Raw genomic sequence first — 132,015 nt, 5'->3', positions numbered from 1 at the left:
CTGCTGAGGTTAAATAGGACAACTGGTTTTGCTCATTTCTTAGGTAAAAATAAAAGTGTAAAGGTAGCATTCCCTTCAGTTTCCTAACATTTTAGCTTGCACTGTAGCTCTTCCAGCAACATCTCTTTAGAGGATATCAATGTACTGTTTGCAGGTAAGGCATGCTCTGGGTGCTGATCTCTTGAGGGTGCTTTGCATGAGGACAGACTCTTCCATGTCTAACCTTTGCTATGTGCACAGCTCTTTTAAGTGTTCAGTGGTCACATCTAGTTCTTAGAAATCTCCAGTGCATTTTCTTACCTCTTCCTTGAATCCTTTATCATCTGACAGCACCTGGGGCAGAGAAGTTCAAGTTTGAGTTTGGTGTCACTAGCTGCTAAGCTGAAATGTTGTCCTTGCAAAAGGAAGGGTTTTTTTCTTCTAGGGGGAATATCTTTGAGAGATGTGGAACTCCAGTGCTCATTTATGAACGCAGAAGTTTCAGTGAGTGGTGGTCACTCGGAATTGAAGGAGCTGCTTCTGCAGTTGTGATAAAGCTAATTTGTAAAGGCTAAACTGGCTTCTTTGCCCCCTAATTAGCGCTGCAGCATACAATGCTGCGGTATAAAACTGCACCCTGTTGTAGCTGAAAAGGTTTATGCAAAAGCCATCTGCTTTACCATATATCCCCAAAACCATGTCTGTTTGCTCCTCCTGCAGAATTTCATTACATCACTTACTTAATGCCTGTTTCATGTAAAAATTAGCTTTACTAATCTCACAGGTTTAGCATCGTATTCTTTAGTGCATGCTTATTATATCTTTCTGTTCTAATGTTGGGCTGCTGTAGGTTAAAATCAGTCCTTTGTTTTCATAACTGTGGCGTGTCCCTTGGAGCTGGAGTAGTGGTATAGCTGCAGCAGAGAGCTATAGCTATTGTTTCAAGGAGAATATGTTTAGGAGCTGACTCATGGTCCTTGTCTGGCAGCAAGTGGACTGAAGTATTAGGGGGAGGTGGGGGTGGAAGTGCCAGCTGCAAGTTGATCTTTAGTCTCCTCACAATTGCCTCTAGAAGCAGCTGCCCATTTGTCTTCTAGTCTCCAAGTGCGGTACTGGTGGCCTGTGAAGATGGGGGAGGGGGGAGAAATGGCAGGGGGGAAAAGAGATTTCTATTGTGACTGATGTACCAATCTGAAACTTTGTGAAGCCTGGTACTACCTAGAGTGTGTTTATGAAGTTTTTATGTTCTTTCTGCCAAACAAACAAACAAAAAAATTACATCCCACAAACCTTCACACTGCTGAAAGGCATAAATCTTCTGTCTAAATTCAGTCTTTTGAGGTGGATGCTGCTTGCCTTAAAATGTAGCATTGCTTTTTGTCCCCTAGCTTAAGCCCCCTTTTTTGCCAGTTGTGGGGTGGACAGGCAGACTCTCCTACCTCTTTCCTCCTGTCTTGCACAGGCAGCTTTGTTCTTAAGCAGAAAGTTTTGTTTAGCAGATCTGGCTGCATCAGGGTTGTCTTTCCGTGCTGTTCCCATTGACACAGCATGCTTTATCTAGTTTAATCTTGCCAGTACGTTTATGAGCAGGATGGTAATTGATACTTTCTGCACATACATGTTGCTGTTCATTGTCATCAGACATGTCAGTGTGTATCACATTCACTTGAGAATGAGTGCCATTTAATAGTGAGGAGCTTATGTGCTCATCCAACAGAAGCAGCAGAGGACACTCAGTTCAGATGCAATTGCCTGAGTTGGAACATGGCCATGAAGCAAAGTCCAAAACTCCCACTGTGAAGCGAGCTGCAGGCCCCTGAATGACTGCTAAGAAGGGCTGGAGTCTGCCTGTATTATCCACAAGACTTCACTCCAACACTCAGCGGTTCAGCACTGACTTACAGGGAACATTACCACCTGCTGCAGGTGTTAGCAGTGCTGTACTTCCCACAGCACTTCAAATGTGAAGACCACCTCAGAGTATCATTAGCTTGACAGATTAATTTTTGAGATGCCAAAAACAAAGCTTACAACTAATGTATGTATATGCCCTCAAATGCAATTAGCATATACCGAAGTTAACCCTTTCTCACATTGGATTGTGGTACAGAATTTTACCTGGTAATGAAATCAGCACGTGGAAGTTTTGTTGTTGGACTGCAGGGCTGCTGCACTTTGACTGAATATCTGCTAGTCTCTCTAGGATGCAAGGGAGGCTTAGCCCAGTGCATGTAGAGAGGTATATCAGTCAGCCTTGGCCATGCTGCTTACATCTAGGTGCTACTCTTCTGTGACAGTTCTGCATCTCTGCATGATAACCTTTTGGATTTCAGAGCAGTCTCGAAATGAAGGATCGTTGCAAAATATACTTGAAAATAATTTCTGAAAGCATATGTCATCTAATAATTGCATAGCACCTGCTAGGAGTGTCTGCTACAAAAGCAGAGAAGTTTTGCATAATCTAATCTCTGTGCTGAAGAGCACAGCCACTGAAGGCAGCCAGCAGCTGAGTCTGCTCCCTTAGGTGAACCTAGAACATGAAAGGAGGTGGGGAGAAACGACACATTTAAATTCAGAGGGCTGAAACAGGGTGAGGAGGAGCTGAAGTAAAATGTAAAGCAAGAGCTCAGGAGAAGCTCTGAGTAGGGGAAATAAGAAGGTGAAGCAGGACTCAGAGTGCAGGCAGCTGGGATAGCTATAGGAAGAGCAGGTGGTGGAGAAAGGGTACAAGCATGAAGAGCAGGAGCATTTGGAGAGGAGAGAGAGCCTGGGATGGATTACAGGCACACACACTGTGCCCACTGGCTGCTTTTCTCCAAAATCTGTAATAGCCTTAGAGACCCAAGCCTCTCTGTTACTATACTGCAAAGAAAACGTGTCAAACCTGTTGGGTTGAGTGTAAGTCGCACGCATCGCAACAGCCCGCTATTGCTGTCAGTTATTTTTGGTAGAAAATCAGACTGCGAATGCAGGGGGTTTAAGATGCAGGTGCTGGTGCCTATTTTAGCACTGATACAAGTCCAGATGTTAGAAGACCTTTTTTAAAAATTACTTTTAAATAAGGAGGTACATGACAAATCCAGACTGTAGGTATCAATTTGAATCCTCAAAAGCTAAGCTCTGCGGCTGTGATTTGGAACTGCAGCTGCAGTCCTGTCATGCATCTGCAGTGTGACAGTCGTTACTTGCATATCATCCTGTCTTCACCTGATCCTTGCCTCATGCCCTGTGCAGATTTATTCTCTGAATCAGCCTAGTGCAGTGAAACTCCTCTGCAGCATCCCTGCTTCACAGAGTCAAGAGAAAGGATGGCCTTTGTGGAAACGACTGAGAAGGAGAGTGGAGTGCAATGGTCTCCTGGCTTGAAGCAGCTGGCTATGCCATCTTTTTTGCAGGAGATCACTTGTACATTTCTGTCACTTGATGCCCAGCATGAGTTGCTGGATTGGGGTGTGCAGAAATGCTGATTTGTCTGGGATGCAGCTGAAGGAATTAGGAGCTTTTGCTCATTTGATACACAGTCAGAGTTCTGTGACACCAAGGGTCAGCTGCATGTGCTAAGCACCTGAAACTGCTGGAGCTTTTACTTTCATCTTGTCACCTTGTTCTTAAAACTGCAATAAACGTTTTTATCCCTGTGTTACAGCAAAGATTGCAAAGATTAACTTTGAACTGCCATGCTCCTCTTTGTAGTTTGTCAGCAATATCTGAGAAGGACTTGGCTGATACAGGTATCACGCATCTCAAAGGCATGGGGAATGCTCACTCTCCTACATCTAGATTCACTATATGGTCACTGAAGAAGTGTGTTCCTAGTTTAGGGGCTCTGAATCTTCCTCTGCAGATCTACTGATTTTGACAGAACTGTACTCACCTAACGTTAGGGCATATGTCTGGTTCCTAGTATTGTGCTCCATGTAGGAACTGGATTGTGTGCCTTAAATAAGACTTGGGACTATTTGTAGGAGCAAAAAATATATTTCTCATTGAACTAAAAGACACCATGATCCTGTGGAAAACAAAATGAGAAGACTCTGTAGCAACAAAGACTAATTCAAAGGAGGGTCAAAATAAGTTATCATATATATTTTTTTATATATATATATTTGAATGTTTGCCTAAGCAGACTTAATGATCCTTCTGGCATGGTTTTCCCTGTGCTTCATAATCATTTTGGCATAGTTTTGTATGTTTAGAATCTCTACCCATGTGTGCAATCAACTGAACTGAGGCATCAAAATGAAGCTGACCCTCTTGGGCTGTATGCCGTAAGGTGCTCTGCTGGGCTTCCACCTGCATCCTCATTGTTTGTGTGACCACAGTGGTGTTTGCTGCTGTGAGCTGCTACCACTGTGCTAATGTTGACAGTTGAGCTATTGTGACGGATCCCTACTCGTTAGGGTTGGAACATTGGGTGTTTATTAGCATGTATGCGTGTGCAGTCCCATGCTGTAAGTGTTTGCATGGTTGACACCAGGTCTAGCAAGCAAATTCCCTCAGTACAAGTAGGTTTCTTGCTGCGATTATCCTTGTGTGAACCTCACCTCCCATATTTAAATCAATGAAGTTATTAAATTGGGAGGGAGGGGAAGCAGAGGGGCAGTTTCAGCTCAGCAGCTTTGTCTGTGCCTTTTGTCTCTTATTTTCCAATGAAATGTGTCTCAATTGTTTTTAAATCTCTTAAGTGATAAAACACTTGGTGTTTTTTTTCCTCAGACAGCGAAGAACTGCAGTGAGGGCAGCTTACTGAAGCCAGGTGTGGTTTTCAAGACAGCCTTAATCTTATAAATGGCAGGAAATATTGTCTCGCTTGAGCTGGTCTTCAGAAGGCATTACACAAGGAGAGAAAAGCAAGTTCTTTGGATCTGGCTTTAATTGGTTGAATGGCCTCCTGTGGCTCAGGAGGATGCCTCATAGGAAAAGGAGTTGCCCAGCATCCCACAGGTAGTTGTGGCCTTGTGCCATAATGCAGAGAGCACCACAACTCTTGCTGTGATACAAGCTGTAAAGACCTCTGTGATGTTCATCTTTGTCCTAATGAGCCATGCTGTGTCAGAGCTGGCCTAGCTCTGCAGAGGGGTGGGTCTTTTGGACCTGTGTGTTATATTTTGAGGAGAATGCACCCTCCCATCCCACTCCAACCACTTTTGGTGGTGTTGTTGCAGCACCTCGTGCCTCTTTGGGGATTTTCTCTTGCGGAGTCCAGCTCTAGTAGTAAAAGAAACAGACAAATTGGCTTTTCCAGTGTTAGTCCCAGTGATATTTCTAAATTGTTAACTGCAGCCTGTTTGTATAAATATGCAAGAGAACATGCTAGTCAGGACCTGCCCTGTTGCTTGGGGTAGCAACAAGTGTTGGCCACAGTGACACGGGAAAAAGGAGGACAATCCTGCTGCTCCTGCCACACAGCTTCATCCCAGCATGCTTTTCCAAAGTCAGCTATATGGTCAGAGGAATAGGTTGATGTATGGTGGGATGTGCAGAAGGCATGTGTGTGGTCATGGCAGAACTGGCTCTGTCTAGTGTCTATTCTGATGTCCCCTTGGGCTGTCACTCAGGTCTGCAGAGCTGTGATACCAACTGAATTTTTGCTGTGGTTGGAGCTGGTTTTTCAGGTCTTTTTCAACTGGGAAAAAGAAGCCTGGAATGCTGGCAGCTGTGTGCAGACACTCGAAGAGTAGTTGAACTGCTGATTTTCTTACTCCTTTATGCTCAGCAGTCCAAGTTTACAGAAGATGAGGCAACAAGTTTTGCTGGATCTCTGCCTGAGGCCCTTCAGCTTCATACAGCAGCCTTGGAGAAGAGTCTGAGAGCAGCTTCCGCAGGAGTTCAGAGCAGAGTAGAAAGTATCTAGCAGGCTCTTTCAAACATGCAAAGGCTGGTTCCATAAGGCCGCCTCTGATCACGTTTTGGCTTTTAAGCTACAGGGAGTCTTAAGCACAAATACAAAAGCGTGGCTGTTTTGGAAACAAATTGGAAGCAGACATGAAATGTCCCACATCCACACCTTCAAACCTTCCCTTTGCTTTCTCTCCTCAGCCCCAAATCTCATCAAATGTTTTGTTCCAGTCTTAGAAACTTGGATCTGGAAGCTGTTTGCACACGAATTCTACCACCAAAAAAGTGGGTTTTTTTCGTGGCTGTGTTATTTTCATGTGTGCAGGGACTGTGTTTTCATTAGGAGCACTAAAGCTTTTTGTCACTCAGTTAATGTTGAAGAAAGTTAAGAATCAACTTGCAGCTGGCAACGGGTGTTTTGCAGCTGTTAGGACTATTGCAGGTTACTCTGTTTTCTCTTTGGACTGAGCTGCCTTCCCCCTGACAATGGCAAAATGAGCAGTTGTATGGATGCTTTGTGCTCTGAAGGGTACAATTTTTCCTCCTTTTTCCTTTTGAAAGGGTGTCCTCTACCTTTCTCTCTCTCTTGCCCACCTAGATAAAGCTTGTTCTGGCAACTCTCCTCCTCCTTTGGCCAGGGAAGAGGAAGCAGGGTGGAAAGGGAGGAACAAACAGCTGTCCTTTAGGTTTCAATCAATGCAGCTCCTTAGCAGGCTGGCAGTGTGAGCTCAGTCATTAGGAAAGCTGCTCTTTCATTCAGGAGGTGGCATGAGCCAATTTTCCCCCAGTCCAGGACCAAAGAGGTAGGGAGTTGTGCTCTTTCCAGCTTGTAGGACTATTGCAGCTGGCACAGGCTCCTATTCCCAGTGTCTCATTCATACAGTGCACTGGAGGACCATTTTGGCACTTCAGAGGTTAGTCTGCTTCAGAAAGCTAGTGACATATTGAGCTGTGCAAGCTTGAATTTCCTCCTCTTCATGAAAGCCCCTTTCCCCTGAGATTAGGAATGCATGGAGGAAGGAGAGCAGGATTTTCAAATTGAGCCCTGCTCAGGTTAAACCGCTGAATTGAGCAGGTTTTAAGAAAACAAGTTGGATGGGGTTAGCCCCTCAGATGCTGTTAGCACCGTAGCACCCCCTGGCTCACGTGTGCAGTGCTGCATAGCAGCTGGGGGTCCTGCATATAGTGATGCTCAGAGAAATTTCTGCAGGGTTTGCAGGCCTTGTCCCAGTGCTGGTGAGAAAGATGATAGTTGCCTTTGTCTTCTGAAATGTGTGCTGATCCCCTTGCAGTTTTTCTGTAAACTGCATGTGGATAGTGGCTCTGCTAAGTTGGTGTGTTACCTGTTGAGTTGTATCGTCATTTATATGTGCTAGGAAATATAGCAAACCCCTCAGAAAGAACAGTCAGACCAGAGTTGGACTGATGGGCACTTAAACTAGAACCTAAGTAGCATCAGTGAGGTTTAGCACTATCCAGGCCAGCCTAATGGCACCACAGCACTAGGGGAGGCAGTTCAGGGCTTGCTTCTGAACGTTCTGAGCTCTGAAGTGTGGTTTGGTCCAAGGAGATGGGAGTGGGGAGGATCACAGCTGAAATCTCATTAGCAAATAATAGGCTTTATGTGCAGAAATCTGCCTTGCTGACATCTTGATCTTACTCTACTACTTCTGATCAGCAGGGTTGGAAATTGCTTCTTGTTTTGCAAGTGTGAACACAATGTCACTTGCCTGGTTTACAAGTTACAGTGTAAAGAGCCCTAGTATGCAGTGGCAAGGGGGATTTTATCATGTTTACAGGATGATTTCTACAGATTTTCCATTGTTGCTGTTAGAGAAGTCAATTTTTTGAGGGATACAGAATGTACTGCCTACAGCTACAGAATTTGAAGAATAAACATGCCCCTGGTAAAGCAACAGATCTCATTTAGCTGCAGAAAGTTTTGTTAGTAGAAAATAACTACTTTCTCAGGTGCTCTGTTGCTTTCTCCATGAGTTTGGGTGTCCAGTACCACCTGGCACACTGCTAAGTGCTCCCTAAATCCATAAGTAGTAGTCCTCAAATCTGAGGGCTTGCAGGGTGATGATACTGGCAACAGATGAAAAATGAAGCAATGCAATGCCATACTGGGAAATATTTCCACCTTCAAAAGAATAGCCCTACTCTCCAGATTTTAAAGAAACCTTTCAAGATGCTGTCATGCTGCAGGCAGGGACATGTTTGTGGTGTGTTCAAAACAGCATGAGGCATGTGAGGAACTCCCAGACCATACCTTAGCAGATGCATCCCCAACGTACAGTGGAAGGAGAAGCTGCAAGGCTTGCATCATCTGATACACAGGTACGTGATTTTCTGGCCTTGTGAGCCTCCTGGTCCTGTACGCTGGGGAAATTTACACTGCGGGAAGACAGGTGTGGATGGTGCCCTTAGCTCCAGGTAGGCTTCCCTTGGATTTGCAGGGTTTTAAGTGAAGGTGCCACTGAGGTTAGTAGGATAGCTCTGATCGCAAGGAACTCCTGTCAGCTGCTCTCCTGAAGCTTTTAAAAAAGGAAGAGAGGACACGCACAAAAAGAAGAAAAGGGTGGAGGGGGGAAACATGCCATTTTTTTTCCTCCATAAGGGCTGAGTTGGTTCTCCAGTGACAGCAGAGTGACAGGCAAAATACAGCAAAAATGTACTAAGGGTTTATCTCATCCTACTTCCCTGCAGCAAGCCTAGTGCTGACTTCTTTGGAGTAGAGCATTAGGGTACAGCAAAAGGTTTGGAAGGTGGAGGAAGGCTTTGAATTATGCACTGGTAGGGTCTGTTCTGTCTCTGCTCTGCCTTTTTCTCTTACTTTCTGTCTGCGTTGCTTATTTTTGTCTCCCTGGGTACTTCTCCCAAGACTTCGTAGCTCATTTGTGTTTAATCTTCCTGATTAGTCTACAGCCTCAGTTGCTCTAATCTCTGCAGGTCACTGTGCAGTTTGCATGTTTGTTACTCTGTGGCTGTTTGTTGTGATCAGCACATTTGATCGTGGTTGAATTTACATCAAAGAAACACCTGACAAAGAAGCAGGCCTGATAATAGGCTCTAGTTTCTTCTCAGCAACCCAAACAGATAGAGGCGGACGAGGGAATGCTGGCAGGATCACAAGGGAGTTCATGCTCCACTTTCAACGTGGTGTGCCTTTCTCTCCTGCCTGATGGGGAACACTGCAGACCCCACTGCTGCTGTGGGCTCCCCAAAAATAGAGCTGCCATGGGAAAGGAGGAAGACAAGACAGGTCGGCCTTGCCTGTCTGCAAAACAAACCCACACATGGGGAACACTTAAGTAGAGAAGGGAAGGAAAAGGCTCTCCTGCAGTTGCTGTTGTAGCTGCAGAAGTGCTCACAAATTACAGGTGCCTGTTGCCGGCAAGGAGAGTTGGCTGAAATGGCAGGGTCAAGAGTGATGGTACAGTTACGGTGTGATTGTTTCCTGCATCTTCACGGTTGGTCAGAGAGGCTGATAAATTCAGGACTGGCTTCTCTAGGAAAATACTTCAGCTGAAGTGTCTAAGTAGGGATTTTGCATTTGCTTTTGTCAGTGTAATTTATGCTGCCCAGACCATTTTCCTAGAGTTTGCTGTTAGGAGCTGATTTTACATAAAGATCATCCATAGTTATCTGTGGTTATACACACACAATGATACATAGATACATGTGACATTTGGTGCGGTTGGGATTATTCTGTGAGACATTGAATGCTATTTAGGTTGGTGCCAGGGTCCAGTACAGAGGCATCTCAGGGTTTTGCAGCACATGGGAGATGCTCAGCCTTGGTGTTGCAGTGGTGTTTGGGGTGCTTACCAAACCTCAGCCTTTTGTCCTCTGCTGAAAGGAAGGCCAGTGACACCACATCATGTCTCCTTCTGTAGGCTTCACCTGGCTGTGTTCAGCAGCTGGCACTCTCAAAACCTTCAGTTCTCCAAGAAGTAAGTGAGTCTCTAGGCTCGGGTTAGTTCTGGGAGGCTGCGTGTTCTCACCCTGAGCTTGGAGACTTTGGACAAGGGGAAAGCTCAGCTTCCAGAAGGCTGTGAGAAGAGATGTGGAGCAAGGGCATGTCTTTGTTTCTCTGGCACAGTGTGCAGCAGCAGCTTTAGGATAGGTGTGAAACCAGGAGTTAAGTGTGAGCCTGTTTGGAGAGGCAGAAGCATGTGTGCCAGGAGCTCCCTGCAACTTGTCTCTCCTCCTGCAACATGGCCAAGGACCACAAAGATCCTGGTGTGCAGGAACCCCACCTCTTTGTACTCCTCTGCGCAGAACCAAGCCTTCTTACTCTTTCCTTTAACTCAGGCTAACAAGCTACCTGGGTGTTTCTGGGGTGCTGTGTCCTGGGGGATGGGAATGGATGAGATCCTGTTGTCTTTGGCTGCAGAAGTGGTAGCTGGAGCTATCTGGTGCTAGAGCTCCCTGGGCTTCCACTCTTGAGTGTGCAGGGCTAAAAGCAACATCCCCTTTGGAGGGATTTCCAATTCCTTTCCTCTGGAGCAGGGTCAGAGATGGCTGGTTTCTCCCTGGCATGAGTGCTGTTCCCTGGGAGGGCTGAGGATGGATGAGCAGGACAGCCCTTTGCACCTTGCACACTGGAAACACCATTGCCTAATGGACCAGAAGGGCCGTGCTGCCCAGCTGCCTGCCTCTAGCCCTGCTGTGCCCCTGTGGTGCTCACAGCCAGCCCTTTGGGGGTTGAAGGTGCTATTTAAAAAATAATAATAATAAATCAAACCTGCCTGCAGTGTTATATAGGGACTTGGGTATTCAAATGAACTCATGATAAATGGAGCTGCTGCCTCATTAAATATTGCTCTGGAGTTTGTCCTTGGAAGGCTACGGTTTCATAGTGTAGTTGTGATTTGAGATGGTCCAAGTTCTGCTTTGTTTTGTTGGGTTTTTTTCTTCCAAGAATTTCTGTGGGTTCAAAGGCACTTTCAGTTGTGAGCTGTTACAACAATTCCCAGCAAACTGTTGCTGTCCATCCTTGTGTGTTTATGAAGTTGAAAAACCACTTTTATTTTGTTTTCTACTGTTCTAAAACCAGGCTTGGGTGTGACATTTGAAATATCTGCTCTTTGCTTTCTACCATTTCCACTGAGGAGCGTGGTGGGATGTCTGGAAGCTGTGAATTACGAAGACAGGCTGTGCTAAAGCCCAGCTTAATTTAAAAATATAGCAGCTAGAAAAACACATTGCCTCACTCCTACTTCTTCCCTGGCATGTGAAGCAATCATATTCTGAATGAAAACATGGATAAATCTGGATAAATCCAATCTATTTATCTGGGTCCCAATGATGGGCACTGTTCCTGTCCCAGCCAGCCAGCCTGCGTCCCCGTTTGAGGCATCATAGCCATCAAGCAGTCTGTATTAATCTCCCAGCAAAAGGCAAAAAAGGAGGTTTTGCCTTCTGGAAGTGTGGATGGATGGATGCCTTTTCTTTCTCAGTATCCCATGGGTTTAGTTCCTGGATGGCCCAGGTCTTAGTTTGTCTGCTGCATAGATAGATGCAACTACAGAGCACAAATGAGCGGAGGCTTCAAAACTGGGAAATGAGAGCCTCACTGTGGCATGGCGTGAAATCCTTGAATTGCATTAGTCTGAGTGGAAAGTCAGAACCTGCATCCCAAGATTAAAAATAACACTGCCTTTATGAGAGCAGTGAGAATGCCTGCTCCAATTGTTGGCTTACAGGAGAAAAGCAGAAATACACTGAAAAACTGGCTCACAATAGCAGTTGCTGTATCATAATCTCCTGGTTCCTTTCTTGCCTTGCTAATAAGTAAGACTAATTTAATTTTTACAACGTCCCAAATCTGTGGCTATACGATTGAGAGACTTAATAAGATTCTCCTGCCAAGCCAAGAAAAGCTTAGTGGTTTTTAGCTTACTTTCTTTTTCTGGATTTCAGTTTCGGGACATTTCTGCAGTGGTGGAGACTTCTTTTTTTCTTTTTGTCTTTTGTTTTGTTGCTTAAAGCCTGTATTTTATCAGGATTACTAATGTCTCTCTAAGTTGTTATGGGTGTAAACTGGTAGTGCTGAAGCTGGGTAAAATCTTAAGGGAAAAAAATAAGGTAAATTTTGGCAAAAGGAGAATATTTTATGAGTTGTTTTCATTTGCCTTTTTTTTCTGGAGGGAAAATTAAAACAAACAAACAAACAAAAAATACACAACACACAGGATTATTTTGTTTCAGCATTTTCCAAATGAAAAGCTTTGAGATTTTTCCCTTTGAAGCAACTTTTCACTTTGAATGATCTTCAGGGCTAACTTTTGTAAAGGGCTGAAGAGTCGAAGTGAAACATTTGTTTCAGCTGACCCCAAATGATTATTTTTTTTTTAAAAAAAAAAAACAACCAACACCTTTTTTCAGGATTGCCAGCGAACCGAAAAATCAGTTATTCACCCAGCTTTGCATTCCATATACTGCCAGAAACTTCAGAGCACCCTGGTGACTGTTTATGTAGTGCAGCTGCTGCTGAGCCCCCCACTTGTATGTTGGTAAATTATTCTGCTTTTCAGGGTCGCCTGAGATGCTAAACCATCAATAAGCACCTGTTTTTTCTCCCCAGGGTTAAAAGGAGGCAATGTTTTACAAAATATGTCCCTAACTTAGTTCTGGTGGCATGGCAAGTGTTAACTTTGCTGGCTGATGTGCAGTTGCAGGACCTGGTTTAAGCAGAAGGTGCATATTAAGCTCTTTGGAGGCTTGGCTGTGTCAGGAGAAGGTGTTGCCTTCAGAGCGGTTTTAAAGCAGCAGAGTTGAGCTCAGCTTTCGGGGGTAGCTGTACTTGAAAAAGATGAGGGTAATAATCAAGAAAAGTCCCCAAATTTAGGGTTAACCACCATCAGAAACCACAGCTCAAATATGCTTTTCCTGTGGTTACTCCAGGCAATAGATTATGTATAAGATGCAGCGATTTATTTAAAACAGGTTGATCTAACCCTTTTCAGCAGGGCAGCGTTTTCCTTGTATGAAGAGTTATCTGCAGATGGCAGCCCCTGAAGCTGGTAGAAAGAAGTTTAGATTAATTCCTGCAGTACAGAGAGACACTGTAGGGATTGCAAGTCTGCTGGAGAAAAAGGAGTCACACTGTATAGGTTTGTTCCTGCTGTTCATTTTCGGTCTTAATTGGAGCTTAGATATTGATGCTCCTTGGGTGAAGTTCTTTAGCATTTAGAGCAGCACAAGAAAACGGGGTCTGTGTGTTCAGGAGTCAGTTTTCCCTGTGTGCCACCCTCCTGCAGGGAGCTCCCCAGCCAGCTGGAATGCATCCCAGTGCCCAGCCATGATGCACAAAGGCAGGTTTGCCTGGGTGTGGGTGCTGGAGCCACCATGTGTGCTCTGGACCTGGTGAGTAGGCACCAGCTAGGCTGGGATTGCTCTTTATTTTTAACTATTTTCTTTTTAAGATTTATTTTTTTTAATCCTCACTTTTGAAGAGCTGACCCTAGCTCAGGGCAAGACATGAAGCTGGTGGGAGCACCGAAGAGCAGCCCGTGGACTGTGGAAAGGTCAGTTTTCTTCTCACCCCTTCTGGGAACACTTCAAATCAGCAAGTCCCAATCCCTTGGAGCCCTTCTCCTTCCCCAGTCCCATTCACTTCATCCCCTGTGCCTCCACTCCCTGCGGGGACCTGTTTTCTAGGCTCCCTTTTGATCTCCAGGTGCCAGCTCCTGCCTGGAGGGAGCAGCCATGCCTGGAGGAAGGTTGTGGCAGAGGAGCACAAGGCATGGGAGGGGAGTCAGGAATAAAAGCTTCTGGCAGGAAACTGGGAGCAAGCTGGGACTTGCCACCTTCCTGAGCTCATCCCCAGGGCCATGTCGGAGAGCCGTCCCTCCTGCCCAGCACGTTTCTCTCCCTTTCTCCCCCACTCCTTTGCTGGGGATTACACAGTCTTGGGCTGTCTTTGCTTTCAGGCGTGGGACTTCAAACTGGTTGAACCAACTGGTAGGGGATGATTCACTGGATGTGTTTCGGCCCTCGCTTTGTTCCCGCAGCGTCTGTCGACCCTGCAGGTGTTACAGCCCTGCTGGCTGTCGCTCCGCATCGCTGCCAGCCCCTGCCCTGTCACCCCACAGGGGGGTGCAAATCATAACCATACTCCTTTCTGCAAGTCATTCTGGGTGTCCTGGTGATCTCTGGCCCATTAAGTCGAGGCTTTTCAATAAGCCAATTTGAGTGGCAGAGGTGATTAGATGATTTTTTATTATTATTTTTCAGTTTCGTTAGAGTTACTCACTTAAACTGGACAAATGTAACCATCCAGAATTTGGTTTATAGTAATAAGCAGTGAGACTGGTGAGGCCACACAGTGCTTGGGGAGCAATCTGTAGCACTGGGGGCATGGAGGTGATGTTTTCATCTCTGCTTGGAGCTGCTTCTGCTCTCTGTGTTCAGTGCTGTTGTCAAGTGGTGTTGGGGTCATTTAAACAGGGGTGGCCTCGCTGCCAGCATCACTTCTTCCAGGGCTGCTGTCTGCATCTGAGACATCAAAAAGAGCAAACTGCAAGATCAGCTCTTCCCCGGCTCCCCTGCCCTATTGCTTTCCTGAATCTTTTTCCTTTCCAAGGTGGGAGCAACCTGGCTCCCAGAGCAGCAAAATCCAGTTTTCCCTCCCCAGCTTCGGCAGCTGTGAGTCAGTGTGCTTGCAAGGTTTGTCAGCAAGAGGAACTGGTCTGAGGAACAGTGACCATGATACTGTTGGAGCACATCCAGCTCAGGTCTGTGCTGGTGGTGTACCCTGAGCTTTGATTTCTCCCTGTTTGACAGTGCTGGGGGGCAGGAGACAGAGCAGCTGCTGCTTGTGGAGACCACTAGGACCTGTAGGTAACCCCTGAAGACTTTTGAGATCCTGGAGTTGAGCTGTTCCTGTCCTGACCCCCAAGCTCATCTTTGGATGAAAGCTCCACAGCTGGGGCCAAGTCTTGCTGCTGAAGCTGGATTATCTCTGGCCTGCACTGGCCAGATCCTTTGTGTTCTTTGGGTATTGCTGCTGCTTCCATTTTTACATGTTTCCTCCTGAGGGATACAATCTGGGTCCAGATTCCACTCTTGTTTTCATCCAGTGAAAGCCAAAGTCTGGCAGCTCAGCTCACCAGACCTTCCTCAAGCCCTGCTATAGCCTAAAGCTGTGTCCTTGCAGTCTTATTTGGAGGTCCATGCCTGTAGCCTGGAGGGAAGTATGATGTTCTGGTGAACCTGTGTGAGGTGGTTTGTGACTTTAAAAATGGAGTTGCATACAGGACAGGTGTTCTCCAAACTGAGAATAGGTGCTCCTCAGCCCTGAATTAGGTCACTGACTTGTCAGTGGTCTTTAGCTGGGGGCAGCCATCAGCAGCTGAAGTGGCCCCCCAGTCCCATTCAGGGCAGCAGAAGCAGCTCATTTACGTTTTCTGGAGGCAAGAGGTGCGAAAGCAGAAGGCTCTGCTTAAAAATGGCTGTCTTGAAATCGATCGCCCCTTGCGTTGATGTTCTGAGCCAGCTGCCTGGCCTCACTGGAAAATGCTGCTGTTTACTAAACAGTTAGGACTTGAAGCCTCCCTCATCCATGGCCCCCAGGTTCATGACCCCTAATCCTCAAGTTTCCCTTTGGATTTTTCCCAGTGGGGTCTCCTGCTTCCCCACCCTCCTTAATTTATCGTAGAATTACAGAATCATAGAAGGGTTTGGGTTGGAAGGGAACTTAAACATCACCTAGTTCCACCCCCCTTTCATGGACAGGAACACCTTCCCCTAGATCAGGTTGTCCAGTGCCCCATCCCGTCTGGCCTTGAATACTTCCAGGAATGGGGCACCCCCAACTTCTCTGGGCAACATGTTCCAGTGTCTCACCACCCTCACGGTGAAGAATTTCCTCCTAATGTCTAAAATTTAAGGTTATATTAAGCAGATCTGCTTCACCAAGTTTTCCACCAAACAGGGCAGGCAGGGGAAGAGATGCAGACCACTAAGTGTGACCATGCTGAGGAATTTAGGAGGAAACCTTTGATTGAAGTAAGGTGCCACCTTGGCTGCGACAATATTAACCCCTGGCGGCCCTGGGCAGGAGAAAAAGGATGACATTTGGAACAGTGGAAGGGGGTTTGGTCCCTTGCTGCCTCCCACCCCAGTGCAGACCCCTCGCGCAGGCAGGAGCAGGCAGCAGGAGCTGGCTGGGCACGTTAGTTCTGCTGTGGGATTGCGAGCAGTGCAGTAAACTCCTTTTGGAGCAGCCCAAACAATCCCTGTGCAAGCTCTTAGGCAGCGTGCAGGGGCAGCCAGACTGATGTTACTCTGCCCGAGTATTGTCTTCTAACAAACTTCCGGGGTTGTGTGGCTGCTTTTCCCCCCTCCTCCTCTCTAATAAATGCAGAGCTTGGCACAGGCACAAAACCTGTGTCAACCCCGCTCACACCAGGAAGGGAGACATAAAGGCAGCAAGTATTGAAGGCAGCTGTGGGCCAAACTGTGCAAGGGAGAGGAGGCAAGGGGAGGAACAGGGGGAGGGGGAGGAAGCCCAGTGAATAGGGGGAAAAGGAGAGGAAATAGTCCAGGGAGAGTAGCATGAGGTGGGTTTGGCAGGCCCAGAAGAATGAAAGGAAATCCTTGCAGAAATGGGTGATTTGAACCTGTGCCTTCTGTGCCCTATGTTGTGCCTTGTCCTGGCAGATGCTCTAGAGCTGGAGATGTCTGGAGAGGAATTAGCTGGCTTTTGGGGACATGTTGGTTGGAAAAGGGAGAGGGAAGGAGGACTAGAAAGAAATGTCCCTGCCTGTCACCCCAGAGCACCTGGCATACCTGGAGCATCAGTCTTAGAGGATGTTTTGGAAGTCAGTAGGTGTGCCCAGCCCACTGCCACACACTGGGCTTCTGCAGCTGCAGCACATGAGGTCTTAAGGCTCCTTCCCTGTCCCTGGCCACCTCATTACTTGGAGGAGAAGGAGGGGTGGGAGGAAAAACCCATGATCTCGCTGGCCTGCTGCCAGTTGCTAAGGCAATTTCTTCAAAAACGAGAGGAGCTGTGGAAGGAGGGAGCTGACTGGAGAGGAGGCAGATGATGCACGCAGGGACCAGGCTGAGAGAGGAGCCCACAATCCCCAGTGATGGAGGCAAGTGGGACTGCAGGCTCAGCGGGAGTGGAGATGAAGGAGCCCAGAGAAAAAGGGTGAAGTGGGAAGGGGAAAGGGGGACCAGGGAGAAAGCTCATTGCACAGATCTGTGCTGTGGAGCTGGCATCCCTGTGGACCTGTCTCAGCTGATTGGTGAGCTGTGGTTCAGAGCAGCTCTATGAAGCATTGCCTGTGGCTGGAGGGATTATTTTTTTTTCCGCAATGGCTTTTCCCTTCTGTGATTTCTTTGGTGAGTACAAGATGCATGTGGTCCAGGGAAGCTGGCTGTGCTGTGCAGGCAGGGCTGGGAGCCGGGCTCACTCCAGCTGCCAGCACTGGGAGGGATGCGTGTCATTCAGGCCTGGGTCAGACAAGCAGGGTAGGGGCGGGGAGTATTCCCCCTCCTTGGTGAGAGCACCAGGAGCACAGTGAGATGAGGGTGCCTTTTGCTGTCCCCACCTTGCCTCAGTGCTGTGTTTGTGTGTTTCTGCCCACACGGCATATTCTTGAGCAAGGTTTGTGAAAGCTGGTGATTGCCTGGCTGCAACACCCCAGTCTGCCAATTATTTGAGCCCAGAAAGGAGCTTAGTGGCTGTTGTCAGCTGTGATGTTGCTGTGCTGACTTGTGCTGATACTGAGCAGCCACAGAGCTGCCCTGGGCCACCACTGCCAGCAAGGAACTGCTGCTCTGCCTGGAAACCCAACTCCTGGGGTGCATCAGCAGGTGCACCTCTGAGAGGAAGGGACTGTCCTTCAATCCTCAGGACACCCCAGCTTCCTGTCACCCCAAGAAGCAAGGGAAGTGCCTTAGTCCTCCGGTGTGGTGTCAGTGTGAGGTACCTCAGACCTGAGCTTGGTGCACCACAGGTTAGTGCCTGTGCCGAATCCCGAAGTCGCTTTCTGCTGCCCGCACGCAGGCGGGTGCAGCGCGGGGCTGGGTGTGAGGTGCCCGGCAGCTGCCGGGGTGGCCGGCACCGGGGGGAAGGGCAGCTCACTGGCTCCTCGCACGGGTACCCTGTTTTAAGAGCCCAGAGCGATGGGTTGCCCTTGCTGAGCAGGAAAGCTGCAAGGCTGGGGCGGGTGGGAAGCCGCTCACTCAAGGAGGGGGTAGGTCGGGCTCCGCCGTGGCGTTTGGGGCTCGAGGGGCCTCTTACCACCGAGTCAGAAGTGAGAGAGCAAGCTCTTACAAGGCAGTTGCCGACAGGAGCGGGGCAGCTTTGGGAGCGGGGCAGCATCTCCCCGTGTCCCGCAGCCGGGCAGAGCGTTCGCACCGTGCTCCCGGGTGCGTTTCACCTCTTTGCTTGCTGAGCAGACAGAAACTCAATCCCTGGGCTGGCTTTTAATTCTTCCGCGTCTCCTTCCTTTGCGTTCCCCGTGTCCCCGCGGCCGTTCGTCCCGGGGCGGCGGCTGGTGCGGCCGGAGGGCCCCGGGAGCAGGAGCCGGCGGCTGCCGCGGAGCTGCTGCTGAGCGCGGCGTGTCGGGACGGGGGGGGCGGCTGCTTTTCGGGCTGGTCTGCTCTCCGCTCCAGCTCCCAAATGGAGCTGCCGTGTTCCTCCGGGTGTAAGGGGCCGGGCGGAGGGTGCGCTGGGGCTGGGATGGGGGTGGGGATGGGGGTGGGGATGGGATGGAGGGGTTTGACTCCTTCGCCGCGCACCGCAGCACAAGCCGGCCCGACCGGCGCTTCTGGGCCACGCTCCCTGCCTTGTGGCCACAAAAGGGTTGAGCCAAACACGAGGGCGAGGTGTCCCTCCCGGCTGGCCCTGGAAGCAAACACCGGTCACCTGGGGGTGGGGGTGCGGGGGGGGCAGGAGGGCGCTGATAAGTGAAGCGGTGGATTAAGGTATCAGATGTTTCCTGCTGGGATTTAATGCCCTAAAGGACAGTGCGTTGTACGTATTAAAACTGGACGGATTCGGCTCCTGGCTCGCCTGGCTGCGTCCCGGTACAGCTGCTGGCACGGCACAGCCCGGCCGAGCAGCCCTGGGGACCCGCCAAGGGGTGGCCAAGAACAGCCACGGCCCCCAAAGGCCCCTCTCTCTCTGGCCTTGGGGACAAAAGCCTCATGCCAGGAACAGGCCTGGCACAAGGGGACGTTTTTTCTTGTCCTGCAAAGGAGAGCGGGGGGCGAGACCGGGCTGTCCCCCTCCCCCCATGTCCCTGGCCACCTCCCGCACAGGGGGTGAGACCCTCCCCCGAGGGCTGACCCCTGGGGTCTGCCTGAACCCTGGGGTCTGCCTCACCCTCCTCTTTTGGGAAGGGCAAGAAAGAAGCCAGAATTTTTATGTATTTATTTTTTTATTGTTTATTGTATAATATAAAACTACAAAAGTAAGACTGCTCATTTCCATGTACATTTGTCCAATTGTGTTTGTTTTTTTTTGATTACAGCCCATACCTACATATGAATACAGTAATCTGGTTTCAGATGTATATGTCTGTAATATTGCATAGAAAAGGCACAGCTCTAAGGTCTGTGGGAGGGGAAGGGGAAATACAGCCTTTTTTCTCTTTTTTTTTTTTTCTTTTTTTCTTTTTTTGACAATAACAAGCCCTGTTCAAACAACCATGCACTGAACATGTCACACTATTTACACCTTTTCCAGAATCTTGGCCTTTACAGGCACTAGTATGGATTATGCTGAGAACTAGACAGGGGTTGAGGTTGGGATTTTGATCTGCAATTTGCATTTATAAAGGGGTTCCAGAACTTGCATTAGGCTTATTTTCAGGAAGGGAAAAAAAAAAAAAGTGCTTAAAAAAGGACTAATTTCTTTAAAAATGTTCAGTCTAATTAATTAATCAGAAGCACTGAAAGCAACTTGCACAGAAGCAGGATACTGAAACCTGATGGGGTGGGAAAAAAAAAAAACAAAACCAACCCAAAAGAAACCCTGTAATAAGAACAAAAAGTTCACAAGATGCTGGAAGATTTAAACTGTTTGTGGGACAGGATCCATTACCATTTACTCAATTTAATGGTGATAAAAGTGTAAACTTTAGGTTCAAAATATTGGTTTTAAACAACCCAGGCTGTTACCACACACAGCGCTGAGAAGTAACCAAACTACCTTTCACAAGGTCCAGATTTATTCTTACAGTGATTGCTTCAGACAGTGGCTTTGCTGTCTTGCTGTTCTAGCTGGCTGCAAGGAAGGTGCCAGAGTGATGGTTTTGCATATGACACTGCTTGACAATGTTCTCAAGAAGAGCGATGTTCCCTTCCTTTGCTTAGAGAGCTGTGCAGTCCCATTGGGCTCCAGAGGGGACCTGTGTTGACCAAGGATGGGCTGGTCAGACGTACAGAGCAAGGTGGGTAGTTTGAACTTGAGCAAGGAAACCCTCTGCCACAAGTGCACTGTGTGGTTGTGACTTCTTGTCTGGCCTTACCTTCTGGCAAAGAGGTGGTGTCAGCTCTGTCACAATTTCTGGGGCTGGAGGTAACATCCTGCAAGCTTCTTTAGTCCTCCAGACCCACGGACTTTGGCTGGACTTCTCATGTGTGTTTAAAAAAAATTTTTTAAAAATCACTTTTTTTTCCCAGTATTTCCCAGGCCAGCACGAGGGAGGTGATGGTGTTTGCAGATTCCATCAGACTGCCAGGGGAGGCCTGTCTTGAGAAGTTGACAGGGTAGTGAGCCTGACTGGGACTAATTTTGAACATAAAACTGTCCCTCATCCATATCTTTTTTTGCATATTTCAAACAACTAGACCCATATTAGAAGAGTGGGACCAAAAAAGAAAAAAGAAAAAAAAAAAGGAGTCATGTGAACCATTCATATCCTGACTGGAACTCGATTTCTTTTCTTTCTGGCTCCCATACCCTTTTTCATATAGATTTACATTCCTACAAGAGAATACATTCCTACCATACATTCTGTACATGTTACAATCCAGATGTTGTTAGCCTCACAATAAAATAAATATATTTACAGAAGAAAAAAAACAACCGAAAAAAAAGAATAAATAATTTATGAAAAAAAAAAAAATCACTTCAAATCCAAAGCTCTCTTATTCTGCTCCCATCTTGTCACTTCATTGCACATTAATGTCAATCTCCATCCCTGGTGTAGGTCTCACCACGCGTGGCTGCTGTTAGGACCATGGCAAAGGCCACGCTAGAGACAGTAAGTGAGCGTGTGGGGAGAAAGCCACAGCTGAGCCCTTCCCTCTGGAGCCTGCTGTGGTTACAGAGCAGCACCCGCCTGGATAACCTTTGCCCAGGCCCATAATTCAGGTATGTTTATGGCCTATGGGATTCCCAAGAGGACTCTGCCCCAAGGATACACAGACATCCTCTTCTGAGTGGTAAAGTGGATTTAGAGCTCCCCTCCTGTTCTGCGGATACCAAAACTTCAACTAACCCCACTGAAACTTAACAGCACAGCTCTCCAAAAATGGCATCAATGTGAACTTTTGCCTAGCATATGGTATTTGTTTAAATGCACAAGTAATCCCCCCCCCCAAAAAAAAGGGCAGCTCCAGCATCTTGTAAATGAGTTTGTAACCATGGTAAGGCAAGTGCTTACCCAGTTACCATGTGGAACTGCTGCTGTTCCCGCCTGCCTGCAGGTTTGTGCAGACAGACACTCCCCCCCCCTAAAGCTAAGGCCTTCCCAGTTACTCCAGTTTTACAAGAGGTGCAGAATCCAGCAGGGCTGTTTGTTTTCGTACAAGGGCCAAGGAGTGTGGCTGAGCAAGGTCCAGTGGCTGCCAGGTGTGAGAGTGAGCGTGTGTGTGTGTGTCCCCTCCTCCCCCACCCCCTGACTTCCAGTGGTCCCTAAACTAGGCTTGGTCAATGGTTTCCTGCTTGAAGCATTAACCATCTCTTTTCTTTCTTCTATTTTTATTCCATGTAAGGAAAAGAACTGCAAATCCACCAGCATCCTGCTGCTTCACTGAGTCGAGCTTGGAAAAAAAAAAACAACAAAAAAAGAAGCAAGCAAAACCCACCCTCCCTCAGCCAGTCCTCCCCCCCCCCCCCCCCCCCCCCATCTCACCCTGGCAGATGAATTAGGAGCCAGAAGCGCGTTTGGTAATTGTACGTGACACATTTCATTTCCATTAGAAGTTCCTTCATTGCAAAATGTATTGGCTTTTACACTGTGTCTGTGTGCATATCTACGTTACATCTATCTACCTACCTACTAATAAATATAGATATATATGGCCTGTTTTAAAGTGCCAATTTATAAAAAAAGCTGCCTCCTGAAAAAAAGGCAGACAAGACCCAATTTCATCCATGACAAGAAGGGAGCAGAACTGACTGAGTATTGCCAAATGACGTAAAACATAATTTAAAATTTCTTAAATAAATATAAAAGTTATTCCTAAAGAAGCCATAGGCATGTCAACAATATAGGTTGTAACTGGCGCTCAACAGCTAAAGTACCATTGAAAAAACTAAAATGCCATAGCAACTTCAGCAATAGGCATGATACATTGCAAACATTATTCTTTATCTTTTTTTAAATTAAATGTACACCACAATGAACTTAAAAAATGCTATTGGTGCAGTAACGAGAAGACGCCTCAGGTGTTAGGGGGAACAGGACCATGCATAGAAAGCTGTGTCTGTATATTCATTGTAAAACAGGTCTATAAAGTGTAAAGCAGGTAACACAGTTGATACAAGAAACCAACCCTATACGAGATGCCAAGTGATGTAACACGACTGGCTCCAGTTTCAACAGCAATGGATATTCAAGCAAGTCCATCCAGTGCAGGTAAGAGATGAGCTTCACTGCAGTAATACTGAAGTTGCCTTTTTCAGCACTTAGCACAGTGAGGTGGGGAGAGGGAGGGAGAAATGCTCCAAGAAAGGGCGAGTGGATGCTGTCAACACCAGTCTTCTGCCCGCTCCACATGTACGCTCGTCGGTCAGGAAGATGGCAGCCAGAGCTTGGCTCTCAGTGGGCAAGGGGCATGTTCCTCCTCAAAACCATTCCCAGGAGCTTCGGGTGAGGACGTGCTGATCTGCCGCCGTCTTAAGGCGCTCCACATCCCGCAGGATGGGCACCCCAGCTGGGGATGCAGGCGGGCTCGGGGGCTGCAGCCGCTGCGGTGCTCGGGACCTCTTTGGGTGAAGTTCCACAACTGTTTCCTGCCAACTGCTTCACATACGTGTTGGAAAAGGACATGGCTCTAAGTTTCAGGAATCACAGTAGTGCGCAGTGGGTACAGCAGGGAGCAAACACTTGTGAAACTCCTACAGAAGCAGCTCCCAGCCCTTTCTTAAAGCACTTTTTTGTTTGCATTCAGGGAAACCGACTGCAGGCTTATTTGATCCAATTTTCTCTTTGCACCATACACATATAAAACATTACAACTCTGTATAAAAGTACAAGTGGTTCTTGTACATCTGAATTATGCAGGAACTATGTGAGCAAATCCTATCAAAATAGCTATTTTTTTGTGTGTGTATAAACAGCATTTGTTTTTAGAAAAAACAATATCATAAACTGCAGAATCTGTACAAAAATAGAAAATAAATTTGGGCAGCAGTTTCTAAACAGCCATGTAAATGCAACACTTAAAGAGGAGCAGGTTAATGCCTCCAAAAGGCTGAATTGCTAAGTCAACCTATACAGGGCTAAAATGGTACTGAGATTATCTAAATAATAAAATTTTTTACCTCTCGCAATAAAACTTATAGAAAAAATAGACAAATATGCACATGCAATTTACAGCTTTCCCCAACATAATCCTTGTGCTTAGCTCTTACCATTTTTTTTCTTCTTTTTTTTTTTTTTTCTTTTTGTAATAACATAACATTGTCTACAATACATATTCTTTCCTATACCAGGATATTCGGTCTTCCTTGAGGAACCACTTTAAAAAAAATACATTAGAAGTGGTCATACATGGATGAAGGCACTCCAACTCTGCTTGAAGCAAAAACTAGTGTGATCCTTTTCTTTTCAAAAAAGGCAAGCAAGGACGCATGCACAGTGCTGTGAATCGGGTGGGAGGGACTATGGAAATACTACTGAGTGTATATACTGGTACTTAAAATTATTTAAAAAAAAAAAAAAATTGCTAGATGTCTGTATTTTAAGACCCAACAAGCACCTCCATGATGTGATCCAGTTCTGTGAGGTCCATTTTGAAAGGCTGATTTGGAGTAACTGGTTGACTGCTGTACGGAGCAAGAGTTTTGAGGAGCTCATCTGCTGAGACAGGAGCCATTTTTGAGGCAGCCCCCGTGGCAGACGTGCAGGGGTCAAAATCATACATGGACGTATCAATGTCAGCGAACAGAATATCATCCAGGGTCAAGTCTGTGAGGAAACCTGTAGAAGTTGTTATCTCGAAGTTGCCAGGTAGCGAATCCATGAGCTTCGACTCGGCTGTTCTGCTCTCTGAGAGGCCCTCGGGCTTTTGAACGTTGGACTGGCTGGGGTGGTCTTTAGAGTCATCGGCTGCTGTTTCCGCTGCTACTGCCTCTGCGGAGGTAGGTGCTGGACAAAGCTCCTCGATTTCGTCCAAGGCTGAGGAGAAGCTGTCCTTTACTGGTTGGAGAGCAGGAGGTGGTGGTTTTGTCGGACCATCGTGCTGGACAGTCGGGGAAGTGCAAAAAGTGTCGTCCTCGAGCAAAGAGGCTGGGGTGAGGCAAGACTCCAGGGGCGTAGTGCTTACGAAGTCAGTGGGGAGGAGGGGCTGGGAGGCGAGGTGGCTGAACGCCGGCTGGGCCTCGCGGAAGTTGTCGCCGAGAGGGTCGGCGGGCTGCGAAGCGGTCATGAACATGGGCCTCAAGCTGCCTTCTTGTTTGAGTTCTTCCTGGATTCGCCTCAACATGTTGTTAATTAAAACTGTCTTTTGCAAGCTTGGCTCGGTTAATGGCCTGTGGTTATAAAGTTTCATAAGGGAAATGTTGAAGATAGTCTGACGCTGTAAGGTGTAAGACACCTTAGAGGGACCGTCAGTGGGAGACACCACTTTGCCTTCCAACCCATCTTCATGCTCGTCAAACTTGCGCTTTCCTCCTTTCCCCAACATATATCTGAAAGGGAAAAAGAGAGATCAGTGAACCCAGTGAGCCTGAAGCCTGTTCTTCCCACCAGAAACACCACTCCAGCCCACTTACTCCCTTGCACACGTGGTGTGGACAGACCGGCTGCTTTGTCCCCTCCTCACTTCCCCGTAACAGTCACCAGTGGAAATCTGTCCACATAAGTAACTTGCTTGTGGCCAAAGCAGCGTGATGAGGAAGCAGAAGCTACCTTAACACAATGCTCGGGTCCAACATGTTTAAGCACGGCTACGCTGGTAAATTCCAAGCAGGAATTCAAACAGCACCTACAAAACTCAAGCCCTTGTGCGCTTGTCAGCAGATTTACCTCTTGCGTATGTTAAACCTATAGTCCCCAAATATCTGCACATAGGTGCACAAGTAACACATACTATACTGATTGTTCCTTTACATTTCCTGACTGATGCAGTGCTGTGCCTGGGAATACAAACACAATACACCAAGGGCCTTACAATGACTTTCCCTTTTTATTCAAAAGTGTGTTTATGGGGGAAAGGGGAGCGAGGCTCAAGCAGTCGTAAACTGAGAGAAACCTCCATAGTGAAGTCAGAAGAGTCAGCCCCTTAGACACCAAGATACATGCATATCTGACCTCGTGGGTTAATTTAACTGATCACATAAGGACTAAACCACTAGAGCAGGAAATGCAGTTATTGCACTCAGATAAATTACAGATGAAAAAGATTATGATCTGTCAGGTCTTTCAGTCTAATCCCCAAGACCATTCTCTGCACTACACTCTGCTGCTGCAGCCAGGGCCTTCAATCCTGACAGTGCCTGGGTCCCACTCTAGGGAAGGGCCATCTGCCTCAGAAAGTTTCTAAGGAGTTTTGCTGTCTGCTGAAGCACTGAGCACGCCCCTCCAGAAACCGAGCCCCAGAGAGCAGCCCTAGTCCCAGCCTCTGGGCCCAGGTGGGAGGGAGCACAGGCCCTGCCTGCCCCTGGCAATGGGGGGATGCACTGCATCCCCACCAGCTCTGCCTAGGGGCTGGGGTGGGCTGTGCTCTCACCCCCCTGCTCTGCTGGGTACGGGAAGCATTTTCACACGGGAGTGTCTGAAATAATCTCCTCAGCTTCTGCCTGGGCAAAGCAATGCCGGCAACCTTTGCTTCCTCTGGTAAGACTTCAAAGACCTCATCAACCACAGACAACAGCACCAGAGCAAGGATGCACCGTTCCAGATGCACCAGTTGTCTCCCCCATTGAAGCATGTACCCCACACAGGACTACAACCATGCCAGGTTTCATTTGAGAACAAAAGAATGCCGTACAGCTTTCTAAAGAACAAAAAATCCGCATAAATGCATGTGCTTGTCTCCTGGTCAGATGGCAGATTTTGAAGAAGGAAACAAAGGGAATTTTACCAAACTTGCCCTGCATCATAAATCATTTCTGAGCTAAGAGTAAGTAGGGCATTTCAATCCCCAGCGCTGTCTCTTCCAGGATGTTTCAGAGCGCCTGGAAACGCTCATCTACACAGCACAGTCCCAGCCTCATTTTGTCACCATTATTTTAGTGACATGCAGATCCCCCCAAACACAGAGGAATGAAGGAATCGCTGTGCTGTGACAGAGGCACGACCTAACATTATGCTTCTGAACATGGAGGGTATTAGTCAGAAACCCTCTGTCCTACACCACCACCCATCTTCAGTGTGTAGCCACGTTTTGGTTTGTTGAAATATCATGATTACTTGGGTGAAACAGCACGGTCCCTGTGACTGGCGCTTCTTTCAGCGCTTGTGAGATGCCTGGTTCCCTCTGACACTCTCCCTCACTACCTGCATGGACCCAGTTTACCAGAAAAGCTGTTTTATCACATATAAATCAAAATTAGAAGGAGCAGAGGTTGTTACTACACTTCTTTTGCCTGTCCATGGGCTGCATCAAATCAGCTGAGAAAAAGTCCTACCAGGGGCAGGATTGCAGGTGTTGCAGAGCAGCACCCCACACTTGGCCTGCTTCCACATCTCAGGGCAAACGTTTGGCTTTCCCTTCATTTTCCTGAGGTGCTGGAGCACTAACCCAGCTGCCCTTTCTATAGGATCACAGAAAGCCCCCTGTTCATCCCTCCCTCCATTTCACAAAACACTAATAAAATGCCATGAAGGCTTCTGTCTCGTTGTTTTTTTTTAAAAAAAAAAAAAGAGTGGAAGAAGCTTTCCAGCCCCAGCTACGCAGAGGGAAGTTGCAACAGGCATATAAATAGATTTTTTTAACCCCAAACCTGACTCCTCTCATACAAACTTTTTCAACGCAGCTATCGTCTAGGAGACAAAACTTGCCTTCCTTATTTGAGTACAATTCCTGTTTCCCCCAACGGGATCCACGCCTGCAAAATGACTGCACCAGGTGGGTCTAACACCCATTTGATCATCATGCACTGGCCTGAGGTAGCTAAGGACTTGCAAACATCCCCAGGAATGTCTGAAAAACATTTAAAGGCAAAGAGCCCTTCTGAAGCAGGAGAGGGGGCAAAAGAAGTCAGGATTTCAATGCAAAAAGAAAAGAGCTTCAGGAAGCCTTTGCTGGATGTTAAATCCAGAATCAGATTGGGTGAAGTGAGCCTCCTCTGGTTAAAAATAAGTCCCAAATCCAGATCATTTTCTAGCATATTATGCAATTAAAAAAAGAAAGGCAGAGGGGGGAGGGAGCAAGCTGAGCGGAGCTGAGGAACGGGTAGGCTGCCATCCAAGCTCCTTGGCCAGCTACCAGCAATCCCCGCGCCTGGAATCTCGGGTGAAAAAAACTCTGAAATTTAGCACTACTGCCGAAGTCTGGTTTTTCTCTGCTCCCTAGTGTCATTCCATGGACTACTCCAGGGCTGTGCACGTGGGGTTGGGGTGCAGGGCAGGGGTGTGTGTGGGGGGGAAGGGTTGCTTTGCTGTTCAGATGTTCACAACAGACACTTCCTCCCACTTTGGTCAGACAGAGCAAAAAACAGAGGACTGGGCTAGCAAGAATCAAAACCCCTGCCCAAGTCCAGCACAGTTTCAAAGCAGTGATGGGTTAGGAGGAGAGCTAGCAGCTTTCCATCCCTTCCTACTATCTACTCTCCCTGAAAAAAGACAGACTCAGACTCTGTCCTAAAGACATACCAATGCTCCTTCCGCAATGCTCTATTTAAAGGAGAAATTTGTAAATGGCTTGGGGACTACTAGAGCTCTGAAGTTTGTCAGGCTCTGCCAGGAATGTATAAAAATATTCCCTGCACAGAGTAAACCTTTTTCCCCATGATAAAGAAAGCTGAGCCTTTGCATGGCCACACTCCCTTCCCTGCGCTCAGTTATTAATTGTTATTGTCAGGGAACATCAGCACACATGTCCCAGTGAACCCAACTGAGCCCACTAGCATCCAAGACTGAGGGGCTGCTAGTTAATGCATTTTGTAAGCTGATCAGTAAGAGCTACAGGATTATCATAGTAAACACAACGATAACCTCACTACGTCATTTTCCAGGAAGCTTAGAAATGATTCAAGGTTTCCTGTATGTATGACTGTCAAGCTTCACATCTCACTCGATCTTCATGTAGCTTAGTTCAGAGCTTGTCCTTTTAAAAGATGAAATAGATCAGGCAACTCCCCACTTCACCTAGCAACTTGTCAGCACAGCTTTCAGTTTCGTTTTCCCCAGTAATGCTCCCTGAAGCGGGCTTAACCATCCAAGCAGCAAAGTAGGACACCAGCCTAAGCAAGAGGGTTTTATTCCCCCAAACAGTGGGCTCAAATGAGCACCACCACACTCTCAGCTGTATCAAGTTTTATTTTATTCCCTTCTCCTCTGGCACGCAAACAGGAATTGTAAAAACGTTTTCCTCCAGTTTCCATAAATCACTTTATTCTTTCTAAGCGAAGCAAGGCAGCAGTATCTTTTTAGACCAACTGATAGAGTTGGTAAAAGCAGACATGCTTTCAGGCTTGCAAGCCTTTCTCTGGATCTCCATAAAGGGATTGTATAGTTTCGGACCACCAGAGCTTAAGACAATATTGCCTGTTTTTGAAACCATCTCTTCCCACTTTCAACCAAAAGTTTCACACCTACATGAAAGAGATCAGTGTTGTATGTCCTAAGATACTGAACATCATAAAAAAAAAAAAAAAAAAAAAAAAAAAAAAAAAAAAAAAGCTGTACAATGCCAATATTTGATCTGGTTCAGTTCATCTCAAAAACTTTGCTCCTAGCCTTCCAGCAAAACTCCTGCTGGGAAAATAAAACAGCCAAACCTACAGATCGGGTCAGCCAAACATCAGCATAAAATGGGATATACCTGCACTCTCCCGAGTGTCAGGAGACAGAGTTGCCCACCAAGTCAGATGTCTATAACGGGGACAGCCAGACAATTGCATCCCACCAAAACACAGTATTTTGGACAGGCAGCCACAAAGGTTCATATCCATTGAGGGTCTTTCATGGATCTATTCTGGCTGAGCAAGCAATCCCAGCCAGATGTATTTCTGCTGCGTTTCCATCCGTCTGCCAGCAAGCAATTTTGGGGCCAAGCATTAAGAGTTGAAATGGGATGTCGCTTTGTTGTTGTTTTAATAAAGGGTGTTGCAGGGTTTTGTCATGCAAGTTAGTTTTCAATGTTACTTTGAGTATGTGGAACTAGAAAGCTGAAGAAAGGCAAGAGAAGAACTGCATTTATCTGGGGATTGGGGTGGAGGGGAGTTTCTTGGAGATCTTCCCAATATTTTCCACCAGTCAGCTCCAGCTCTGGAAGACCCATAACCAAAAGCTCAACCAATGTTACTGAGAAAGATTCAACTTGCTTTTTTGCCCATTTAGGGCGATTGCACGCGCCTCAGAGCCAGAAAAACCCTAGCATTGTTTGGGAATTGGCTTTTCTTAATTGAAAAACAAAAGTAATCTATATATTTTTTTTCATTTGAATGTCATTTAGCTTCCTTTTATTGGCTCTGCATGCTCTTCAGACAGAGCTGGAAAAAAATGCAGTTTGGGCTCAGTAGAAGAGATAATCAGCCTGGAGCGGGTGGTTCTCTGGAGTCAACCAACATCGATTAAACACAGAAAAGCTTGGGCAATGCCTGACTATGTCTCTGAGCCCACTTAGTGATGAATCCTTTGCTCTTTGTCTTTAACAATTGGGAGTTGGCATAGGGAAGCAATACATATATAAAAATGGAGGAGAGTAAGTGATTTGGTTATCTCACCAATAATAAAAATACCCTTTAATGTTAATTCTCAAAGGCTTTTAACAGTTTAGTTTAAAATGTCTCTCAAGACTGATTTCTTGGAAATCAATTCCACAACCCACTAGTCCCTCCCTGCTCATCAAGGCAGACAGGAAGGAAAAAAAAAAGAAAGAGGAACTAAACACCAAGAGGGACAGCAGAAAAGGATCTTTAAGAAGTCTCGTTTCCACTCACATATTTACACAACCCTATCAGTCAGTGTAGAGAACGAACAGCTTAATACAGCAAGGTTCATTTTTGGAACAAATGCCACACTGCTCAAAAAGGTAAAAGCATCAAACCCCAGAGTCCACAAGCAACCCTTCCTCCCCATGCAGCCAAAGGAGACACCAGCAGCAGGGGGTTGGGCAAAAAGTGGAATTTAAAGAAGGACCAGTTAATTTCTGAAATCCTGGGTAATTAAAAAAATGGGAGGAGGAGGGAAGGAAAAAAAAAAGGCAACTTGGGGGAATTAAAACACTACTTCACACATACACGTGTGCAGAAAAAGAAACACAAAAACCCCCCAAAAAACTCCCCAAACTGCAAAGGGAGTACTGAATTTGCCCATTTCATTCCCAAAACAAAGTTTCCCAAACCTCAGGTGTAAATGAACCTCACCAGGGTTTCTCGGAGACTCTCATCTAGTAAATCACGCAAGTGCTTTCTGTGTCACTTCTGGCACATGCAGTATTATTTTCCTCTCCTCCATCCCTCACTCCTCATCCTTGAGGGTTGCATTGGCTGTATCCTGGCCCAACGGTAGTCAATGACTGTTTTGTTACTGACTTCAGCAGGATCAGGATTTGGCATAGATAACTGCAGGACCAAAATAAAAAGGCCTTTTGTGCCAACTGGGTTCAACTGGTAAGACGAGGGCTAGATCCTCTGAGCTAGCACAGGCAGGCTGAGCTGCTGCAAGGCATTTCAGGGCTGCCAGATCCAGCCTGAGGGACCACCTGAACTTGTAACCAGTCCCTGCAACTTCAAAGCACCTGTCCCCTAGAGATAGAGGGAGGCAAATAGGTAAAACTCTCTCTCCCGCTCCCCATTTCCATATCCACAAGGTCACGATACAGAGAGGGTGAGCAGCCATATCTTGGGAAGACCCCCCCGCAGGGACATGACCACAGGATCATCCCCCATAGAATGATGGTCCTGGGACTGGAGAATCCTGGCAAAGCAGAGCAAACCTGCCCCAGCAGCTGGGAGCCAGCCCACCTCCTCCCATTCGAAGCTGGAAAGGAAGGAAAACAGCAGAGGGGAACGCCAGGATAAATCTGGCACCCTCTCCCAGCCTCGCTAAAAACAAGGAAGAAAGCCGAATAGCCCAGGTGTTGAGGTTCAACTCCAGGACTGGAGCAAATAAGCAACACAGACTTTCAGAGGTGACAGTCACTGTGTGATGAAAATCACCCCTCCTTGAAGACTTCATCTGTTGACACCAGGGTCCTGAAATCCTGGCACGGCAGCATCCCTGGGAGCTAGTACAGCGTGTACCACGCAGTAACGCACGGCTACGTTCAATATGCTGCAGCTGGCTCACAATTTGTACACTGACGGGTGGTGTGGGGTTTTTTGTTTGTTTATTGGTTTTGTTTTGTTTTTTTTTGCAAGGCTGCTTCTCAGGATCTGATGCAGATTTTACTTGTCTGAGTGTACTGCGTCCATGCTGCCTGGCTAGAGAGGACTCCCGATGACTGCTGCCTGCTAAGAACTGGGTCTCATGTCACACATCAGTTAGAAAACAAAACCCCTAAACCTAGACAAGAGGTACAGGGAATGGAGCTGTGCTCGGGTTTCTGTCCTTGCCAGACCCAGTGCTCAGACATTCCCCATTTATGAGGCTTGTTTTCTCTGACACTTAAAACATCTTACACTAATTCTGGGTATTTGGGGTTTTTTTGTAATTATTATTATTTTTTGTTTCAACTGAGTGAGCTTTAATAAACACTTACAAAACTCTCCTTTAGAGCTATATCAAAAACTTGGCCTCCCGGGTAGCTTTGCACTTCCAGAGAGTACAGGGGATTGCTCTTATGTTTGCAAGACTCTGCTGCAAGGCTGTCACTGCCAGCAATAACTAAGTGGCAGTTATTTTTCACGTGTCTTTTATAGGGACCTAACTCTTCCCTTCTCCTCTGGTGGATGGGTGAACCTCAGCTCTTCCAGAAGCAACAGAGAGGCAAGCAAAGCTGCTCAGCACCCCGGCAGGAAGGAACCCCCTCCTGTATTCAACAAGAAAGGCAGTCCTGTCCTCTCCCTATAGAAATGCAGCCTTAGCCCCTCACTTTGGGCACTCGTGAGACTGGGGGGAGAGCAACTGGCAAGATGAGTGACAGTGGTCTTTTCTAGTCTCGAATTAAAATTGAAACAAGAAGGAAAACCACAGTGGGTGATTTTCAGAGGCTACTCTCGGCAGAAATTAGCTAGGGACTGCACAAGGAAACCTCTCAGCACACAGGAGACAAGACATCAGAGGAAGCTCAGCCTCTCATTCGAGGAGCATCTGAAGTCACGCAGTTCTCATGGGGCTTGACTTTGGTACTCAGAGCCTGGAGCCCCCAGGTCCCTAAAGGAGAATCCGTGTTAATCACAAAGTAAGGTGAAGCCTTCCCTAGCAAATAAGCAATGCAATTATAAAGCCAGTCAATAGTGTAACGCCAGCCAACGTGTTCCAGCGATATTTTGAAACTGTAATCTGATCCTACTGTTTCCATCCTCGTGCCTTGCCTGCTCTCCCTTGTTGCATACTGTACTATTTGAGGCCCAGAGGGCAAAGCAAGCTCTTGCTGTTAATGATCAGAAACTGCATTTTGAGTGAGAGCTCTACGTGTGCCGCCCACACTACTTTCTTGATAGTTTCTTAAACTTGCAGCCCATCAAAGACCTGCTAGAAGGCTCTCAGAAAAACAAAACCAGGCAGAAGAACCAAAAACACAGTTACAAACTCCACTTCTGCCTTCAGTTTCCAGCTCCTTTTTGCCACGCTAAAATAAGGCAAAGCCACAGTCTAAGGCAATCTCCGATTCTGTAGTGTGTTAAGTCTTGCAGGAAACATATGCTTCTGTTAAATTGGAAACAGTTTCTAATGCTGTCAGTTTGCTAAATGTAACATGTCCCCTTGGAAGAAGGGGAGCAGTTTTAATGTTTTTGACTAACTGCACACACTAGAGAGCATGTCTGATAAGCTAGAATGGACTCCAATAAATATAGCTTAGAATAAATTACTGCCTCATTAAGTAATCGTTTGGAAAAAGGAGAGCAGGTTTTCTAGATTATAGCTGTGTTATTAAGGGTGTTTATAATATTAGGAATTCTATCAGGGTAGCAGAATGTAATGCAAGTTTAAATCAGACGAGCCTTTGTTAGCGCGTTAAACCATTAAAGACTACCCTGGCAGAAACAGAAGGTGAACAAGACCACGCAGGTTCTGTGCATGGAAAGCTAGCTAGGTGTATTTCAAACCAGCTGCCAGGCTGAAGTGAAGAGCAGAAGGTCTAAGCAACTCTGACAACTTCTTTTCAGTACAAAGCAAGAGAGGGAATACAGCTTTAACATACCAGGGCCAGAAAACTTTTATTCAAAATAGGTTTTATTCATGTACAGGAAGGCAGTCATCTTTACTGGAAAAAAGAACAGGTTTGGACTGCCCAGTAGAAGTAATTTCTCTCTCAAATGTCTCACACAGCCAAAATGTCAATTCTCACATGTTCTGCTTCAGACAGGACTTCCCATCAGCATCCTCACAACAGTGCCCAGCAGATGCAAACAAGACCCCAGTCTGCCCTTTTTTGGTCTTGTCCTTAACTGGAAGCTTCATGAAACAAGTTTTCTATAATTGCTAATGCTGCCTCAGCCCTTCGCAGACCTGGTGCAGATGCAGCCCCGCTGACCACCAACCTCTGCTTCGAGTCAGACCAGGGTGGAGGATTCCCCCCTTCCCACTACCAGGAGCTGTTTTGTTAGGGTTAGGCACTGTAGGAAGGGGTACTTTCATTAAGATGGCAATGCTGCCCTCTCCTTGGGTCACCTCAGCATTAACTTCTCTTTACATCCTTCCCCAGGACGGCTACATGCACCGTCTACTCACAACATCCCTTGTGCCACCACGGGGGAGCCTCCTCACCAGGGATCAGCTTGGCTGAGACTCAGTGCTCCACAGAGCCACCCCAAAGAGCGGGGCTGAGATTTTTTTCTGAAATTCGGGTCTCCACGTGGCAGCATTAAGGAAGCAGCCAGGCCTGCCAAGCATGAATCAAGTTATACTGTGCTGGGTACACACAGGCTGAGCAACACTGCTGCCAATATCAAAGGCTCAAGTACTAGGAGCTGCATTACACACCTGGGCATTAGTAGTAGGAAATCAGAGCTGCAGTAAATAAAACCAGGCACAGCACTAGGCCACATTCTCTGACTTTACTACATGATTAGCTGATTATTCAGCAGACTCTGCTTGTTGTCACCAGAAAAATATGCGAGGGCTTCTACACACAAGCCTCCCCAGGATCAGCCAAGAAGCTCCCCCTGCTCCACATCACGGTGTCTTTCCACAAGTCTGGCACTCGGGGCCTCCTTGCATGGAAGCAGGAGATGCCAATCCACAAACAGGACCAGGGTACGATGAAATCTCTGCGCCAATGGGCAAGAAGCCACGCCGGAGCCGGTGCACAGGGCTCCGTGCTGGGAGAACCAGAGCCATAATCTCTTCAAGCAGTGGAGCAGCAGCAATTAAGATGGCTGTGTACTGCTTCAGGGCCCAGTTCAGCCCAGGGCTGACTGCTTTCCATCTCTTCCCACTGCAGAGCCAGCAGGCATCGCTGCGGCGAAAGTGCTGGCTAAAAAGAGCACCTTACTTGTAAATTAAATTCAAAACAATCGGAAAGAGTGTGCAGGGCCACCAGAAAGTGGCACCGGCTAGCAGACACACACACTCCCTTTTCACTGCTAGAATTCCATGCCTGTAATGACAAGATGCTACTGGTCAGACTCGAAGGGAGAATGATGAAATAGCAAGACCGGCTATACATCCCTCCTCCCCTGCAACGTCGCTCTGAACAATAGATTACAGCAACATTGTGTTAGATTGTACAAGACAACTCTATTGACACACGCACGTCACACTCCCGCTGGTATTTTTAGTGTATGTAGGGACTGGGTACTTTAGACCCAGCTTCACTGGATGTGTATAATTCCTACAAAGGTTAATGAAGACTGTACGAGCATCCAAGAGAGACGAGACCCCTTTGTGTATAATAAGAGAGTTTTCCTCACGTATGTATAATGACTTGGATTGAGTCCTTGCTTTCAAGCGTATCGCAGCATCTTTTCCCCAAAGATACCTTGTTTTTCCCCCTTGTTGTAGACCCTTAATAAACACATGGGGGGGGGGGGGAAATACCCACACTACTGTGGAAAGAATTGAACGATTTGCCAAAAAGTAGGTTATTGCTCTGAAAACAGTGTTGAATAAATTATCACAGTCAAAGTGAAAAGCCACGAATGGCAGGGGGAGAAGGAGAGGAAAAAAACAACCACCTCTAAATAAATATATACTGCAAAATGCAACATACATCCTAGCAATGACAAGTAATTTTAGTTTCTGGCCTGCAGGTTTTATTTGCTAACCAGTTTCTCACTACTGAATTAAAAAAGGAGTAAAGAAAGGTGTTTCCTTGGCATTTTTTAAAGCAGCTATGCAGCATATGAGTTGTTCTCAACATTTTTGCTTAAATGAAATGAACACAGCCCGGCAAACAAGTATATTCTGTGAAAAAGCAACCACTCGCCCCCAGGTTTCTCTTAAAGAGCTGGAAAAGCTATTGGACATTTCTCCACAACCAGTGAAAACAAAACAAAACAAAAGTGGTTAAAGTTTGACATGAACATTTGCTACGATGGTGTTAAGTGATGTCAGACAAGATGATGACTGTTGGCCTTTCAGTCCAGTGTACTGAAGTTCTTGTGTTTGTTGAAATACAGCATGTGTTTTCACCTCCAAGGGAGAAGCCTCCTGAACACTGATAAAGGGAACTTTGGCCAGCCCTGAACTATTCTCAATCTCCAACAGCTACAAGTTAGAGAGAAAAAAGATCCCATTTTTCGTGGCGCCTGCTTGACTTCACAATAAAAACTACTATACCAAAATGATACTCTTCAACAGCCACAACAGAATCCACATAATTTATTCAAAAAATATAAACATTCTTGAATAATTTAAATTTATAAGAGGACACTGTTTTAATGGTGTATTTTAAAAACATATGTATTAAGCCCGTATTTTGAAGCCTGCTTAGTACAGGTCAATTAACGTAGAACAAACAAACTTGACCACAAACTAAATCTGGAAGTTGGGAGTGGAAAGTACAGAAAGAGAAGACATCAGGAAACCGAAACTAAATGTCCTAAACTTAATTTTATATTCAGTCAGGCACAACCCACCCACCTCACCCAAGATAGTATTACATTGATTTTCCCCACAAATAAAAAAGTTACGAACAAAACCAAACCTGCATCAGAGCACATACGTATCACTGCCAGCTACAGGAAGCAAGGCAGCAAGAGAAAGCTTCACAGTGAACATTCCACACACAGAAAATACACTCTCTCTCCTACTCATTTGCAAGTTATTTCTGGAATACTTAAGTTAGAGGAGGAAAGTGGAAGGGTTGTTTAGAAGAGCGAATTTTGTTGAACAGATGGAGTAGGAGGGTAAGGGAGACAGTGAGCTAGACCACAGGACAGTAACCTAAGCAGGTTATTGTACCCCTGGGACAGTCAGCATGAAAGTAGTGCTGGTCAAAACCCCTCCAACTGCAGCACAGACTAATAAAGCAGAAGTCCCTCCTTCTACACAGGGACAGGCAAATGCACAAGAACCAATGGGCAACAAATCACGCTATGCAAAAAAAATGCTTAAACAGAGTGGCTTCTCTCTCACAAGCACACACATAGAGAGCGGTAACAAAGCAAAATGTTACCACTGTTTAAAAAAAACACTGTGGTTTGTGCATGAATGCCAGTCTCCTATCTTGATGAAATGTGTATTTTAAAAGTATGCAAATGATACGCACGCACGTGTACGTGTATTTATTAAATACTTCTTCCAAGGGTGAAAGACTGCCTGCAAAAACACATGAAAAGCAAAGAGTTTGTGGAGGCACCGGAAGATGATGATGTATTTCTGAATTATGTTCTAAAACTTCATTTTGTAGCTACCTGAAGTTAAGACAAAGCTGCCTTTAGGCATCTCAAACTAGTCAGACCTGCTGTAGCAGTTGTACAGTCTGCTTCAAATATGCCCTCCACACTCCTTTCAACCTCCACCCCAACATATATCCGCATAGTTTACCTCCAGTCATGGGTGGTTCTTTCTGTAGTGTAGATCACTCAGCCTTACTGACTGCCTGGCATGACAGGAACTTTTAAAAGACTAATGTTACTGGCTACTGTAAGAAACTGTAAGAAAACAGCTGATAATTTAATTTCCATTAAAGGTGAGAGTGACTCAAACAGCACAAGGGTTCCCTGGGAGGACTGAAAATCTGGGGTCAAGGAAAAAGTTTTATTCATTGCAGTTCATCTGAGCAAGTCTTGGGGCAAACTTAGCTCTCTCCACCAATTCAGGGTTTTTTTCCCTTTGAAAAGGGAACTACTTCTTCTACTTCCATGTACCACTCAGTTTTAAAAATAACATTAAAGAAAACAACCCACATTTGCGCTTTTCATATTCTACTATATTAAGAATACAATTTGCAGTCGAACTTCACGGGAAGCAGAAGTTGTCAGATGAAATCCAATACATCTTACTAGCGTGAAAGCAAAGTAAACAGGCTTCGGCTTCTAATAATTACACAGAGTGAAACTCATGTCGTTCAACACCATTTAAAACTCAATTCCAGAGCAATATTGAGAAATTCTTCTTTAAGCCCCTGCTCCTCAAAACGCTGAACACGTTATATAGGTTGGGAACTTCAGATGTTATATGGCAACACCTAAGGTTTCATGTACCAAGCAGAGCAGAGTACAGATCCCGGCCCCTTATTTGGAAGAATAACAGACTGCACTTGCCTAATGCAGGACTCTGAGCATGGTTTTAGTATCATTGCAGCAGCCTGAATCCAGTCACTCTGATGTGGTGGTAGGTGCTGTCTCACTTGAGCTAGCTGAGCCTCCTTCCTCAAAGGACACATGAAAAGCAAATCTTGCTCTCTGGTGACTTGACAGTTTATTCAGTCCTTTCAGGCCACCTTGCTCCTCATCAAGACTTAAAAGTCATTTCTGAAGACTGATGTGGCTGTACCACCAGCTGCCCAATGCCCCTGGAGACCAGCCCTGCTCCCCCTTGGAAATGCCCCTCAAATCAGCTCTTCCCCACCCAGGAATTCCCCTTTGTGCTGGAGGAATCTCCCAGCTACAGGTCTAGTACAGGTCTTCACAGCTCTTCCTGGCCACTTTGCAATGAGCATCTGACACATTCCTCAGGAGCCATCAGTGAAGCAAACCTTTCTGTGCAGTTTCTTTTCTGCACAATGACACACCGCTTAATACCCCACACAGCCCTAAGATGGGGTATTATACAGCCCTAAGCTAGAGACCCTGCTGTGATCGGTGCTGTACAGACACAGAACATACAAGCCTACTTATTCCACAAAACCTCTGTCATCTTGCAGAACCACATTTGCTTTGGACTCTCTTTTGCTCAACTTCAGTTGAATTCAGTTCAAAATACCCCATGGCAAAGTTAACACTGCATTTACAGGGCTTGCTTTCCCCCACTTGTGTTGAACAGTCAGCATTGTTATCTTTTTTTTTGTTACAGTGTTTGCACTGGTAATGCTGAACAAACCTGAAGCCCCCACTACTGCAAACATAAAAATTGACCTCGTTTATAGAAGAATTAAAAGAACTAACACATGTTGAGGGTCTCTCTCCATTTACTGAAAACAGGCACTTCTTCATGACAGCACAGTTCCTCTAACTGATGGAAGTTTAGAAACAAAAACAAGTGGCATAAAACAAGCCAATTATATCCTCCCCTGAAGAAAAGGTGCCCTCTTCTCAGATTGGTAAATTCCATTTTCTACAAACCATTAATTAGCAAGAGATTCATCTACACTAAAGATCTGTGCTTACTGCCAACCTGCTTACATTCAAGCTGGACCTTGCTCTCTCCTTTGGAACACTCCTGATCTTTGGACTTGGTAACTGAAAGCTGCTGTTTCTGGCACTGATTTGTGTATGTTAAGGAACAGTTGCAACTGGAGCTGTCTCCTCCTGAGCTGGTTACACATAAAAAGTTGAGTTAAAAAAAGGTGTCTCTCTTGCTACCCAGCCCTTATAAAAAGTAGATCACCAGAAGACTACTTACACTTTCAAAGTACTGCATTCTCCTTGCTTGACAGATTACAGTTTAAGATGTTACATAAAAGCAAAAATAGTCACAAGTATTTTGGATCACCTGTCTAGTGTTAGCATTGCTGGAGATGAAATTGTGCCAGGAGTGTTTTACATCAGTATGAAAAAAGTCAGAGTACCTAAAAAAAAAATTCCCTATGAATTATTTATTGGAAAAATAAAAGCAGCTTGTGTAAATGATGGCAAAATCCTTCAAACTAGATATTGTGTAAGATCTGTTGTACTTCATGGAAGCTAAAAAAAAGTAACTATTTAGAATATGCAATGTGAGGTTTTCCTTGATATTTGGACATTATCTCAAACTCTTGATGCCTCTCAGGCAGACAATTTGAGTGCTTGTATTATTTATATTATTACTCCACCAAAACACCCAGAAACTGTCATTATTTCATCTTTCCCATTAAAAAGAGCAGGTGTATAAAGGAATACAATTACAGTTCTTAATAAATCAGCACCTACAGACGTATTTAATGCTCTTTAAGATTGCTTCATCTACAGACAAAACCTGAAGTACCTACGGCTAGCAAGTTTCTTTTTTGTTTGTTTTTAATCAGCTTCAGAGAAAAAGAAATCAGCTTGACACAAAAATCAAAGCAGCATTTTCATATGCACCAAGTCTAGCTTCATTCGTTAGCAGTCCAATCCAGTTCCTGTAGAAAAGGAGTGGGTGGTTTTTGCTACCAACTGAAATGGAAGTAGGATCAGTCACAGAAGGAGAAAGATCTACAGCTGTTAGGATATATGCTGCAATACCTGCCTGGACAATGGAAGTATTCCCTAGGACATGCTCTCAGATACCTGTCTGGCAGCACAAACTGCTAATCCTCCTCCTATCTCTACTACCACCAGCAGCTCATCATGTTAAATCAGATTCCAAAGATACCACCTTATTATTATGTAAAAATGTAAGTATTTTAACTTCTAGCAGAAAGGGCTACTTTCAATTTACCCTGCTTAACCAACTGCTCAGTTTCTTAAAGAAATGTAACTACAAGCAGCTACACCTTTTAAGAAAACACAATTTGTTTCTACGGTTCATTTTACCCTGTGAAAGCTTCCCATGCACTTAGATGGAAGCTGAGGTGCCTCTCAGTTTTGTACCCTGTGAGAAGCCTGTGAGACAGACACCTTCATTTGTGCAGGTGAATCCCTAAAAAAATAATAATTAAATAATTAAAAATAAAATCTGGATAAAAAGGCAGGAAGTGTCATTTCAACTCTCACACAACAGGAACTGTTTACTCCATTGGAGAAACACGAGCATAAAACTGATGTTAGGGGGCAGCCAAGCCCTCTACCACCATTGTTTGAGCAATAGCATATTATTTTACGGTGGCCAAATCCAGCACCCACTGACGGCAGCGAGAGCCACCCTGCTGACTTCACCGGGCATAGCTGAGAAAGCCTGGACTTCCCTGATCTCGAGAGCTTTGGACTTGTCTGAACACAGGCTGCCACACGCAGCAGCAGCAGCCTTGGCGTGCGGCACTCAAGTCGGGGTAGAGGAGCTGACAGCCCCCCCGGATGGAGACGACACGGGCAGATTCGCTTTATTTTACACTGGCAGCTGACCCGTAGCTGTAAATCAGCCGCCGAGGGTCCCAGGGGAGGGCACGCGAAGCCCTCCATAGATTTTCAACAGAAGTAGCCCCGGCTTTTCCAGCTGTGCTTCACAAAACACAAGAAACGACAGCAGGTAGCTGCACTCCTATTTCTACGCTGAAGGATAACTTATCTTTCCAGATCCCGACACGCTGACATGAGTAAAGCAGGAAATGCTGGAAATGAAACCGGCATCGCACAAGGATTTTTTTTTTTCAAGCGTCCCCCCACCCCGAAGGAAATCCCAATAAAGTTTGTGTTTGTTTGGTTTTTTTTTCGCCGCTGCTTCCAAAAGATGAACCAGCCTGCTCACAAAAGCCCCCCCAGACGCTCGCTCTCCCGTGCTGGCAGTGCTCCCAAGGAAGACCCAAGTGCGCTCCTGCTCGGGGAAAAGACACGCCAATCCCCTGCCCTGCTGCCGCCCGAACACCAACCCCTGGAAAGGTCCAGCCAGCGCCGGGTCCTGCCCAGCCATATGTCAGCTTTGCTCCAGCGGAGTGAAAGTCTCCCCCAGGCCCTTTCAGCTCTCCTGGCAGCACGGCAGGCACTTTTAGGGGGGTACCCCGCAGCCCCCGCTCCTACCGGGAACACGGAGCGGGGCTGGAGACTCGAGGGGGCTCCCCGGCGCTCACGCCAGCTTACCGGGGCCAAGCTGGTGTCTTCAAGAAGCAACCTCCCGCACTACCGGGGCCGGCACAGCAGCCCCGATTAAAAAAAAAGAAAACAAAAACCAACAAAAAAACACAACTCCACGCACGCACCTGCTTCGGCCGGGGGATCTCCGCGCATCGACGAGGAGCGGGAGGGATTTCGAGCGCAACTCCGCCGCTCTCCCTCCTCTGCTCATCTCAGCCCCGGAGGAGAGGGGGAGGACACCCACCCCGAGCTCCTCTGCCCGGGCGCAAATTCAGAGGTAGCGATCAAACAAGCCCCGATGACTCGCAAAGCCGGGGCGGGGGGCGTCGTCGCGGCCCCCCCGCTCCCTCCCCCCCCCACCGCTGCCCCCCAGCCCCACTCACCACATGCAGCTCCACCTGAGAACTAACGCATGGAGGGGCCGGGGGGGGAGGTCGCAAACTCTCGCCCTAGAGCAGCTCCATATGTCGCTCCCTCGCCGCTCCGGGGAGGGGCCGGGTGGGATGCGGAGGAGGAGGAGGAAGAGGAGGAGGCAGACGCAGGCGGCGTGAGGATTTAAGCCTCCGCTCTGCCCCGGCGGCTGCGATCACGCAGCATTATACAATGGAGGAGGAGGAGGAGGGAGAGGGAGGAGGCACCAGCCCCGGCTCCCAGCACTTGCCGCCAGCACTGACGACAGGGGCGGCTCCGGCGAGCTCCTCGCCCTCCGGCCCGCGTCAAAGCTCCGCCTCGGCCCCGGCCTTCCTCCCCCACCCCCCGCCTCCCCCCGCACCCGCCCCCTCCGCTCCTCCCCCCCGCACCGCGGCTCCCCGCGCTGCCCACGACGGCCCCTGCCCCGGGCGGGCAGCGCCTCGGCCCCCGCAGCGCCTCGGCCCCCGCAGCGCCGCGGCCCCCGCCGCCGGGGCGTCCCTGGGGAGCGCCGGGCCCCGCGCCGGGACAAAGGCGGGTGCCAGCGCGCCCCGACCGCAAATATGACAAGTATCCTGGCTATCCGGCGGCGAACACCCGGCCGGGGGAACGGGGCTCGGCTGTCCCCGGCCAGCCCGGCACCCCCACTGGGCTGGACACCCGGTGGTCCCAGCCCGCACTGCCCAACCCCCCCGGCCCGCTCAGATCCCGGTGGTTCCGAGCAGAGCGGGGAGGCAGCAGGGATCCCGCAGCGCTGCCCCCCGCTCCAGGAGCTCACCTGGGAGCCCAGGGAGGCGACCGCCCCGCTCAGTGGGATCCTCGCTGCTAATTCGGGCGGTGCGGATACCCCCCAAAAGCACAAACATTGAGGCCAAAGCAGAGACGTTCGAGAGCACGAAGACTTGAGGAAAAGGGGGCTAGAGGAGGGGGGGGCTAGAGCTCGGCACCAGTCTATCTAGAAGGAAAACGATTATTTTAAGTTACCTCCGTGCTTGCCTTTCGAAAGGGGCCGTGTAATCCCAGCCGGCACTGTAAAAAGCGAGTCCAACACCTTGCAGCTTTGGCTGCAGCCCCGGCGGCATCTCGGATCGTTCCGGCCTTTCATGTTCCACTAAACCGGTTGTACTTGGGGACAATAAAGCTTTAAGACCTAACATAAAGGCGATTATTGGTCATTAATATCACGACTCGTTCAGGTATTATGCTCAAAATGGTCCTGTAATGATTTGTGATCAATCAAGCTGATGGTCTTGTTAGAAATTCCTGTTTTTCAGCTAGAAAACCGAAAAGGAAAAGAAGGATACTTTCAGAGGGAAAATTTCTTTTAAGCTGGAAATTTTATGTCAAAAATCCACAATAAAAAAAAACAAACACAACAAAAACCTAAAACAAACCAACCAAACCAAATTAAAATAGTGAACCTGCCAAAACCGAAGGCGATTAAGTGATGATTTCATGGATTCTTAACATTACACTCAAAAAAGACCCATCCAATTGAGGTTTAAACACCAAGACTGGTATTTCAGATAATACTCCGCTGAAGTCATTAAAATGGGAGGAAAGAGCATCAGATCTAAAACCTGCCTATCCTGGAGGCCTCAGCACACCGTTCCCCTTCCAGTCCTGCTATCAGCCACTCCTTTGAGGAGATCCACACTCCATCATCCCCCGAAGCACAGAGGTAGCCCTGAACTAGATCTGCAAAGCAATTTACAAACTCTTCACTGAATTTTGACGAGCAACTCGCAAATTGCTCAGGAGGTAGCAAAAATTAAAACCAAAACCTCCTCTGGCTGGATGCTTCCCAGCAGCCAGGCGCTGAAATTTGGTCCTTCTGCTCAGGAAAACAAGCCTCTTACTGAAATTACAAGAGTCATAATTTAAAACATCATAATAAATAAAAGGAAAAGTGTAATTTCTTTCACGGCATGAGTGAAGCGGTACCTGTCTGGTGGGCTTCAGACTACTCAAAAGCCAGCCAGAACATCTGCACATTTTTCAGCTGGGATTTGCTGGTTTGTTTTTGTTTTTGTTTTTCCTTTCATGACAGACCCACCAAGTTTAAGGGCCACATTCTGCTCTCCTTTACACTAGAGCTGTAAAATGGCAGGATCTGGCCTTGCGTAATTGCGCCGTGGATGCACCCAGCCCAGCAGTGCCTGCCTTCTGGAGCTCAAAGTCCGCAGCAGGTTTACAGTCCCCGTGCCTGGGTGTGTGCACGCTATCCCTGGCACCATAGGCATAACCACAAACATTTGCTAAACAAGCTGCTGGGCTGCAGTTTGATATCCACAGCGCTGATCTTGCCATCTTGTACTCAGCAGGAGAAGGGCCTCAGCCTGCATTCTGAGTTTTGAGCACTTCTGACTTTGTCAGGTTACTCCAGTTTTACACCGGCATAAAAGAAAACTCACCGCCCCTTCTGTTTCCTACTGTAGCTCCCCTGGGCCCTTCTTGGCAGGAGTTTATATATAGTCACGCTGTAACGCCGATTGTTCCTCTGAACACAACTAGTACAACCTGCATCCACACTCGGAAGCACTCTCAGCGGCGCACGGGTCACGATACGAGTCGATACGGACACGGCACCTTTCTGCGCTTCACGCAGCGCGGAGGCTCCATCGTGGCGGGACCAGGTGTCGGCTATTGCTGGGCGAATAACCCCACCGCCAGCTGCTCCTCATATTGCCTCCCACCTGATTTAACAAGACCTCCCTGGCCAAGAAACTCTGCTCTGCAGCTCCAGAGCAATCGGACCAGAAGGTGTCTGCGAGGCCTGAACACGGTTTGCCCGAACACGTCGGGAAGCGCGGAGAAACTGCCTGTGACTGAGCCACAAAACGCGGCACGATTAAGTGTGTCAGCACAAGCTTCCAGAGCCTGCAGGAGCGGAGGGAAAAGCCTGCACGTCGGCAAGGAGGAGCCACCTGACAAGCATCCCATTTTGGAACAATGTATGGGAGGGCTTCCCAAGCAGCAGTAGCACAAATGTAATTGTGCAGTTGTAGCCTTGACAGAGGCCCTCAAGCTGCTTGCACACAGAGAAGACAAACTGAAAGAGAAGGAACTAAACTGCATTTTTCTGCAGTGGTGCTGACCTGATGTGGGCCACAGGCATAGTCTAAGCATGGCCTTGACTTTGAGCAAGGTTGGTCTGATTGAGGCCATGTCTCCAGATCATCAAAAAAACCTCCTGTGTTAAAGATAAATAAATGAACAAACAGAAATCAAAGACTGCAAAGGTTGGGAGGGGGGAAACAGACACCAGACTTCATAAGGCAATTCACTAAAAAAATACTACAGACTGCCAGATAACATCTGTGCTAAAAAGGAAAGAGTGGCAACGTTTGGTGTGCTGGAACACCAGCATCCCTCACATTTTTTACAAAAAGAGGCAATGAACTGTTTGTAATCCTATGTTTGTAATCGCATCCTTGGCCTTTTTCTTTCTAATGGCAGTACACATTGATACAGTGAGAGTCCATCTGGTAATTGTACAACACACCTTCATTTTCTCCCTCAATGTCTTTGCTTCATTGCATGCAGGAGCTGACAGGCAAATTCCTGATACTGACCCCAAAGCACGCAACTTTTTGCAAAGAAAGACCCCGTCAGCAGCATCATCAGACTTGGGAAGAGCTAAACAAAGGGCCTGCCTACAGCCAAGGATGCTCATTCCACCAGAGCCCAGCTCCCCACTGAGCAACATGGTTGGGTCTCGTGGGTGAGAAGCAAGCACGCTACAAGCAAAGGCACCATTAAACCCCACCAAGACCTCATGCCTTCTCCGTCCAGGCCAGCTCAGGGGTCAATACTGACCTTCCAAAGCAGGGCCCTTCTCAAGCCAGGCTCAGCCATATATCAAAGCAAGCCCCTAAAAAAAGATGGGGGTGCTACATTACAGTAGTCTGCACCTGTGCATTAGCAGGGAGGGAGCTGCATCTGTGAGCTGGGCTGCTTTCCTGGAGGTATCAATTGCTTTTTTTCCTTTTTTGCTGGTGCAACTCTTCCACTGAAACAAGGCTGCTACACACATCCCAAGACACAGGGGAATCAAGTTAAGAGCAAAGAAAGGAATGCTCCCCCCTTCTCACTTCAATTTTAGCTCTCTTTTCCCCTTAATTTTCTGCTTTAGTTCATATTTTTCTCCTTTAATGTTTTGGTGGCAGTAGGAGAAACACCGTTCCCTAGAATGCATAATATGCTTAATTATTATTCTCTGTTAGTTCTCTAGGAAAAAAAAAAAGCAGCAAGCTACAGGAGAAATCAGTTTAATTAATGAGTATGACCAAATGCAGCCTTAGTTTTCTAATGCAGTATCATATATTATGTGTCCAGTTGGGCAGTTGATCTTACTTGGGTAAAATGAACAGAGATGCAAAAAAAACCCAGAGAGCTCATGAATCAATATTCTGAGTGCAACTAACCCCTTTTGTACGGTTATTCTAAGCCTTCCTACAGATTTCGATGCCAACGTCTGTTCCCAAATACTGCTTTTGGCTTCAGTAATGCAGGATTGGGCCCCTACACTCTAGTAATAGAAAGCTGTTGCATGGCAGTATCAAGGGTTGTACCACATGGTAAATTCATTAAGTAATTAAGAAAAAAAAAAACAACACAAAACCCCTTAACTCCAAGAGAGCACTCAGAGTCACACCCGCTAAAAATCCCCGGTGTGCGTCAAGGACAAGGGTGGCAAGGTTTTGTCTGAAAGTCAGATTTGGTGATTTAGGTGCTTCTCAAAAGGGATACTCTTCACATATTAAATTATTAAGGAAATATATGTGGAACAGGATTCTCAGGAAAGAAAAAAAAAATAATGCAGTGTGCATTAGCTGGCTTAGTCAGAGGAGGTTTTGCTGCATTCCTCGTTCACGGAGATGACTCCCTCCCTCTGCAATTCCCTGTGCACTCCCAGTCCCCTGGAGACTGCTGGTGTGCATCATCCTCGCTCTAGCTGAAACACTCTGTTCTCTGACAGAGGTTCAGGCTGCTGCCTACCGTTCCTGTATGTCTTCTTACATCTTTTTGACTCTTCATAAACATCCACGTTCTTTCCAGGATCCCAAGCAGACTCTACCACCTGCAAGATGGGCTTTATTTTTGACCCAGGCCAGACTGTTCACACCGATGCTGCCTCCACAGCACAAGGGCTTCTAAGACAGTCTCCTCTTTCCCCTTGTGCTTCTCAAGACACAGTGGATTGTACTTGGCATTGAGCTGAGTTTTAAACAATTTTAGGCTGCTTTTCTTTCCCTTTCAGTGCTCACTCTGCAGTCTCTATCAAAAGCACAAGTCATTCTTTTCTGGAACATTTGGTTACTTTTTTTGAAGAGAGGCTACGCTGATGTCCTGATAATTCATCTCTTACTGGGCTTAAGAGGAAAAATATCTGCAGATAAAACCAAAGGTTCTGTTTTACAATTGCGGAGGGAATATTTTAATAAAGAAAAAAACACAGAAACAGCGGGGGAAAAAAACAGAGATGGCCAGTCTTCAGGCCTAATTAACCACTGGTGTAAACAGATGTCGCTGCAATCAAGCCAGAAGACTTCGGCCACCCACTAGAGATGAGCAGAAACCCAATGTGAGCCTGAAAATCCTAACAACATGGGGCTGTCAAACATGCCAGCCACACACACGCTTCGGTACAAAGGGCATCACTATCTCCCTCACACTGATGGACTGCCTGCTCCTGGTTCACCAGGGGAGAGCAGCTCTACTGATCTGGCTTACTGCTTGTGCTGCACATATTACAGCCCTTTTCTGAAGCAAATCTACTCCAGCAGATCCCTAGGTGGAGCCTTACATTTCTGAAGGGCAGATGCCCCCCTCACTCTCGGAACCTGGAAGAGGCCTGGCTGCATAGGCAAGTTGGAATATGTTTAGCACTGCTCAACCCTGCTGAGATAACAAAGGCTTGATGGACCAAAAGGGGCCACCAGCAGGGTGGCTAGAGGCTTCTAGAGGTGGATGTTCCTGCTCAGATTTGTTGCATGAAAGCTTTGTACAACAGCAGCATAGTGTTTGAGGCTGGGTGGGCAAAACCAAAGCAGTGTCGTGGCCACGGTTTTGATGTAGGGTGTTGGACAGCACTGAAATATGTTATATAGCACTTAAAGCCATGTCACCAGAATTTAATGTGTTCAGATGCATTACCAGGGGGGGAAGCCTACTTCAATCCTTATTTACATGAAAACATGAGTTAATACATCGACACCCAAATTAATGTACATAGCTCTCGCTGCTTCTGCTGGCTGGAATACAACCTGTAGAGCATACTAAAACTTCCTACACCGTGTTTGGGGCTTGGATATTCTGTTTAAAACTAGTTTCTGCAGCTTCTTCGAGCCACGAAATTCAAACAATGCTGACCAAAATAGAGGCATATTAAAGGTAATTAAAATTTGCAATGATAAATCCTTCCCCTGACTGTCCCAGGTGCAAAATTCTTTACAGACTTTATCTGTACTTCTCTCATATAGAAAGACGTTTCTGAGGATCTAATTTTAAGTGAACAGTGAGTGATCCACACAACTTTTTTATTAAAAAAACAACCACCAAACCCCAATAAATCAGAAGTTGAATCTGCCAGAGCAAATTTAGAAAAGGGGAAAAAAAAAAAAAGCTGGCACAAAACCTAGCACAAGAACATCAAATGTAGCATAAACTCCCACTGCCATTCTGTTCCACTACAAATAAATGAAGATCATCTAGAACTGAACTCATTGAGTCAATGCAGTGAATGCACAAGGCTTTTCCATTTTAACCCTTCACAAAATATGATTTCTTAGATTATGTGCAAAGAAGATATTAAAAAAACCGAACAAACCAAAACAAGACAAAAAAAAAAAACAACAAAAAAAGAGTGAATGAGTACATCAGATGCTTTCACTGACTATGCTGGTGGTAATGATTCATTTTGCTTCTCTACATTCCCTTGTGCTGGCACTGGGTAAGTCAGCAAAAGCTCATACTGTATATGCAGGTAAATAGACTGTGGGAGAAGTATGCATTTCTTTAACCTAAAACCACCCCTGTAACGTTCAGAAATGCATTTTAGCTTTCTGAAGAAAAAGGGAACTGCACAAATTAATTTAGCCTCTCTTCTAACCTTTTTTTATGCTCTCTTACTTTAAAGGAAGCTGTTCATTTATAGTGACCATTAACCAATGGCTAAAAGAGGTTTACACCTAATTAGTATTCCCAAGCAAGGAAGAAACACTAAATCACTGCAAACCCACCCAGTATTTAGGATCTACCACCAGGACAAACAAAGAAGCTGAGAATCCACCATTTATCATCACAGTCCATTTTACCCTTCCTTTCACACCTCTTATGCTCTCCTTCTTCCTCCCACAGTGGCTTTGGGGTGCTAATGGCCTTGAAATGTGTCAGGGGGTCTGGAAGAGGGGAGATGTCTGGTCACCCCATCTCACACAGCATGTGTCAGAATTTGCAGGGGATAAACAAAATAGAAAAAAAAAAGGCAAGAAAGAGATATATTACGGGCAGGATGGCAAAGAACTAGGGAAGCATATGTTGCACGTAGCATACTGCTCCCTAAAGCCAGTAGGGGCTGTGTGAGGCAGCCATAAGCAGCTCCTTCAATGAGTAACTATTTTATTTTATTTTTTATTTTTAATTTTTATTTTTATTTTACCTTGGTGGGGGAGCAAAGCAGAGACATCATGGGAGTAAGGAGGCAAACAAGCCAAAGGAAAGAAGCAGACCAAAGAAACACGGAGGAAGAGCTGCATCCCCATCAATGCTGCTGCTACTGAGTCCAGGGTGGGGTGTCCTTTGGTTTGACCTCTGGACAGCAGCAAGAGAAGAAAATACCACGAGGAATATCACTGAGGCTCTCCCTGCTTGTTCTGCCAACCATGGACCTTCTCGGCACAAAGGGATGGGCAGAAGGCTCCCAAACCCCCTCTTTTGTACAGAGAGATCCACTTTCCTGCAGAGATTCAGCTTCTATCAGTTTAATTTGTAGAAGGAAAGACGGTATGGCTGTTTTGAGCCATAACTCTTGTCCCACAACCTGCCCACAAGAGCAGCCAGGTACTTCACAGAAAGTTACCAGCCTATTTGCAATAGCTGGGCAGAAACCACCCTCTGCCAGAGGTTCACAATCAGCAGGCCGGTCAAGTCAAGGAGGCATGATTGTCCATCTCCTGTATCTCATGCCCCAGGGCATTTTCTAATCATCCACATCCAGGGGACATTCCCAGTATTATTTCTGCTAAGCAAAAAAAACCATCATAAACCCCAGTTACTTTGCTTGCTTTCCTACACCTTTTGTCCAGTAGTGTTAACCTTCAAGTTAATTTCACCCCCACCCAACCTTGTCTTCTTCTTCTAACTGTTCAGCCCCCGCCGTAACAGCAAAAGAAGTAGTTAAGCATAAAATCACAGAATAGTCAAGAGTTGGAAGGGACCTCTAGGGATCATCTAATCTAGTCCAACTCCCCTGCTAAAGCAGGATCCCCTAGAGCACGTTACTCAGGACTGCATCCAGGTGGGTTTTTCTCCAGAGAAGGGGACTTCACAACCTCCCTGGGCAGCCGGTTTTGTCACTCTCGCTGTGAAGCAGATGTCAAAGTGCTGATAAGTTGACTCCACACACATACACAAATGCTATCCCCATGCTGGTCAACAGACAGAAACCTCTTTTTGCTGGCAGCAGTCTTCAAAATAAGCTCTTTCTCATCTGAGCAGCTGGGAAATCTAGTTGTGGAGTTCACTGAAAGAGTTGACCCCCAAAAACACCAGCGTGTTACTCCTACCAGCAAGAAGGAAGGCCTGACATTTGATGGGTTTGTTTTGGTTTTAAAACAAGAACAACCTAAAACAAACCACCTCTGTTAAAGAAACAGTTTTCCCCAAGATGTTCAGGTGAAAGACCTCAGCGTCCCAACATATTTTTGCTAGCTGTCACAGCTGATGTGGGCGAAATCACAAGAAGGAAATGCATTTGTTGTTTTGAACTTTTTTTTTTTCTTTCTTTCATTTAGCAAAGATTCCCCTTAAATACATGGAAGTGGGGAGATCTTGAAATAAGCCTTAGCAAGTTTTGATCACACTTTTCTTCTTGCGAGCGAGCCGTCATTCAGTAGCTAGGTGGTTCTAAATAAAGAACTCTAGTCAACAACAGGAAATAACTCCCACAGAAAAAAAAGGGTAGAATACAAACTCTCAGCAACTCTTGTACATAGCTCACAACGGCCTTTTGTTCCATGCATATTAAGTCTAAAATCTTTACTTTTCAGAACATGTTCTTGCCCTAAGTAATTAAAAGTTTGTTGTTTTTTTTCCTTTGGTCACAAGTATGGATCCCTTCCTTGCCTCTCTCCCAAAACAGTCACATCTAAGAGTCAGAAAAACACAAACTATTCCTATTTCATTTAATAAGTAAGGACATTCTAGGAACACTACATATTGCCAGGATTTTCAAAAGTTACTGATGGTGGGTTCTCACTGGTTTTTCTTCTTTTTGTGTTTTTCGGTGTTTTTTGGTGTTGTTTTTTTGTTGTTTTGGCCTGGGGGAGGTGCACCATTGTCCTCAGCTGCAAACAGTTTACATCCTTCTTAACGTTCAGAAACCACTTTGTGTTCAGAAAGTACAGAGCACCTGGCCTGAGGGGAGGGGGATAAAGGAGAAACTACACATCTCTAGCCACTTAAAAAAAAATAAGGCTAGTGTCCAGAATCACCAGCTTTTTCAATTATACAAGATGTCAAAGGTCAATGCCTGCAAACATTACCAGCAAAGACAACCTGTCTTCTCCTGCACACAATCTTCCCAAATCCAGCAGAACAGCCTGGCACTGGTATCTCACCCAGCTGTAAGACAAGTGCCACACACAGGAAGTGCCGGCTGAGCTTTGCAGAGGAAACATTTTCAACCGGGATCTGAGGATTTCTGGAGTTTTGACAGTCTAACCTGCCTGGGTTGACAGGCTACTCCTGCCTTCACTGCACAGGTTAAGCGGAGAGGACAACAGCATCCCCACTGATCCTACTCCTCAATCCTCTTCCTCCTCCCAGCCTGTGGTTCATCCTCTTGGTAGGAAAACAGCAATAGTCCCTGGCTATGGCTATGGGAAAGAGCTCTTAGCAAAGAGCTGATGTGTTCAGCTTCTCGCAGGAGATTACAAGATGATGGACCTTGTTCTGCTCAAGACAAGGTGCTCTGACATGCTTTAGGAAGGAATCTTATCTAGTATGGATTCAGACAGAAGGATAAATAGGATAAAAGCCTTTTGGAGATACTGGAAGGCAGCCTGGGGACAAAGGCAGCACAGACCTATCTGGAACAGAACATGAAACTCCAATTAACAAGAAACTTAGCCATACCAGCACTTGAAAACCAAGGGAATATAAACAGGAGGAGGAAAAAGCAAAACAAAACCAAAACACATAAAACATAAGTTTGTTCTGGTTAAACTTTAGGCTGTGAAATAGCACCTAAAACTGCTTTTGCAGGAGCCTTTCTAACCTGTAATGCCCCCAATAGCTACACCTACAGTTCTCTATTCTTGTAATGGGGCTTTCAGGAAAACCAGCATTAACAATGTTTGTTTTGTCGGCTTTTTGTTTTGCTTTCTTTTAAAAATTCCTTAAAGTTTTCACTTGTAGTCTGGTGCTGTCAACAACCAAGCTCTTCTATTAGGGGTCATTTGGGAACATACCTCAGCACCACCATAGCTTCCAGTTTATGCTGAGCAAAGATAATACCAGGTTTTGGGAAAGGGGATAAATTCCCCTTTTCACCCTCAAAGAAACTTAATCTTCAATCCCTCTTAGAGAGGTAAGATTGTCTTCTTAGTGGAGAAGTACAACTCCAAAACATGCATATTGCATACAGCCAGATCAAATCATATCCATTCGAACGCCGCAGCCACACCCTAGTTTGTAAGAAAAAAAGAGTATTTCCAAACAAAATCAGAAGCACCACACAATCAGTCCACAGATGGGTCCCATTGCTTTGCTGGAAAAGTAACAGGGTTAGGGCTAGTGAAAAAAAAAAAATGCAGATTGGAGGACTGAGCACAACATAAAAAGATGCACAACCAAAATTCTTCAAAGAATACACTAGTTAACTCCATCTGGCATAAAAAAACTGTGGTTTTGGTGTGCCTGGGGGGGAGTTTTAAGATGGCTGCTGTTTGTTAGCTGCCAGGTATAGGTCTCTGCAAGAGGTGAGAGAGCTTCTTTAGGAATGTTGCTATCATTTGTGGCAAGTGCCTTTTGGAGTACAAACATGTATACAGCACATTTTAGTAGTTGGCTGATTCCAGCATCTCTCCATCAAATCACCTAATGAGGCTCTGTCACATTACAGCCTAACTGTAAAACCAGTGTCCATTTTAGAAATTAGTCCTGTTTTAATGATATAGTGGCAATTATCAAGGTTACAGATCCAGACTGGATTTTTGTAGCTGAAATATACAAACTAGCTCAGTGTGCATACCTGTGTGCTTGTGTGCATGTGCACCACCAAGAGTTTACAGGAACAGCAAATCAAATTTGCTTCCCAATGCAAAATGAACATGCAGGCTGAAGCAACTCCACATTCGAATCTAGCCCAGAAGAAGTCTTGGTGGTTGTATTATGAAGTCCTTGAAAGTGGGTTCAAACCTGAAAAAAGTGACATGGCAAAGTATCCTAGAGCAGCTGTCCCATCATTTCCCAGCTCTCACCCATTAGCTAAATACTACAACGTTTTCAGTGAGACCAGCACACTTTAAAAGATCTAGTCTGTCTTTTTCTCTCTCTCACTGAATGATATTTCTGCCCACATGCACTGACACATACAGTGTCTAACAAGGCTGTGATTCATTTTCAGTTCTAGTCATGCTCACAAGTGATGTAGCACACTTGCTGTGCCTTCAGGATCTGCGTAATTTAGCTTCATTTTCTCTGCTCCCACCCTGCATTAAGTGAAGTTCCAACAAAGCCAAGTCATCTCCCACCAACTCACCCCTCCCACCTGCTTGGGGGATGTGTACAGCAGCAGCCTGAATAATTATAATGATGATAATAATAATAACAATAATAATAATTTAAAAATTAAATCAATTTAAAAAAAAAAAAAAGAGAGAGAAGAGGATGAGAGATACTGTGAATTGTTAGAAAGCTTTCTAACATCTACAAGGAGTGAATAGCAATAATGGGATGTATGCTACCAGAAATCACTGAAGCTGTATCAATCCTGAATCATCTCCCCATACATGTTAAAAGCAGCAACGTGTCTTGCATCATATCATGCACATTCATGCTAAAAATTGATTGCCATTAAATCAGAACCCCTGACTTACAAAGGCAAACACCTCCTCAGCAATCTCGTAGCCACCATTCACTTGTCCTCTGTCCTGTTGCAGTGACTTTGACCAAGCGTGAATGTCAGCAAAAGCCACGAGCACGTCCCAACTGCAAACCTCTTGTACCCAGGGCTATCATCCATCACGAATTACACACTGTGGTTTTGCGATACAAATTACAAGCTGCTTCTGAGCTAAACTCTATGTATTTGAGGCAAGAGGCCACGCTTGAAATGAAGTGAAAGACGGGCGTTGTATTTGATAAATCTCATTTTCTCTCTGGTATTCAAAATTCACCTCAGACACAGAAATGCATCACAAAGTAGTTCTCTAGTTACTTGGAAGAGCCAAGATGCTTTAACATGTAGCTTAAAAGGTGTTTACACCCCCATCACACTAATGTTTCTAGCTCTCCCCCCACCTTCAACCTGGAACTCTGTTTTGATGAAACAGAAATCTTGATTTTCAAAAGAAAAACAAGTCAACTGCATTTCTTCAGCAAGTGTCCCCAGACTAAAGCAAGTCACTGCAGACTCCTTCAAGCAGATCTTAGTGATCTGCATGATTCCCTTAATCCCCAACCAACGACAGAGTGAAGAACACCAAAAGCTAAAAGGTCCTTCAACATTACAGATATAATCCAGAGACAGCTGCTGTCACCACAGAGCTACAGCGAACTAAGAGGACACACATGGGCTTTCTCCTTTTACATGAAACACATGCAAGACTCCTGACCACATAAGAAACACACACCCCCAGCTAAGTAGCCTCCCTGTTGCTGATCCCCAGCCATGACCAACATGAGCAAACAAGAGCAGAGATCAAATGCCCTGCTTGCTGTAGGGGTCCACCTCATCCTCTTCCTCACTCACTAAATGCTCACTCAGTGTGGCCATGCAGCTCACCAGCCCACTTACTAGCATGTCAACAGGTCAGGCATGTTTAACCATCCTGCAAAGGCAGAGACCAAGAAGACACCAGAGTTTTGGGCCACCCCAGGCTTGTCCAAGCCTGATGGTTAGAGGAGGTGGAGTTCCTCTCTCTGCCTTTTCACCAGCCTCCTCTTTTCTACCAGGACAAGCCTGAGCTGATCAGGAGCTGAAGAAATGCACTGAAATTTCCTCATGGTCATTTGTTCCTGACCCCTTCTCCTCGGAAGCTCTGACCTCTAGCAAAGAAATGGAGGAGCGACCACAGCCAGAAAAGGGTTGATGTACATTTCTGATGTATACTGGCACATGACTGTGAAGGAACTGGATCATCCCATGAGGCTGGTATCACAAAGGGCTGTAGGAGCTCTGAAACATTTGGAGGAGGATAGTTCCTGGGACTGGATACGCGTTTGGAGTAACAGGTCAGGCAAAGAAAGCAACGGATTGTCACTTCAGCAGACAGGCTACTGCCTCATTTTGCAAATTGGAGAAATGAAGCACAAGGAAACTACAGGATGGCTTATTGTGGAAATGAAAGTCAACCCTATGTGTTTTGATTTCCAAAGCATTCAACACAAGTCCAGCCTTCCTCATCCACAAAGTCACTTTGTAAACATCCTCGGGGCAGGGCCTGCACCTCTCATTTGCTTTACTTTTGTGGCTTCCAGTATTTCCTGGTTTGCAGATCCCTTCATGCTTTCCAATAGGGCTGTGCATTTAAACCTGCTGACAACAGGCTTGCTTTCCCTGGCTTTTCTGCACATCTTACACGTAGCCTGTGGATCCTCGCGAGATGAAAACCACAGTCTGCTCTCCCTTGTTGCAGGTTTCTGTGTGTCCCTCTCTTTCTGCTGATCCCTGCACACCGTACAGGCAGCAGCAGGCATTTTCTGAGTAGCCCTAACTCAGTCTAGTTGCCCTGATTCAAGACAAGTGCAGATCTTCCCTGTCATTTCAGCATTTCCCAGCTCAAGGTATGGGAGCTGTTGATCTCCCACATGAAAATGCATTATGCTGTCAGCCCAGCCTAAGGGCTGTTATTTAATTTACTTGAGGAGGTAAGTGAAAGCCCCTTCATGCAAATGCTTACAATGTGATCTGGAAAACAGCAGGCGTAATTAGATAAAATGGCAGCAAAGCCCACCAGGGAAATAATGTTAATTCATGAGGATTTTCCTCTCCACCTCCCTCTCAGCAAGATTTGAAGCCAAGGAGGGGAAAAAAAAATAAATCAGAATGCACCTCAGTGATGTATCTCTTGGTGAAGTAGAAAAACAGGACAGCAACCAGTGGGGTCATCTAAAAGAGGCCTCTAAAAGTTTTCTTGCAGGACTGGCAGTCCATGCTCCCAAGCGATGAAGTACTGAAAGCAAAAACTGCTCTGTCACTGTCATAAGTTATTCAGAGTAGAGAAATGATGAGACAACATCCCTAAACTTCACACCATCTCCTGACCAAGGCCTAACCAGGCAATGGAGATTTGTCACGTGGTAAGGTCATTGCTGCAAGCCCCTGTCCACCCCAGCAACAATAAAACCAGAGCTCTTTTGCAAGTCCTGAGAGCAAATCTGGCCCTTCCAATCCACTCACAAATTCATCCCCTCAGAAACATCCAGGTTTTGACCAAAGTGGGTGACAGCATCATGGGTAAAGGAGAGCACTAGGGCACCACGTTCTTGGCGTACTGGGCATGGCAGCAAAGCTCTCAACAGCAGTGATGCTCTTGCAGTGGCCTCAGGAAGCCATAGCTCTGTGCCTAAGCTTCAGTTGGCTTTTCCCTCCCATCCAGAAGCCAGCCAGGAAAGTCACCTCCTGATTGCTGACCTGCCACTACCAAAATGGATTCCAATTAGCCAACTCACTCACAGCTATTAGGAAAGAGGCATTTTTTGTTGTTGAGTAATTACTCCTCATGAAATGGCTTACATCCCTAGCTGATTAGGTCACAACACACTGTGAACAAACTGATGTAACAGAGATATCTTTAACCTGCTAAATTAAGGCATACTTTCTTGATATAGAAAGCTTAATTGAAGCCATGCACAGGGTACTTAACAAAGGCATCTAGACATGGAACTGTAACATTCACAAACAAACAACAGTTGAGACTGAAAGACAACCCATAAACATCCAACTTGCATGTTAATTGGGGGGGTAAAAAAAAAAAAGCTGGTTTGTTTGGTTACTGTGAGGATAGTAAATGACTCAAAGTGAACAGAGTAGTTTGACATCAGCAGTTAAGTATGTAATGGCAATATTCAGGTGGCACATATGGAGGGAAAGAGGTGTTTTGGTTTCCCTATAAAACTTCCCTACAAGTAAGAAAACCTCTTCTTCTAGTCAGGGATTCACTTGTCAAAGCAAGCAGAAATACACAAAGTTATTTTTCTTACCGGGCCCAAACACACACAAAGTAAGTGCCAGCCCTTGCCACAGCAAGAGTTCCCAAAACACAGCCCAAAAAGCCTCCCAGAAGAATCTTTAACCACAGTCAGCCTGGGGATCCATTGCAAGTAAGTCTGAATACATTTTCTCTCCCTTCACAAAATCCCAACCTTCAATGTCCCTTCACAGATAAACCTTCAGCTGCCTGGAAAAAAGCAGCTCTACCACCGTATCTATCATTTTATCCATCATAGCACACTGGTTTACTTAAAACTAAACCCAGTTCCCCAAGCCCCTAAATACAGATGACTTCCTGATTTTGGGACTTGCCTATCCATTAAAAAGAAAGCTGTTCACTTTATGGATTGTGGCCCTAATCTTTCAAACAGTTACGCCTGTGCTTAGCAGGCGCACACGAGCACTTCAGTCCAATGTAAGCATTTGTGAGAAGAGAGGCCAATATTTCCTGTTGCAGTTAAAAACACATTATACAGTTAGGATGGAAAAATATCACTGCGACACAAAATCAACCCTTCTCTTCCCATTTCGGGGGGGGTGGGGGTGGGGGGGTGTGTCAGGGAAGCACGTGCAGTGTAAATATATGTGATGAGGGCCTGCACAGAGTGAGCGCCACGAATGGCTTTACTCCGTGTTGGCTTCCTAAATCGGGGAACGGCCTGGGTGTCATTTAATCTCCTAGATTAAAATCACTTAGTGAATATTGTATTGTTTCACTGCTCTTGCTGTCATTTCAGCGTTCAGGGCCTCACCAGAGCTCTGCTGTTGGCTAACTCGCCGCTAATGAAACCTCGCACAGGAGCAGCTGCCGGAATCTGTGTCAAACTGCATCTGGCACCCATCTATCTTCCAGCCATCTAAATTCACCTCTGAAATCATACAAAAGCAGCCGCAGAGCTCCCTGCAGCCACTCCAACACACCAGTCTTTGTCTCATCAAGCCTGTTAAGCAATTTAAAGCAATTTATTTTTTTAATTCGCCTGGTATTTTACAGCAGCAGCTTTTTTTTCAAAAGAAGAAGTTAAGGAAAAAAATGGGGGTGGGGGGAGAAGGGAAAAAAGCACCTTTTTTTTTTTTTTTTAAAGCCTGTCAAGCTCTCAGTAGACTATCATTAAACCAGTTTTGGCTGAAACTGTATGTTTAGGGGTTTTCCAATGGAGACACTCTGGTGCCTGCAACACTCAGACAGGGAGGGGAGGCTGCTATACAATTGTTGAATTGTTGTCATGGCTATTAAATATGCTGTAGCACAAATACCCAACAGGGCTGAAGGTTTTCAGTGTATTGGCTCTGGAGAGGTATCAAAAATACTGGTATTAACTAGCAGATAACTGAGTTATACAAACACTGAACAAAAGATTAAGTCAAAAGTTGTAAAAGGTTTATTAACTTCACTCCAATTCCTTCCCCCTTCCTCCCCCTCATCCCCCACTTGGAGCTTAAAGTGCCCCATAAATTAAAAATATTTGACATTTACTGTAGCATTAATTTGACCAGGTCTCCTCTAATGTTTGGGGTAAAACAGCCTCTTCTCTCTTTGCATTTTCTGCAGAGGATAGGAGTTTTGCTCTAGCATCTCGTTAGGCTGATGAGCAGCAGTTTGAGAGAGTGGCACAGTAAAGCCACGACTTGTTGACTAAAACAGGTTAATGAAAAACAGGTTAGTGACTGAAATGGAAACTTCTCATTTCTCTCAAGAAAAGGGTATATTGTCAAGATAAAAGGAGAGCCTAGTGTGTCTATTAAGCTACTTTCAGAGAAGTGCTGCTCAAAACGGCAGCGCCTGAAGCTCCACTGTGCGAGAGGTGGGGACGTGGCTCCAGTGCCCGGCCAGGCCTTGTCGGGAGAGATGCCGTCCTCTCCATGCCAAACCCTGCCAGGCGCTGGGAAGAAGCATCAAAGAACCCGGCGTGTGGAGGGCACAGGATGTGCTGGGCTCCCCTCCCAAGGTGAAGCTGTCCATCCAGCCAAACAGGTCGCGAGCCGGGTCTCGGTGTCATCCTGCCACACTGCACGAAGGGCTCTAGGTGAGTGTGCCAGGCCTTCCGAAAGGGCACTGGTGGGTGAACTGAGGAGGCGTTTCCTAGACTGAACGCTCCTAAGCGCAGAAGGAGCAGGAGAAACAGGATCCGTCACCCTGCCTAATTAAGGTGCATTTTCCCCACACAGACTCATGCACATCTCTCCAGGCTATAGGGCCCTTGTTTCTTGCTTCAGCCCAAAACAGACTGAATGTATTTTGCATTTCTGTAACAATTTGTTCTCAAGGACTCCTCAGGAAGGAGAAGCACAACATATGCATCCCAAGAAAATGCTTGCACGCTCAGATACCTGTGTCTGCTGCTAATTTCGTTGTGTCCACCTCTTTGCCAGCTAATCTGTTGCAGCCACTGGCCCTGTTACTCCACATTAACCCCACTTGAAAACAACCCGAAAGTGTGCTCCTCTCCTGGAAGCTTCCCAAAGTAACCACGTAAATGAGAAATCACATTCTTGTGCAAAGGCTACAAGTCTGCGGGCGTTGCTGCTCTTCTACCCACTAAGTAAAAAAGGAGATTTATGTCCTGTGTAGAGTCATGTCATAAGGATGCTTAAAATGAAATCATCATCAGTGCTGAGAGGCCGAGTGGATACCCCGGGCAGCCCCCTCCAGCCCCCAGCTGAGCTGTGCAGTAGGACTGATGACTGCCCCTGTATTGTGGCCACTAGGAAAAGCAACACAGATCAACAACTCATTTTTTACAGGCCAATGGGCCGACCTCTGGGCAGCACTGGAATAAGTCAGCATAAAGGTGACAAAGCTCCGTATACCATTATAAATCACCCAAACCAGCCAGCAGAAAATCCGTGCACTGATGGAGTTAGCTTATACCTTTTTTTTTTTTTTGTCTTTGTAAACAGAGTTCTCCCCTCCCATCACCTCTGAACGCCCAGATGGCAGGTATCACGAGGCGAGCTCTCAGATCCCGCTCTCCGCGGCGCCTGCTAACCGAGCGCTCGCGCGGCGCGCTCTGCGTCTCGCCAGACGTCACACCAAGCGATGACGCCAGCGGTGCCCCTCGTCCAGGTGGTGGGGTGTGACCTATTTCTGGGCTGCCGAAGTTTGGTTTGGGAGGAATGTACCATCTCGTGAAAGAGGGGGGAGGAGGAGCCAATCAGCGCAAGAAAGTCAGGAATTAATCCTAAATCCTATGTGCGGGCTGGCTCTGTGTTGTAAGAGGCCAAAACAAAGCCACAGCGCCACAGCCTCACAACCTCACCATCAATCTGGAGTGGAAGTAAGGAGAAAGCACTCCCACCGTGGCAGGTAGAAACTTTTGCTGCTTACGGCACTAATGTCCCCAACAGCCGATTTCCTTAACAGCACATGGCATCATGAAGGAGAAATACTTTAAAGACAGATAGGAAATTCCCTCCTCCCCCTGCCTTCCAAGGTGCCCATTCATTCAAAAACTATCTGCTTCCCCACCTGACCAGTAACAGACAGTACCAGCTCAGCATCACTACCAGGTGTCTCAGGTTTTGGGCACATAACTGTGTAACTGGGGTGAATTAATTCTCTGTTAACTTACCAGGTGGAGTATTTCTTCTGTCATTCCTCTCTCACATGATACACACAACCAAACGAGCTCTGTAGCAACGGGGCAATTTTTCACAACAAACTCTCATTCTTGCAGGATTTTCTTTGGCATGGACTTAAGCACCATTGGTTTTCTTGTCACTTGACTTTTGCCATATTTTAGAGCGACCCCTAAGGAGACCACCACTGTCCTACACGAACAAAAATCTTTCCAAATTTCCTCCATTGCCCTCAAGTTGCAATCCAGAGGGCATCCCACAGAGGTTGTCAAGAAAAGGGAAACAAAATATGTTGATTTGCATAAGGCACAGTACTCCTGTAATTAAAGGAGACTGACGGTTGGTCTGCATGTACTTTCTTTGAATTTTTGGGACCTTCCAAGCCTCCCAACTTGCTGATCTCTTCAGCCATAGGAAAGTCTCTGCAATCACCACAGATCAGGTGTCCTGGCACTTCAGTCTGTGGACACAACCCCTACAGAGCTGTGGTTGGTCTGTATTACGTGGCATGTGCACACTGCCTATTCAGAAAAAACAAAAACAACAAACAAAAATCCCTCTCCAAAAATACCCCATTCCTTCTATTGATTATGGAAATCTCCCCATTTCCAAGTTCCAGAAACTCTGAAAAGGCAGGTAAGCCTTTGTGCCTACATCCCTTACAATATCATTTGAGGGAAACTACTGTTTAAATAAAGGGAAGCTTTTTTTTTTTTTTATGAGGAAACCAGAAAACTGAATAGAGCTTGTTTTGTATCAGATACTGTGTTCATTTAATGAGTTTTTCTGTAATGTAATAGTTTTTGAAACAGGGCAGCCAAGAATTCCCTTCTCCAGTTATCTATAAATCAGCACTGGAGAGAGAAGAAACAGTCCCAGAGGGTGGTATGCATCAGTCTGAGCAATTGCTCCATCAAGTCATGCAGGTAAACAACTACACACTACACAGCCCCAATTAGCAGAAAAAAAAAAAAAAGCCATCTACAAACCAAGTACAGAAAAAACCTTACAACTCTGCCAACCAGTCACTCTTATCTCTGTTTAAAGATAGGGAAAAGGCAGCTACCTCCACCCCCAGCAGACAGTACCCAAGACAGGCAGAGAGACCAGGTTCCACTTTTAGGAGTTTCAACCACAGGAAGAGCACAAGACACTGGGGCAAAACCATTTAGCAAGGCAGGCATCACGGCCTGTCTGCAGTCCTCTGTGAGCTCCATGACCAAGCTGTGTCAATGCTCTGGCTGACAGGCAGAGGGGCAGTCGCAGGGCCAGTGTCCTTGATGATACACTTGAGCCATACCTCCAATTGTAGGGGTCACCAGAAAGCATAGAAGATCAGAGCACAGAGCAGTATGGACAGAGCAAGGGAGGAAAGCACCTGAATAGAGAGGGAAATAAGAGCTAGAAATTGGGCAGGGGGGTTGCAGGCAAATATGAGATAAAATAAGGACATATCTACACAGCTGCAAACTGACAGAGGAAGAACTCTGAAGCAAGGAGGTGGGGAGGGAAAGGTAAAGGGGAGAGGGGGGTCTAGAGCTGACTGTGGCAGCTGGAAACAATTTTGGTGCTTTTTTTGCCCCCACATTCATTTGCATAAAAATAATGACTGATGTGAGTCCAAGAGGCCAAGGATGGGAAAATTAGCTAAACCAGAAGCAAGAGCTGACCCAGTTTGGACAAGAGGTTTAAGCAAAGGGAAATCAAGGGGAGAAGGATGTTTGGAAACTTGTGTAGAGAAGATAACAGCAGGATTTAGCAACCATAAGGAATTGGAAGGGGGATGGGTAAGGAAAGGGGAGTTAAACACAAGGAGTTGCAAGCTATGTTTCATGGCACTAATTCAGCAAAGAAACAGCCTCAAATGGATGTAAACAATGGACTATTCATTAGGGTTTTCATTCCCTGCAACCCAGCAAACTATTGTCTACAAGTTTTAAATACTCCCTTCACACACACACTAAATTACAGAAAACATCAGATAATCTCAACAACTTGCCTCAAAATCATGGCCCTCGAGCACGCACCACGCTTGGCAGGCTCTTCTTCCAACCATCTGCCAACACGTGTAGGAAAATAAGCTATTAGGACCCAATGTAGCAATTCTGAAGGGGTCTTAAAGTAAAAACCACTTGCAAACATCTGAACAGTGCACACAATGTTTGTGAAGCTTAAAATGCAGTTACGCTCTTGCCTGCTCCCATTCATCTTTCCCTCACCTTTAAAGTAGGAGGTAGCTGGTTTGTGTGTCCTATCTGATGGCCATACCACCACCAGTGATCTTTAAAGGGCCAGACCTGGTCAGCCTCCCACAGCTGTGCTGTACCTGCCCTCATGCCATCTCTAGCACGGCTCCTCAGTCTCCTAAGCGCCATACTTTGCCTTCACACCACCTGAGACACTAGGGCCACTGGGGAGCAAAACGTGTCCTGCAGAGCCCACGAGCCAGGCTCAGGGCCAGGGAAAGACACGGCTGTGCTTAGGCAGCTGATGGTTACTTATAGCAGCAGACACTTCGTAAGCAGTTAGGATCAGGGTTTTAAGCTTCTAAGCCAAGTACTGTTGGTGCAGAAATCATCAAGAGGTAGCACAGAGGAAATACTGGTGCTATTTCCATTTGGCTGTGACAAAGCAAGCCGTGCACATCTGGGGCCAAAATGTGAGCTACACCAGCCAGCATGAAACTCATGCACAGTTTTACATGAGTGAAGGACTAGTAGTGACTAACAGCACACGTAGATGAGCTCTGGGGAGCTTTTTTTAAGCTGTCCCACCCCAAGCATCCTTTCTACCTTGCAGCAAGAGTCTCCTACACTGATCAAAGAGATGCATGCTTGTACCTATTTGTCGCAGGCTGATGCCAGGGGGTTTCTTGAAGGCCTTAAAAGGCATTTTGTTTAGACTTATGTGGGGAAGAAGAAGAACCGTTTCCCACACCATCTGACACAACAGCTAAACCAGCAATCCAGAGTTTGGGGCTACATTTTCAGTTGCAGAATGTGCAGATGCACATTTCCTTCTGATGCCTCTATTACAGTAAGGGGTGGTGGCTTGGATAGCTAGAAAATATTTCTGACATCTGCATTTGCTCATCTGAGCTTCGTCTGTTAGAGCTCTCCAATATCCCTCCCTGAGCACCAGGGTGCATGGTAGGGCATGCCAGTATCATCCATGTATCCCAATTTTGTTCTACAAGGGTGACTTGGCTCTTCAAGGCTGCCCTAGTACAAGCACTCAACACCTCTGATCCACCCCCTCCCATTGGAGGGAGGGGCCTTGTGCTTCTCAGTAAAGGGCTAGTAACTGTGGGAGATACTTGTAGGGCTAGATGGAAGAAGAGGCAGGTTACTTAGGCTTTCCTTTTCCTCACCTATATGAAGGCACCTGCATGAAGGACTTTTCATAGTGTGTCCTTTCTGTATTCACGGCCAAAAGCTCAAAGGACCTATCCAGTCTGGAGACCTGTGGAGCACAGCCTGTACAGCCTCAGTGTCTCTCATGTCTGGCAGGATATGACCCTGTATTTCAGGAACACAGCCAGCCTGTCTGGAGGGCGGCAGGGAAGAGCTCCTGACAACAGGCTGTCTCACAGCATTTCTTCCTCTCACCCAGGTCCAAAGTTACACGAGCACAGTGCCTCTGCTCAGTGTTAGGTCACATCACCCTCACCATGAATTACACAGATGTAAGAAGAACCTTGACTCCCTGGAGGTTTTCACTCAGCTTCTTCAAACTCTGAGCCCTTGTGATGAAGGTCTGTGGAGAGGAGGGAGCGAAGAGACAGCAAGTGTCTCCTTATCCTTAGTCTTGGGCACATGGGTAACACCTAATTCTGTTTTGTCTGTTATCCGGAGGTGCTGCATGTTCCACTGAGCCCTGGAAGCAGACAAGCAACACAGCTCACACAGGAAAAAACTGGCCAGAAAAAGTGGCAAGAGGAAGGGAAGAGCTTGATGGGTTTAATTCATTTTTTGTCTTTAATACTGCATGGACACTCTTTGATCATGTCAGGCAGTGCAGAAGTGACACACACAACAAATCACTGTCAGCTATGCTGAGAAAAATAAAGACAGATAAGATGAAAATACACAGATTCATTTACATTTCGCCTCTCATCTCATTGTGCTTCTACATATTTGGTTCACATTTAGAGTTCACAGGGTATCTCAATACAGCAGTCACACACTGACAACCACTACAGTTTAGGGATACCTTCACAACTGCCACATAAGCAGCAGGAAGTAAAATGCTTGAGTACGATACTGAAATTCCCCTTTTCAGCTCTCTGAAAAGCCCCTGAGTTGAGTGTAGGGCAGACTTTGGGTCTGTAGGAGACGAGTCCCAGAGCTTCTGCAGCTCTGAATGTGTTTTAATTTTAACCTAAGCTTCCAGTGTGAAAAGGAATAAAATGTATATCTCTCTTTTCATGGTGAAGATAGCCAGCAAAACGTGAACTGAAGGTTGGACATAAAAACTGAGGAAACAGAGAGCGGGTGTTGTAAGTCACATGTGGTCTCCAACATATGGGTAACAGTCACACTTAAATAAGGAAATCAAATGTCAGTCCATTACTACCCTTTCCAAAAAGGATGTTTCTGACTCCCAAGAATATCCACAGCTTCAAAGGCTGAGTTCCTCCAGAAACAGGCAGACACTAGAAAATACACACAGGGAAATAACTTGAGTTTGCTCTCCTCTCTCAGCCAAAATCTTTTCTCTCAAGAAAGAGAAGAAGGGGAGGAAGGGAGTGGTGGGAGGATGGAAGGGGGAAATACAGCATTTCCCATCAGCTCTATGGGAGGAAGGGTAAGGTGGGGAAATGTTAGAGGACAGATCTCTTCCAGCCAGACAAGTGCAACTGAGTAATGAAAAGGACTAAGGCATGGAGATCAGGAGAAGGAAAAGCAGCACACAGGAGAGAGACCAAGAGAATACACAGGAAAGGAAAAGAGGGTGAGTAGGCTCTGTGTTTTGGTGGGGCAAACTGCTGAGGAAACAGCCAAACACATACACCAATTTAAGAATCAAAGAGAAAAAGCTGAAGGTTTGAGGAAAGCATCCAAACACAGAACAGGCTCTATCTGAGGAAAAACCATGGTCTGGAAAACACAAGAAAAAACAAGAAAATAAATGCTAGCCAGGAGGTGGAAAAAAGGTATTGAGAAGGGAAAAAAACAAATTACAGGGGTTTGGCTGTCTTTTACACATTGAAATATTTGCTCATGTTCAGGGATAACTTCAAGAAGAAGTCTCAAATCTCAATTTCAGCAGAAAAGATCCAAGTTTGAATTATTCGGCTGATAAGGGATATTTCACCACTACCTCCAATCAGCTTCCTATCACAACCAAGGACATGCCAAATATCCAAAGTAGTCTCAGTTTAACAGCTAAAAAGTACTAGAAATAGTAACAATTCCTGGCTGAGTCACATTTTCATTTTCAGCTACACGCATTACCCATTCAAATTATTTAATTTGAAAATTGTTATTGTTGAAATTTGTTGGGTTTTGTTTTTTTTTAGTAGCTCAGACGAGTAGGAACATTTCCTGTACTACAGATGAGATGCTTTTTTAAACACTACAGGGTTTTTCCTTCCTCCTCCTCCCAGTCCTCACACACCTCTATTGGTGGGAACTTTCCTTGCAGACACTGTCCTTCCCAAGGACAGACTTGGAGAAAAGATGACTTCCCTTACACAGTTTTAACATTGACATGGGGGTTGATGAAAATGGTCGCTTGGGTACACTGTGTGAGCCGATGAAGCTGCAACCAAATGTCTTCACTCTTTCTCTTGTAATTTGATACCTGGCTTTAGCGATCCCTCCAGCTCTTGAATTAGGAATGGAAAATATGAGAGCTCTGTTTCACAGCAAAGGTTTAGAGACTGGGGGGGGGGGGAAGACATCTCAGGGCTACTTCCAAATGCTATTTGCTTTACACTGCACTTTAACACCTGACAGGAACAACCTGTGTAAGCTCTGTGTACGTACACATACATACTTCTGTCCATGCTACAAAGCACTGCTCAGCCCTGGCAGAGCTCCTGGTTTGAAGCCTTAACCCAAATCAGGCCTGAAGCTTAATTTTTAAATCCATTCCTTTTACTTTGTGCCTCTGCTCCAACTGCTGTGGGTGCAAATAATGACATCTAAAAGCAAACAGCTACCACTAGCTGCTGAGGGAATGAGACATTAAAAATGCTTTCCACATAACTGCAGTTTGTCGCAAGAGTTAAAACAGTATGCCAGGCTGAAGACTGCATAAAAACATCCCTAATCATCAGGCTTATCTCCCAAGTCCTTTGAAAAATATTTTTTAAACATCTCTCTTGATACACGTTCTCAGCCACACAACTGGCAAATTTCAAATCCCGATACAGAGTAAAAGAAACCCCACACAAGCACAGCACTCGCAGCAGCTTGCAGCACCACCGGCATTCCCAGACTGCCCTCCCCTGCGCACCAGGGAAGGGTATAGTGCGTTTGCAGGCTCACAAGGCAAAACCTTCTCCCTGAGCACTGTGGCTCAGCCATTTCAGTGACACAGTTACAGTGTTTGCCAAGTAGCTTGCATCATGTAACACACTGTGAGACTTTTCAAGGCAACACGACTCGCAAGCTTCCCTTTGGGGGCCCATCCCCAAAAGCTCTGCTGCGAAACGCTGCAAGTCCTGACATCCGTCAGCTTCCCCCACCTCGGAATGAACAGTAGCAGGAATCCTGCACCTCTTTTGCTCCTTTTTGTAGAAAGGTGCTTGGTTTAACACTGGCTCCCAGTGTTTTTTAGGGAAAGATAACCATCGCCTTTCAGAACATGACCAGAGTCACCTGCCCAAGAAGATTTTGATGTAAATCAGGCGGGAAAGTGACAGGGAAACAGTGAAAATACTTTTGCCGCATTCTCAGGAATATGAGTTTGTGGTATCACTGGTTGTTTGACAGAGATCAAATTTTAGTTAATGCAGGATTAAATCCTGTGCTTAGAGCCATAGGATGATACTGGCAGGTAATGTTTGGCATCCAGGTGGAAACAAAGCTTAACTCTGCCTTCTTCTACAATGCATAAGAACACTAGTTTTTACAGACTGGTTACAAGATTTCTAAACCAAGGTGCTATAGCTATGAGATGAGATACATCCATAAAGCCATAGCTTTATCGGGATGGTGAGAAACGAGCAGTGTGCAGTGCAAACTAAATACTACAAAAAGAGCGAATTAAGCAGTTGGTTCCTGAGCTGAGGTTTGTAGAGATCTGGAGAGCTGCAGGATATTGGCTCTCCATCTTGCTTCCAGCTGCTTCTACAGATGTCCGGGCTCCTCATTGCCAAGAAGAGCTAGGAGGCTAGTGAAAGCAGCTGGAAGAGAAGGAGGTGGAGGAGGAGTCAGGCTTGCTGCCTCTGGGGACGGCAGAAAGAGGAGGAGAGGGAAGCAAGCACAGCCCACACGTGCTGCGCAACTTTGGCTGAAGGTGCTGACCACTAGGAAAAGCATAATGTCCAGGGAGAGGGGAATGAGGCACTGGACACTTTGGAGTATTTTTTCTTTTTAAAATTATTTTCTCTTTTTTGACCTTTTTTGCTTTTGGGGTGGGGGGAGCTAGGGGAGAGTTGCAGGTCATTGCTACCCAATGACCTGCGATAAGCTGGGAGCAAGAAAGGCTGAAACTCAAGAAAGAACCAACAGGGAAAGGAAGAGAAAAAAGACAGAGAGAAATAAAGTGATCAAATATTAGTGGTGTATGCAAGAGCAAGAGAATCACTGAGCAGATGGGAGGAGGGAAGAAGAAATGATTAATAGAGTGTGTGAGGCCCTTCCCCCTCCCTCAAGCAGGACTAATCACGTGGAAGACAGCTAAAATGTTACTTCCTAATATTGCTTTGCTGCGGTAGCTGCCACATAATGGAGGAGAGGAAGCCTGTCCCCAAGGCAAAAACCTCCCTAAAAGATGGGAACAAACCCCTCACAGCAATGCGACCACCACCTTTTGAGTGCTGGTGCTAATGGGTCATCTGTCAGGACGAGTATGTCATATTTTGAGAGCTTGTATCTGTGTTCTTACCACCAAGTCCTGCAGCAAGTCTAAAGCAGCATTCTTGCTTTCTCCCTGGTCACCTCCCCTGCATTCAGACTCCGGAGAAAAACGACTGGCCTTCTTCTGCAAGCCTAATTCAAATGTTCAACTCCCCTGCATCAGAAGCCAAAAATCTCATTGCTTGATGCCACGGCATACCTCTGACCAAGCGTTTGTGGGGCTGCACCAGGATGCTAATCCACTGCCTCCTCAGCATGAAAGCACAGGGCGAGCTCTGCCATTACTGGTATCGATCAGAGGTGCAGGTCAGCTCTGCGGCTGGCCCGCTCTCCTCGGCTCACAGGCTGAGAGACAGCTCTTCTGCAACCAGAGGCAGAGACTTCCCTGGCACTGTGTGCTTCTAAGGCTGGCCACTATGAAAGAGGAAAGAAGAATGGACATCACCACAAAACCAGCAGATTCAGACACACAAAAAATAAAATAAAAGGGCTCCCATGGATTTCTGGTGGCAACCTGCATCCAAGGCTGCCCTGCACTCAGCTCTCACAAGGCACAGGTATACAGTCCTGTTCCCAAACGTGCTGATCAGTTTATTCCTTCCTACATTTTACAGGTGCTATCGTGTCCATGCATCCCCTCAGTTTCTTCTTCCATGGACTAAACAACCCCAGTACTTTCATTTTCTCCTTATAGGTCATGTCTGCTAAATCACTCATTCACACTGTTTTCCTCTAGATTTTTTTTGTCCCACTTTTGAGTTGTTTTGCCATTTTTGAATGCTGTGAGACAAAAACTGGTTCAAGACTCCAGCTGAGACCTCACCAAGCCGAGTTGAGTGGAAGGCTCACTGCCCTCTATGGCTTATAAACCCCAGCTTGCTTTTTTCACAACTGTATGAGCCCAGTGACTCATGGTCAGCCTGGAATCCACCATCAACTCCAGCCCCTTTCTGCAGAGCTGATGCCCAGCCAGCCATCTCCCATTTTGTATCTGAGTAGTCATTAGACGTGAGCTTATAACTTTGTGTTCGTCCTTTTCTGAATTGCCTTTTATTTTTTCCAGGTGATTTCTCCACTTGGTCAACATTTTAAATCCTAGCCCTGTTCTTTAAGAAAGCTCAGAGCTCCTCCCAGGTCAGTGTCACTTGCAAGTGTAATTAGCAACCACAACAGAAAAAAAATTCCCACTGTGTGTCACTTCTGGGGAGGACCCGCAGGAACTGACCACTGTGGACACAGACTGGTCCTAGTGCATTTGTGACGTTGCACCCCACAACAGCCAGTCCCTGGAATTTCCGCTGGAAGTAAACTGAGAACCACAATAAAGCACGAAAGATGAGGGTGTCAAGGGTATCATGCACACATGCTCTGCTCATGATGGACCACTCTGCTCTGCCACAGGACCAAGTGCCACGCTGCAATTCCACACAGTGTGAGGGAAATAACCACAGCTGATTAAAAAAAAAGAAAAAAGAAGGTGCAAAAGCCTCAGCAAGACAAAAATTAAAAGGAGCATTTGCCTAATCGTGATGGTAGAGCACCCAGAACTAACTGTGATGTCCCCTGCAAGGAAAGGTCCCCCCAAAACTCTCACCAGCAAGCAGCACTCATTCTGCAGTATTCATCAAAGCCATTTAAATTCACACAAGACATCTTTTTCACCAGGCATTGTTTCTCTCCAGGGCTTTGATGCTACACTATGAAGGCAGGTATCTTTAGACTGATAGAAAGTGGGCAAGAATTCAACTGTGGCTAAGGGTAAGGAAGCAGAGGAAAGCAGAACAGGTGGCTATGTTTGCGTCAGACAACTGATCTAGAAGAAGGGACCTAAGGGCATTTTACACACAAGTAATCCCACTCATCCCTCTCCTCCCTGTGAAGGAGCAGAAGACTTGCCCTAGGCTGCAAGATTGTCTGGTCACCATCCACAGCTCACAGGCAATATGGTGGAAGGGTGCTTTGATCCCAAGCAGTGTTTCGGGGCAGCAAATTGCAGGTGTCCTACAGGACGCTGCTTATTAATCCTGTAGCATATAGTGCTGGGCTATAAATTCCATCCATTGCCCACTGTTTAAATAAATTAGTTTTCATACAAACAGAAGCATGCTGGGACCAGTTATAAACACATCTGACTCAAATCCATCTGATCCCTCTCCCAGTTACGTGGCTGAAAAGCCTTTGACTTTACACTGGGTAAAACAATGCTCAAAATTTGACACGTCCTTTTACTAGCAGTATCCACACTTAACAGAAAAGCAAAGAACAAAACCTAACCTGTGTCTACTTTTATGATTTGAATTAGCTGGCACATGGGGACAAGCCCAAATGCCAGGAAAGTAAGGAAATCCTGGATCTTAGAGACCTCCAGCAGAAAAGGAGCTGGTCATAATTGTCAGTGGGGACTCCCAGCTTTCTCCTTAGGAATAAAAAAGCCCCTCATTTAGCATGGTGTATGTCAGTAAGATTGCCAAGAGATTACCATAATCGCCAGCCCTTCAAGCCTTTGCTTTGGACAGTCTCAGCCCCAGAATGACCAGCTCCTCCCTCTGAGGCCAGACGGTATAACCACTAGCAAACTAAACACTGCCCACAGCATTACTTACAATGATGATGACAGTCTCGAAAAGCACTGTGAGTGGACCACTTAAAGCACTAAGAATCTCTTTTATTTATTCCTTTATGCCAGATCATTTAAAAATTACTACAGGAGGTTGCATTTAAAGACAAACGAAGATTTTTGTTTGCTTTTTTCCTATTTAGGGTATAGTAATCTCATCAAATGAAGTTTACACAGTGTAGGAAGACAAAAAAACCCAAAACACAAAAACAACCACCAAACAAAAAAAGCATCAGGAAAAAATAGTTCGATACTCTTAATAATTTTATTACGAGTTCTTTCCTAAGCTCAACAAAGCTTTGTAGTATTTCTAGCTCTGTACACTGTATGAGTACTCTGATCAGCAAGATTTACTGCATTCAGAAGTCCTGGGTGGAGTGCTCCAGCAGAACTGGACCACTGCTACAGAAGGATTTAAAATAAAAGTGATGTCAGGAAATGGGTGGGGGCAGGGAAGGGGAGCACAGCAAATGACACAGCCCACGATCAGGAAACTCACTTGGCAAGATTTGTGGAAAACCGGAGGTATACAGGAGTAAAGCCCCGTAAAGCAGAGCTCCGGCTGCTCCCACTGCTAATCTGTTACCGTTATCCGAGCTCAAAGAAAAAAGGACAGTTGCCAGCTCTGGAGAATTGGGAAGGGTGCCAGCTGACGACAAGCTGTGATAGGCAGCCGCTTGGGTCTGGGTGAGGCCTGCTATCATGTGATGTGCGCTTGATAGCAAGGGAACGGGAAGGAAGCACCCACTACAGAAAGCACCTACTCGCTAGCTGTTGGAAAAAGGCAAGGATGCAGCAGGAAGAAAGAAAGAAAAGAAAAGAAAAGAAAAACAACAACAACAAAAAAAAAGCAAGCATCCTGCAGCTGTAAGTCAGATCCAGCAGATTACTGGTACAGAGGGAGTTTGCCCAGAGATGGCAAAAGCCAGGAGGCTTCACAGCAGTACGCAGATTAGGCAACGCCACCCTGAGCCAGATGCAGCTGCAGTGCTACATCGCTTTCAGGGGGAAATTTGCTGAGACAGAAGTGAAGTAGCAAAGCCGTTTTACACCTGCTGACAGGCCAACAAATCCCCTAAACCTCACCAGAAAAAGGGTGACGGTGAAGTCACCTTGGTGGGTCTGGTTAATGTTAATGGAGTGTGGAGTTCCTGGATAATCAGCACTGCACCTCCTCAGACTGTCTGTGTAATATGGGCCAAAGAGATCACAGAGTCTCATGGCAGGAGAGGACTAGATGTGGCAGGATGCTCCTGGTTATATGTGCTGCAGCAACTTGCAGAGAAGTGTGGTTTCCTTGTTCCTGCACTGAGGAGTTACCTAGAGACAAGCAACCTCAAATACAAGAGCTCCCAACATGGGAATATAACCCCAGCAGCTGCAGGATGGTAATGCTGTCACTGCTGTCCTCTCCTTGAGCTGGGAGATTTCACTGGGGTCTTGTTCTGCACATATATCCATGCCTGGACATGCAAATCCTGTGACACACATCTTTAAAGCTAAACATGTATGTCAGAGGGATGGGAAAATGAAATTTAATAATCAGGAATTGAACAGAGCAAAAGGAATAACAAATGTAATACAGCAAAGGGAATATTTAAGGGCTGGGCACTCAACTCAGGTCTCCTGAGGTGCCTTCCCATTCTCCACACCCTCCTCCTCTCCTCTCCTGTGTTTCAGTTCATTGGAAAATACCTGTTTCGGTAGGATTAATAAATAAATAAATAAAATTACTCTGCAAAGCACCTATGCTAGTGTAGGTAGGTTAAGTATTAACAAAAAAATTTCCTCTAAAGAAAGCAGTAACCCCAAATGAAAAAGCAACACAGGCCAGCTTTGACAGCCAAAAAAGGTATTAGCGTAGCATAATCGTGACAAATTTGAGGCAGCAAAGAAGAAAGTATGTATATCATAGGCAAGAGTTAAAGCACACACATCCAAAAAGAAGATAATTCAAAGGGATCAAAGTGTCTGAAGTCAATCAATATTCTCACAACAGTTTGTAGTCATAAGACATTAGTTACCAAACCATTAAAATTAGGTGTTTCATTTTAAGAGCGCCTCAGCCTGGAAAGATAATTCTGTTGGCATAAACTGCTTTTTGATGAACAGATAGGAGTGCACAAAAAGCTCTGCGCCACAGGCGGACTCAAAGGTACAAGGTACCAGACCTAAGAGCTCAAACAGTTAGATGCAAAAGGATCACAGATGGAAAAGTTACCTATAGTAGGTCTGGCTATTTACCAAGGTCCATATCAAAAAAACCCAAACCACGGCACTAGAATTATGCATCCCATGGAGCATCCAGCTCAGCATGCAAAAATGTTGTATTTCACATGCACTGTGCCCCCTAAACTTGAATGTTTTTTATTACTTCGTTTCACTATCCTCTACTTAGTAATTGGAAACACAGGGCTGGGCCCACTCACATTATTCTGCTAAGCAAAATACATTTTGCTGCTTCCTTCCTCCTTTATATTCAGAGAATGGAAAGCTTTACTTTCCATAGCTGTTTTTTTTTTTTGGTCATACACTCACACAGACATGCACATCTGAGAAGTGAAGACCCAATTAACAGTTAGGTGTTGGTACTTGTGGATAAATCCCAGAAATTTCCCCTTCCAAACCAGCCATCTGAGGCAGCCATCCAGTGAGCTCAAAGAACAGCCCAGTCCTGCACACTCATGACAGGTATCACTTGTGATTTTGGCAATCCAATGTCAGGCAGGCAAGTGATTTAACACCATGGATCTGACTTTCCAAGAGACAGAAAAATACTTGGATATGCTCAGTAAAAACTCAGCTAATGCTGGGATTGTATTCTTTTTGAGACTCTTTAATTAGGCCATGAGTCACACACGACACAACTCCAAATGCAGTTTGGAGAAAGCCAAGCTTTACTTGCAACTGCAAGATAGTGGGGTTTGGTCCCTGGGCCTAGAGGAATTGCGTTTTTCCCAGTGATGAAAATAAGTCCAAATTAGAGGAGCAAAATCAATCAATTGTGGCTGTCTGAGTGGTACTTGGAAAGCTATTGCTGGCACTATAACCTAGCACTCCCTGTGTACACTGCCTTTACCATGCAGAACCAGTATAGTCACTACTTGAAACCAGAATCACCAGTTTGGTTTAATTTTGTATGTCTAGTTATTGGTAATTCTCTCTCTTTAGGTGTCCGTGCTCCTGCTTAATTACCCCGAGTCTCTGCCTCTCGGCAGTGGCAACTCTTACATTCACACACCCATGTCTCCAGTTATGTGAAGAAAAAAATCTTATACCCCGTTTACACACTGAGTCTACACCCTTTTAAAGAAAAGGCTTGGAACGTGACAATGAGTCCATTACCGTCAGTAACAGCAGACTTTCCAGGGCCCAAGTTTCATACCAACTGTTCTGTTGACGTCCAAAACGACTATCATCTCCTTGGAGTCATCAGCCTGTTTTAATGGCTGGTAGAGCTGCCATTAAGAGCTGCTCTAACTTCAGCAGCATTAGAAGTACTAGATTTTCTATTTGCTTTGCTTTGCAATTTGAGTTGTCTTCATATCTGAAAAGAAAGCTTCTCAGATTTGCTTGTTTTAGTTCTGAACTCATGCACAGATACTGAATTTTGTGACATTTATGTCTAACTTCTATCCCAGGCCCATTTAAATAACTACTGAAATTTGCCCACTCCATCCTTGGAAAACTTATGGAAAAGAAAACCTGAAGTCAAACATTCTTTGACCAGTCAGTTTCTGGAATAAAGAGGAAAAGAGAAGAGAAAGCATTTTTGGTATACACGAAACAAACCCAATGCTTTAAGAAGAGCATGCACTTCAAGTGGGAACACTTGCCACTAAAAATATTTCTGTGTTCACACATACCTTAACACAAAGGCCCACATTATACCTTGAGTTATACCCCAAAATCAGCCCTACTCAACCTATCAGCACTGTCAGATCATAAGTAAGGAAAAATTTTACCTATCGTGCAAAATCAAATCAACTGAAAAAGAGCTGAAACATGAACTCACTGTCAGAGAGCTCAAGGGACCAGACTGAAATTACACACCAAAGCCTAAACTGAAATAACCAAAATCCAAAGGCATCCTCTTCTCCTTGGAACCTACACGAAAAGCTTCACTTTGATAAATTAATGGGCAGTTTTTGTCTCGGCAAGCTTTTTGGTACATCACCTACCAAATATCTTGCGAACAGTATAAAAATCATCAGCAATCATGGCAAGAAATGATTCAGAGCCTGAGCTCCTTGCAACCCTCCAGAGAATTAGGCCACTTCAGCTTAAGGCTGAATGATCCTGTCAAAAAACCATGAGGGTACTCTGCCCATGTTCATGCCTATCCTGAGTTAGAACAATGATTTGGAAAAAGTTTAATTAAGGAGCTTGTCTTTTTTTTTTTTTTTTTAATCATGTAGTTTTCAAACAACTGATAAATATACTCTACTGATAATAGATGAAAAGATAAATGAATGAATGTTTTAGCTTCTGCATTCATTAAGAACACAGAGCAATATAAGGCTTCCTGCTCATTGATACCATCAGTGTCAGACCTTACACTTTCATGCCTACAGCCATACCACCTTTAGCTGTGATCTCGACAGTTCCTGCAAGGCAAGCAGGGTCAGGTTGGGTCAATACTAAAAGGAGAGGCCCCCAGGGAAAAATTCAAGTGCTGCAGATACTAGAACTAGTAGTGATGTAGCACCACTGCTCTTCTCTCATGCACTGCCTACCCCCAGGGAAGCTGCTATACAGTCACCAGGCTGTGTACCTGCAGCACAGTAGCTTACAGCCTAACAACTCTCTGTGTAGATATGAAAGGAAGCATAAGATACCCTTATGCAGCACACATAATTCCACTTTCAAAGCAGCTACCATGCTATCCATATAGGATAGGATAAGGCAGAGCACCTTGTACATTGCCTTGCATGCCCTACGTCTTGGTTCACTAACTGTGCCAATAAAAAAAAAACCCAACCAAACAAAACCCAACAAACCAACAGTACACACTTTGCAGAGAAATGAAACTTCTCAACCAGCCAGCTGTTAAACCCTCACGTACTGATGATCAGCTTCCATTTTGGGTTACCTTAAATTCTTCATAGTTTCTACTGGACACAGTGGAGTTCTACTTCTCATCCCAATGCCTCATGTGCTGCCGTGATGTCAAACAGCTGCTGCGTTCCACCCCAGGCCAGGCTGTGTGTCAGAGGAGAGAGGAAAAGTTCCCGTGTTCAAGTATATATGATTTGCAAAGTGTGTTAGGATCTTCTGTGATTAAGTCTATTAGAAGTAGGCACTGTTATTTTTGTTAGTGTTATTAATGCAGCATGGGGGAAAAGGGAGTGTGAAAAGCACAGAAACTCTTCTTCAGTATTTATGTGTGAACAAGCTCTAAAACCCTTTGGAAAAAGTTTATGGGAACCTTTAAGATCAGTTAGTAGTGTGATCGGGTTTATACACCTAGAACACGCATGGTAACTCCTGCCATTCATGTCAATTTGACTCTACTGGAGATGATACAAACTCTGAGAGCCGTTTTGCAGAGAACTTTGTGATCATTGCAATGAAAGGAAGACCTAAGAGTCAGATGAGGCAAATCCCCAGAACTGTCAAATACCTACCCCTCAAAGTCAAGCTTATTTCATAGTCACACAGCTTTAATAACAGGACCTCCTCAAGGACACAGTATTAAACATTAAGAGTAAACATTTGAAGAGAAACTCTATTATCAACTTAATTTCTAAACTTTTCACTTTCAGCTACTCGAGATACTTCAGGGTTACTCCTAAGTGATACAAAATAAGTATGCTTGGCATTCTGCAGGGGCAGGGTTGGAGGGGGAGACATACTCAGCTTCTCTCTTATTAACATTTCCTACTGATAAAGTTCAGATTTTCATTTTTATTGATTGACATTTTTAATTTCTCAGTCTGCTGTGCTGTTTTTAATATTAAGAACAGTGCCTTTGATAGAGTGCTATATGAAAACCAAAAGAATTAACAAAACAGGCCCAAAAACACAGTTTCACTTTCCACTGATATTGCAGTATTAAGTCCATCAGAAACTCAGCCTTCTAAAAAACACGTATGAAAATGGAGGGGACAGGAAGAGAAAGCAAAAGCAAACCACAAAAGTCCTTTTCTGTTGCAGCCGCCTGCAGACACCAGGATCATTGCTGCACACAGTCAGTGTGTACTTTGATGGAAGAAACAACTGGATTATTGTATAAAGCTGATTTGAGTGAAGTACAGGATAGTACAACTTCAGGCTGTCATTTAATGTTGTTAGAAGAAAATCTCCAGCTAAATCATTACAAGAGTCTTTAAAACTTCTCACATCGGGAAATTACACATAAAATATCCTCAGGAACTCCCCACCCTCCCCCCTCAAAATGAATCTGAAACACAGTATTGCATTATTGCCTATTTTTCCCTCTGTATATCACCGGCAGTGTACAACCTCAGAACAAGAAGTAAGGTCACTACTTACTAGGAGCTGACAAGCCTGCAATAAATTTTACTCTTAGATGCACATAATCTTTTTTCTTTGACTTTTAAGTGTGACAAACAGATCAAATCTCCACTTATTTGTTTAGGTTTTCTTTTTTAATTTGATGAAAAAATTAAAAATAAACAACCAACCAGTCCTGGGAGGCAGCGGAGAAACCTATGCCTTACTTTCAAAAAGCAAAACAAACCAAAATACTTTTTGTCCTTTCCATCCAAAGGGAAACCTAGCCAACTCTGGAGCAAAAAAACTACAAAATAAATAAAGCAGGGTCCGCATCTGTCTTTGCAGTCTGCTCCTTTGCTTGTGACTTTGCAGACGCATGTCCCTGTTAAAATACATACAGATATACTTTCCCTCCCAATTGCTCTGGAAAATACTGGCACCATCATGGAAATCTGACAGAGGAAAGGAAAAAAGGAAAAACCAGTGACTTCATAAAATGTTGTTGAAAGGCAGAAACAAGTAAACAAATGGATTGTGAAAGAAGAGTGTTATCTGTAGTATCTGTCATTTATAGTCACTTTCTAAGTCAAAGCTAATAGAAAATGTTTTCAGATTCACATGTTGATCTGTTTATACTCCTTAGCTATTATCCTTAAAATTACATTCACTATTTAAAAAGGAAAAAACAAGAACAAAAACTAAACAAAAAACACAACAAGCAAACAAACAAAATAACCTGCCACTTGTTATTTAGGCCCTAAGAAACTACCAGGAGATAAGCAGAGCCCTGACAGCCATGTCAAGCCCGTGCTGCTGCTATCACAGGCACAGTTCTGCTGAAGGCTTTGGCTGGCAAAGCCACACTGGGTGCTTGGCACAGGGCTCCCACAGCTCCTGGCTTCTCTGTGCAGCCCTGCCAGAGACCAGCACTGCAGGAGGAAGCAAGCTTGGGCCAGCAGATGTTACTAACACTTCTGCCTGTCACTAAGAGAAAGGACATGAAAAATCTTGAAGAGGCAGCAACTTGCTTTCTTCATCCAGAATTGGGATATGGGGCTGGGGGAAGGAGCAGGAGGGCATCCCTCAGGACTGCTACTTAATCAAAGCTGTCTTTGTCAGCATTGCCTCACTATAAATGCTAAAAAAAAAAAAAGAAAAAAAGAAAAAAAAAAGTATTATAATGAATGAAGGTCTTCAGCCATTTTAATTCTGCTACAAAGACAGGCAAAGAGAGTTGGGGCTCTCCAGTCTGGAGAAGAGCAGGCTTGGGGGAGAGCTGAGGGGGCGTACAGGAAAGCTGGGGAGGGGCTTTCTACCAGAGAGGACAGGGATAGGACAAGGTTGTAACAGTTTTAAACTGCAAGAGGGGAGATTTAGGTTAGACATCAGGAAGAAGCCTTCACCATGAGGGTTTTAAGGCACTGGAATAGGTTGCCCAGGGAGGCTGTGGATGCCCCCTCCCTGGAGGTGTTTAAGGCCAGGTTGGATGAGGCTTGTGCAGCCTGGTCTAGTGTGAGGTGTCCCAGCTGATAGCAGGGAGATTGGAACCTGAAGAACTTTAAGGTCCTTTTCAACCTTTACCATTCTATGATTCTGTGAATGTTTTAGTAATGAGCACATTGAGTTTTTAGTGGTAGAAACAGGCACTTCAGTTCCAAGACCTTTTTTGGGGGTTGTTTGGAGCTTTGTTGTTTTTTTTTAACTCTACTGTTTTATTTAGGGACAAAAAAAAATAATCTGTAAGCCATTTGCATAGGTAAAACTGAGGGGCCTCAACAGGGAGCAACAGTACCATGGAGCTGAACAGAGGGCTGTGTACTCTACCTGACTGTCCAAATAGCACACAAATCCATTTTGCTCTATGTAGATCCACGTAAGTGCAATTCCTCCTGCTCATGAGTCTACCCCACCCCCTCTGCTCATTTGCTTGATTTCTTCCTCCCTGATGGGTTTTCTCAGTGTTGCAAACAAGAAGAAATCAGTAAGTTTTGTGTGCTTCATATGACCCTCAAAAAGTCCAAAAGAAGGAGAATCTTTCTAGTCAGAGTAAAAGGCTGTGGGGAACTTTGGGATCCTTTTGGGTGGGACTGGTCTTTTGTTCAGTGAAACAGGAGCGAGGGACAGGATGTAAAGGCATCACATGCTCCATTGGACCCCGTGCCCACTGAGGGGAAAAAAATAAAGAGAAAAAAAAAGGAAGGAGCGGGCCATGGTGGCTATTTCTAAGCTATGGAACAGGATGACTGTGACTCCCTTCCTTTTTGTTCTTGCGGGTCTCCTTTGGTTAGAAACCTGGCCTTTATGCCAGTATGTTGTGAGGGCTTGGCCAAGGTGTGAAGCCAGATATGGGAACCGCTCTTGGGTTTTTGAGTTTAGATGGAGCCAATGCAAGTTATTCTGCTCCTTCACTTTTTGTCTTAAAACAAAGAAGAAAACCCTGGATCCCCAAGACCTACTGAGGACTGTCCTCCACCTCATTAAACTTGCTGATGTACGTGGTATAGCAGACTTAGAACAAGTCAGGGAGCAGCTCTTGCCTTAGAAAGTAGAAAATCTCCAACAGTAAATGCTGATAAGACAGTTGATAAATGTTGAAAAATCTTGCCCAGAGCTGTTTGTGCACTCTGCTCCCATCTCATGTTGCGAGGAAGTATGGAAAGAGACCATCCTTGTGATGATTCTTCACTATTCAGAAAAGTTATAACCATTACAGAAGCACAGAAGAGGCAAAGCTAGGAGCATACAGTCTTGCCAAGTATTCAAAAGTGATTAAATAACAACTTAAGCTTAACTCTTTTTTTTTTCTCCTTCTTTTTCTTTCTTTTTTAGCCCCTTATGTTACACAGAAATCGTGACAATATCAACTTGCAAGGATCAAAAAAATTATCAGAGAACAAAAAGAAATACCCTGCATCATTTCTTTAAGATCCTTGCAACATTAATTTGAAAGGGGCTGGCCACAAGATTTTGCTGAATCTATGAGGAAGGAAAATTTCCTTTTAAAACGCATGACAAAAATCATACCAAAATTACACCTTGATAACAGACCAGCCTATTTGTGAGCCTTCTTAGGACTTTCTCAATAAAAAGCAAACTTCTCCAAAAAGCAAATGCAAGATTTTTTGCAACTGGATAGAATTCTGTCTTACTGGATCCCTGGCCATATTAAAGCTAAACTTAATGCTTTGCTCAATACAAAATGAACTGTAACCTCAACTGCCATCCAGTAAATCTTGTTACGTGCAGAAAAGAGCCAAGCAGGGGTGGTTATCCAAATGGCCATTCTACAGGTTCCCAGCAAGAAGAAACATGCTGCAACCTGTATCTGACTTGTGGTTTAGGTCAAGACTAGCGTGAGCAGCAAATGCAAACGTTACCCACTTGGAGGTAGAGGTGAAGTGCACAGGCCTTTCCCACCAGCTCATCTACCTACTTAGAGCAATAGCAGGCTACTTGGACAAGATGAGAGACAGTAAAAGCAGGGACGGGGGGCAAAAAAAAAAAAAAAAAGGAACATAAAGGAACTTTCCTATTGTATGTCTCTTCCCACTCACAGCATAACAGATCTTCAGTGAGGCTGCAGCAGAGAGATTAACTGCCTTTGCTAGTTGCTGGTAGTTTTTGGAAGGGGAAGTTCTGCTGGGGGTTGTGACAAGCCCCATGCAATGCACAGTACTGCTGACATGACCTAGTGCAAGATCCCTGCTCAGCTAAGTCTGCCATAAGAGTTTTGCAGTCCTACAAGTCACAATTTCACCCTCCCCAGGCACAAGCCAGACCCCAGAAAAGAGGACAGGCTGTAGGGAAGGCACTGACAGTCTATCAGCCTACCACCAGACCACAGAGGAGAGAGATAATAAACAGACCTAAGGAAACCTGCTCCAAACTTTGTACACAGGTATCACTGCCCAGCCTGTGTCCTACCTGCCTGGGAAGGACACCTGAAGAGCCCTGTCTTTCTCTGGCAAGTTCACATTTACAGGGGGCCAAAACTGTGATGCTGGAATTTTTTGCAGGCCATGAGGTCTAAGAAGTCTGCAGCTGGGGAAAGGTTACCTTGCTGTGCTGATGTGGCTCCATGGACCTCACCACCCACCTCACACATCTCCCATGTGGCAACAGAGCTTCAGTTCTGCCCACAGCCAGCCACCAGCTCACCTATGGCCAGCCTGGCTATTTAGTCTGAGATTTTGAAAATGTGTTTGGGTTTTTTGTTTGCCTGTTTTGTTTTTTTTAAAGTTTTGCTCCAGATAATTCCTCTTGAACAAATTTGTTACCTGAGCTGTCAACTCTTGTGCTACTGCAAGATCTCAAGCATAAGCTTTCTGATGGCTTGGCTCCTGATCTCTTCTAAAATAGTCTTGGGCTTTTCTCATAAATCAAGAATGGTCAGGCCCTGCTGCATGCCAGCCCCTCTAGTGAGCAGGATGTCAAGCAGCCACATGAGTCTCCAGGGACAGACAGACTTACAGCAAGGCAGGACTTTCCTGGTTTTGAAGGAGCTACTGTTCACCCTTTCCTTCCCCTCTGCAAGATCAGCAATCCTGCTTGACTTGTTCTCTTAATAAGATGTACAGATCTATCCCAGACTTGCTTTTGATCTCTCTGAATTGAGAAGGGTCAGACAGATCCTTGCTCTCTTGCCCACTTTCACAAAAGTTGTAAATCTTTGACACTTGTGCATCTCCATCAGATTTGGTGAGAAGGCTGAAAAGCTACTAACGATCCTAGAAGAAGTCCAACTTTTCTTTCCCTCTTGCTTCTTGTCCTTCCCTACCAAGGCAAATTTTATGAGTAACCTAGTCTAAATATTCCCTAAAACCAGATGTAAAAACTTGTACATTAGGAAATGTTAATATTGGCAGTTACTCACATTCCCTTCCTGGATTTCACAAAACTCTGTAAATCCCTCGTGGTGGAACCTAGATGGAATATGAACTTTTTGCTATCTTCGCAGCAGTACAAGAAACAAAGCAGAAGTCAATGCACTATTCTTTATATCCTTGACATATTTGCTTGGAAGTGTCATTGATTCAATAATAGCTTATAAAATACTTACTTTGGTAGGCTTATCTACTTTTTTACTGTAATATTCTGATTTTCTGTCACACGACACAATGATTTTCATGTTTGTTTTGTCCTGTTACCAGAGCAAACCATTCATTTTTAACTGTTGGTTTTGGCATAAGAGTACTATAAGTCCATAATGGAAATGTATTTTCAGTGGTAGTAATGAACAATAGAAAAGTCTCTTTCAACCGTTGGGTTATGAGCAGAACCATCTGTTATTAAATTTAAGTCACAGTGGCTCAGTTTCAGAAATGCAACGGAGGCTTCGCTAACTTTACAGTCCAGGCATTTGTAGCATTGCAGGAAAACAGCTAAAGGCTGAATCTGAAACCAGCACCACAAAACAGTGCCTTTATTCCAGCCTAATTTGATACTGATGAATAACCAAGCATCCTTCAAGCAAGCCTTTTCTGGGTGTTGTGGCTGCAATCTGGGGCCTCAGTAACTTTCATACTTATATCCCAGTAATAGAAATAAAATATTTAGAAACTAGTAAAAAGCTTAGCATCACCAGGCTCAGTTCTTTCAACTATGTCTACAACTGAATAAAGCAAACATCAGGAATTAAAATCATAATGAAAATGCTTAATTCAACACAATAGAAAAGTCAAGTTTCGTCATCAGCTTGATTGACTGTTACACGGTGCTTTAATTGTTCTCCGACTTCCAACATGGAACAAATGTGAATTCTACAGAGCAGCCAAGATTTCAGAACCTGGAATAACCCTGGAAGGAAGGACTGCAGCCGATGAGGTGGGCATCAAAATACCCCTTGGTGCAAGACCTAAAAACCACCTCTCCACCCCATATGAAGTTATCAGGAATTGCTCTATTATTTCTGTCATTAACTAACCATTCCTCCCCTCACCTTTGCACCAATTCCTCTTAAGTGCAGCCAGAGATTATCAAACCCAGCGATAGCCTTTCAACAGCTTGGCCAGTTGAAAAATCTCTCAAGTTGTGCTGCTATCACCGCTGCGTGAGCTGACGTCAGGCTGTTGTTTACTGGAGATGGGATGGTGCCAATTTCCACTGAGCTGAAGACAGCAGCGTCCGGCCTCTTTTGGCTGTGCACAAGCAAGAACAAACTCCTTGTGTGTGCCTGCCTGCATGCACACACGTGGGACAGAAAGAGCGTGCGTGTGTGTTTATTTGCAGACACACACAATTGCTTGGGGGGAAAGCAACTTGCTTTTCTTTTCCACTCTGATACCAGAAGTAAAACCTCTAAAAAAATCAACACTCCATCCTCTCTGAGAAACTGGAAAAGACAGAAAGGGAAATGCTGACAGTTTTCTTGCAAGAACTACCACTGTATGGATGAAAATAATAATGAAAACACAATGGAGTAAAAGAAAGCATGGGATATCCCTAAAATCCCTATGAAGAAGCTTACACAATCAAATAATTAAAAAACCCAATGCCTGTCCGCCAATAAAAAGACTGAGGTGAGAATTTCAATACCTGACAGCACAGAAGATATAGCTAAGTTTTACTAGAACTACTTAAGTTTTCAGAGTAGCTGCATTGCCTTCCTCTTCTAAGACTGGGAAAGCCCCAGGTCAGTGTTAAGTAAAATGACTTAATTAAAATTTGCTATATAAAGTATGCTAAAGCATATTAACAGTCCAGAGGAGAGGGGAAAAAAAATCCAGCCATCTCACTTTTTCATAACATTTGTTCACTTACATTATTCCTTGCAAAGGGGCAAACTTTATTTGTGAGTGAATGTGTGCAGATGGGAAGTGACAAAAGACACACAACAGCATCAAGTCCTGTTTTCAAGCACAACTTCTCTACATTACCAATATAATTATCTCAGTAGTTGTAAGGATCCATTTGAAGTTTTAAGTGTTACATTATCATTTCTGCCTGGAAAAACATTCCAGCTTATTTGAATTTGAGGAAAACAAAATGAACCTCAAGTGAAGTTTCCAGTCTTCGCATCCAAGCACTGGCCATCACTGTCATCTGAATGAAAGAAGTAACTGTACTGAACATTTTTGGCTCCACTTAATGGCTTCTTCCCCTCAGCACCTAGACATACTCCTTTATCTTCTTACTTCCCATGAACACATCACAAGAGGATCTTCATATGCACATCAGCTCGCTCTCCTGATGATTTTAACTCCATTTTACCCCATTTTGTCATGAAACTTGTCTTCCAAGTTTAAATAAGTTTCTCAAAGGTTTCTATTGAGCCAACTATCTGAAGAGGTTTTACAGACCATTAATACTGCTCTGTAGGTTAACCACAAACAACATAAATAATTGTTTTCCTCCTCATTTAGGGAACTACTGAGTTTGAGTTCCCCCCTTTCAACATCAGTGGCACAGTGCACACAGAATATATGCAAAACTGGGGGAACTTAATTTGAACTATCAGAAATAGTGACCTTAACTACTGAGGTCCAATGTTCTGTATTTACATTTATCACATCACCTATTAAAAAAAGCTGGAAACCAGCACATCCATTCCAACCCTCAAGACAGCTGAAACATAAAAGAAGTCAAAATATATAATCTTTAACATAAAATGAAGGCGGCATACTGGCTAAGCATGCAAGTTAGTCAAGGCCTTGCAGACTGCCTTCACAGGAATATAATCCATCACTTCTCTGCAGTGGTATGAAATTGATACACTATCACACAATAGAATACATGATGCCTTTCTAGTCGGTGACAAATTTTGAGGGCTGGTAACAATTTTCAATAGGAAAGTTTGGAAACTTTTATTCCAAAACTGCATACGGCATCTCCTCGTGTTACTGTTTCCTTCTCTCAGACAATTATTTCTCCTCCATACAGGCTCAAAGATACCAGACAGGATATCACCACCTAAAACAAAACTGAGAACTGGCATTTTGAAGTCTAGACGTGATTTCCTCTTTTGAAAGCCTTCTCATCTCTGTACCTTCCTCATGTAACCACACAAGTGTTCTCAAGGTGGCCTCATTTAGACCTTCTCAATACCAGACAACAGGTCAAAAATAGCATTTATTTCTTTAAAACAGAACCATACACTAATAACTTGGTTGATAACTACATAGAATTAGCAACACTTATTTTCAACACTGTCACCATTTCCTTCATGTCTCAGGGACAAGGGGGACACAGCATAGATCATACACACTGTTGGGATGCAAGAATCTGTATCAGTATCTCACAAATTCCTTAATCCACTCTTCCTTGAAACTCCTCTTGTATTCTTTAAAAACACAGCACATACATTTGTAGCACTGCATTTGCAGACTGCTTCCAGTCAGGCTCGTGAGATGTTCTGTTCCATAGCAAAGCACTGCTGAATGGTATTGAGCTTTATATAGACATGCCAACATGGTCTTTGCCACATGGGCTGATCTTGTGCCCAGCAGGTGAATCCAAGGGGGCTTATTTTTTTGCTTTTATGAGGCTGGCACCAATTCTTTCTGCATTCATGCACTTGAAATGTCACTGTACCTAGATTCAGCACCTCTTTGGAAATTCACTTTCTGTGAATTTGCTTGCCAATGCATTGTAGAGCCTTAAAGGGTTGCTTTAAAAAAAGTGACCCCCCAAGAACCACTGTTTCTCTGCTGATCTTGGTATTATGTTCTCCAGCTATGCCTTTTTGAACTCCTGTGTACATTCTATGCTTTGCAGTTTGTTCTGATGACAGGCTTTCAGAAGATATGATTGCATATATTATCCACATATATATGTATTAGCTATGCATGGTAATAGTCCTTGGGCTGGCCACCTTCATTTTATACTGCACTCTCTCTGTGTTGCAAACAGGTTCAGCCTCTGTCTGCATTCAGTCTACACCGTTTGACCTTTGTTTAGCTGTGCTCTTCAGTTCTTTTACTGCTTTTTCATTAGGGAGTAATTTTCACTTGCCTTCCACATGCAGACTGCTATTTAGAAACAAAACAAAACAAAAAAGCAAACCAGCTCTGTTTCTCACTGTGATTGACTCTCAGTTTTTTTCTCTGTCTGTTATAAATGCTAGGAAGTTTTTTGGTGTGGAGAACTATTTCAAGGTTGTGCACAGCACTGCTCTGAATGAGGGAGCTGAACAGTTGCAATTACACTCCCATAATACAGGAGCTGTTAGTGGAGTGAGCAGCTGGGGGGCCTACAGCTCCCTTTCACTCTACAGGTGAATCTCTCCCATGCTATGATCAGCAAAATGTGGATTCAGGAGGACTGAAATAAATTTGAACAGCCCTTAAGGTTCCTGTTTCTCTAACACTAGAAAACTGTTCTCAGTCACTTGCTCTTTAATGTAAAGGAGTTTAGATAACCTGAAATACTTGGGTTTAGGATTACCTAAAATCTTAATTTTTCATGTTAGCAAAAGAAATTTTTCCGCTTTTATTTCAAACCAACCCACATTTTTTGTTCAGACACTAAATCAAAAGCAACACAGTTAATCACAGCTCTAATTGCTTCTATCACTACTCCCCAGTTTGCTATTAAAAAATAAAAATCTCATGACTGAGTTTTACACTAGTATGTAATGCTAGAGCAAATGGTCTGAGCTGATCTCTAGTTTCTTCTAAAGAAGCAGTAATACTCCTTTCCCTGATGGTATTCCTTACACAGCATTCAAACAACATTCTGGGAGTTTGCGGTCCTCTCCATTTCTCCCACTGGGGCCTCGATTACCCCATATGCCAGATCCAGAACTATCACAGAGGATTTTAGCCTCTCCAACTCCCCAACACAACTGCGCTCAGGCCAGGAAGATATGCAATGCTGCAGCCAGCATCTTCTTTGCCAGACTGTTCTGCACGCTAAACAGCTCTAGTAGCTTCATTTACTCAGTTTATTTTTTCCTGGTCTAAGATGCAGCTTACTCCCAACTCCAGTCATTTAATGTCAGTCCCTTTGATGCTCATGTAGAAGATTGCTTCCAGCCTCTTGCCACCTGACATACTATTCCCTCCTCTTTGTGCACACACAAGACTAAAAGACAAGCCAGCAGCAAACAGAAACCCCACCCAAGTACAACATAGTAGATCACAGCCAATTAATGTAATAGCTTCAATCATAAGCTGAAGTCATTCAGTTATGGGTTTTCAGCAGATCCCTTTTTTTCAATGAAACCAACTCATATGTCCTTTTTTTTTTTTTCCCCGCTCTTTCTTTTGGTCAGATGTTGGCAACCTTCAGTATAAGAAGAGAAATCCAGGCCCTGATCTCCAAAGTCTCAAGAGACACGGATCACTTCTGTGATCCTTTCTGTCAGACGGCCTTGGTGCTGCCAGAGGTACAATTTCCCTTCATGGTCTTCAAGATTCCAAGCTTTTGAGATTCACAGGTTTAATTTTATTTTGTCTGGCAGAATGTACTTGAGAATAGCTTCTGGCAATAACAGGGAAACAAGACGCTTTTGGTGGGTGAGTATACTAGCTGTATCCACTGATACACAGTCAGCATACAAGAGCATAGAGTCCTTAGTGATAGGTGAAAATACAGTACATCCAAGTCTATACTACTGCCCTGCACAGAGCTATATAAAAATTGATAGTAAAGTGAACCTGAGAAGGCAGGCGTCAGATCTCAGTTACTGACCTCTGAATCAACCAGTACATCCCAGGTGAGGTTAGGGTCTACTTTGATACCAGAGAAATCTCTTTCAGGAGACCCAAGGAATGACAAGGAATGAGAGAAAGACCACTGGTTGCATTCTCCAGCCTGCACACAGCCTCCGTGTCATTCCAGGTCAAGAAAGCTGACTTTTTTTTTTTTTCAGTCAGCAACACAAGCCAGAAAATTACTCCCGCTGCCAGCTTCTCTTTCCACAGGCATCAAAACACCAAAGGAACTCTGTGGACTTGTTGACTGTTTAGCCAGAAGCTTGTCAGGGCTTCCTGGAACAGGGAGGACACAGAGGGGATTTGCACCTCCAGTGGTTCTTGTTTAAGTCAGAAAAACACGTCATAGGCCCACTATGGTGGAGTTACACAATAAAATTAAATGTTGTACTGAGTACTCAGTCTTCTACCTTGTCCTCTCTTGCACACACACACAGAGTGGTAAAACTCAGTCCAACCTGTCTCAGAGTTCCCTCAGTAACCCAAGTGTTTGGTTCTCTGTTAAAAAGGAAAGGCTTTTTTTCATGCTACTCCTTAGAGTCTTCAGGGAGAAGAGGCTCAAGGTCACTGCAGGCCTGAAGACCTCGAGTCAGAAGAACAGTGCAACTTGTCCTTCTACAGGCCAGTCAGCTTCGTGTGCCGCGGCCACGTCGGAAGGAGACACAGGGAGAGCATGGCTGTCAGAAGCAGCACACTCAGCACAGACATGACACTGGCCCCACACACAGCTTCTGCTGCCTGTGCTTGTAAAGGTGCCAGGCCTGGATACAGTTAAATACCCCAGGGTATGGAGAAAGCCCCTGTGATTTTCAAGCCGCAGCTGCTACGCCATTTGTACAGTGGAGAAAAGCCATAGTAGGTAAAGAGATGCAGAAAGAGCTGGCAAAGGATTGCAAGTTCTCCTTTGCTGTCCCTTTTCTAGGCAGCGGCAGATGATTTTGCTGTGGAGTCTCAGGTGTCCTGAACAATAGCTGTGGAGCCAGTTCCTGTTTTGGCGATAGAAAAGAAACTGGCATTCTGGGGACAGACAGAGACAAGTCAAGCCAGTTCCAGACAGTCATTTTCCTTACTGGCTCATTCTGCTCAAATCACAAGCTGGAAAAACTGGAATGGTAAGCAGTCCAAATTAATGGGAACATTGAGTGAACTGGTTTATGTATTGGTTTAACTGGAACAGGGAGCATAATTCCAGCTTTGGGCACTAGCTTTGTAGACCTTCCCTTAGCTTACCTTCTACCTGAGAAAGCAATGTGTAGGCCTGAATTATTCCTGCTCTGTCCTCAAAATACATCCCAGTCCCTTGAAGCTTCATGCTTGCATGGCACCCATGACCACAACTCTTACTATGTGCTGGCAACATTCATATGCTACCAGCTCATCCTTCCAACTCCATGTAATTAGGAAGGGGCAAAAAAAAAATAATAATGAAAGAAATCAGAAACAACACAGACCTGGAAGCTGTCATTTTCCACACACCATTCCCCATGCATTACTGCTGCCATATCTTATCCATAACACAGCATTTGCTACCAAACTGGTATTTTTCTTATGGAAGGAGAAAAAGCAGTTTTTAGGAGTCCTACAACTGGTAGGAAATAATAAATTTAAGTCTAATTATTAAAAAAATCCCCAGGTATATATTTATAGTTAATTTCTACCATCGAGCAGACTTCACCAGATGCTCAATTGCGTTTCATCCTTAAGAGCAAACAAGGGCTCCTGCAGATTAGACCTTTTCAGCAGAGCTGCTGCAGATGGGCAGATCACAGTGTCCTGCTAACTATGATGAGACCACAGCAGTACAGTGATTCTGCTTACTAAAAGCAGTATGTTAAAAGCAAGCACCACAAAGGAAAGAAAAGGGGTATGGATCTTGCACATCATTCCTCTCAAAGTCCTTTACAAACTGCAAGATGGACCCATGTTCTGCAGACAGAAAAATCTGAATGCAGTGGCTTTGTCACAAAACTCCCTGAAAGAGCAAGAGCCTAATACCCTCGTGTACCAGGACTGGTCATCCCCACGTCCAACACATACAATTGGCAATCCCAGAAACTTGCTTCTTCTGACTGTGTGCACATTGAGGACTCGAATAAGAACATAAATGAGTCAAACTGCCTTGCACAGTTTAAAACTACAGCATGACATAACTGCAAGTCATTGCCATTAAATGGAAAGAGGAAAAAAAAAAAGTCCACACCTGCCAAATACAGCTGCATTGTCCACTGCTAAGTTTTAATGACAACTGCTGCATCTTGGAAAACTGTTGAATAATAAGGTATTATTATTATTCCCCTCCAGGATCAGAAACCAGGTACTGTCACTTATCTATATAAAAGGCACACATCAGAAAATATCCCACAGCCAAGTGGCTTACACAGCAATCAAAATCTTGGACATCTTCTGCACAAAGAAATTAACTCTTATTGCAATATATTCCAGCACGCTAAAAATCTCCACTCAAGATTTCTGGCTTTTCTAATTAAGCTTATAGACAAAAAAAGTCTTTATTCCTTTAATGACATTGCCATTTATTGCAAAGCTATGATGAGTTCTTATCTCATTCTGGTGCCCCATGATAACTCATTATTCACCAAACTTCACTTTTTGATGTATGAGAAACAGCAACATATACTTAAATAGCTCTATTTAAACTGGCTCTGTAGTTGAAACAAATCATTCCAAGAACAGCACCACATTATGGTCAAAACTGCTCAAAAGCCTAGGATATGATGTTCTTCAGTATTCACAGAGCTTAATATCTTCAAACAGAAATTACTCAAGCTGATGTATCTCTCATTATTATTAAGTCAAAGTTCTTCCAAATGAGAAGAGAACGATTGATTGTCAGAGATTACCAGGGTCAACACAGTGAGAAATCACATTCTTTATGGCCACAAGCAAGCCTGGGAGGGCTCAGTCCCTCCCCAGCTGAGTGCTCTGGGAATGCTACTAAGCACCCTCAGCACCCCGTGCCCAGGAGCCCAAGCATCTCCCTCATTGAACACTGGATCTCTCTGGTGCTGACAGATAAGAGAGGATTGCCTAGTCCTTCTAGGCCACGGGTCCAGTGTAAGCTTTCAAACTTTGTAAAACAGAAAAACAAAAGAAGCCACAAAAACAAGGACAGCAAAAAACCCTACACCCAGAAAACAACATATGCACCAGCATTGTCTCTAGGACTCCCCCCCACCGTCCAGTTGCAGGAAGATGGTAAATGCTGTGAGATGTCAGGAGCTTTCCAGGAATAAGCAGTACTGCTTGGATCAGGTTCTTTGCTCTGCCTAACACTGGTGGGATTGGCTTGAGAATTCAAATCGGACCTGGGTTAGAAGTGGGGAGTCCAGATTGCTATGTCCAGAAACACTTTGGAAAGTAAAAATAGGGTCATTGGCCTGGTCTGTGCACTACCAGCTTCCTACATTAGATGCTTATGGCACACTGGTATTGCAGGAGAGAAGGAGCCAGATTCACATGTCCTAAATTGCACGAAGTCCCTATATTTATTATTTCCTTCCAGCTGACTCCTGGACACAGCAATGCCATTCTGCTGCCTTGGGGGTCTCCAAACTTCAAACTCTTACCTGTCATACACAGAAAAGCAGAGGTGAATTCATAAACATGGTACATGTTGCAACTGGACAGTGCAGGTGAAGTGTGCAATGTGAACAACCTCCACCTACAGACCATGCTCTGCAGGATCCAGAAGCCCATTTTCAAAGCAAAACACTGTACCTATCACTCTTCATCCCTATCACATCTGTACTGCTTAGTGAAGTCAAGCTACTGAAACGTTTCCAAGAGCACAGAGAGTGTTACTTCCTTTCCATAGCTGTTGTGTATCAGGAAAGATCATAAGCAGATAATATCTCAGGCACAGGTAAGAAATATGGCAGAGTTAATGCATCGAAATCTTTTTCACATGCAAGCACACACGCTGAAATAAGCCAAAAATGCTAATCATGTTTATTACACTATAGCATAAACAGCAATAATGAATCTAAAGAAAGTAACAAAGCATCCCTGCCTGAAGGGTCTTCTCCAGGTTAATAAGTATCAGAAGAAAGATAAAATCAGAACCTTGAGCCATAGTAAAAGTTCAGCATTGAGCCCTAACATGCAGGACTATTTCACTCTCCAGGGCAGAGTGGCTTGTCTACAACACCATTTCACATCCCAGCTCCAGAGCATCCTCCCAAAAGCACTTTGGGAGGGAGCAGATAGTCTCTCTCACGCAGCACTTCAGCAGTGCAGGAGGGTTTCAGAGTGTCTGCCTGCTCTCACAAGACCTCCAAGTGAAAGGGGCACAACTGTTCTCACCTCAGAAAAGGAACTCCACTGCAGAAAGCCTACAGACCCCTACAGAAGCCATCTCTCTCTCCTCCAAACCTGAAGGGTGCTATGGAACAGGCCAGTATTTCACACCCTAGAGCTCAACATATCAGAATCTAGAGTCAACTATAAAAGACATTAAGAACAGGTCTGCATCTTAAACCCACCCATCACAAAGAAGCAGAAAGGAGCTTCCTCCATCTACACACTAAGACAGGAACTTGTTCTTCAAAAAGCCAAAGTTCCTCATTTTGTATACAAGGCACTAGCAGCACTGGACACAAGTCTGTACCCTCCATGCAGCTGAGGACTTAGCACCTTAGGTGAAGTACACTGATCCTCAACCCAAGCTGGCCAAGGTCTTGCAGGAGCAGTGCCCTAAACCTCCAGACTAACCTGTGCAAGAGATGACTCTAAGCTCCTGCAGCAGAAACAAGCCTGCTTTGCAGAAAAGACACTGCTTAAAATGCAGAGTAGGAATGGGGAGCAGAGAGCCTCTTCCTGTTTGCACAGGCATTCCCCAGGGAGCAAGAACCACTGGTCCCAGCTCTGAGAAAAACTGGTCCAAACACCAGCTCATTACATGCACCAAAGGCCCTGGGGGCAGGTAGCATATCCTGAATTCTCCTCTACCTTATCTCCAGCCATCCTTCAAAAGAAGGAAGCAGCAAAGATATGTCCAATCCCATAGGCATGGGAGTTTCAAGAGTGCCTCAAGGAGCTTCAGCAAACGAACATCCAGCTTCTCTACATGTAGAAAGGTTTGAACTGCATATGGAGCTGATCACTGCTGCAAGATGAAGATGTTTCCAGTGATGCTCAGCAACAGAGAAAGATAACAATAGATTTATTAAAGCAGAGTATTGAGATTAAGTGGCACTTGTTCCTACTGTCCATTCTGACACCATGTGAAAGACCCCTCTGCAAAAAGAGGGACAATAAAATTATTTCTTGCCATCATAGGAACAATTGAGACTAAGTTAATTGAGTCAGGGCCTTGGTCTTCTTGCAAATCAAGTGAAGGACAAAATATATACAAGGCAGAAAGTTTGCATGAACTTCTGTTTTTTTAAAATATCAGACTTTTTTCATTGTGCATTCAATACTACTAAATCTTGACAATACTCCTTGCTTTGTCCAGTGCAAAGCAAACAATGTTAGAAGAAAAACAAGGTGTTCTCCCACACTTGATGTTACACTGGCAGTTCTAGATGCCTTGCTGCTCATCTTCCTACAGCTGGGGATGTTCCACAAGTACCCCACTGTTCCCATCCGTTCCATCTCACACTCCAATAAAGAAAGCCATTGCTGTTACTTCTGATTCCCAGCTCTTGGGCCGCTGAGGAGGCAGCACAAACAAAAGCAAACAATATGCAACTCTTCCGTGTGCATGTCCCAGGAACTGGCTTTGCACACTGGTGCCTGAAGAACAAGCAGATTACAAAAAAAGAAAGAATTGCGTTTCCAGTGGCAAGATGGATGGGAAAATGCCAGCCACTAGCTGTAACCCTTTTGACATGCCAATTGCTGGCTGCTATGAGGATGTACGTTAGATACCTCCTTAGAAGAGAGTCCTGCATCTCATCCTTCCAGATGGAGGAGGGATGATTCATACGCATATAAGCAATGCTAGAATGACAGCCCAAGAGAAAACATTTTCTTTTTGTTTCCAGTTTTGTGTCACAGACATGCTCAGGGGCTTTAATCACTGCAAAAATTGAAGACTATGTGCCCCAAGGAATGTGTGTGCAAAACCCCAATGCTACTTCTCACCAGCCTTGTCAAGCTTCATACTGAATGCACACACCTCACATGCCTCATTCCCCTGTTTTCTCATTTTCACAGCATTTCTCTGCACAGAACATGACAGAATAACTCCACTTCCACAGCCATCACATCACACAATGACAAATACAGGGGAAAGCATCCAAGAGGCAGATCAGGTGTCAGGAGCTCTAAACTGACCAGGGACTGACTTGTAATGCAGAAGCAAAGCAAAGGATCTCTTTTCTTTCCAGACACACCAGGGACCAAACCGCACACATTTACTAGGCCTAGATGGCTGATAAATGTAGCACAGACAGAAGGCTCAGCAGTCAGAGCACTTGTCTGCACGGTGCCCATTTCTTTCACGGAGGCCACTGCACCATCTCCTCCCCACTGTGCTCACCTGTACAGCACCTTCACCACACACTTGCACTCGTCTCAAGGGCCCTGCGTCCTGTGAATCTCATTCCGTTTCTCAGCACTAACCTGTCAGTTCCCACCTATTTACTTTACTCTGGCCTGTCTCAGATTTGTGAAGTCCTTGGAGCAGAGATTCCATAAGCATCTGGGAAGTACCTGGAATATCCTGAGTCCTACTGCAGGTAAATAAACAAACAATACATATATTCAGTCTAATCTCTGACAACAAAAGCAAGGGCAGTAGCTTCTTCCTACAGGCAGCGGTAGGAAAACCTACGTTTTGGTGTACATCCACTGACCAGGAAAACCTTCAGATTTGCCTTTCCCTGCCACCTATTTCCCTCCTTCCCCCATCACATTATCCATTTCTGAAATGCATGCCCCACTTTTTATTATAAATTATCCTAATCACTTTTGTGGCATGGCAGAAATCCAGCATAACCTTCACAAATATGCATGCACACACTGGCTACACTGCTGCTTCACTTCATAGGAGCCTTTCACTACAGCCTGGTGCAGAATTTGGGAGGACCTGGCAACCTTTCTTAGCAGGACCCCCATGGTGGTGACCCTTTCCTAAAGGATGCTAGGTGCATTCATCTACACTACTTCCTCTCTTTGTAAAAGAAGGCTTTTTCCTTAATCTCTCATTAAAGCCAGGAAAAAGTGCTTAAGTGGAAATTTTTCCTCTGCTGTTTTACAGCTTGAAGAATTGTGACTGGGGGGTGGTAAAAGGACTAGAGAGAATATCTGCAGTCCAATGCAGACCTTCTTTCCCACCCCACCTTCTTCTGAATGGAAAGATGTAAGATAGGCTGGGTAATTGCTACAGCTCCCTCAGAATCAGGGTTCAAGTGGGGAAGAAAGAAAAAGGAAGAAGAAGAAAAAAAAAACCAACAGAAAAAAAGCAGAAAAGCCCCAAAGATAATGATTCTTAACTTTTCTTGGGTAAGGAGCACAGGTTCCTTTTGTAGCTCTTGGAAGAAGCCCTGTGCAGTTTGTTCACTCATGCTGCAACATCTCCAGAAGGAATCTGGATCTGTGGCTTTCCCGTAAAACTAATGGGGAGGTCCAAAACCCCGCAATGGGGAGGGGGAACAAAAAACCCCACAACACCACTCAATTTAAATACAGAGTGCTACCATCTTGTTAAATAACATGTTAAGAACTTATCTACAAGTCTGTCCTGGCCAATGAGGAACACAGATCAAGAGGATACAGTAATACTCACTAGCATGCAATTAGTCACTGCAGTAAGCACTTCAGCTCTGGATTTCTTGGATTATAACATTTCAAACACTTGTTTTATATGAGTGATATGATAGTAGTCCATGCACCACAATCAAGTTATGCTACCAAAACATTCGGCAATGGATTATCAGTTTTCATTCTGAACAAGGGAAGACTATGTAATTTTGAACATGGCAAAGGGGAGAGTAGAAGACTACACCTGAGATTTTTTTTTTTCCCCTTCTCTTTTGAACTTTCCAAGGTAGGAAATGCCAGAAAAATCTGCCAATTTTAAAAGACAGAAACTGCCTTTCCCTAAAATTTGTGCTGAAATACGTGAAAACATGGAATAAATTAAAAATATTGCAAATCAAAGGGCAGTTAAAACAACCTTCTTGTATTGGCTGAATGCTGGAGGCATGCCCCATTCCTGGGCATTTTCCTATTGCATGTCTGGCTGCTATCACCTGTTATCAGGAAACAACCATCACCACCACCAGGCCTAGAAACTTCTGCTCTTCACTATGAGTTATATTCCCTTTCACAGGAAGGAGGGCTGCTTCTCTTCCAAAAACCTTCAAATTAGTATGTTCAGCGAACGATTTGTGTGTTACTTTCAAAAAGGTTGAATAGTTTAAAGGTTCTTTTAAACAGGCTGCATCTTTTACCTTTACATCACCCAGAAAAAAAACATCTCATTTTATACCTCAGCTCTCACATTGCATCACAAACCCAATATTAGCTTTTTTAACTTTACAAATCTTGTTTGTTTTGTTTAATTTGTTGTTTTGGTTGGGTTTTAACAGTATCTTGGTACCTTCAACACATACATACATGCTTTTTGGCACACAGTATTCAAGAGGCCCCAGTTATGACCTCAATTTCTTTGGCAACAGCCAAATATTCCAGCACATTGATGAGAAAAAAGCCACTAAGTCTTAATAAAATCTCTGTAATGTAGTCTGAGGGGTCGCTTATAGCCATGACATATTAAAGATGAGAAAAGACTAAAACAGAGAAGACAGCCGAATAAATAGAAGCAGGAGAACCAAAAAAATTGAAAGAACTGACTTCCACAAAGCAGAGAAGCAGCAAAAAAACTCTGCTTTGCTACAGTACAGGGCACATGTCTGAAGCTAGTGACACCTGGGTATTATTCCTGGCCATGGTCCTGGCTCCTGGATTACAGCACCAACTCATGTCACACCTCCAAGAGGCTCTCCCTTCATGTTTTCCTTTTGGACTATGGGTCATCATTGGTGGTGAACCTTCTCCTTGCCAAGGGTAGAGGACACAACATATTATTGACATCACATACCTCAACAGGTGCCTTAGCACTGCATGACAACAGCACCACCACTCATCATACCAAACACAGGAAGTGTGAAGCTGGATACATTTCCCTCAGATTTCACATTTCCACTGCAAGCTTTTTAAGGAAGGATTGGTTGCTATTTATTTGTACCCTGCCTAGAAGAACAGTTTTATTCTGAGCTGTAATGAGATTCTATAAGCAAGCAGCAACACTGGTAGTTGATTAAAACTAGAAAGAACAACATTAAGTGGAAAAAAAAATTGTCTGGAAAGAAGTGGAGGGAATCAAAAGCAATGACAGAAAAGGAATTCAGTAGGATAGAAGGAAGAAAAGTAAATGATGAAAAAAGTACTTAGAAGAAAGGAAACAAACAAAAAAAATTGTAGCCAAAAGTGAAAAATGCATCCACAGGAATATCTGATGTAATTTCAACAAAAGAAAACCAACAAGGTGTGTGCTTTTTTTAAATGAGAATGTTGAATTTGAATAATCAAACAAACAGTATTTTATTTTGCATAGCAAATATATGAATATAGACTTCTAAATTTCAAAGGGGAAGAATCTGATTTCTCAGTGCACTTGTTCTCAGCACTAATGCTTTAACCACATTAGTTACAGCTTACGAAAAGACAGCAAAGGGACTGCAATTCCTTCTCTACCTAGAAGCTACTTCTCAGTCACGATCATTACTGTAATTTTACCATTATGAAAGACTTGATACTTGTTACTTCTTGCGACGTCCTCCTTATTTCACATGATAGGAACTAAAAAAGTTTTGTTCAAGTTCATCCTTCTTTTTTTCTTTCCTTCTCATTTTTGTGTTCTTAACTGTTCTTAACTGTACACCTGTGGCAATGTCAGAGATACAAAGTACTGTGGATCACTACAACTACAGGCAAATTATCTTAGAGAATCAGGAATTTACTTGCATACTACGTTACTTCAGCTCCCCCACCCTTCCTGTCACTTCACCTGCTCATAATCATTAGGAAAGTGGAGTGTCATTTCTAAGCTGTAGTTGAGCACTAAAAGCACCATGCTGGCCCTCACCAGCTCTATTTAATGAGAGATTAGCAGAAACAATAAAGCATAGGGAGAATATACACATCATGTTGCCAGTTTCTCAGTAAAAAGGCTTGGTTTACCAAAGAGATAAGAGAAAGGCTGCCTATTTTATCCGTGTGGCTGGACCGGCAAGTTTACATTTACTGGAACCACGCCCCCATCAGAATTCCCTCTGAAATGTCAACATGAACCATATTATTAATTTTCCAAGTTGCTGACCTTTACTGTTGCCTGCATCATCAATCCAGCATTTTGAACTGTTTCTATTCATACAAGAACATGCTTCATACGCCTCACAGTATCTGATCTCTGTGCATAAGCTGCTCACACGTCACAACATCGATGCTCCCTGCAGAGTCCCTGAAGAAGCTGCTGCGTTGGACCTTCCTAGTTCCAGAAAATCCACCAGATTACCATCAGTTATGCTATCCACCACTAAGGCAGCCAGGTTTTCTAGGTTGTCCCAAAGCCCTCAGCATATCTTATCTTGAATAAAATGTTTGATTATTTTATCAAGGGTCACAGCATCCAGATATGTTAAAATAACTTTATTATGGACTTAAGTTTAATTGCAAGCAGGAAGAAGAAAAAAACAACACATGAAGTCCTTGGATGAGAAGACAGCCGTTCCCATTTATTGTTCCTCCCAATTAAAGTGTTTTATATAGCTCATCAGAACTTAATGCATCATACATGTTACATGGTGCTCAAGATAAGGCTGCCAATCTGTCATTTCTCTGTAAGTATTTAATGTGATGAATGATCTGGTTAGTTGTCTTTCTGGTATAAAAGCAGGAAAAGCTTTGAGACAAAGAAATAAAGGCCAATGCATATTACAGATCTTACAGTGATTAATATCAGCCTTCCTGACTTGCATCTCGGAAAACAGTTAAGGTCACTATTTCTCTTTTATTTTTACTGTGGATTTCAGTGTATCTCATCAGAACCCTCCAAACACTTGAGATAATTTAATTTAGAGCAGAAACGGGAAAGTCGGGAACATACAGCATTGGAGCTACAACAAACAATGCCACACCAGCATGTAATAAGAAAAATAAGTGACCTTCACTCCTGCCTCTGCTGACAGACAAACACACTTGAAGCCACTTGCAGGCCAGGACATCAGAGTGATTTCTGGAAGACAATCTAATAAATGAAGATTTAAAAGAGTTTAAAATAAATAAATAAATCTGACTACTTATTGCCTGAACTGAAAAATTTGCCTTTCCAAATCAGCTAATGGTTTGGCAAGCTTGCATGAAAGGCAGACAAACAAACAGCATCTTTTCCTTTTAACATGGAATCCACAACAAGAAAAAGAAATCAGCATTTTATTGATTTCCATAATACCATCTCTACAGCTTAACAAACTCACTCAGCTGCTAGCACTAATTCACTGATGCTATGAAGCCTTCCCATATAATTATACACCCTCCTCTTTGCTGAGCCCCAGGGCACCATTTCTAACTTTCCAGAGGACCACTGCACCTGAAGTAGAAACAAAAAAAACCCTCCCTTTCATTATCCAAAGCAAACTACAAACCATGTTTTGCTTATTTAAGTGGGAAATTAGAGATACTTAATTTTTAAGATGGGGAATTATCTGCCAGTCTACACATAGAAACACAGAACAATTCAGGTTGGAAAAGACCCTTGGGATCACCAAGTCCAACCACCATCCCTACTCTACAAACTTCTCCCCTGAACCATATCCACCAACACCACATCCAAACAACCCTTACACACAGTCAGGGATGGTGACTCAACCACCTCCCTGGGCAGCCTATTCCAGTGTCTGACCACTCCTTCTGTGAACATTTTTTTCCTAATGTCCAGACTAAATCTCCCCTGTTGCAGCTCGAAGCCATTCCCTCTTGTGCTGTCACTAATTACCTGTGAGAAGAGACCAGCACCAACCTCTCTACAATGACCTTTCAGGTAGCTGTAGAGACTGATGAGGTCTCCCCTCAGCCTCCTCTTTCTCAAGCTAAACATTCCCAGCTCCTTCAAGCGTTCTTCGTAAGATTGACTCTCTAGGCCCTTCACCAGCTTTGTTACTCTCCTCTGTACTCGCTCCAGCACCTCAATATCTCTCTTGAATTGAGATGCCCAAAACTGGACACAATACTCCAGGTGTGGCCTCACCAGTGCTGAGTACAGGGGGACAATCATCTACTTCTGCTGATCACACTATTTCTACTACCAGCCAGGATGCTCACATTCAGCCACTTGTCAATGAGAACCCCCAGGTCCTTTTCTGCCAGACACTTTCCAGCCACACTTCCCCAGCCTGTAGCGTTGCCTGGGGTTGTTGTAGCCCAAGTGCAGGACCCGGCACTTGGCCTTGTTGAAGCCCAGACCATTAACATTAGCCCAATGATCTAATCTACCCAAGTCTCTCTGTAGAGCTTCCCTATCCTCATGCAGATCAACACTCCTGCCTAGCTTGGTGTCATCTGCAAACTTACTGATAATACACTCTATGTCCTTATCGAGATCATCAATAAAGATGTTAAACAGAAACAGTCCCAACACTGAGCCCTGAGGAACACCACTTGTCACTGGCCACCAGCTGGACTTGACTCCATTGACACCACTCTTTGGGCCTGACTGTCCAGCCAGTGCTTGATCCAGCAGATGATGTGCTCATCCAGGCCATGAGCAGCCAGGTTTTTCATGAGAGTTCTATGGGGAATCATGTAAAATGCTTTTTGGAGGTCCAGACAGACAATATCCACAGCCTCTCCCTCATCCAATAGTCAGGTCATCAGGTTATAAAAGGAGATCAGGTTCATCAGGCAGCACCTGCCTTTCATAAACCCATGCTGACTGGGCCTGATCCCCTGGTTATCCTCTAGATGTCTTCTAATAACACTCAAGATGATCTGCTCCATGACCTTCCCTGGTACCGAGGTCAGACTGACAGGTCTGTAGTTTCCTGGATCCTCCTTTCTGCCTTTCTTATAGATGGGTGTTACATTTGCTACCCTCCAGACCATTGGGACCTCCCCAGTTAGCCAGGACTTCAGGTAAATAATGGAGAGTGGCCTGGCCATCACGTCTGCCAACTCTTTCAGCACTCTTGGATGCAGCCCATCCGGTCCCATAGACTTGTGTGTGTCTAAGTGGTGCAGTAGGTCTCTGACCACTTCCTCATTAATTGAGATGACCTCATTCTGCATCTCCTCCCTGTCTCCTAGCTCATGTATCCATGGAACAGCTAGTTCCACTGCTAAAGACTGAGGCAAAGTAGGTGTTGAGCAGCTCAGCCTTTTCCTCATCCTTTGTTACTAAGATTCCCTCTGCATCCAATAAACGATGGAGATTTTCCCTAATCCTCCTTTAGCTGTCAATGAATTTATAGAAACATTTTTTATTATCCCTAACAGCTGTAGCTAGTTTCAGCTCTAGCTGTGCTTTGGCTTTCCTAATTTTCACCCTTCATAGGTTCACTTCAACTTCATAGACTTCATGAGTGACCCGTCCCCTCTTCCAAAGGTTAGAGACTCTCTTTTGTTCTTCAGGTCCAGCCAAAGGTCCCTATTTAGCCAGGCTGGTCTCCTACCCAGCTTACTGGTTTTTTGGCACACAGGGACAGCCTGCTCCTGTGCCTTTAAAATTTCTTTCTTGAAGTATGTCCAGCCTTCCGGGACTCCTTTATCCTTCAGGGCAGCCTCCCAAGGGACTTTGTCAATCAGTCTTCGGAGCAAGTCAAAGTATGCCCTCCAGAAGTCTAAGGTGGCAGTTTTACTAACCCCTCTCCTTGTTTCTCCAAGGATCGGATCAAAAACTCAATCATCTCATGATCACTGTCCCCTAGATGGCTTCCAACTTTTATTTCCCCCACAAGATCTTCCCTGTTCACCAGAAGCAGGTCCAGGAGGGCACCCTCCCTGGTCGTCTCACTTATCAGCTGTGTGAGGAAGTTATCTTCCACACATTCCAGGAACCTCTTAGAATGTTCTCTCTCTGCTGTGTTGTATTCCCAGCAGATGTCTGGGAGGTTAAAGTCCCCCACAGGAACAACAGCAAGTGACTGGGAGATTTCTCCCAACTGCTTATAGAAAGCTTATATATTTTCAGATTTGATATTGTGACAACAAACTCTCATTTAAACTCTTCTCTCCATCCCTACTTTTTTTTTATTCCTAAGAGTACACAACAATGCAACATATAAGTATTGCAACAATTACAATTTCTAGGGAGAGATTCTACAGTCCTTCTCAGCTCAAAGTGTTTCAAGGGGGTTATTCAGAATCAGACATAGAGACTTTTGTGAATGTTACTATAATTAACATTATTAAAAAAAACAGTAAAATGTTACCATTGCTGTAGGGAATATTTTTAAAGTTAATGTATATTTCAAAGATATTTTAATAAGCTTTTCTTTAAAAGGCCTACCAAACTTGGAACACCTTCTAAACCAAACTATAGGAAGGTATTCCCTTTGAGTCTAAAACCCAAAATGTCCTAAATAATTAATGAAGAAAACTCTGCCATTTTTCTCCATTTCTCAGAAGAAATTCAGCAGTCCACAAGCAAGCAGACAGCTCCAGTATATTTCAGTGAGAGTTTTGCTCAATTAGGAACTGCAGAATTTGGCCCAATTAATCTAGTACCATCTATCTGGAAGGAATGTGGTGGAACTCCGCGATGCAAACACCCTCCCTGAATGGCTGTACCTAGTCTGCTTTCTTGCTCCCCCCTGTTCACCCTGCCCTGATGTTTCAGATCCAACCACATTGTATTCATCGTCTCCATCAAGATTCAATGTGCCTTTTGAGCTAAAACAGCTTAATTTTGCTGTGGTTTCCCATGCATCTATTAATTTGGAACTGGTTAATCTATTTTCTCTGGGAATGGTGAAATGTGCGGATATTTGTTCAACAAACAAGTTGAGAGTATCAATACAGAGTTGGAGAGCATCTAAAACAATCTAGTTTGCATAATTAATGTTAATTACAATAACATCTCAATCAGTGACACAAAAGCTTAGCAATGAACACAGTCATACAAGGAAGTGAAAACATGAAACAAACATGAAATCATTGTGTCTTGTTCTGAAAGAGTATCAAGCAAACTTTCAAGAGATTTATAAATAAGAACATGAAGGCAGAAGACAGTTGTGCTGTGTGTGTTAGATATGTTTTCTTTACAGGCTGCTTAGTACAGAGCTTTCTTCTGAGATTGTAACAAGACAGCAGATCTCAGCTGTGGACACACCAGATAATATTATCTTTCTACAACATCACATCCAAACCATTATCAACTTCTTTAAAGAAAAACAACTGAGGGCCTGATCCTGTTGCCCGTGATTTCAATACCAAACATTTAAACAATGCAACCTGAATGTTTGGGGGGTGGTTCTGGAGAAGGAAGGGAAGAAAAAAAAAACAACAAACAACCAACCCCCAACTTGAACACAGCACGTAGGTATGGATTCCCTCAGGCATAGAGGAATTTCAAGACAAGATAATGAATTCTTCAGTCTTTTTCCTACTTTCCATAGCAACAAGGCAAAGCTAAACACAAAAAACTTACCTGCCTGCTTCACTGGTAGCACAGAAGTATTAAGGGGTTTTTTAGGTACGGTCACTTGACAGAGCAGCTTTACATTTAATCCTCAGAAGTCTTCGTCATGGCCCAATAAAAAAGAGTTATCCAATATATACTTATTTCAAGGGAAGGGAAAAAAAAAAAGAATAATGAAGAAAAATAAGCCCCAGTCCACCTCACCCAGCTTGGTACTGTAGTACACAAGTAGTCATACAAGCATGGCAGGGAGTGCTTGCGCAGTAAAGTACCACTCAGTGTGAGTCAGGGTGGCGTAACTGGGCCTGATGAGAGGAGGAATCAGAGCCTCTCACGTCACTTCCAAAGGGGCCTTTCTGAAAACATGGGCTTCTTGATCACTTTTCACACGAATGCAAATCCGCTCCCTAACAGTTAATGAAGTTCCGCTGCTGCTAAATGAGTACCAGAGGAGAGGCAGACCCACTTCATACTGATTTAAGAGACCACAGCTGAAGGACACCCCACCAAGGCAAAAATCACAGGCGCTTAGGAAGTTTCTGGGTTGTGCTGGGCAAGTTACTCCTTGGGATAAGGGCTGATTTTTCTATTTGTTACCAACCTCAGGGCTGACTTTTTTGTTGTTGCCCCTCCCTCTCTTTAAAACAGAAGCAAGACAAGATTTGTTAAAGACTTCATTTCCTCCAGAAGTTTAATTATTTTAAGCAGACTTAAGACTGCATTTAAGGAGTAACTCACCGAAGCCATACTTCACTACCTCTTATTTACAAGAATGCTTGCCTCAAAAAAAAAAGAAACTTCACATGGAGGATTCTCAGAATGATGCTGGCCTTTCCTCTTTATGAAAGTTCAGTAGATTCATTTTTCAGATGCCTGAGAAAGATGATTTTTGGAGTCCTACAAGGTTTGGTAAACCTTCGATTCAGCAATTAAGTTTCCATATGATATGAATTAAAAAGACTGAGCAGTTAACGTTAATAACTAAACCCAGCAAAGTACTAAAGCTTCAGATGTCCTGCATGTGGAAATGCTGCTGTGCTTGCTAGGGGGGTTTTCCAGGTACCTGATTTATTTTATCTACCCTGAATGTACAGCACATGAGAACATACACCATATTCACATTTCTAAAAATACATTAAGGAGGGGGAAAAAAAAAAAAAAAATCAATAGCAACGAAACGGAGACATAACCATTTTACACCGAGTGCTCCCAGGATCATTCCAAGCCACCCAAACCTCCCCCACCCCCCCCACTGCGGCTTCACCCTACGATACACCCATTTTCCTGCCATGCCAAGTCGAGCTCAGGTAATACCGAAACATCCAGGCACGACAGGGCGGGGAGAAGGATGGTGCACCTGGAAACGAAATTTCAAGACCCGTGGGTTTCCCTGGTTTTCCAAGGAGAGCGGCTGGAGCCCGGTCCGGAGGGGTCTGGCCCGCCGCTCCACCCTGGCCGGCTGCCGGGAGCCCCCTGCCCCTGGACACCAGCCGCGGTCTCAACGGGGGGCGGGGGAGGGAGGGGGCGGAATAAAACACAATAAAATAATAAAATAAAATAAATAAAAAATCACGACCAAATGTGTCATCGGCAGCATGACACGCATTTGCAGCTGGCAACGACGCCGGGTTTTTGGGGGGTTGGTTGCTGGCGTGGGGTTTGGTGTTGTGTTTTTTTTTTTAGTGTTATTTTATTTTCTATCCCCCCCCAGCCCCCCCCAGGAAGGCACCTCCCGGCCGGCGCTGCCCGCGAGGGGAATGCCCCCAACTTTCCAACAGTTGGCAGCCAGCGGAGAACACCGGACAACCGGGGGCTGCCTCTGCCCGACCCCCCACCCCCTTCCCAAACACCCCCCGCCCCCCTTCCCCAACCCTCCATCCCCGGGGAAAGCCAAGAGGAGCGAGCCCGGGAGGGCTGTGCCGGCACTCACCCGCTCCGGGGGGCTCCGCGGCGAGGGAGGAGGCGCTGAAGGGGCTACACGGGGAGACGGGGGGGGGGGGGGGGTCCACGGCAAGAGGGGACGTGGCGGTGGCGACAAACACACACACACACACTCACACACAGACAGACAGAGACAGACACACACGGAGGGGTGAGGAGTTTAAACAGGAGGTGGGGATGCAGAAGGAGCGTGCGGCGGGGGCGCCGGGCTGCGCGGCGGAGGCGGCGGCCAAGCGCTGAGGCGAGCGCGCTCTATCCCATGCCGCTGCGGTGGCCCCGGGCGGCGGCGGCAGCCGAGCTGGGGGGGAAGTTGGGGCCGTCGCCGGCGGGGAGGAGGTGACAGCGTGACAAGTACGGCCCGCCAGCCATGTACCGAGGGAGGAGAAGGAGGAGGAGGCGGGGGAGGCGGCCGCCCGCGCACAGGGGGCCGGGGCAGCCCAGGCAGCGCCGCCCGCCCGCACACGGCATTTACCGGCGCTGCCGGGCCGCGCCGTGACTCACACCCGGGAGTTTAGTCACAGGGCGGGACCGCGCAGGGAAGGGATGTGGTGGGGGGGGGGATGGGGGGGGGAGGGGGAGGAGGGGGCAGCTCGCCCCGCCCCCCGGGCGCCCCGCCAGCCAATGGGGTACCGCGGCGCGGCCGATTGGCGTGGCAGCCGGCCAATGAGCGGCGCAGGTTTGCCGCCGGCGCCGGAGCGGCCCCTTCGGCCCCAATGAGTCTTCTGAGGACACCGCCGCGAAGTGCCGGGGAGGGCTGGGGGGGGGGGGGAGCCCCGCGGGGGCGGGCGCTGCGCCCGGGGCGGCCGCCGCAGCCAACCCCTGCTGGGGAGCGGGCTTGATGGGCGGCCCGGCCCGGCCCAATCGCGCGGGGACGGGGGGAGAAACAGCGCCTTCTCCCGCCCCCTCCCCGGGAGGGGGTCACGCAGCGAGCGGGGGGGCGGGGGCGGGAGCGTGACTGGAGCCGGCGGGCGGCCCGGCCCGGCCCGGCCCCGAGGGCGCCGGGCGGGGGCAGCGAGCTGGCTCCGGTGTGACGGCGCGGGCGGGGGTTACCTCAGCGAGGGAGGCGGGAGGAGCGGGCCCGGCGCCTCCGAGACCCCGGGGAGGGGCAGGACTCGCCCCCGGGGCTGCTTGCGGAGCGGGGCCGGCGGCCGGGGGGGGGGAGGGGGTCCGGGGCGGAGCGGGGCTGGCCCCGGGCAGCGCGGCGCGGCCAAGGTCGTTTCCCGGGGGAGGAAGGAGACGGGAGCTGCTCCAGGGGAAGCCGGGGCGGCCCCGCTTGGCAGCGGGCGGGGAGGGTTGGCCGGGCGGGAGGTGAGAAAAGCCCGAGGGTTGGACTCGATGGTCCTTCGGAGAGGTCCCTTGCAGCCCCCAGGGTTCCGTGAGGCGGGGGGTGAGTGCGTCCCGCTCGGCTGTGAAAGGCTGGGCTTCCCTCCGGGACCCCGGGGTGGGAAGCGGGAAGCTGGGGGTTGCGTGTGCTTGGCAGGTGTCACGGCTCAGTGTCTGAATATGTTCGCCTCCCTCCTCCATCTTTCCCTTTTTTTTTTTTTTTTTTTTTTTCTCTCTCCTTTTTCCCCTGACAGATTTTTAGGGAACAAAGCACACCTCGGGTTCTGATGCGATGTCAGAATTTGACCAGATGAGCGAAAAAATAAACGTGGTAGCATTGACAGCTGTGTTACGAAGTGGAGTTCACCTGGTACTGCTGGGGGGAATCGACAGGAGCAGTATCGGTGATGTGAAAAAGCAACACTGTTTCCACAAATGATTAATCTTGGATGAATTTATTTTGGGTAGAGTGAAGAAGTAATGCCCGCTAGGAGCTTCCAACAAATACTGGAGCCTTACCAAAACTTTAGTCCGGGCAGAAGAAGTCAGATACTCAAATTGTGTTTCATCTCTGCATACAAACTCTTAAACTAACACCTGAGGTTTTTTGCAGTAACAGCATAAAATGCTGGATAGACTTCTGTAAGATAGTGAGATAGCTCTATCAGAATAAGGGGACTGCATTGCCATTTTCCCAGTCTGCAAAAACACAGTTGTGTGTGCTTTTAAAATTTGTTTCCTGGACAGCGTGCTATAAATACAGATATTTTTTTTTTCTTATTTTGGCATCCACAGTCATTGAAGAGTTGAAAAACTTTAGCCTGTGATAATTTTTTTTTTTTCACTTTAGAAATAGTGGGACTAATTACAGTTTTTTTTCCTGCTTGCTTTTGTCAAGATCCAAGGAGCCGGAGTAGAGATGTCACAGTTCCTCATTTGAAGCAGGAATGTTAAATCACACACCAAAAAATGGCCTTCTGAGTTGTCTCTTAGCATCTATGGCATCATCCTGCCAGCTGTCCTCTAGTCCTTAGTGTGTTGCAAGACATGCAGGATGAACAGGACTCAAATTGCTCTGAGAGGTAGAGGAAAAGGAGACCAGTAAGGCCATCGTGTCAGGAAAAAGAAGAAGTGGTGTCATACAGATGTAGTAGGGTTTGAGTGGCATTTTTCTTTCATCAAAGAAGGAGCAGAAAGTGGGGTCCTGTGTCTTCCTGTGCATTTAGCGCTAGCACACAGTAAATTTTAGGAAACTAATGTTAAAATTTTGCCCCCAAATACTATGAAGCATACCTGGCTTAATGCCTTTGGGGTTTCTTTCAGCACCCACTTCATCATGCTGAGAGCCCCAGGAGTTTCCTGGGGAGTGCCACTGTTCTGCTCATCAGCTGCATGAAGCAAGAAGTTATCCTCATATTTTAACTGGTAGCAAAAGCAGAGAATTTAAGATCTGTAGTAGTATTTTTTCCCTGCTATGGTAACAGGTTAAAATACTTGCAGGGTTTTACAACCTTAAGCAATGTTCATGCGCTCATTCATGCTCCGTGACTTCCAAATGCTGCACAAAAAGAGGGCTTTGCATCACATCCTCTCCAATTTGGCAAATAAAATAATAAAATTAATAATATTTACTATCCAGTAATACATATATACACACTATATATATATATGTGTGTGTGTGTGTATATATGTATATATATATGTGTGTATATATATATATACACACACCTCTCCAGAGAACTGAAAGGGGTGCAATATCAGGGTAGATTGTCTTTTTGTAGTCGTGTCTTTCTTCAACAGCAATATTCTAACGGAATTGAGGCAGAAAGTGTGCTGATGAGTTCGGGCACGATTGCTTCTGGAGGGTGAAAGTCTGTGAGCAATCATCCATCCTGCTGTGCTGCTACAACCTGCAGCCGAGGTGCACTCCCAGAGACAGCCGCCGAGGCAGCGTTCCCTACCCTTGCGGGGCTGCAGCTTTCCCAATATACAGCAGTTTTTCTTCAGGGCCAGAGCTGGCGAGGAAGCAATTTTACATGAAGAGCTCGGCTTTCACTTTAAAAAAAAATCAATTTCACAGTTGCAGAGAAGAAGTTGGGAAACGCAGCCTGCTGATGAAGGTGGTTTCAGTTTGAGGTGGTTTATTTTGGGTTTGGCGAGTTCGGTTGTTTGGGAGTGTGTTGGCTTCAGCTGAACTGAGCTGAGCTACTCTCCAGTTAGACTGGGTTTAGAAGTTAACAAACTATTTACAGTTAAACTAGTGCCACTTAGACAAGGCTTGGCTCATAAACTCGGTAGCTCGCCCTCTGTAATTTGCGCGTGGTGCAAAACTCCGGAGGAAGGTTTGCACGCCTTGGGTTTGGCTCTGGCTTTACCTGGAGGTTTCCACAGCTGCTGCTACAGAAGTTGCTAGAGAGAAAGAGACAAACCGCAAAACTTGAAGTAAAAGGAACTTGGTCAACCAGGTCTGCTCGAGGTGCATAGTGTGCCTGTGTCCAGGGTAGGTCCCCAAAATCTTGGTGCAGCTCTCCCACTCTAGTGAATGGGGTTAATTTCCCTGAAGCCCATGAATTTGAGGTTTCAAAGCCCAAATCCAATCAGGGTCTGGCTAGAGGGGCCTGATCCCTATCCACTTGCATCCATGCACATCTCAAGCAGGCAGGAATCTTTGATCCCTGTGCAGGTGCCCTGGTGACATAAACTTCGCTTTCAGCTCCACCTCCCAGGGAGTGTCAGAAGGTGTATATTGTGTTCAAAGGAACACTTGCTAAAAATGTTTGTTCTTTTGAGCATAATTGAGATTAATTGGTGGAGGGTTTCATGCAAAGACTGGCTTTTTTAGCGCATGATAGCTGTTTACAAAATGAGGTTGTTTACTTAGTTGTTGACCTCGGGGAATACCTTTAAAAATCTGCAAATGTTCACTTATATGTGAATAAAAGCAGTGAATTTCCTTCAGTTGTGTTTGCTTTTTGAAAACATTCCAGTCAATTAGATTAGCAGCCAGAAATGTTTATGGAAAGAATTTTAAGCCCATTTTAGAGGATATTCATGGAAAGCAAAATTTTATCTCAAAAACACAGTCATCTTACAGGGTATTTGTTTATGTCCATTGACTCAGGGACTACAAATCTGTGTTATGTGTCTGATTTGTTCAGGCCATGTAGCTCTCCTGTTTATCCTGTCTTGCCTCTTTTCTGCCATGCCTCTTCCTGTTCCTTTGCTGTGCCAGGGCTGGAAAACGTAACATTTTACTTGTTCGCTTCACACCTTCTGCATTTCCCCCTGAACAGAGGGCTCCTTTCTTGAGCAGCAGTGAAAGTAAATCTCTATCACAAAGCAAACTTGGGGCCCTGGAATATAAAACCGCTCCCTGCAATATTTAAATTCCTTTGAAAACCATCCTCTGCCATATGTCTATAAACACTGTCCAGCTGCAATGAGCTTATAGATTCTTGGAGACCATCTGAATTTAGCAAATATACTGTGTGCCGAGATGCAGTCAGTCACTTTTTTAACCATTTCACTTAGATCTTCAGATGCTATTAATTCTTTCTCCGTTGGTGATGCTTACGTCCAACTGGAAACAAAGGTACACCAGTGTAATATACTTGCTTTTCTTAAATGACGTTCATCTTTCTAAATAGTCACGTGAAAATTACCAGGTTTATTGCAGGACATATAGTGCAATTGTGCAGTTTAAAAGACTGAGATTTAAGTTTAATGTTATTACTACCATCACATAATCAGGCTAATGTGTATGGTCCAGCAGTCTAACATCACGTTCCCGTTCCCTTTGCTTAGCAAAGAAACCCTAGAGAAGATCCAGAGCTCTTGTTGCAAGAAAACAGACCCTCCTTTACCTAAAGGAAAAAAAGAAAACCCTAATGTTTTTTCTCCCCTAAGCATGATGTTTACACACGTGTTTGTAAGCTGCTCCTACACCTTTACTGCTTCTGTTGGTTAATGCTTTCGGCCCTCTGGTGTCAAACACCCAACTTTTAATGTAATTTTAAAACTCAGATTACTTCATTAATAGCTTGTAAGCACTTCTGCTCAAGCAGCTTTATTGCCTGGTTTACAAACATTTCTGATCTAATACATGAATGTATAATGTGCTGAGCTGCTTGCATTATTCCACTGCCAGAGACCATGTGATACTTATTATATTAAACTACAATACTGAACACTCTTCAGTCCAAAGTCCAAACCATAGTTTAAAAATGTTCTTCTATTTTTTTCCCCCCCACCATACATTTATCATAGCAGGTAGCAGCAAAATCCCACAGCCAAGTGTGCTGGAAGCATGAAGATTACCTGCAGCACCATAGTATTGCCAGCCATCATCTGACTGCAGCCTGTTCAGGGCAGAGCCCGTATGGTTTTCTCTGCTTAGGAATGGAGTGGCAGAACTGGAACACTGACAAAAATACCATAAATAACAGCAACAAAACAAGCACAATTCCTTTCTCAAATGCTGAACATGAAGTGCTGGTAGCAGGGATGCTTTCGTGTGGTCCGTAAGAGCAAGATTTCGTTGTAGGAGGTATCCAGTGAGAGAATTTCAAACATTAAAGCTCCAGAAAACCAAGTTGTCTGTGAACAAACATGCTGAGTTTAAGCAAAAATTGCATCCGATGAGGTGGTGGTCCAGCTCAGTCTAGTTGCAAGTCCCTCGAAATCAGGATTTTCTCACAGGAGACCTACATTTTATGATGAGCACAACCACCAGGACATGTTGGTCCTGGCAGAAAGTGGGGTATAAATGAAAGGAACCATTTCAGGCACATGGCAATCTGGCAAAGTGCTTTTATGTTCTAATTATGCTGCAGAAAGGTCAAGGCTGGATCCACGCTGGTGGTGGGATGCCCTGGTTTGAGGCAAGTGGCATCCAGTAAGTTCCTCAAGGTTGACATCTGTAATCCGTAGCCCATGGGCATGAACTTCCATACCAGCCCTGAGAGACTGCTATGATAGATGGAAATCTGCAATCATGAACTTAATTAACTTAATGAACTTTTATGTAGAAAGATGGACTAATGATCTTTGTATGTATGTATTTCAGGAACACAAAGCCATAGTGACCTGGACATGATGCAAATGGTATAGAATAAGGGGTGGAATGTCCTGGTTTGAGCCAGGACAGAAACAATTTTCTTTTTAGTGATTTTACTTTTCAGTTAGGTCTCCTCTAAGAGACCACACTTTCTGCAATTAACAGCATGTTTTTCAGTCAGTGTCTCCTTCTAGGACTGATAGCACTTGGTGTTTATAGTTCCTGCTGGAGAATGGTATGCAGAACCAAGGCCACTGCTTGGTTCTGCTAAATTTCTTATAAGCTGGAAACAAAAGGGCAGAAAAGAGCTCACTCCCGTGACCCTCCTGTGGGGAGGAGCAGACCAGACAGGTGACCCAAAATTCACAAAATGAAGTATTCCATCCCATGCACGTCATACTCAATATGAATCTGAGGGGTCACAAGGGTCGAGCTCCCTTTGTCCATGGCCAGTGTCCTAGGAGGACTCTGTCTTTTCTTCTTCCTTTGATCCCAACTCATGCATTCCTGAATCCAGTTCCTGTCTGATGCTCAGTCCATGAGTCGAGCCTGGGACTTTCCCAGGGCCTGCCCTGCAGCCTCAGTGGTGATGTGAGCATTATTGTGGGAGTGAGCATGATATTTGCTTTGTATATATTTGTATATATTTCATTATTTTCTTTTTCACAGTTACTGTTTCAATAAAGCTGTTTAGTGTCCAGCCCGTAAGTCCCTCTCCCTTATTCTCTTTCCTTTCCCTTTCTGGGAAGGGAGAGGGGTTGATAGAGAGCATCTGTCATTAGTTTAATTGCTGGCCCAGCATTAAACCTTGACAAGAGATAATTTGCTTTTATGGTTCATCAATGTGCCTCTCCAAAACTGAAGAACCAAAAATTGGAGAATAAACCAAAATATTCCTGTGTAGCCTGTTAGTTTTGATTAACTTTCAAAACAGCCTTCCAGAGGCATCCTGAAATATTACTGGCTTATCCCACATTTCCAGGGTGACCATGCAGTTCTCAAGGCATGGCTGGATCATCTCCAAGTGGAGAAGGATACACAACCCAAGTGTCCTGGCTGTCGGTTGTGGCACAGCATTTGGTGAGCTGAGGGAAATGCCTATGTACAGGAGGGAATCCAAGGGGAATCCGTATGTGCTGATTCACCTCTGAAAAGGGGTCTGTAGGCTTTAATCTCTGCAGAGGAGTGGTGTGAGGAGAGAGAACAATGGGTTACATGGCTTTTCAGTATCACAGCGTGCACCCTCCAGCATGATCATATGAGAAGGGATGCTTTCCCTGTGCCAGGACACTTCCCATCCCCTTTCCATCAATCAGTTTTTAACCAGTGGCAGCCTGCTTACATTAGCAGGGACAGAAAACAAAATTTTTGTCAGACCTCTAAAGGAGCTGCATAGTAGCAATAAGAATTTTCTTTCTCTTACCCAATTTTCAGACCCAGGCACGCACAGCCCATAAAACCAGGTCATGATGCTGCTCCCAGTAAGATGTCTTTACCATGAGCCTTGTGGCTCTTGGTTTAAAAACACAATCAGAAGGTTGAGAAGGGATGAGCTGGTCAAGAGAAGGTGATGTGCTCTTGTTTTAAGGCCAAATGCTAAGCATCATCGTCAAATTCAAATATAGAGCCTGAATTATATATATCCTTTTTCAATAAGCTATTTTGTAAAAATAAAAATAATTATTTAAAAAAAGCAGAATACATTAGCTTTGGGACTAGCTGTTTGCAATTGGGCATGTAGTTCCTCTCCCAGGCCCTCAGAAAGACCCAGGCCTCAAATTCCCCAGGGGATATGGTCGGGCGTGGTGCTGAACATCCCTCCTCAGCAGCAGGAGACAGCCCTGGAGCTTGCAAGTGAGACTAGATAAGCATGGAGCAGGGTGCCATACAGAAACATAGATGTGAAGTGATTTCCTTAAGGATAAGACTCATCTCCCCTGAGAAGACACCACCACCCCTTGATTGCTTTATCTCAGCAGTGCTGATGGAGCTGCAAGGAACGGAGTCTGTCGGGTAGGGCAATGGTTAATTCGATGGGAAAGCAGAAGGAATATTTCTTGCTACAGAATTAATTCCCACAGTTGTCCTCTCCTACCTTTGTTGTAAACCTGAGGGCCTGCATGGAGGTGGGAGTGTTTCTATTAGAAACGCTTCTGACAATAAATATTGTGAAAAATCAGCATTGTTTTTGTTAAAAAAAAAAGAATGGATGTGCACCTCCAGTGACCTCTATTTTTCACTTCACTGAAGTGATTATAAATGGCTTTACTTCTCCACTGATGCCTTCGCTGTGGACACTATTACTTGTTTTTACCTCACTGGCTATCTCCCAGTGTACTGAAATTTTTACTCACGTTTTAAATGCCACATTTGCCCTGAGCTGGGGCGGGCTGTGCTCCTGCAACGCTCGTTCCAAGCTCATGGCTATGGTTATCCACACTGAAGTAGCACCCAGGATCAGCGCAGGGATACCACTCCCATCCGTGTCACAGCTTGGTCCTCATCGACTCACTCACCAGCGTGGAAATGGGCAGGGGCTGGAGACATGTGTGGGGGTGATGAGGCTGCTGGACCAGTGGGTCTGTCCTTCAGAGAGTGAGTGTGGGAGCTGGAGCCTGGCCCTGCTGTGGTCAGGAGGGCACTGGAAGACATTGTAGGGCGAAATAAGAGTCAGAGCACAGCCTGGGGATTGGGAAAAGACACACAGGGAAGTGCTTGGCAGGAACAGGGGAAATTTGCCAAGCTCAATAGAGAGGACTCCCTCTCTCTGGACTTCATCCAGCCCTGCTGAGGAGTAGCCAAGCCAATGCCAGGAACTGGGAAGTGGAACTGCACGAAGACAGAGTGGGAAAGGAAAAAAAAACAACAAAAAACCCCCAACCCACAAAGCAAAAAGAGAAAGAAATCCAAGCTGAAAAGCTGCGAGGAAAGAACACCAGAGCAAAAAGCTGGTGTGCTGAAAATGACCTGCTAGGTGATTTCGATAGTGGAGGGGCCGAAACTTTGCAGGGCTCGGGAATGTCGTGTTTGGAGCCGCCGGTTTATTTACAGCGTTTCTTCTGCTCCCCCCTCCTGCGCTGAGCTAAAGCCAGTGAGCGAGAGAAGGAGGGAGGGAGGGAGAAAACGAGAGGCCAAGAGCCTTCTGCGGTCGGCGGGGGCCTATAAATAGCTGGTGAAGTCTTGTAATACCAACAGGGTGCGTCACGATGTCCCTCCCCTGCTCCGCTCGGCAGCAGCAGGAGCGGGAGCTGCAGCAGCACCCGGAGCAGCTGGGCTTGGAGGGATGGAGCTGGGAAAGGGGGCCGGGAGCTGCCGGGGGGGTGCACGCTGCCTGCTGCAGGGGGCTCGGGGAGAGAGGGCGGGGGGAAATGAGCCACGCATCCCTACGAGCCGCCTTGCAGGGGCATTGTGAAGGGTCTTGCAACTCTGGCCCGGACCGCACTGGGGAGATGCCTGTTCCCCGGAATAAACCGGCATCCAAGGCCGGTCTTGGGTTTGGGGGTTTTTTTTTTGGGGGGGTTCTGAAGTTCTGCCGTGCCATTCGATCCCCCACCTCGCTTTCCTCACCCCATAGTAAAGGTCTGAGGAGGAAGAAGAGGTAAGTTTTGGCAGGATGGGCAGGCTGGTTCAGTGCCACCAGCCTTCTGCACGCCTTTAAATGTTGCCCTCAAAGGTGACTCGAGGCAGACATCTGAGAGGTGCTGCAGGGGATTTCTAGCCCAAAATTTACCTCCTTGTCACCACCACCCCACACCACTGGTTATAACCCTCTTGTAAAGAAGGCTGCTGCTCCTGCCTGGCCTTTTTAAACCACTGCCATCTAATCCAGATTTCAGGGCTGGGGTGTTAGAGGAGCTGGTGCCTTCTTTTTCTGAGCTCCCACTGCCAGCTGCATAGCAGCAAGCTATGGCAAAGCACTTCTTGCCAGTAACCTCTATCTAAGACTGCATAAAATACTTGCATAAATATGGGCAGGGCTTTTTATACTAATTAAAATGAAACTCAAGTCACTTTCCCTTGTTTTGCAACACTGCTATATATTTTTTGAGCATCCTGACTTGCTTTATTTCAGTCACTTCTCCAACTGCTTTGTAGTCCTTCACTGCTCCTGGGAAGGTTTTGCAAACTCAGATGCAAATTGATGTATATTTCCAGGAATGCAGTTAATGGATATCTCCTTATCTGCCATCAGTTTCAGTGACTTCTGATGTCACTGAAAAAAGGAGGAGGAGAGACTGGCCAAATCTCACTGGTTTTAACCATCTTCAAAAAGAAATTTTTCATTGCAGAGCATTGTGGAAATTGCTCACATCAGTCTGACAGAAATAAGTGGAGTAACCCACTGGCATTTTCTTCCTATCTGCATCTCTTTGCTCAAAACTCCTGTTAAACAAAAAGATACCAGGCTGACACAGGCAGGTCTCTCTGCAAGGCCAATGCCATGGGTATGATCCTTTTTAAAGATGGTAAATTCTCTCAGATTTGGGGCTTTCTGTGAGTTCCATCAGCTCCACATCAATGTCTGGTGGAGAAACCATCTCTCCATGAAATCACACTGCATCCAGCAGTGGGACACTCCTCCAGGCATCCTAATTTCCTAAATTTCCTGAAGATGTTGATGCACTGACACAGTGTGGAGTTCGCTAAGAGCAGCCCGTGCAAGACGAGGCACAGCTTTCTGCGGTTGTTTGAACACCCAGTGGGTTGATCAGTATGAAACCCAGCAGAGGGAGAGGGGATGAGGATGATGATTTACTCGTTTGAGCATCGATGGGCGTCAATGGCACTTAAGGAGCAGCACATGGATCTGCTGTGTCAGGGGAGACTGCAGTGCTTGCAGCAAGCAATAAAATGCCACTAAAGGAGGGAAGGGCCATCTGCATGTAGGAACAACTCACTCCCAAGCTGAGCATTTGACTCCAGGCATCACTGTTTTTCTCAGTGTCTGAAAAGTTTAAGCTTCAAAACATTTGATTTTGTGACCATTTTGAAAGGATGGGTGCTGACAGAACTAGTAATCCTGCCTCCCCGTCCAAGAAAACCCCCCACTCTAAAATACAGTGAATAAAATTACTCATGTGAAACTTCTGCCTAGGCTGACTTTTAAGAGGAGACAGTGGATTTGGGTGTAATCAATACATTATTAAAATTGTGTTGTATAAATTTAGTTATTATAAATTGAGCTCTGCATGCAAGAGCCAGGCTTACCCTCAGATGCAGTCTTCTGCATCCCTTCATCCCCAAGCCAAGGTCTGTACAGGTTGCTTGAGGCTGGGATAGAGCTAGTTGTGCCCTGCCTCATATTCTCTGCACCAGACAAACCCCATTTCCAAAGATGTGGTGTCTCAGGTGCCTGTGTCCCACTGTCTCCTTGCATTTTTCCATCATGCTGGAAATGATCATACGGATTCGATTCCCAGCTTTGCTCTCAGCAAGACACAACAGGAGCAGTGTCCCCAGGCGGACATGTTCAGTACCAGGGAAACCTCAAACTCCATTTTCTGATCTCCAAGCAGCCTCCTCCATGTCCTTGTTAATCCAAAGAAATTTGGGTATGTACGTATATTCACAGGGAAAAATAAAGTGTGTGACTTAAAAAGAGATAAAAAACTTTTTTTTTTTTTTTTTTTTTTTTTTTTTTTTTTTTTTTTTCCTAATAATGAGGTCCACATTGTCAACAGGCTTGGTACTAGCTGGGATCTACCTTTCTGAACTGAAGTCGTAAGGATTACTCACATGTTTAAAAATAAGCCCATGTTGAAATTCCCTTGTTAGATTAAGAACTAAGCCCTACAATTGTCACTTTTCTCACCAGAGGAATGTGCCAGTGTCTTAACTAAATATACCATCTGCATCATGGCCTACCATTTCTAGATTGTTTCTCATGCCCATTTTACTGGAACTCCTCCACATTTCTAAGTTTCTTTAACTTTCTGGTTGGCTTACTTTTTTTTTTTTTTAATCCATTCATCACCTTCCCTGCTATGTTCCTTTCCTTGAGCCATATGTGATCTCTCATCCCTGTTCTTTCCATGTCTTCCCATCTTTCTCTACCTGTTTGCCACCCGTGGCTTCAAGCTTGGGAGAAACAACCCAAACTAGAAATGGTGGACAAAATAAAACCAAATTCACTCTGGGTTTGTGTTTCCTGTGTCTAATGATACGTAAGTGCTGACAGAAGTTTTTGTACAGCATCAGGACAATTTGCCATTAGGGATTCTCTGATGTCTAATAAGAGTTGTGCTGATGTGCAGCCATTTCATCAGGCCCAATCTTTGGGATGAGCCTGATGAAAAAAGTGGAATGATGTCTTTGTCACAAGTAAATAAAAAATGAAAGTAAGAAACAGGAAAAGGCAAGGATTTCATGCAAGTTTTACTCTGCTTATTTTGCTTTGAAATGAAAAATGTTAATGAACAGCTTTTACAGCATTTTGTTTTCTGTTTATTCACCTAGTCTTGCCTCTCTTTCCTTCTTCAGTGTTCCTTGCTAGAAAATAAAAGAATATGCTAAATAAATAAATATTAATGAACAAAAAAATAAAAAGAGGAAGGAAAACTGATTACTTTTGAGAAAAGCTTCACAGAAAACCAGAATACTTCCATTAAGTAAGAAGTATAGAATGAACCTGCCCCCCTGGTATAGCATAGTTCTGACAATCCTTTTTAAGATGTCATTTCCAGACAGAACACCCACATGGTGTGCTCTGCTCATGGGCTTGCTCAGGGACTTGGCCAGACCCAGCTGCTTAGCTCTGGCTCTTGCCATCCATGGGAGTTGCTCAATCAGGAGCAGAACTGATGGCAGCTTTCACCCTGGTTGCAGGCCAGCCCTCTGCTTGCCAGCCTGATTTCAAGGAGCTTGTGTAGCTCATGGGCTCCCTGGATCCCAGGGAGCTTCCTCAAATGCTGGTTTGCTGGCTGAGCCGAGGCTGCCCATGCACCCACAGCTCTTGCTCTGCTGCCTCTTGGGTTGTGATGGTGCTGAAAATGCAGCAATGTTAGCATGTGACATTTTGCTGATCACCTCAACTACAGCCATGGAAAAAAAATCCAGCCATACCCAAGTCATTCCCAACAAAAGAACAACTCCATGGGACTCCCCTAAAGAGAGAGGAAGATGCTGGCTCACTAGCTTTTCACTCAGTGGGGCTCTTCTACCCAAAACCTTGAGGAAAAGCCTTTTCTGTGCATTCATCCTATATTTTGCTCAAGCAGAGAGCCTGAGAACAGCCTCCAGCCCCAAAGCCAAACCCCAGGCTGGCCTCATGCTCCCTGTGCAGCACCCCATGTAGTGCAAAGACATTATTGCTATTTTTTGTGTGGGTTTTTTTCAGTATTTAATATAGTGTGAGCTCTCTGTTGCAGCCTGCCAACAAGAGATCTTTGTGGCATGACAGGGAAGGGGGTTTTGCACACCCCTGGGGGTAGCATGAGGGTGTTCAGGATGCAAAACCTCTCTGGAATAACATGGGAGGATGGCAGCCAGCGATGCTGGACATGAGCTCGTCTCTGTTCCAGGAGAGCATCCATGACATCTGAGCCAGGGAGACAGCTAAGAGCTGGGCAGTGCTGCCAGGTGGGAGTCCCACCACTGGTCCTCTTTTATTTTGTGGCATAAACAAAGCTCTGGGTCCCTTCCCCAGCTACTGAATGTGGTTTCTGCTGGGGGAACAGGACTAAAGGGAGAGAGGGGGATGGCAGGAGAGAGACATACTCTTGAGGACCTTTGTCTTTCTGTAACAAAATTTCCTGAAAAGCTAAACAATTACCAAAGTAATCCAAGAAGGTACCTGGATGGCTGACACCAAAGGTGTCTTGTAGTTTTTCAGCTGAATCTGTCACCTTACTTATAAGACAGCTCCTTCCTTAACACACTCGCCCATGCCACATCTCTAAAGTAACCCCATACTGTGGCTAAAAGTAACCTTACTTACCAATAGTGGCTCTCTGATCAGCAGCAATTTTATGGTTCTTCTCAACTTCCACTAATTGCCAGCAGTAGCTCTCCCAGCCCATCCCTCTCCACCAAAAGTATTTCAGCCCAGGACAGACCAGAGTGCAGCCAAGGGGTTGCACTCCACTCAGACATACTGACCATACAGGAATTAGATCCATTCTGCACCCTGAAGGGTTAATTTTACCTGTGCCAGCTCATTATATTACTTCCAAGACATCTCCCCTCCTCTGCTTCTTATTTTTGCCAAAAAACAAGAAGTCTCAGCAGTTCCTGGCAATTCCCAGAGAACCTGCACTCTCAGCCCCCCAACACCAGCTTTCTATAGAGCAAGGAGGTCTTTGTGTTAATAACCCTCATGCTTCAGTAGCTCAGTCAATATTTTGGCAATTTTAAGCAGCACCTATAAATTTAGAGAAGTGTGCTGATGTGATAGACTCCTCTCGCTAGCTGCTGACAATCAGCTAATTAAATGAGGTGAGGTTCTGTTCTTCTTTTCTGACCATCTCTTTCCACAAACGCCTTGCAAGGCCTTCATTTTTCCACCATCACAGCCCAATCAGCCACTAAGACACTATAGTGACAACCATGATTTAATCATGTAATAGAATAGAATCATAGAATCATTAAGGTTGGAAAAGACCTTCAAGGTCATCAAGTCCAACTGTCAGCCCTACACCCCCACGACCACTAAACCATCTCCCAGAGCACCACATCTATTCATTTTTGCCTCCACCACCTCCCTGGGCAGCCTGTTCAAATGCCTCACCACTCTTTCTGTGAAGAAAGGTTTCCTAATATCCAATCTGAACTTCCCCTGGCACAACTTGACCCCATTTCCTCTTGTCCTATCACTAGTCACTAGGGAGAAGAGCCCAACACCCACCTCACTACAATCTTCTTTCAGGCAGTTGTAGAGAGCAATGAGGTCTCTCCTCAGCCTCCTCTTCTCCAGGCTGAACAGGCCCAGCTCCTTCAGCCTCTCCTCAGAAGACCTGTTCTCCAGACCCCTAACCAGCCCAGTTGCCCTTCTCTGCACCCTCTCCAGCACCTCCATGTCCTTCCTATATTGCAGTGCCCAGAACTGCACACAGTGCTCAAGGTGCAGCCTCACCAAGGACAAGTAGAGGGGCAGGATCACCTCCTTGGTCCTGCTGGCCATGCTATTCCTGATGCAGGCCAGGATGCCATTTGCCACACTGTTGGCTCATGTTCATCCAGCTGGCAATCAGCACCCCCAGGTCCCTCTCTGCTGGTCACTCCAGCCACTCCTCCCCAAGCCTGTAGCACTGCTGTGGTTGTTGTGGCCCAAGTGCAGGACCCGACATTTGGCCTTATTGAAACTCATACAATTGGCCTTGGCCCATTGATCCAGCCTATCTAGATCCCTCTGCAGAGCCTCCCTACCCTCAAGCAGATCAACACTCCCACCCAACTTAGTGTCATCCGCAAACTCACTGAGGGTGCACTCGATCCCCTCATCCAGATCATCAATGAAGATGTGAAACAGGAGCAGCCCCAGCACTGAGCCCTGGGGAACACCACTCGTGACTGGCCACCAACTGAATTTAACTCAATTGATCACAACTCTTTGGACCCAGCCATCCAACCAGTTTTTTATCCAGCAAAACATATGCACATCCAAGCCATGAGTAGCCAGCTTCTCTGGGAGAATGCTGTGGGAAAGATGTCAAAGGCCTTGCTAAGGTCAAGGTAGATAACGTCACAATCACTTCTCCAGCTTTGTGATACCATCTCCATTAGATGCCCAGGATTTAAGGGCACATGGGATGTTTATCCATGTGCTAGGAGGATGTTAAAGTCTCTTGAAGCATGATTACTTCTACAGGCACCTTGCCTGGGTGCAAACCCACCAGCTGTGGTCTTGGATAGGAGAAGTTAAGACACAAACATAATCTCTCATGATGCAGCATAAGCTGTCCCCATCCATTTTTACAATAAATAGCCTTCTCTTGCCAGGAGGAAATAATTTTCCCTCTCCGAGCTGTTTTGTTTTTTTTCCTGCTGGCCTTCCTAGCCACTGCATGGATCAGAGTCTCGAAGAGGCCTTAATTTGAGTAGTTTCTGAATGCACAATGGATGTGAGATTATGTTGGGTTTTTTTCCAAGAATTTGCTGGTACAAAAGAAATGTATTTCACAATGAGGAGAACAATTGCCATTATAAATATCAAAGCGTGATGATACCCACTTTGTAGTTACGTTCCAAAGGACACTGTTTATTCAAATTACTCCTTTTCAGGAGCTTCCCCTTCTGAAATTTCTTGCTGTTGTTAAGCAGCCCAAAGGGGGAGTTTTTCCGTGTGTGTGTGTGTGTGTGCATGAGAAGTTTGGTGTAATTCATTCAGGATATTGTGGTAATGGGGTTATTCTAAGCATGAAAGAAGATAATTTTCACGCCTTTTGGAAGCTGGTCTCCTGTTTGCCTAATTTCAAATAATTTCCCTTTTAATGGGTTACTGCTGTACGTTGTGACTGATGCAATCCACATGTCCCAGACACCAAGGCAACATGTCTGATCTGCCGGGACTCATCCTGACATGGGCACCAGGCTCTTCTCCGTTTCCTGGGATAAGCCCCATCAGTGTGAGCAGGAGCCATGGGTAGAGCCAAGGGGAAACTGCAGCCTCTGATCTCCTCATGCACTCCTCCCAGCAAGCCCACTCCATCACCTGGAGGTCTGACAGTACCCCCCAGAATAGGTAGGGATATCACGCAATTTAGGAGGTGCTGGAAGTTATCTTTCTGGGCTTGCTCCCTCACTGGGCTGGGCAAGCTGTGATTTTAGGGAGCACTCTGAGATCCTTGTCTTCTTGCCAGGAAGAGAAGGCAAGCAGCCAGTGCCTGCTCTTACAAGGAATACATCCTGCTCTCCGTCCCATCCCCCTCACATTAGCCCTTGTTAGCCACGGGTTAGATGCCTTGAGTGTATTTAGGGGCCTGGAAGAAATGCCTGAAATCCCACTGACAGCACAGGGAGTTAGGTGCTGAACGGGCTTAGATGCTTTTGAATGTTGCCAGCCCACAACAAACTCCCACCAAGCACCTTGCTGTATCTTTAGAAATGAAACAGTCTTGGGAATTTGACCCAGGTGCATGCACACCATGCATGTGTGCTTTGCTGAATTAGAGCCTGGGGGTGCAAGCCTTTGCAATGCTTTCCCTCAATTTGAGAAGGCAACAATTAACGACTGATTTTTGCCATATGCCAGTCCTTCTCACTATTATCCTGGAAGTAAGTATAATAGCAATATGCATGATTCTGCATCATGATTTCTAATACCTATAAACACTGCTATGATTGCAGCTAACCCCTTCCTCACCCCCCCCAAGACATATGATGCTGTTATTACCGATATACAAAATGCACGTGGCAAGTGAGACCCAGTGATTTGGGGAGTCCAGGCCCCCCACACTCCAGCGTGACAGCACTGCCCCTTGTGCCAGGCAGAGCTTTGCCAATGGAAGCCTTATATCATCCCGGGGCTGCCCCTGTGCTGCAGCTGGCAGGGAACCAGGGCGGCTCCTGGCACCCTTTCTCACCATCGCTGGGAGACTCTGATTTATGCCTGGCTCTGGTGGCTTTCCAGGGGCTGTCCCAACCAGTGCATGGGGTGCTTCCCTTATCTCCTGGCCATCTCCCATTATTTCCACTCCAGCCCTGCTCTGGGTAGAGATGCAAGGGTTGCTAGGCTTATCTAGATCTTGAGATCCTGGTTATACAGGAGGCTGTAATCTTTATGGCAGAAAAAATACTTGTTTGAAATACAAAGTAATCAATAAAAATGCTTTTTGGTGGTCTAACTGAGCATGTATTTCCCTGCCACCTGAGAAGGGGGCATTCCCAGCCACTGAAGCTTACAAAATAAAATACTACTGAAATTTTTATACTGAACTGTGAAATGACATCTAGAAGAAAGGCTTTTGTTTTCCCTCTCCTTTTTCCCTGAACTGAACAGTACCTAACTGTTTAACTTGTGGCTAAGGATTATTTATGTAAGGCTCTTGTGTAGGTAAAGCACCACGTCCTTGGCCTTCTGCCCACGTAGCACAGCGCGGGATCTCTCGTTACAAATTGCAGCTGTATAACATAACAGGAAACGTGGGGCTTTAAGTTATTCCACTGGAAAGATTAATTATTTGGAAAATAGTTATGCAGCAGCTTTGTGTATTTTTGGAGCAAAGTTGACCAGTACCATCTTAAATTTAAAGCAAGTCACTGGGAAGTAAAGATAAGGGAAAAAAAAAAAAAAGGCATTTTAGAGAGTGGAAGTATTGTGGGACAATTTTAAAATTATTTTTAAAATATTTTAAAATAATGTTTGAATTATCTGCTGTCATCAAAGGAACAAAGCTGAGCTCCATGAAGGGAAGCCCTGGCAGGGTGAGGTTGGTAGAGGAATGGGAACTGCTGCATTAAACTGGATCTTGACTCTTCACATCCAAAATCCAATCCACCTGCTTGAGGGGAAGATGCAGGAGTCCTGGCTAGGGGGGAGGCAAATGTAGTGTCTGAAGGGGATCTTTTCCCATGGGACAGAGGATGGGGTAGCAAGTGACACCTCCCACTCATGTCAGTCTGTCCAGCCTTGTCCACCCAGCTATGAGCTCCTTAATATAGCTGAGTTCAGAGGATTTTAATTTGCTCCTTTGCTTGCCTTCACCCCAATTAAAAGAAACCAACAAAGCTGCAGACTTGCTGCTGCAGTGCATAGGCATGGGTGACAGCCAAGTTCTCCCATTGCCTCTGCAGATGCTTCCCAGTGACTTCAGAGAGGTCTGTAGCCAAAGTGAAATGCCTCACTGATTAGGATTCCTCTTAACATCCAAATGGGCTTAAATACTGTAGCCCTCCGGAGGCATGTGGTTTGGATACAGAAGCAGTGGTTATTTTTAGGCAGCACAGTGCACCTCTTAGTGAAGTTTTTCCACTCAGACACATAACTCATGGTCATTGCTGGAGAGCAGCTCTCCCACACCTAGCTTTGCACTATCCTGATCTCCTGGGGCTTCTGCCTTTGGCTGTGATAGGGACACAGGGACCCCTCTCTGTTTGCTCAGCTAGAGCCCCCAGCATGGAAGCCCTGAGGGAGAAACCCTCCTGCATGAGCATCTCGGTGGGTTTGGGGAGGAACCCAGTGAAGTCTGTGACTTCTGGCCTGGCAGTCATTCTCCTGGACTCCTCCCCTGCAGGCAGCAGGAATAGGCAGGAGGTGCCCCAGGAGCAACAAGATGTGCATACCAGCAAACAGTGTCCAGCAACCCACCATCCATCAGGGGAAGCCTGTTTTCAGTGCAGCCCAGTTTTCCTGATCCATAAAGGGAAAAGGTTGATTAATAATGGATTAATAACAGCAATAGGCTACATTCAAGGTGTAAATGTCTCATAAGTGATGCTGGACTGTCCATTATTTTAAATTTTTACATTCCAGGTCCTGGTGAAGGACACCAGATTAAGGAGGGGCAGAAATAAAGTTTCTTATAAAATCAAGAATGTCTCTGATGTAAGCAGCAAACTGACCAGAAAGCAGTTTCTTTACTTCCCAAGTTTTTTTATTTCTGCCTCGTTTGCTGCTACCTCAGACTAACCAAAACTCCATGTTTGCAAAACTCTTCAAGCCACAGTTGTTTAGCTATACCACAATAACTCACCACTCTACTATAGAAAATGTTAATAATAATAATAAAAAAACCCACAACAAACCAAACTGGGGAAAAAAAAAAAAAAAGGAGGAAATTGTTTCATTTAATTCCTCTACCTTTCAGTGCATTTGATAGAAGACAGAAAGCATATTTTTCATCAGCCAAAAAAATAAAGTTAGTGGACAGCTACTTTCTTCTCCGCGTCACACCTCATGTGGCTGTTGGTTCTCAAGCTGAGCCCCACACATGCCACCAAGCTGAGTTGGATTTTACACCCATGATCTTCCCCCAGGCAGGTATAGACAGAGTCCTTTTGAGTTGGCATCTGGGGAATCCCCACTGTACCCCATAGCCCAGCTCTTAGTGACTGTCATTTTGCTTACCTGTATGATGCTCAGCCAAGGTCTGGACAAAGTATCCCTAGTGTCATCACATCACTAGGCTGTCTGAAGTAGGGTCATGGTCGCTCAAGACCTCATCTAGACTCAGTGGACGGACAGTGCCTGTAGAGGACAGTCCTGCCTAGCTGTAACTCCTGCTGGAAGAAATGTCTCTTGCATCTTCTGGACCACCCAGGATGATGAAACTTCTTATTTAAGTTTTTCAGAGAACTGATTGAAATTGAGTGAGACAAACACAAGGCAAATGTAAGGTATATGGGAAAAAAAATAATATGTCTGGGTGTTATACATAATAGAAACCTTTTACAAGGGAAGAAGAAGCCACTATAAATAGCAGAATGGTGGTTAGAAGCTAGCAAATAGGGTCAGCTGAGAAACAAGGACAGCATAGGTAAGCTGAGCTTTCAAGAAACCAGGTCTTTTGGGCAAAGCAACATGCCTTCTACATGCAAAAGTCACCTGAAGAAAAGACATGCCTGGAAGAGCAAGATTTTACTGCCAGCTCACGTACAACCTCATTGTATAACCAAAAGCTATGCAGGAGAGGTTGGTCTGCACAATGTTTTTTGGAGTTTGCCAAAGAGCCAGATGTTCCTTGCTATGGGGAAATTATCTTCCGCACCTTGGCATCTGGTTCCTGTAGCTGCCAGTAAAAGAACAGGACAGGCACATTGTGTGGAGGGGCAGGTGGCACATTGCAACAGCTTTTTCAAATAATTACCAGAGAGAAGTATTAGGACGATTTTTGGCTGAAGCAAATCAGAGGATGGCTGTGAACAAGCTCTGTGAGTGCAGCTCGGGGAATTGCTGAAATCAGCACTCACCTCTTGGTGTTTCAGAGTGCTGGGGAAGAGGATTTCAAGAATGAAGGATTATTTGGTAGTAAGACCCTATTCCTGGTGCTATGTCCTTTGGCAAGCAGATCCTGAAGCCAGCAGGCAGCCAGGCTATGGGTTATAGTGTGCCCACTCACACCCACCTGTACTCCAAAGGGTGAACACCAAGCCCTTGTTAACCTTCCTGCAGGGTTGGGTGTTTCTGAAACTAATCTAAGAGCAAGAATTGGGCTTGAAAAACAGGACAGAAAAATCGAGGAATGAACAAAATGCTTTAGATGCCTTTGCAGGTCTGTCATCTCGATTACCTGCTGGGGCCAGACTATTGCTCTGTGAGGTCCTTCCCTCAAAGGGAGCATTTTCAGGGGGAAAAAGCAGTACGAGCACAGGAACAATGGCTCTAGGAGAAAATTCTCTGGTTATGGGACAGTGTTTTCAATTGCAGATCCCCGCGGGGCAAAAGTTACACCAGGCCCAATGCTCCTCATCCTGGTTCAGAGAAGCTCTTACTGGTCCCTCCTACCTTTCCCTGACTGCAGCTCCACCATAAATCCCACTTTGGCCTTTGCCAGTCTCCATGAGGTTAAAAAAAGGTGATGGGAAAGTCTTAATAAGAGAAGTCCGGAAAAATTGGGAATGCTTCCTAAAATCCTGGCTGGTGTGACATCCATCTGCTCAGAGCACAAATTAGCCGGTTGCTTCTTCTAAATTAAAAGCTGTGATAAACTCAGCTGCTCTCACCTCTGTCACCTAATCTTTATCCTTTGAGCTAATTTGCTGAGATGAAAGGGGCTGTTCCCACCTCCTAGGTAACTACTGGCCCGAGTTGCCTGCACGCAGAGGCAAAGCTCTGCATCCCACCGTAACTGATAGTGAGTCTTCTCGGTTTTTCCAGAGCTGCCAATGGAGCAGGGCAGGGGTGTCAGCAGCACCCAGCATTCTTGGGATGCAGCTTGAGCCATGCGTGGTGGGCCTGCTTGCTCCCACGTGCCATCACTGTAATCATGGTGGAGCCTGGAAGATGTCTGAGCCACCAACAATAGCAATTAATTAATTAATTAATAGCAATTAAGTAGAATTATCTAAGGGGGCGTATGTGCGTTATATGGGAACACAGCCCTGCCATGAGTGCTGATGTTCAGAGGTAAACACAGAGCTGAGTGGAGAAATAAAAGTCAGCTCTGATTTTTTTTTTATTTTTTAAATTATTATTTATTTATTTAACAGACCTGCTCACTGTTACAAAGCTGAGCCTTGGGGTTGTTTTTACTTTTACAGCCACCTTGTTCAGGTGGACAAAGGACACCCCTCTCCTCCTCAGATGCCCTAAAGAGATGAAGATCTCACAGTGTCATAAAATGTATGGGATTGGAAGAGGCCTTTAAAGGTCATCTAGTCCACCTGGGCAGAGGTGAGCAACCATGTCTTTGAAATAATTAAAAATAGCTTCACTTACGTGGGACTGGTTGATCAACCAGCTGGCCAGGTTTGTGCGCCTCCAGACCGTGGGGCATGAAATCACCACAGCCACCTGGGAGCACTGTCTCTCTGCTTTGGGGGACCACTGGACCACCTCACTTTCGCTTTCATGTGTTCGACAGCATGCAGCATCTCAAAAAGATGCTAACACCTCCCCAGCCTAAAAAAAGATCTTCTTAAAAACAAAAAGAAAAAAGTTGTAGCATTGCAGGGAAAAAACAACTTTGCCAAACATCTTTCTTTGGGTTAAGGAGCTTTGGGTGGTATCAGACAAGATTTTCAAAAGTGGTTTATAATTATAAAACAAGAAGCCATGGGTTTGTGCCAAATTCTCCTGAAGATAGAGGGGGGTGGTGTGCGCATGTGTGTGACCTTGAATCTGGCCTGATGGGGATTGAAGGGGGTAGTTCATTATATCCCCTCAACTTTAAATTACAAATGCATCAGGACAGCAGATTTTTGCATAGCATGCAGAGTACTTGGTAAGAGGCTTTAAGATGGGAATGGCAGCCCTTTATTTTTCAGAGCATCCCAGAAATGCATCAGGGCCGTAGGGAATGTTAATATATTTTATTGGACAAGCCACTAGAGCTGGTAGCATCTTGTCAGCTGTTGGGCACACGACAATTCCCAAAGAACAAAAGTGGAAAAACCTTAAAAGCTTTAAAAGAATACCCAGAAATACTCCACTCTTACCAACAACACCTTAAATAAACCATCAAAAGTAGCCAGTCAAAAACTCGTAATATCCCCAGAAACCAAAGAAGTTCTGGGAGTGTGGATCAGCTGGCTTGCTTGAAAGGCAAAAATTTTTCCCTACAAAATTTTCCTAGAGAGTGCATTGAATCCTCCTTTCTTTTCTATCAAACCTTGAAAATTTAATGAAAAGATTGACTGAAAAGCATCCAGGCTTATCCCAGCTGGAACAGTGGCCTAAGCAGTTTTTCTTTGATTCAAAATTCTGATTTTTTTTCTATAAATAGCGCTATAGGAAATCCCTGTGGATTGGCAGGATATTCTTGTGGTTGCTGGGAGATCCTGAGCAACCCAGACATCTTGAATGAACATGACTTGATGGCAGGAAAGATATTAATATTATGAATGAACCCAAACTGGAGAATTCCAGCTCTGGAGCATGATCCCGTTTTGTGTTTGATCCTTTCCAGTGTCCGGGACCAGGCAGCTCATGAGTCTGAGGCTCTGTCAGTCACTGGGGGATCTGGATTTCTAAGATATTCAGTTGAAGGGACAAGATAAAAGTCAAGGCAAAATAGAGCATGTCTTGTTCTCTGTATTCTTTTGTGCTTTCTGCTTTCCTACTCCCCTTGTTTTATGAGTTATAAGGAAGATGAGGCAATTTGCTTTGAACCTGTACAGCCAAAGAGTTATGTAATCACTTATTACTCAGGTGCTGGCTACCTGGTTTGCCTCTCTAGAGGTATTAAAAAATAAATAAAAAACCCCATGAATATCCAGGCTCAAGTGAGAGCCTGGGTAGTTCTTTGACATTGCTTATTCATATTCAAAATTTGTCAGTTGGGTCAAGCTGTGGAGTTTATCCTTGCATCCCCTCTCCCTCTGAGCACTCCTCCATCTGAAAAAAAAGGAGAATGTTACAAGCAAAGTCCACCGGGTGTGCTTCTTCTATTGCTATGCAAAAGGCTCTTTGAGTGAGGTTGACATCAAAGCTGACAGTAAGCACCAAGCATAATAAGTGCCAAGGAAGGACTGCCTGGATTCATACATCAGGAGAGAAGCAGCAATGGCAGAACAGCAATTCCCCCTCTTTGGGCTTCTTGTGGTGAAGTTCTTGTCAAAGGCACAAAAAAACCCCAGCCCCTTGCAATATCAGACATTTGTTTAAGTTGTGGTGGCTGCCAGAAGATAATAGCCGTCAGTGTAAAATTACAAATCACTCTGCATAATGCTGTGCTGATTACCATGAAAGTAATGGCAGGATTTGAATTTTACTCCTTTTTTTTTTGTTTCCCCTTCCTTCTTTGTTGCCATGCTTAGCTGAAGAGCTTGAGGCAGGAGCCTTGCTAAGGCAGTACTTTGTACTCAGGTCTGCACGGCTGGCCTGACATCCCTCATGCGTTGCACTTTTGCCACTCGACAAAAAAGTTTCAGCAGGTACCTTAGGGCAGGTAGCTGATCCCACCCCACAGCATCCTTGCAGAGAGTATTCATGGGGTCCTCCTCAGGTCCCCTTCAATAGCAGCATCCTGTGGCTCTCTTGGGATGGGGGAAGCGTTTTCACCTTCCTTTCTAGTCTGAAGAAGGGAGGCCCAAAATCCTGGTGTTGCTTGCCTGCATTCACAACACAAGTGGCAAAAATAGGGTTTGTGCCTGAGTATCTGTAGTCACAAGGAATGACATACCCAGCCCCTCACCCAGGCATCCTTCTAGTGCCTCTAGCATCACTGATATCAGAATGCTGCCATGGAACAGCTCAGCTAAGCTTTTCCCCAACACCACCTTGAGTAT

The 132,015-nt window shown here is 45.3% G+C and overlaps 1 protein-coding gene across 3 annotated transcripts; it reads right to left on the bottom strand.

Moving 5' to 3' along the window:
- Window positions 1-22,368: 22,368 nt before the first annotated feature.
- On the bottom strand, window positions 22,369-107,289 carry SERTAD2 (SERTA domain containing 2). Of its 3 annotated transcripts, XM_051614928.1 has the most exons (3): window positions 106,804-107,289; window positions 77,194-77,303; window positions 22,369-24,928 (listed from the first exon to the last, which is right to left on the bottom strand). In XM_051614928.1, exons 2-3 carry the CDS (start codon window positions 77,241-77,243, stop codon window positions 23,980-23,982), a joined length of 999 nt encoding a protein of 332 aa, XP_051470888.1. In that variant the 5' UTR covers window positions 77,244-77,303; window positions 106,804-107,289; the 3' UTR covers window positions 22,369-23,979. The 3 variants fall into 3 exon arrangements, with proteins under 3 accessions (XP_051470888.1, XP_051470889.1, XP_051470891.1); XM_051614929.1 differs by lacking the exon at window positions 77,194-77,303; XM_051614931.1 differs by lacking the exons at window positions 77,194-77,303; window positions 106,804-107,289 and adding an exon at window positions 41,932-41,943.
- Between the last annotated feature and the right edge of the window lie 24,726 nt (window positions 107,290-132,015).

This window comes from Apus apus, chromosome 3 (genome assembly GCF_020740795.1).
Source record: "Apus apus isolate bApuApu2 chromosome 3, bApuApu2.pri.cur, whole genome shotgun sequence".
Lineage (NCBI taxonomy): Eukaryota > Metazoa > Chordata > Aves > Apodiformes > Apodidae > Apus > Apus apus.
Note: the sequence above shows the minus strand (reverse complement) of the source record. Positions and strands in the feature narration are given on the sequence as shown.

Coding starts and splice junctions, on each gene's coding strand:
- SERTAD2 (XM_051614928.1), bottom strand. CDS start 77,243: ATGAGAAGTAGAACTCCACTGTGTCCAGTAGAAACTATGAAGAATTTA. Junction 24,929..77,193: donor GAAACTATGAAGAATTTAAG/GTAACCCAAAAT, acceptor TTTCCCTTTCAG/ATATATGTTGGGGAAAGGAG.